Here is a 144,179-nt window from a genome sequence, read left to right on the forward strand (position 1 = left end):
CACTTCCAGTCCCCGTCAGCGCTTTTCCCCCAGCCCGGGGCCTTTCCCGAACTTTCCGGGCAGCCTCACTTCAGTCTCATTCCCCCTTCCTTTTTCTACTAACGCATTTTTTCCAAAAAAGAACTGTTGAAGAAAGTTGCAAGCGTAAGAGAAACCAGCTGACCCAGTCGAGGCGACCCAAATCTTCAACGGGTGTTTAGTTAGACTTTCAACTCTTTGAGATTAGCAAAGGGTGTGTCTGTGTCAGCCAGGTCTTCTGGTCCTGCGTTATCCCAGAGAAACATTCGCTCCTGCGCCACGGTCCCCTGGCTTTCTTATTTCTTCGGGAAGCCTATCAAGTTGTTAGCAGTGACTGGGTGGACTTAGTCCCTTTTTCTGAAAATTACGTGTCACTGCTGTTCCCTGGATAGTCACTGGACCCCACCCCCAATCGCTGGCCCTGTACAGCCCCAGACTCCGGGCGATGCAGCCGCGGAGCCCCCGGACACAGTCCCGCCCTGGGTGGGTTTTCTTTTGCCAGTTTCCCAAGACAATTTCAAAACGATACTGTAGCTTCACTTTGAGTCATTGGCCTATTTTTCCTCCTCAAAAATGCCTTTTCTTATAATGGATAAAATAATCAGAAGGAAGTTTTTTGCTTTTTGTTTTAGTTGGTATAAATTACCTTTTGACTTTCGAGATGAGAGAGCCCCGTACGCCATCAGCATGTTGCGTCTTAACCCCTCCTTACAGTGCTTCTGCCTTCCGCTCTTGCCATGTACCTTTACCTGGCTGTCATCCCCATAAGGTTGAGTTTCTCAGGAACCAAACCCCCGTTCATCTATCTGTAGGAGCCCATTACCTGTTATGGAAGTGTGCAGACTAGACTCTGCAGCTGTTATTAAACATTTTAGTCCCATCATCTTCTTCTTGGGACCTACCCAACCATGCCATCACTTTGACTCCCTAGGAAGCACATAAACTCTTTTGGGTTTGTGGGGCACCTGGGTGGCTCATTCAGTTCAGTGTCCAACTCTTGATACCGGCTCAGGTCCTGATCTCACCATCCTGAGGTCCTGAGTTCGAGCCCTGTGTGGGGCTCCACACTGGGCATGGAGTCTACTTAAGAAAACAATAGTTTTGGGTTTGTGTGATGCAGAGCAAAGGGATTTGTAAGCAAAGTAAGATCAAATTCTGGGACATTTACAATGAGATTATTTCCAACTAGAGAGATTCATGCCTTCCTCCATTTGCTTGTTCACTTCAATTAAGACAATTAAGTCTCTAGTGGGCGTTCAACAACTTGCTTGTGCTGTTAGGCATATCATAGAACTTGAGACTCATTTATCTCATCCAAGGAATGGGGTTGACAGCGTTTGCTTTTTGCCCATAACATGATGTGAGGATCAGGTGGGGTGATGGAGTTCAAAACAGCAAAAGCAGCACAGCACAAGGCATCAGGGGGCCACCCAGACACCACGCAAGGTGTAGCATCCCAATAAAAGCGCGATAAAGAGCTGAAGTGGTGAGGGGGAGGAGGTAGTGAGTGAAGAGAAGTTGGTCTGCTCTTATCTTTCAGATTGACTGTCTCAGGTGCTCTGGCCAGGGCTGAGTGGGAAGAGTTCATTCCTGAGTCTGTGTCACTGTCTGATATTTCAGGGTGTTCCTAACTATGGTTGTAATTTTAGGAAATAGATAGTTTCTGCAGAGTACACCAGGAGAACAAAACTAAAGAAAAGCACCTTTTCTTTGTTGCTATAACCTGGTTTGTTTTTTAAGTATTTCATATTCAGGATTCTTTTTTTTTTTTTTAAGATTTTATTTATTTATTTGAGAGAGAGAGAATGAGAGAGAGAGAACACATGAGAGGGGATAGGGTCAGAGGACAAAGCAGACTCCCTGCTGAGCAGGGAGCCTGATGGGGGACTCGATCCAGGGACTCCAGGATCATGACCTGAGCCGAAGGCAGTCGCTCAACCAACTGAGCCACCCAGGCGCCCTCATATTCAGGATTCTATCTCCCAGAGCCGTGGTCTTCCTGAAACCTGCCCTCCAACAAGGTCTACCAAATTCCATTATGATTTCCACACAGAGGTCTCTCTGCCCCTGTGTCCCAGGAGCCCGCAATGAGGCCAAGTGTTGGAAGGTTGGTAGGCGTGGCCTTGAGAATAGCCAGGACCCACATCTGTGAGGCAGGTCTCATATGGACTCCAGCCCGATACTCATTTGGCATGGAGGGTCCCTGCTAGGGGTCGCTGCTGTGGCCTGTGCGTGCTGTGTGTGGCAGAGTGGGAGGCATTGCTCAGAAAGAGGTGGGAGTTTGCCCCTGAACGCTTACCTTCTGGTAGAGATGAGCCAGGTTTCAAACAGTGGAATGCAAAGCAGAATGTGGTAAAGAAGGTAAAAAAGATACAGATCAAATGCAAGGAATTTAGAGGAGAGTGAAATTACTTCCACCTGGAGGGAGTCAGTCTTTCACTCGTTTGTCCATTTAACAAATATTTATGAGGTGTCTACTAAGGGCCAGGCATAGGAGGAGGAGTGGGCCCGTTCACACTGCGTTCCACCTTCACTGCTCCAGTGAGGAACGGTTCCAGTCCCAGCTCCCTGCTACAAATGAATACTTCCTCCCTCAGCCTCATTGTATCACCCAGCCCAATATTTGTCGATTGTTCCTCACCCTGCAGGGATTACTGTCAGGTCAGAATAATTCTGGCCCTTGAATACTTTGGAATAGTTAAAAACTCTGGTCACACCAAAGCCCCCCGAATACCTTCAGTTAGTTGAGTAATGCTGTTCTCTTTGTGTTCACTTTGACTAGTATTGAGGTATGCTGGTCCTTAGCCATGGGTGTGACTAGAAAGAAGCTTATAAAAGGCTTGATTCTGTAAATCTGTGTGAGGCCCAGAAATCTATTATTTGAGAACAGCCCCCCCCCCCCGTAATACTGATGTGCTACTAGGTGCAGAGTCCCCTAAAGGTGAAAGCATGGGTCAGGAAGTTGGGCAGATCTTGCTTCCCGTCCCATTCCTGTCTTTTGCAAGTTCTTTAACCTCTGTTTCTTGGCCTTTAAAATGAGAGTGACTACCTCTTCCTACAGGGTTGTTGTGAGGGTCCGATGAAGTCATGGATGTGGATTGCTTAGCCCATTTTCCAGGACAGTACTGCTGCTTGGTATTTGTGGGCCATTATGATTACTTTTATCAATGTTAGTATATACCAAACATAGTTGGTATTTGTCTTTTCAAATGGAAATTCAAGAAGAGCCTACACTGAGGAACAGCCTTTTATATACAATAACATATGATAATCCCTTGGTGGTCTGTAGTTGAGTGTTTCACCCCAACTGTATTCTCTTACCAACTGGAGAAGGAGGAATCTCACAGAGAGGAAGCTCAGTTTTGGGGGCGACCAGCCTTACACAATCAGGCCTACTCTGCGGAGGTTATCAGGGCAGATACAGGGTGGAAAAGCAAAGGCAAGACCTGCTATACCTTCCGCCATGGCCCCGTGGCACCAGGAAGTGGCATGTTGTGACGTGATGGGGGCCATTACCAATGTGGGGCTGACCGGTGGATTAGACTGCCTGCCCAGGCCAGGCTGCTTTGCTCACAGGTATAGCACCTAAGCCCGTGGGGTGGGAGTGCCCCTGCTTTTGTGTTTTCCTTTGGCCCAGGATCAGGAAGCATGGTTCCTGGGAAGCATGCTTAGCATTACAGTCTTCGGGTCCATCGTAAACACTTGCTGAGAAGTCAAAAATAGGTTTTGCTAATACTCAGTAAAAGAGGAATGTAGCTAAAATAGACAGAAGACGCAATTACCCACAATTTTCATTAGTTTAGAAGCGTCGGTAAACATAGTTTGTATTGTAAAAACAAGTTGCTGTGGTGTTATAGAACATTTTAGCATTACTTACTATGGATATAGTTTTTTCTCTTCTAGTAAGCCATCTTTCCAGTATAACACAATTTCTGCTTTTTAATTTTCTTTTATCTCTTAGTTATATTAAGGGAATCAAATTCTGCAAAGCTTTCTATGATCTAGCCTAGGCTTTAAAAAAAAATCTTTCCTTCCTTCTGTTCTTCCTTCTTGTCTTCTTTCCACTCTCCCTCCCTCTTTCACTTGCTTTCTTTAATGTTACCACTTACTATGTGTCATTTAATTGAATCATTTAGTAGCTACACAACCCTGTGAGGTACGTTCTGCTTAGATATGTGGAACCGGAGGCTGAGAGAAGTTAAGTAACTTGCCCAAGGTCACACAGCTAGTGACAGAGTGTGTATTCAGACCTGCGCCATTCAGATTCCAAACTCTGCACTTATGACCCTTCATTTCACCTTCATTAATTATATACTACTTTGCGTTTGGTGGGCTCCAGCTTAACTATTCTTTTCCATTCCCAGCTGTATGCTTTTGCGTTGCCATTTCTTCTCCGCACTGCCCCTTCTCTTCACCTGATGTTGAATCCTATAGATGCCTCACCTTGGCCTCGAATACTTGTTAAGAAAAATAATAGACTGCTAATAGTCAATAAAAGGAGACTATCCTAAAATAGTGAAGAGACCCAATCACCTATGAATTTCCCTAGTTTAGTAGCTTCGATAAACATGGTTCACATTGTGAAAACAGGCTTCTTAACAAGAACCGTGAGCTGATTCCTGCCTCTTCTAGTAAATTCCTGTAGCTGTTTGTTTGGGCCTCACCTGTGGCTTGGAAGCCACTCTATCTCGTATTGCAGTCACACGTGTGTCTCTCTTCCCTCAATAGATTGTAAACTCTTTCAGGACAATAACTCTTTAAAAAAATAATTTTCTATTCCCTCAGAAATAGTAGGTTCTTGTATAGTAGGCTTTCAATAATGTTTGTTGAATGGTGGTTTATTTCTGCCACTCTGGTTGTAAGATTTGAGATGAGTAAATTTTTCATAAAGGCAAAGTAGATCTTGATGTTTTACTGAAGATTATGTGGTCTCTGAAGATGCTAAGAAACAGATTTCATCTTAAGAGTACTCCTTCACCATGATTGGTATGTATCCTATGATGTTATTTTTTATTCATATACATAATTACCTTTAAATGCTGTATACTTTTATGTCTTCTAAATTGAATGGTAATAATCCAATAATAAAGGAATGGGATTTTGAATTCTTATGGGGAAGGTGGGAATTACTGTAAAACCTAAGAAGTGATATTTGCTGGTCTAATACCTGTATCTGGGTCACTTTGACATCAGTGAAGGTTGGGATTCTCCCACCCACGGATTTTCTATCTTTGTCTTTGGACTAAGAGGTGCTACGCAACCTGATAAAGAAGTTTAAGCAAAATTGCAGGATACCAACCTCCCTGTAAACTACCACAGATTTCTTTGTATTTGGGAGATAGTTCTCTCAGATAAGGGGTGTCTGCAAGAGAAAGGAGTGAATGGTGAATAAAATGGAAAATTTAGAGGCAGCTAGTTTCCTGGGACAGTGGAGTCCATTACAACTTAAAAGTTTATTTTTATTTATTTTCTATTTTCTTACATAGGCAATACATACTCCATTTAATATATGTATCTGTATAGGTTTACATTATTTAAATATATTTTTTCTTTCATAAGCAATACTTGATTCCTTTAAGTATGTGTAATATGTACACCTTACCTCATTATAACAGCTAAACACAGTTGGTTACATTTCTCCAATTCTCCTTCTTCTACCCCCCACCATCTACTTACATATTTAAGACTGTGTTACATGGATATTGTTTGCATTTTGCTTGTTTTACCCTTTTGGTATTTCTTGGACATACTACTGTATTCTCTCTTTTTTAATATTTTTACATAATCTCTACACCCACTCACAACTCTGAGATCAAGAATCACACACTCTTCAGACTGAGCCAGCCAAGCACCCCACTACTACTATATTCTTAACAGCCGCATAGCATTCTGCTGTAGCAAGATATACATATAACGTGATTAGTGCATTATTGTTGTCCAAGGTTACCCATTAGAGTTTGTACTGCCAGTTCAATGACCATCGGCTCACCTGTTGGCTCTTGCTAATGATGCCAAACAATTAATCCATTGAGTCAAGCCAAACAACCAGTCATTCACTGACAGAATAAATATAGTCATTTAGCTGGCATACACAGACCAAATGGGCAGTTGGTTGAATTTCTTGCTTTTCAACCACTTGTGTCTCCCCAACCCATTTCTGAAACCTTCCATGCATTTTTCTGTAGACATATGCAGGAGATTATGTCTGTTGACTGAAGAATTTAGGCCTGAGAAGGATCAAGAGAGAAATCTGGCCACATCTTAGAGTGTTGCAATGTTGAAATGTTGAACATGTTACCAAGTAATATTTCAGGAAACCCCTCCCCTCCCCCAGCAGAATAGATTTTGAAAGTAGAGAACCTTCAGACCTTAGAGAAGATCTTAAGAAAACATGTACCCTAGCTATTTTTTCTCTGAAAATGTAAACAGTGAGACCAGTGTCTTAACCACAGTAGTCTTGTGTTATGGGGATGGATATTTAGATAATGGAGACAGTCAGATCGGCCTGAGATATAAGAGAGTAAAATGGGCTGTTCCTGAACGGCCCCTGTCATAAGCAGCACAAGTATGTGCTGAGGGAGGGACTTTCAGGAAGGACCCTGGTGATGCATTTGAGAGAGAAAGGGGTGGAGAGGGAGAATGAGAGAAAGCCCTTTGCTTTCCTAGATCCCAGAAGGCAGGCTGAGGGACACTAAAACAAGATTTCAGATGGTACTGAAATTTCTAATTCAGTTTTTGAGGGCCTAGAAAAAGGCAAAGTAGTTGAAGGCCTTTTAAAACCCTTTTAAAAAATAGTATAGCAATTTAAGCAGTTCCTATTCTTATGTATGAGAGCCAGAATTTACCATGCATGGGTTAAGAAATAACCTAAAGCGGGCGCCTGGGTGGCTCAGTTGGTTAAGCGACTGCCTTGGGCTCAGGTCATGATCCTGGAGTCCTGGGATTGAGTCCCACATCGGGCTCCCTGCTCAGCGGGGGGTCTGCTTCCTCCTCTGCCCTCTTCCCTCTCGTGCTCTCTGTCTCTCATTCTCTTTCTCTCAAATAAATAAATAAAATCTTTAAAAAAAAAAAAAAGAAGTAACCTAAAGCGTCAGTTTAAAAATCAGGTTTTGTGAGTAAAACTTCACACTGTTCTTTTCCCTAGCGTTTTAGCACTGTTTAAAAAAAAAAAAAAAGCCACACATTTTATCTGAGATAAATTCAGAAATTAGATTGTGGTTAAAATTAAGGCAAATCTTTTTTTTTTTTATAGTGTAGTGTTTCTTTTTTCTTTTTTTTTTTTTAAGATTTTTATTTATTTATTTGAGAGAGAAAGAGAATGAGAGACAGAGAGCATGAGAGGGAGGAGGGTCAGAGGGAGAAGCAGACCCCCTGCCGAGCAGGGAGCCCGATGCGGGACTCGATCCCGGGACTCCAGGATCATGACCTGAGCCGAAGGCAGTCGCTTAACCAACTGAGCCACCCAGGCGCCCAAAATTAAGGCAAATCTTGAGTGACATTTTATAAGTTGTTGGAGCTAGAACCTCATTAATTAAACATCTCTCCCCCTTAATCTTCTCTTTTTTGATGAGGAACTGGGAGAAGTAAAGGGAAGTAAAGGAAAAAAATCGGTTAAAGGACTGTGTGATGATTTTTATGGTATTATTTTAACCATAAAATTCCTTTCTGTATGGAAGTTCTGTATGTATCATCTCTACTTTGCTGTGATGAAACAATATGTCTCATAGAGCTAAGAAGAACCACCAGACCAAGTGTTCAGTCCTTGTAGTTCAGTCTTTGCTTCTTTGTTTGAAAGAACAAAAATGTGATTCTATCACTTTTTAAAAATTAAATTGTAGTTTTCACTTTGTTCAGATTACGAAAGTATTATGTGGTTGCTATAAAGAAGACAAAAAAGGAAGAAGTGTGTAAAGAAAACGTTAATTTTTCTCTTATCGCTCTCAAATTCCAACTCCTCAAGGTAATCAGTATTCTCAGTTCAGGATGCACCCTTCCTCAACTTTCTCTTTGTTTATATAACTATATACAAATACAAATGCCCATATTTTTTTCTATTAAAAAGAGAAACATACACATTAGGCCACAAGATTTTTTTTGAGATGCAGTTGACATATAACATTGTGTAAGTGTAAGCTGTACAATGTGCTGATTTGATACAGTTGTATGTTGTAATATGATTACCACCATAGCTTAACACCTCCAACACTGTTACATTATTATCATTTCTCTTTTATGGTGAGAACATTTAAGACTTCAAGTATATAATTTCAGATATCATAAGTCCACTATTGTTAACTGTAATCACAATGCTATGCATTAGATTCCTAGAACTTACTCATCTAATTCCAAGTTTGTACCCTTTAGCCAACATTTCCCCATTACCCCCACCCCCAGTTCCTGGTAACCACCACTCTACTCTCTGTTTCTACAAGTTTGGCTTTTTTAGATTCCACACATAAGCAAGATCATAACGGCACTTGTCTTTCTCTGTCTTAATTATTTCACTTAGCATAATACCCTCAAGGTCCGTCCATCTTGTCACAAATGGTAGGATGTCCTTCTTTCTCTTGGCTGAATAATAAATACTCCATTGTGTATATATACCCCATCATTATCCACTCACCTACCAATGGACACTTAGCTTGTTTCCAGAGCTTGGCAATTGTGAATAATGCTGTGGTGAACATGGGGGTGCAGATATCTTTTCAAGATCCACAGATTTTTTCAACATAACAAAACATCATAGACATTCTCTCCAAATTAAAAAACTCATTTAAAAAAATTTAAAAATTTAAAAATGTAAAAAATAATAAACTCATTTATATCATGGCTGCTTAATATTCCATAATTTACACGTTCAATTTGTTTCAAGTTTTGTGCTACAGCAACAGTTTTTCTCTGAACATCCGTGTGCATTAATTTGAACATGCTAACATACAGAAGCTTTTATTTTTGTCTGTCAGAGTCCCCAAAGTGGTATTACTTTCCAAAAGTTGTAATAATTCACAGTTTCACTAACACTATTTGAAAATATCTGTTTCCCCATATCCTTGCCAGCATAATTTATTTTAGAAATATAACTTTCTAATCTCTTTTTCCTGTTTTGTTTCAAATGATTTCATTAGGGAGCACTTGTCACTATCTTTAAAAAAAAAAAAAAGACACATTCATTTGAATTATTCATGTCTTGTCTTTTCCTTCATTTTCCAAAGTGCATATGATTTGTCTTCTAGAGCTGGAGGAGAAAAACTTAAGCCTAAGCTCCCTGAACTTAATCATTCTGTATTGAAATGAAACAAAACACTTGATTTCTCTTTATAGTAAAGTAAATATAGACTTCTCAGTCCCAATTTTCTCCTTCTAAAAGTATATTATTTAAGAAATTGTCTCAGGAAATATAAATGTCTTAATAAAAACAAATTTATAAAATACAAAGATGTGAAATTTTAAAGGACCTTTAAGCTTGCACAGCTAACTGGGTTTCCCTCTGGAGTCCAGAAGTCTGAAGACAAAGGTTCTTTGAGAGCGTTAGTTATAAGTTCTACTGGATTACATCAAGAGGAAAAAGTGAATCACAGCAGATAGGAATTTAAACCTGGAGCGTTGTTGAAAGCCCCTTCCCTGTTGCTCCTGCTTGTTTTTCTGGGAGGTGGGACTAGATTCCACTTCTGTTCTTATAGTTGCTGAGTTCATTATAAAATTATTTGTATATAACTCCAGCAGTACATTGGTTAATCAGAAACATCTGTACAACTGGATTCGTTTATATGAACAGAATAACTAAATCAATCAGCAGAATTTCTTGTATTCGGGTAGGTCGGGCCAACATTGTGTAGTCCAGAATAATAACAGTGCTTTGTAGCTAACCTGACACAGATGGCAAAAAGATTGTGTCTGGGCAGCAGAAGTTGGAAGTGAAACTGAAGAAATCCTGTGAGTCCTTAATAGCTGCCTTAATTAAGTTTTACTCTGTTTTTAATGTTTGTGTTTTAAAAGCTCAGATGCTTCAGAAAGGGATGTCCTGTTTTAAAAAAGAGCACATCAGAGTCATACCTTCAAAGGACGGAGTCTCCCGAATGAGGCTGAATTGTCCAGATCAGAATCTCCTGAAAGATAAGTTTGTATGTTCTTCCAAACTGCCACATAGCTGCAACAAGCCAAGGGCCTCATGCTGGGAAAACGCCGTGGACCAGAGAGGCGAACGGACATGTCTGACTAGAGGGAGCTAAATTGGGCAGAGGACATGAGTTCCCAAGAGACACTGAGGCTGGAGTCCTGATCTGACATAGCCAGAGTAGTTCCTCAGGGTGGTGTGTCCTTGTGCAGAGCTCCGGAGGCCCACAGGAGTTGAGCAGGTTCACAGAACACAGCCCAGTTCATCTGGCTCTCGAGGTCAGTCTTACTGGAGACTCAGGAGGTCTGATAAGAACAGGGAAGTCTCTAGATCCTGAGTCTCCATGTGTGGCCCAGCCCTGAGGGACCCTGAACTCTCCATCACTTAAAAATCCGAGTCATCCTCAAGGCCAGAAGCCCACTGACCCCAAAGAGCCAGAATCCTAAGGTGGGATTGGGTTCCTAGTGCATGGCTGGCCTTCTGTAGGGCTAACCTTGGTAGGCAGCTGCATTAGTTTTTAGCCAGTGAGTGGTGAATACTGAGGGAGAATAGTCCCCCCGGGGAATTGGCAGCTTTTTTTTCTCTTGCTTTATACCATAGCTTCAGCACTGGGATTTGCAAATGTTCCCATCTTCTTGGGGCCATCCTACGCTGATACTGAGAGGCTGGAGTCTTACTGGAGCCTCTCAGTATCAGCATAGGGGCACATGGCCCCTCTCCTCTACCTTCATGCTGCCCCTGCATTTAGATGCCATCAATCCTCAGAGACAGTGTGGACTCTTGAAAATTAAGTCGCTTTCAGGTTAAATCCTGATATCAACCAGCTCATTTATTTAATGCCTTTTGCACTGGATCCTCTGCGAAAAGTAGAGTGGAAAAGTGGAGAGAGCAGAAGGGTAGGAGCGCCACACATGTATTCCAGTTCCGGCTTTGCTGCCAGTAGTCATGTGACCTTGACAACAATAAAACACTGTGTGGAAGGAGAGTGGAGAAATCTGCAGGAATGGGGAGCTTGCGGCTAGGAGGATGTTTGCAATGCCTGGGATGGGGCACATGGTGTCTCCAAATCGGGCACTGACTAAATAGTGCAGTTGTTAACATTTTAACCCATCAGTCAGAGATCTGATGACTCTGAAATGTCACCTTGCCTGTTTTTGACTAAGTATTTGATAAATAAATGAGAGAAGTGTATGTCTGTCACATCTCTCATTTAGCTAAAATAGCATACGTGTGTGTGTGTGTGTAGTATATAAAATCAAATTCTACTTCGGCAAACTCACTGAGTTCTTTGTCCTTGAATCTCATTGGATGCTTGCTGAAGAAAGAGCATTCGCTATTCCCCTGAGGTTTTCTTTGTACCGTTATTTGTGGAGATGGGATTTAGCTGGATGCTGTCCAGGTGTGCCTAGCAGAACTTGTCTTATTTATAGTCACTGAAAATCACATTACCTCCCTAGATGCATACACACACCCATTATATTGACGCTTATTCTCTATTAGTGCACACATGGTCATAACCCTGAAACCACCTGTCCTCGCCATCTACTACACACGAGTGCATGCACGCACACACACACACGTGCACATACATCATTTGCTTACTCTTTTTAAGGAGTACTTCACTGTAACCAGGAGCACCAATTCCAAACTTTACTGGGAAGGTCCATTGCTGGAGTTTTCTATGCATCAGCCTTCACGGATTTTTGGAAGGCAGAGGCTGTTGCCTACTATTGTGCTTTTTGTGCAGTCTTAGACAGAACACCATACGAGGGTGTCTATAAGTGCATGCTTTGGAGGGTGTTCACTGTGATAGTGATGATTCCTGGGAACGGATAAATATACCCATGTGGGGCTTCACCTCCAGAGTTCTGCCATGATCATTGGTCGGTGGCTGTGACCACTGCTGGTTGAGTTTCTTGTTTGTATTTCTTACTCCTGGTCTGAGGAACAACATGTTGCTATTTTGGCTCAGAGGCAGACCCTCTTGGATGTCTTCCAAGAAACTGTGCACTGCTTTTGCTTCTTGAGATTGGTGCTAACATTATAGGACCTCCAGTTATGCCATGGAGAGATCCTGGGCCAACAGGCTGGTAAATGGTATCCCTATGGACTTTCTGCTTTACAGAAAGGTTACATAAACTTGTCTACCTGGGAAACAGAACCTTAGGATTGGTGCCCAAGGGAGCCCAACCACCATTAGATAAGGTTGTGACAAGGAGAAAATGCTTTTGAGTTCCAACCCAGATGCCCAAGATAGGATGAAGCCCTGGTAGAACTTTCCCCTGGGCTCCCCTTCAGCTCTGGCCCCAGCACCATGGAGGGGGAGAGGAAAAGGGAGGAGGTTTCTGGGGGTGGAGAGAGTGCAGAAGTCAGCAGTGACAGAGGAAAAAGAATCTGGTGGTTCAGAGCTGCAGGGAGAAGCCCCAGGAGGGGGATAGGGAGGCAGGCAGTGAAGGGAGTGAGATCCTTAACCTCCCCTGCTCCCAGGAAGCCCCTGTGGTCATGAGGTTGCTGTGCAGGGGGCTGGAAGTGCAGGGAAGCTTGTCGAGCTGGCCTACACTGTGGTCTGCCCTTAGAAAGAACTCATTAGGAGACAGAAATAAGAGGATGCCCGCTCTTCTAACACTTACTCACAGAAGTCAAGAATGAATTATTCCTCCAGATTTCCAGTAGTCATTTTTGGACAAATAATAATCCTAATAGCATCTAACATAGATACTGCTTACTGTGTACCAGGTAATGTTCTAAATGCTCTAAATTAACTCCTTGAATCCATAGAATGATCCTATGAGGCAGGCACTATTATTTTCATTTTGTAGATGAAGAATTTGAGGTTAATAAACTTGTCCAAGTTCACATGGTTAACTTGGCAGAGTTGAGATTCAGCCCAAGCCGTGTGGTTTCAGAGCTCACCCTGAACCATGATGCCCCCCACCTCCCTGCCGGCTCCTCAATGAGGGGCATAAAACTGGAAAGGACCTAAGTGGCCCCAGCTTTTTTCAAGCAGATGACTAGTCACTAGCACAGTGTTCTGTGGAAATAACCCGGGCTTTCTGTTCCTCTGTTTTTCCTGATGCATCTGGGTTAGGGTCACCAACCCACTGGGAAAGGACAGCCTGAGACAGTGAAGACCAGCCTGCTCTTTGGTGGTGTTTTGGTCCAGCATGAGCTTTGCTCTGAATCATCCTTTTTTTTTTTTTCAATGTTAAACAATTCTTTTTTTTTTTTTTAAGATTTTATTTATTTATTTATTTGACAGAGAGAGACACAGCGAGAGAGGGAACACAAGCAGGGGGAGAGGGAGAGGGAGAAGCAGGCCTCCCGCGGAGCAGGGAGCCCGATGCGGGACTCGATCCCAGGACCCTGGGATCATGACCTGAGCCGAAGGCAGACGCTTAACGACTGAGCCACCCAGGCGCCCCGTGAATCATCCACTTTTAACACCCAATACCCACCACAGACTACGTTCTAAGTGACCCTCTAAGGTTTTAGTGTGTCTGATGAGGAAGAAAATCTTCCTAGAGGGTCACAAGTGCTGCCTGAGACTGTTGTCATTGACTAGTGTCACATGATATTCTCAAGAGTAGATGAATAACACAAGTTATATTTAGCAGGTGGGTAAGGAGTATAATACTCAACTATGAAACATAGAACCTCTAGTAGAATCTTAGAATGACGGAGCTGGGAAGCAGAGTGAAGAGGAAGATTATTTTGCCCATCCTCCCGTTTCACAGGTGAAGAAACAGAACCCCAGAGAAGTTAAGTGACTTTCCCAAGGCCAATCTAGCTGGTAGCAGAGTTGACACAAGAACCCAGGCTGGCTGAGTTCCAGTCCAGCTCCCTTCCCTGCCCAAGACTGCATAAAGTAGTCCATAAATGATTTTCTTATTAAACTGCAGGTGAAGCATAGAATGGTCTGTTTCTTTACTGGGCAAGACTGAGGCCAGCATTGCCTTAAAGATGTGAGGAGCTCAGCTGGAAACCTCCCTCGGGTACAGACCGCGGTAAGCCCATGTAAGGAAAAGGCAAGGCAGTGGTCAGATGCAGCTACTCCTGGGGAGTTGGCAGGGCCAAGCCTCTGCCTTCTAGACGGTCCTGGCCAGAGTGCAGTGATTTGTCCCCAGCACCCTCGCTCTAAGTCTGTTGTTTTGAAGGTGAAGAAATAAAGCTGGCTCAATTTATAGCTGAGTTCAGTGAGGGGGAAGTGGTCACTTCTCTACCATAAAGAAAAATGTATCTCAAAACCCTGCTCCTGAGAGTAACTGCCAGGCAGCCAGCCCTCAGTCAACCCTGCAGGCTGCAGGTTTCTTGCTAGATTGCCGGGATGGAGAATTTTAAGCCCTTCCTGGTAGAGGCTCCAGCAGCCTGTGGAGGCCTCCCTGGGGACCTCTGCATCACCAGCAACCTGGCAGGACTGCTGGCATCTGGGGTCAGAATCACCGGGGCCCAACAGACGTTTTTGCTGACAAGGACAGCTGCAGGTCACCTTTGTACCTGCAGAACCATGGCCTAGAAATTTCTGCAGGCAAGAATGGAGAGGAAGTCGGTTCTGCATCAAGAAGAGACAGAAATCTAAGACTGGGAGGGCATCCAGAGCTATGTTCCACGCTTCTGGGCTCTACTGCCTCAAAATGGGCCCAGAGGGGGCTGTAAGATAACTTTGGGGCTGATTTCAGCCCTGGTCTTGTGCGATGCCACCCCAGCAAGAGCACTTGGTGGGGAGGGGGGTGGGATTAAAACTAAGGGCGGAAAAGAAGCTTTGAGGAGCATTCACTATAACCCCTGCAGAGACCTTGACCAGTAGTCCCCCGAAGCACCCTCTTGGTGGACTGCCAAGAGGCGAGGGGCGATTTAGTCCTTCCCTCCCTTCAAGCGTTACAGCTCTGTCAGCCCCTTTGGGGATTTCTCTGGCAATTTATCTGGCCATCTTTTCAAGCCCAGGAAAAGATAAAATAAAGAAAAAGCTGTCCTGGGAACAGAAGGTAAAACAAAACCAAGTTCATTCTTAAGCTAGATCTGATCTGGAAGGTTTTCAGGGAGGTATACCGCTCAACAGCCCCATTGGGCCTTTCCAGCCTCAAATCTGTAGGTCAGTGTTCTTGGTCAGAGGGCATCAGGATCTTTTTGCTTATCTGGTATGACCTGGCTAGAATTGAGCAAGCAACCAGAGGCAGAGATAGGATTCAAAGTTAGACATTTCTGACTTCCATGCCTGGGGTCTCCCTACCTTGCGCTTGATTAGAGTGACAGTTTTGGTGACGTGTCCTGCTTCTGTGCTTTGCCAGAGTTGGCCAGCCTCCTGTGATGCCAGATCCCTTGGGCTACTCCTGCCCTGTTGCTGCTCCTCCCCCTCCGTAAGCCTAGCTGTTGCAGAAAGTAGCTTCCAGGTCTCCCTCTGAGTGGTCAAGGAGTATGGAGAGGGCTGCTGTGGGCAAGCGCCAGGCCCGATGCACAACAGGCCACTTTCTCCTGAGCTTACTATCCCAGCTCCAGTGTAGACCGATACACTGATGCTGAGACCAGTAATGGCCTGCTTGCTTGGAGGAACTAGGGGACAGAGTGTACTGTAACTAGTCCCATTGCATGAGTCAGCCCAGGGAGTTCCTCCTTTTGTCCCCCACAAGGTATATCAGAAGGGCCCAAAGCAGAAGAACTGCACAAATACGCTCGATTCTAATACAGAAACCACAGGCAAGGAAGCTTGGCCTGTATAGATTCTGGGGCCTGGGAAGACCGAGCATGGGAGGTCCCTTCTTCCCAGACTCAGAATATTTTTAAGAGATAAAATTGAAGAAGCAACAAGTGGTGTTGAGTTTAAAAAACAGCAAGAAGCAGCGTGCTCAGAGGATGGCCCTGTTCCTCTCCTTGAATCACAGATGAGAAGGGGACACGGTATCTGGCAGTATTTGAAAAGGAGTCTCCTGTGAACAGTGAGTACACCACATAAAGAAGTGTTGTCTAAACCAGTGTTTGGAACCTTTCTTGACCATGACTCGCAGTAAGAAATATATTTTTTATTGCGATCTAGGATGGATGGATGGTTAGATAGATAAGAGAAACAGAAGTTTTATAAAACAACTCCCACTCTTACCAAATGCAGTACATTATATCTATATATCTTTTAAAAAGCTGGTTCGGGGGCGCCTGGGCAGCTCAGTCGTTAAGCATCCGCCTTTGGCTCGGGTCATGATCCCAGGGTCCAGGGATCGAGCCCCCGCGTTGGGCTCCCTGCTCCTCAGGAGGCCTGCTTCTCCCTCTCCCACTCCCCCTGCTTGTGTTCCCTCTCTTGCTGTGTCTCTCTCTCTGTCAAATAAATAAAATCTTTAAAAAAAAATAAATAAAAAGCTGGTTCGACCCACTAAATTGACTCGACAGTCAGAGAAAAGGCAACAACTTGCTGTTTGAAAAAGACTGATTGGAACAGAAACGTGTCAGACATGTAGTCTCACTGTAGCTCTGGCAGATTCTGCAGAAGGAGATCCCGTACCCAGGCTTTATGGACCCAGAAGAGGTTCTCCCCACTCTTCTAATGACTAGAAGCTGGTGGAGGGGTGATGGCGGTGGAGGATCAAGGAAGGGAGAGGAGGCCGTGGCTGAGGGAGGGAGCGGGAGGCTGAGTTATGTCCTGTTCATACGGAAACACTTGCGTGCCCGTGATGTGTCCTGGCACAGAGAAGACAGACTCTGCTCACCACGAAAGGGTACTCATGGTTGAGTGAGCACAGAAGGATTTCCATCCACAACGGTTTGTAGTGAAATGGACACGGGGAGCTTGAGCCCCCTTCATTCTGCATTCCCTAAATGAGGGAGCCATGGTACAGGACTGGGTTCAGTGTGACACCCCTAAGTTCTGTGTCTCATTTATATTAAGTAGTCAAGAAATGTTTATTGAAAGGCCATGTTATGTAGTTAGTACTTGCAACTAGACTAGTAAGAATCCTAATTATACATGGTGGTATTAAAAAAGCATTATTTGAAAGGCACTTTAGCACGCTTGATTCATAATGTCATGTAAGTGGGACAGGAAAGAGAAGAAAGGCCCAGGAAAGTTTGGGTTATATAGAGGAACTGCTAAAGCCCATCGGAGTTTTAGATCCTCCACACAGCATGCCTTTAAACAGTTGAGGTTTGTTTGGTTTGACTTTGAGGCAGGCCTCAGGGCAAGTTGCTCTGGCCATTTGCTTGGAAGGAGGTCCAGGTGGTGTGAGGCAAGTGGACCCTGGCTTATCAGGGAGCACAAGAGAGAACATTCGGAGTTTCCCCCACTGCCGTGAATCTGCACCTGCACTTGGTTTACCCACTCGGCTCAGGCAGTTCAAGACGATGTGACTTAGGCCTAAGTCACCCAAGTCTCTGTGGAGAGGAGGGGGCTTGGGGACCAGTCTGCGTTCTCAGTTCTGGACCCCCCAGCACTGATGGAGCACTGGGCTGACAAGTGGTCTGGGGCCATGGAAACGCTGCTGGTGCGGGGCCCTGAGCTGGCTTTCCTGTAAGCGTCAGCCCAGTACCTGAGCCTGGCAGTCTGGATCCCTACTAACCACCGAAGTCAGCTACAGGTCCTTCTTTCAAGCAGCTGTGGGAGGAGAGGGGGAGTAGGCAGGGAAGAGGGAATTTGAAGAGAGGAGAGGCAAAGACGTTATGTGATTTGACAAAAGATATTCCAGTAGATTGGCTTCCCTCCTAAAAGTGAACAAATACACTAAATATCATCTCAAGATGAGTGCTGTCAATTTTATTTATTTTTTTAAAGATTTTATTTATTTATTTGAGAGGGAGAGAGAGCACGAGCAGGGGAAGGAGCAGAGGGAGAGGGACAAGCAGATTCCACACTGAGCACGGAGCCCGACACCGGGCTCGATCCCATGACTCTGAGATCATGATCTGAGCTGAAATCAAAAGTCAGACCCTCAACCCACTGAGCCACCCAGACGCCCCCAATTGCTGTCAGTTTTATACATGAGTTCAAGTTTCACATGGCCCAACCCCAGAGAAAACAGCTAGGAATGACTGGGAGCTGAGGATAATTTGCACACTTCAAAAGATCCCCTGGGATTCTGCCATAAAGAGCAGGTAGCTCTTTGCCTCTGGGGCATTGGGACATGGGCATTGGGACCTTGGATGTGTAAGGGGCTTCACAGGATGGTGGGCCCACCTAGCAGACTCTGTGTTTTTAATACATTGCTCTTTACACCTATTTTAAGGTAAAGAACACTCATGGATAAGGCCAAGTCTAGATACAAAAGAGCATTCAGAATAAAAGGGTAGGCAGGGAGCCCCAGGTTCTGGTTTCATTTCCATCTTTGTCTCTATGACCTTGGGTCTTGGTTTCCTCTTCCATAATTTGAGGGAGGTTGGAGATGCTCCCTCTGACCTCCTTCAGCTCAAACACCCTGTGACTCTCTTCAGCCTGAGAAACATTTTCTGGCAGGAAAGAGAGGCTGCCCAGAGCTTCCTTCTCAGGCAGCCAGTGAGTACATTCTTTCCTGTGCCCACATATGGAAGCAATTTCTAGATTATCCAAGGCACTTGCGCTGCTGAGCTCAACCGAAACAGAGGAGCTTGGCGGTGGAAAGTGGAAAAAAGAAAAAAACCTGCCCCTGTTTTCATACCACCATGCGCTTTCCTATCTGCAGCGGTCCGTGCAGTCTGCCTTCCCCTGCAATCTCAGGGCTGTGCCAGGGGGCTTGGGGAATTTCACCGATAAAATCCTGATAGAAACAAAATGAGTGTTGAGCTCATGGCTTCTCCTTGGAGGCCAAAGGCCACTCTGTCTTTCTCCCTGGGAAGCTTTAAGGCTGGGGCCTGGGGAGGAGCACGAATTCCTGAATTTTGTTCCCACATTTATTGTAATCTTTCTCTCTGGTCTGTTAAAATGAGGACTATTAATGGCTGCCTTCAAGCTTCTTTGTAAAGTTGAATTGGGAAACATTAGCCAAGTGCTTTGAAGGGGAGAATGTTTTATTAGTTCCTTCTCTGCCTAAGCGAACCCTTTACTAACTAAAGTTCCTCTTCTGAACTCCTGGGGGTTTTGGTAGCAGTTGAGTAGTAACTCTTGTAAACTGGAGGCCTTGGGGCATTGACTCCTAAATTCAGGTCAGGAAAGTGACTTTTCCTGGAGCATGACCTTACTCACAAAGCCTCATCTGTGGCCCCTGTTTCCTCCCTCCTGCTTTTCACTCCTGACCTTAATTCTTGGGGAAGGAGATTATTGAAAGGATATGTTTATAGAGAAATACTTTTTGTTTCCCTTTCAGTCTGTCCCTAACTTCTCTACCACCTAACCCCCAACTGACATGAACATTTAAAAATTAATTTGTAAAGCAGAGATACTCTTCCTAGGAATGAGGTCTGACTGATTAGGGATCTATGAATGTAAACACCCACCCTTGTTAAAGCTGTTGTGTCAGTGTTCTTATAAAGATCCGAGGTATCCCTTCCACACACTTGCCGGAAAAATCTCTCAGAGTCAAGACAGTAGGCTGAGGAATGCCAAAAGACTCTTAGCAGGGACCCCATTTTCTTTTTGTTTTGTCGCTGGGTCTCAGGTGCAGAGCCTTCTGGTTAAAGCAGCCCTCTCATTCCCTTAGAGAGCGTGTTTACGACTGGTTGGCCTCACGGAGGGTTGCCGGTGTGGAGGGCTAGACATCAAACATGACACGAAGATAGAAACACTTATCGGAACCCCGCATGTCTGCTTGCTCTATTTCAGGACACTCCGATTAGCTCTGCTTGGCTACGAGTATGGTTGCAATTCCATGCATAGACTTCCCCCCATGGGTTCCCTGCCTGATTTAAAGTAACTCAGCTCTGTAGAACCATAACGAGAATGTTGCAGCCCCATCTCTGTAGGACTGTGTGCTAGATTTTCTTCAGTGCTGGTCAAAGAAAGTTCAACAAGACCTGCCTCCTGTTGGCTAGATGCTAATAGTCTGAACCACCAGTCCGGGAGACGAGTCACTGAGGGCGGGCCTGTTCCTGCCACCGGTCTGTACAGTATCACCTCGAGGCCAGGTTGGATGCTGTGCACCAGCCAGGGCGATACAGCTCCCGGTCCTGCCACGAAGATGAAGAAGACCATTCGTGTCTCCCTCACCACCACCCAGACACCAGGCTCCCCCTGACCGGGAGGGCTGAATCCACCCCTCCAGGGCAGTTGGGGTGCCAAAGCTCACTCCCCTGCAACCTGTCCAGATGTGAAAACCTCCACTCTGAGAACATCCACTACCTGCCAAATAACAGTCAGTAATAATAGTAGGAGCAAATGTTTATGCAGCATTTACTAAGTACCTGGCTCTCTTTTTATTATTCTTATTTTACCAATGAAGAAACAAAAGCACAAAAGGTTAGACAACCCTAACATCACAGAGCCAGGATCTGAACTCAGGCAGTCTGACTCTGGACACTGTTTAGAGTATACTTCTTCTTTTTTTAAGATTACTTATTTGTTTATTTGAGAGAGAAAGAGAGCAAAGCAAGCAAGAACACGAGTGTGGGGGGGCGGAGGGTCAGAGGGAGACGGAGAAGCAGACTCCCTGCTGAGCAGGGAGCCCGATGCGGGGCTCGATCCCAGGACCCCGGGATCATGACCCGAGCTGAAGGCAGACGCCTAATGACTGAGCCACCCAGGCGCCCTAGAGTATATGTCTTTATACTGAAGAAGAATTCTGCCCTGTGGCTTCCACGTGGTGGTTCATGTTCTAATCCCTGTAGCCACAGAATGACCTAATTTTATTAACATAGGACAGACCCGTAATATTTGAAGACATTTATCACATCTCTCTTGGTTGTAAAGCACCACACGAAGCTCTCACGGAGCAGTTCTAGCCTGGGTCTCCCTCTTCCTCCCAGAAAAGCACAAAGAGTGCTTTATAATTTTTCCATCAAATCCAGACACTGGTGAGAGGCAAGGAAGCACTATTAATAATGATGCTGGGGGGCGCCTGAGTGGCTCAGTTGGTTAAGCGACTGCCTTCGGCTCAGGTCATGATCCTGGAGTCCCTGGATCGAGTCCCGCATCGGGCTCCCTGCTCAGCGGGGGGTCTGCTTCTCCCTCTGACCCTCCCCCCTCTCATGCTCTCTCTATCTCATTCTCTCTCTCAAATAAATAAATAAAATCTTTAAAAAAAAAAATAATGATGCTGGGACAACAGGCATCAATGGGGACTGTCCTGGGCAGACCAGGATGTGGTTCACCCTACCCCCGGGCCATGGCAGGGATGCCACCACTTGGAATGCCTTCTGAAGGCTGTCCAAGTGGATTTTGGGAAGGTTGAACTAACTGCACACAGACATACTATCAATGAGAGATTAGGTTTCAGGAGTCTGCCATTAGTCAGACTTCCAGCAGTGGAAACGTGCTGGATGTCAGGTTGAGTCCCATAACTGCTAATGTTCCCAGTTTTCACGTCTGTAAATAGAGGTTGATCATCTGGAAGTCCCTTCCAGTTCCGAGCCTCTGATCCTGTCTCAGCCTCCCTGATCCAAGCAATGGTCTCCATCCTCACTTTAAAGCCGTGAATGTGGAAGACGAGGTTTTTCATCCTTTCTCTGTCAGTTTAGCTGCTCTTCTACCAGCATTAGTTGCCAAACCCTACAGGTAGATTTTTAGAGTGCCAGCAGGATCCCCTTATCTAGCCTACTTTTGGAGTATCAGTGAAATCGTGCCACATACTAAGAATCTTCTTTAAATAATGCTTTTCTTGGGCGCCTGGGTGGCTCAGTTGGTTAGGCGACTGCCTTCGGCTCAGGTCATGATCCTGGAGTCCCTGGATCGAGTCCCGCATCGGGCTCTCTGCTTGGCAGGGAGCCTGCTTCTCCCTCTGACCCTCCCCCCTCTCATGTGCTCTCTCTCTCATTCTCTCTGTCTCAAATAAATAAATAAAATCTTTAAAAAAATAAATAAATAATGCTTTTCCTCCTGAGACAGCCCTGGATTCTGTCAGTACAAACACAGGAAACAGAAAATGGCCTCCACTGGGGTGCCTGGGTGGCTCAGTCGTTAAGCGTCTGCCTTCGGCTCAGGTCATGATCCCAGGGTCCTGGGATCGAGTCCTGCATCAGGCTCCCTGCTCGGCGGGAAGCCTGCTTCTCCCTCTCCCACTCCCCCTGCTTGTGTCCCCTCTCTCGCTGTGTCTCTCTCTGTCAAATAAATAAATAAAATCTTTAAAAAGAAAGAAAGAAAGGAAGGAAGAAAGAAAAGAAAGAAAGAAAATGGCCTCTATTAAAAGTACCTGTTGACTTAGGGAGAAATTCCTTTTTTTTTTTTTAAATTTACCTTTTATGTTTCCTAGAACCTGTGTCTGTGAAATAATTGCAAAGTATTTTCACATAATTTATCTCGTTAAATCCTCAAAATGGCCATGTAAGATGGGTATTATCTTCGTCTTCCAGATACTGAAACAGAGGCTCAAGGAGACGAACGGCCTTGTCTGAGGACACACAGCTAGTTAGCCGTGGGACTGCAGCTCCGACTCTTGTCTGCAGGGTCCTATCCAAGCATCTTTGTGCTGCACCAGTAGTTTTCAGTTTGTGTTTTTTAAGCATAGGACTCATTTTTTTTTTCCCAAACAGAAGCAGGGCTTTTCTAGGTGAGGTGGAGCGTGCCAACTCACATGATGCTCTGTGAGGGGCTCTGCGAACCTCCCCCAGAACATGGTTTGAACAAGCGTGTACCTTTCCAAGGTGCCTCACACTGCTTTGCCCATTTCGAGGATACAGGATGCTCGTAGGATTCTGCACAGTTTCGTTCTTCATGAGCTTGTTGCACTTAATAAACTTCATTGTGATTCGGAGTTACTTGGTCAAACAATCCCAGGTCTCGTGTCAGTTGCAGGAACACAGTCCTTGCTAGCTGCATTGTCTCCCTCCTTTTCCCTTCTCTCCCCTAACCTCTGAGACTCAGGACCCTCTCCACCCTGTCTTGCTCTGCTGCATCCCAGTCCCATATGGACCACTAACAGAATCACGTGTACTTTCTGGATGTTCCTTGGCTGCCTTCCTCATTCACCATTCACCCTACTACCCAATAATTACTAAATACCTATTAAAGAAAATCATGGGAACAGGCCCAGCCTAGTGACCAAGGAGCCCCCATCTTTTCTACAAAGCACAGTGCCCCTTCACTTCCTTGTGTCTGAGATGATTGGCTTCACCAAGATAATCTCCCAGGTTCCTTCTGTTGCAAAATCCTATTGTTCGTATGCCAGAGTTTTCTCTTCCCTAGAAGGTAAAAATGGGTTGCTCGGCTCATTTTCACTGCCTGTGTAGCCTGTCCTCTCTCCCACAATTAAAGCACAGTCCAGTGCCTCTCCCAGAAGTTACTCCGTGGATGAGGAAAAGTTAGAGAACAAGATTTTCCGTTCTCCGGGGGCGCTGGGTCCCAGCGAGCTGTGGAACAGCATCTATTTGAAGAGCTCTCTTAGCTAGGGGAGAGGAAAAAAAAAGAATGGGAAATATTTCCCATTTTTTAGTTCTTGATTTTGTTCTCTCTCAGCAGTGTTTGATAGGGGTTCATGGTCAATCTCACCAGCTGACAAGACGTTGACATTTATGCTTCGGGTTCTGTTTCTCTCGCTTAGTGTCTGTGGAGTTCTGCAAACACTGGGAACTGAATGATCCTTCTCTTTCTAAACATACAACATTCAAACTGCCCGATTTTCCAAATCCCCTTCTTTAAACTCCATCACATAAGAGTTATTAATTATAAAAGATGTGATACATTCCCCCAAAAAATACATTGACAGTTTTATACCAGAGATCACTCAGAAAATTCAAAGTAGTAGTGCAGTATAAACTGTTAGGAAATATTCCTGGCATTCTGGTTGTTTTTTTTTTAAATTTTTACAAGAAACATACTCTGCTTAGGCCATAGTTCTTATGTAATAATCCTTTTTCTTTCTGGAAGAGCCGCAATTATTAGAAGTAGCAATCCAAAACTCCACTGAGCCGTTATACATTTATCAGTCTTTTTCTTCATTCTGCAAATGTACGTTTTTTTGGGGTTTTTTAATAATCTAGCCATATCCTGGATTATGTAACAGTGTGCGTCAGCTGTCTCCATGGGGCATCAATATTTTGTGTGTGTGTGTAATTGATTAGATGCCTAGGCTAAAGGCATGAGTGAGTAGCTGTTCATTTCTACTAATTCTATTAGCCTACTAGTCAAAATTGGCCATTCTGTTCTTTGGGTGATTCTTCACACTGAGCATTTGATGCCCAGTCCAACTAAGCCAGGAGCCCCCACAACATTCCAGTTCCCCCCTAAACACAGCAGCCCCCCTGTACTCACACAGCTGTGGATCTGCACTGCTGGTAAGAGGACATGGAACAGCAGGGTGGGTTGGCCATGGGCTAGTTTCCATTCATGTGGTAATGTTCACATTGCATCCTTGGTTGGACTCCTTAACTTTAATGTCAGACCAGGAATCGTTTAAAAAAAAAAAAAAGTAGGAAAGTCTTTTCATTGGAAAATATCTTAAAACCAAAGAAAAGGTCAGAGGAAAATTGTGATGTGCTGTAAATGGATCTGGTGGTATGAGTTCCTCTATGTCCTTAAAATTCTATTGCTGTTTTCTTGGGTCTGCCCGTTAGAAACACTGACTTGTCTTCACATGAAATGTATTTATGAAATAAATCCTTATTCCCTTTTACTTATGTATTTAGTTTATTACAATTACATGCTGTTATGTAATAAATGACCCCCAAACATAGTGGCTTAAAACAGTAACCATTTAATTGCTTACAAGACTGCGATACGGGCTGAGCTCAGCTGGGCAGCTTTTCTGCTGCTCTTGGCTGTGGTCAGATGGGGGCTGCATTCAGATGGCAGGCTAGCTGGGTCAGGGCTTATCTGGAAAGCAGGGATGGCTGGGCTTCTCTTTTTCTCCATGTAGTATTAAGACCTCTCACTCACTCTCCAGGTGGCTTCTTTCTACATGGTCTCTTCAGCAGGGTCGCTGAACTTTTTATAGGGTGGTTAAGATCACAGAAGTAGAAGCTCCCAGGCCTTCTTAAGGCTGAGGCCCAGAACTAGCAGGGTGTCACTTCCATGGCTTTGTTGTTGTTGTTGTTGTTAAAACAAGGCACAGGTACAGCCCAACTCAAGGAGAGGAGACCGTACAAGGTGTGAATACCAGGAAGCATGCTTCATTGGAGGCCACCAGTGGAACAGACTACACCAGTCATTCTTCAGTCAAATGATACTTATCAAGTGCATGTCATGCACCAGGCAGTGAGTATATAGTGGTGAACAAGCAAAGCATGGTGCTTGCCCTTATGGAGTTTATAGTCTGTGGGGAGCAGAGGAAAGCAAGTGTCAGAAAAATACCATGCAGAGTCATGAGTGCTGGGGTAGGAGGAGTGCTGGGCGCCTTGGGAGCATGGCTCGAAGGATAGAGGAGTCATCCTGGAGATGGGTGAAGAGAGTTGTTGGCAAAAGAACAGCATGCTCCCAGGCCAAGAGACAGGAGCAAACATGGTTCTTCTGTGGAACTGAAAGAAGTTCTGTGTGGCTAGAGAGCAGTGTGGACAGTAGAGCTGCGTGGGTGTGTTTGGTAGGGGAGAGGAGGAGTCACACCTATGGTTTACAAAATAAAAGGCCCGGGAATTAAGCAGGAACCTCATCACATATTGAAAGCCTGGTAAGCCATGTTAAGATGGTTAGACTTGATCTCAGTCATGATGGGAAGAGGATTTTAAGCATATCTGTCTTTCAGAGAGATCACAGCCACAGCAGCCTGAGAATAGAGGTACCTGGGCTGGAGACCCCCAGGAAACCGTTTTGGGGCCAGGCAAGCGAGAATGGTGGGTAGGCAAGGGGATAGAGCTTGGGGCATGAATTCCAGAGATGCTAGAAGGAAGAATCTCCACATCTTGGTGATGGATTGGTTATTGAAGTGAGTGAAAGGAAAGAGGCAAGGGTGACCCTCAGGATTCTGGCTTGGGCAGCTGGTGATGGTTTCTTCCACTCCAGTAGGGAACCCTGGAGGAGGGGCAGGGTTGGATCCAATTGGGGTGGGCAGAAAGTACCAACTGGAATGTACCAAGTTTGATTCCTTTGGGTCCTAGTCTACTGCAAACCTTTCTCAGACTAATATATTATGTTATCCTAGGTGCTTCTTAATTTCTACTCAACTTCCACACCTCTCAGACATGCTTTGTTCCTTTTTATTTCTCCTCTGCCTCCCACAGACCTGGTCTGAGGCAGAAGTGTCTAGGGATGGCACCTTCTTGAACCTTTTACTTTGAGGGTGGTAGGTGGGAGAAACTGGTGATGGGAAGTTATAGGATTTGGGGTTGGGGGCTTGCAGAGAGCAATTTGGGTTATAGGGTTGAGAAGTGCAAAGGCAAGGGGATTTGAGAAGAAACTGGGAAAAGTAGAAGAGAGAAAGACCCAGGCCAGTATAAGAATGTTAAGAAGTGACTAACAACATAATAAGGGCAAGGAAAATGAGTCATCTGTGGAGTAAAAAAGGCAAAAAAAAAAAAAAAGAAAGAAAGAAAAGGCAAAGAGAGAGAGATGGCTCCACAGGCTGTGATCTCTATCATGGAAAACTCTAGAATCTTTTTTTTTTTCATGCCTCCTTTTTACATCTGCATTCTACAAGTTAGAAAAGTAAAGCCTTTTTTATGAAAGCCTCAGTGGACCTTCAGATAAGCCTTATTGTTATATAAAAATGGAAATGATCAGTTAACACACTAAGGTAAACTGTAGTCCTTCTGTGGAAGAAAAAGAGCCCTAAGAAAAGGAAGGGACATACAGACTGTTAAAGTGAATTTTTAAAAAAATTGTCTATTTCCAAATGATCTGACAGAGAAATATCTATAGCCTAAGAGAATGGAGAGAGAGCATGTCCCCATGATCAATTTTTAATAAACATAAATGGTATAATAAATTATGCATGGAGGAATGGTATAAAGCATTAAACAATGAAGGATAAATAATTTAAATGATTAAAAACTGCCTCTGTCATATGTTTGATGTATGAGAACTCTATGTGAATTTTCTCTTCAAGGAAATAGAGGAGGATTTTTTAAAGGGAATTTTTCAAAACAAATTTTTTTTTTTTAAGATTTTATTTTTCACTATTCCTTTAGTGGTTCATTTAACCAATTATTTTTTTTTGAAGATTTTATTTATTTATTCATGAGAGACAGAGAGAGAGAGAAGCAGAGGCAGAGGGAGAAGCAGGCTCCCCGCAGAGCAGGGAGCCCGATGCGGGACTCGATCCCAGGACCCTGGGATCATGACCTGAGCCAAAGGCAGACGCTTAGCCGACTGAGCCACCCAGGCATCCCCAACCAATTATTTTTTTAAGATTTATTTATCTTAGAGAGAGAGAGAGAGAGCACACAAGTGAGCACGGGGGATGGGCAGAGGGAGAGGGAGAGAGAACCCCAAGCAGACTCCCCACTGAGTGTGGAGCCTGATGTAGGGTTTGATCCCAGGACCCCGAGATCATGACCCGAGCCGAAACCAAGAGTCAGATGCTTAACCGACTGTGCCAGCCAGGCGCCCATTAAAACAGATTTTGAAGGAGAAAATCACGTGGTGCTCTGCGAGGAGAGGCTGTCGAGCACAGAAATGCTGACTTTTGTGATCCTGTATCTTGTGCTTCTCTGATAAATGTGCACATAAGTGCCTTGCTGGGAGATGATATTCTATCAGACCGTCAATGGTGGAGGTACTGCCCATCTAGAAGGCTGAGACTCGAGATTTCTTTTCAGGTATCCAGAGAAACTTAGGGTGCAGGGGTACAGTGATCTCTGCTTCTACATAGTCTTAAACTTCCCGGATTCCTGGGTAAGAAGTCCTGTCCCTGCACATCCACGGCCTCCAGTAAACTTCTATTTCTGTCCCAAAATTAGAGTAACTGGATGGGTTACAACCGAAGAGGCACCTGCAAAGCCATGCCTCCTTCTTGTGGGACACCCCCCTATAGCTGAGGGGAGCCACATTGATCAGAAGCAGCATATTATAACATGCAATGGCTAAGAGCATAGGTGTTGGGGTCAGACCTACGTAGGTATGAATCCACTTTCTACCACTCACTAGCTTTTTCACCTTGGTGCCTGCAGCTCAGTTTCCTTATTGGTGAAATGTGTTCGGTAATACCCCAAAGAACCGTTAAGCGTTAAATAAGATACAATAACTTAGTTCAGTGTTTGGAACATAGTAAATGATGAGTAAATGTTTATTATTAACCACAGAATTATATATTGAGTGTTTATTTTCCGGGCTCAGAAGAGTACAAAATCAACCAGGAGGATCAGAGCAAAAACCCATAAACCTGGGAAATAGTCACCACCGAATCTAAATCACAGATCATAAGCTGTGGTCTAAGTGCTGATTCTGGAAAGTTAAGTATTTTTTTAAAATTGAATTCAGCTACCTTAAGGCAAGGGCATATGTGCTGTAGTTAACCCGAGTCCCCAATATTTCCATTGGCTTATACCAGCCTGCTTTTTCTTCTCTACCTGCTCTGATAGGAGTTTATCACCTCAAGCTGAATAGTTAGTTCTATAAAGTTCAATTGTTTCCCCCTAAGTTTCCTAGCTCCTTAAATGTTTAATTTAACTGAAGCATCTGATTGCTATGTAGCCTTAGTGGGGATAGGGAGAAAATCTTGTTTTTATACCACCGAATAATTTTCATAAGATTAAGGACCCCACATGCCAACAGATCTTCCAACGGTTGTTTACTTTGTTGTTATTCCAAATTAATATTTACCTAACACCCATGTAGGCATTATATTGCCCTGGGACTATGGCCTCTCCCAATTCCGAAGATGATTATCTACAGATATAATTGCAGCCATTTATGGTTGACAGTCTATAAACACACATGCTTATCAGTAATAGTTCAAGTTCAAAATATTGGTGCACCAGACAATGGGAAACCGAAGACTCACTGTAGGTGTTTGAAAACATGGCTACAAATACATTGACACTTCTCCCCATGAGAGGTGAATCTATGTCCTTTTCCTTTGAATCTGGTGGGAGTAGGGGGTTGTGACTAATCTGACCAAGAGACAATGACAGAAGTGGCCCCATGTAACTTCCGAGGCTAGGTCCTAAAAGGCCATACCTCTGCCTTGTTCACTGGGAACGCTTGCTTTTGGAGGATTGAGCCACCAAGTAAGAAGTCCAACTAGATGCTGGAGAGGCCACATGTAAGTGCTCTGGTTGACTGTCTTGGTTGAGCCTTACCTTTAGCCTTCCCAGCCTTGTATCAGAAATAAATGAAGAAACCATCTTGGAAGTAGATTCTCCAGCCCCAGTGTTCTAGCCTCTAGTTTATCAATGATCCCAGCTAAAACCACAGGTGTTAGAGAACAGAGAAGGGTTGTCTCCATCCTGACATTTCTGAATTCTTGACCTACAGAATCCATGAGGATAATGAAATTAGAGTCATTTGTTACACAGCAATGGATAACTATTGTACTCACCCAACAGGGTCACCTGGCTTTATATCTTGGGTAGTTACCATATAACACATCATGGTGTTTGTAAGATCTTGACTGTAAGAACCACCTGGTTCCCATCAAATGTGCCATATTACTGCTAGGTTTTTTTTTTTTTCATACAAGATAAACATGGGAGAGTTAGCTAATTGTTTAACAGATATTTATTGACTCAAGGTGAAAGGCGACAAACCAAGCTCTTCTGTGATTTTATATTTGCTTGGAAGAGTGTATTCCTGTTGTTTTTCATTTAGCAGTAACTCCGTGTCACCACCTCTAAAGTAGAAATAACAGCTTTCCTCAAAGATGATAAATTAGACAATGCATTAAAAAGCACTTAGGTTTTTTTTTTTTTCAGATTACACTGTTGATACACATAAACACTTAATATAATAATTACTTTAGGTTAATGGGTAACACTAATAGTTTGTGCTATTAAGGATATTTACAAAGCAATCTGAGCAAATACAGGAAGACTGGATTATTAGGGCCTGAGGTAGCTAGTACTTTAGAAGCAACTGAACTGTAACAGTCTTCATACTTCCATCTGGAATCAGTTCAGTGGTCTTTTAATGAACAGTTCAGTCTGAATTTTGAAAATCAAGGTGTGGCAGTTCACAAGGCAGATCCTTCTAATAGGCTGTGTGGAGAAATCTTTATTCTTTCCAATTGCTGCCTTTTAAGCCCAGCCAGCAACAAAGAAAGCCAGCTCCCTGTGGTCAAAAGTCAAGGAGACAAATCCACAGCACCCGTGACACCAACTAATTAGGTTGTCTCTGTATACATAAGTTCACCAAGGTTTTGGGTTCTTCCATGCTCTGTGGCTGTCACACACAGGTTCCCATGGCGGGCACCTGCTTGGGCATTTCTCACTGACCCATCCTTCCCAAGAGAGTCCATGGGCATGTTGAACCAGAACAGAAGTCCCCAGCACAGGTATGCCTGAAAATAGATTGGGTGCTTTCTCTGTGTCAAACTTTCTCTCTTGTTTGGATACCTGTCTCTCTGTTAAAAATATTATCAGGAGGTGTACTGTTTATGTTCAATCCTAAAAAGAAAACAAAAAATGCTAAAGAGAGTCCATCCTTTTTGAGAAGAGCGATCAGATGGCATTATGATTCAGTGGAAGTAGAAGGGCCAGGAAATACCTCCATATACAGGAGATTGAGGAAGGAGGGACAATGGGAGTTTTATATCCAGATTCAGCCTTAAGGTCTATAAATTACTGGACTAGTTAACTTAGAGTCTGAATTAGCATCTTTTTCTTTTGAATCTCTTCTTCTTTGTGTATACACAGAGTGAACCCTTTATAAAGCTGGTGAGCTGGACTGTTAAGACAGAGGGGCTCCTCTGCTCTTTATTGCTGGGAGGCAGTAATCTCTCATTCATTCAGTAAACACAAGGTGCCACGCCCCTTTCCCCCTCCCGGGAGGAGCTAGGCGCGTGAAAGGAGTATGTAGGAGGCGACGGGTACCGTGGCGTGAGGGGGCGTGGCTCTACCTGGGAGGCTGACCCTTGACCCAAGGCCAAGATTGGCATCACGGGAGACAGTGCCCTAAGTGTCAGTCTTCACTGCAGAGATGTCCTGAGAGCGGGAGCATAATTTACTTATTTTGCTACATATTCCCTACTTTTTAAAAGAGATGATAAAGCGGACTGTGGTAGGGAGCCTGTCAGGCGGGGCTCTGGTTGTTGGGGTAGCACAATAATGCTGCCAAACCCTGTGCTAGTAATGCCCCAAACTTCCTGTCTCCTTTAGAGAGAGACACGGAACTCTCACAGGTGCTGGACAACCACAAAAGGGTTTTGTTCCAAAGAAACAGAAAAAAGTCTGTCTCAAATCTTGACTTCATCAACTTGGCAGAAGGAGAACCTGGGGGAGGGGCTGCCCAGAAGGAGTGGTGTCTGTAACCGAGCCTTAGAAGTCACTGCAACAGCAGCGACTCTGCGCGACCGTTGTCAGAACTGGAGAAACCTTGTGGAGATAGACTTTTCTGACACAGTGCGGTCGGGAGAAGTCAGGGTTTACAGTGGCGGCTAAGGGAGAAATGGCGTCTGTCTGGAATTACTCTTTTTTTTTTTTTTTTTTTTAAGATTTTTATTTATTTATTCATGAGAGACAGAGAGAGAGAGGCAGAGGGAGAAGCAGGCTCCCAAGGAGCAGAGAGCCCGATGCGGGACTCGATCCCAGGACCCTGGGATCATGACCTGAGCCGAAGGCAGACGCTTAACCATCTGAGCCACCCAGGTGCCTTGGAATTACTCTTGATTACGGTTTCCTTGCTTGACCTTCCGATGAAGTGGCTGGCTGCCATTTATGGGCCCCGGCATGTGAGAAATATGTGTTTTTCAAGCCTGGAATCACACCCACTGTGACATGCTGGTGACAACCACAGATTCAGGTCTCTCATCCCCGGATCCCCGGGTGGGGGGCGGGGGCGCGCGCTCAAGCGGATAGTGGATGAAAGGGCTGTCGCTGTGTACGTTATTTTCTGAGTGTTTCTCCTTCAAGAGTAAAGAGTTGGCTTTAGGTAAGTAAAATATGCTGCTCCGCAACTGCACAAATGAGAAACGTAATCCCAAGGTGTATCAGTCCGCAGTTTGCACGGTTTGGTTGGGAATTCCTAGAGTTTTTCTCTTTTTTTTTTACAACTTGGACTAGCATCAGGCAATTTATCATTAATGACAGCGCAGGGCAGTGGTGGTGTTGCTTTGCTTCGCTTGTTTGTTTTTGTTTTGGTAACCTTCAGTCCTTGTCTTTAATCAAGCTGGATGAATTTTTTTAAAGCTGAGTGTATATATTTTGTTGTACATTAAGTAGCACACTACTTGTCACAACTTCTCTTTTCCCTGCAGAATCTGTCTTGCTTAGGAAGGCTTCATACCTATAAAGTCTAGTTACTAAGAATTGCAGCATGCTTTGATGAATATTACAGTTATGGTGGTAATTTTTCAATTAAAAGGGAAATACAATTTGTTTTTTAAAAAATCAGCTCATTGTAATACACCATTTACTCCTATTTTGCCTACACTTCCATTAGTGTTATTAATGATCCACAGTGCCCCAAGGTTAAAATGCAGTTTATATCAGATGTTAAGGAAACATGTTTCAATAAACACACTTCTGTTATTAAATACAAAGAGATTTGATCGTTTTTGTACATAAATGTGTCTTGAAGTTAATCGGTGGATATTATGTTTTTAGCACTATGAGTAAGTATATCCTTGGGAGATATGCAATGGTAATTTAGTAAATAGCATCTTATTTTATATTAGGTACTTCCCAGAGTACCAGCTTTACTTCTAGAAGTTGCTCAAAGGCAAAGAAATAATAGATACTGAAATACAAAATGTAGTGTTACCTGTTCAAAATGACTGTGGGCGAAGTAATTAATAAAATCTTGGGAGATGTTTATCTTTTGAAAGTTTACCTCCTTTATAGAATCATGTAATTCAGCCTGTCTGCAGGCACTTCAGAATCCAAATCATAATCCAGAAAATATAGGATAAACACATGTGGTTGAGTTTGATGTTGCTCAGCTGGGTATTACCAACACACTAATTGCACCTGAATAAATCTCAAGACCCTGCTTGGTCCAGATTCTGCTTGGAGTCTCATTCAAAGAAAACATCAGAAAGTCAGAAAGCCTTGAAGAATAACATATCTCTTTAACTGAAGTTTTCCTAAAAGGTACGACTTAAAGGTTTTATTTTTATTTATTTATTTATGTTAAATATTTTATTTATTTATTTGACAGAGAGAGACACAGCAAGAGAGGGAACACAAGCAGGGGGAGTGGGAGAGGGAGAAGCAGGCTCCCCGCCGAGCAGGGAGCCCGATGCGGGGCTCGATCCCAGGACCCTGAGATCATGACCTGAGCCGAAGGCAGATGCTTAACGACTGAGCCACCCAGGCGCCCCACAACTTAAAGGTTTTATACTTCACACCACATAAATAGCTTCTCCAACATTCCACAAAGACATGTGTTCCTTCACCTGCACTCATGGCTGCCGTGAAACCTCTCTTTGTCTCTCTCATCCACATAGTTTTTCACTGGCCATGAAACTTGCCTCATTTTTTTTAAATTATGGAGATAAAATTCACATTCTAATTTCCTTCTTATTTTTTATCAGACACAAATACATCCAACTCTTTCAAATTTAGAAGCATAAATGCTACATAATGAGTCCAGGCTCAAAGTAATCATAGAGATTTTCTGTTCTACTTCCTGTACAGACTGGGCCTCTCTAGGATGACTGGATGACCTGTAGCTCCACTGCCCCTGAATCCTGAATTTTATTTCCTGCCTCATAGCACCCTCAGAAATAAAACTCATTGCTTGACTCCAGCTGCATTCAATATGAGAAATTCTAACATAGAATTTCCTAATAGTACAATTTCCACCTACCAACAGTAATAGTAGCCACCATTTATGCACTGCACTGGCTAAGCTCTTTGAATGTGGCATTGCATTCAACACGCATTGAAATATCCCCATGTTACAGATGAGAAAACTGGAACCCGAAAGCATAATTCACTGCAGCTAATAAGTAATGGATCTGGGATTTGAACCCAGGTAGTTTGATTCCAGAATCCCTCCTTTTAGGAGTGACATGAGCTTGTTTACCAATTCTGCCCTATTCTATGTGCTCTTAACTGTAGAAGGGAGGGATGCCTCTGAATAGGAAGATTGTGCAAATGGGCAATTAATTAGGTGTTCTCTTGGTCCCATGTTATGTGTATACGTGAGGAAAACACAGATCCTGAATCAGAGCCACAAATCTGCATAATACCCATTCATGATCTCTCCCAACACCCTTGGTACGCTTTTGAATTCTTTATACTGCCTTGTATTCTTCTAGTCTCTATTCAGCCTGAAAGAAAGGAGCAACAAATGTGTGAGAGTATCTGGGTTCTGTCTGTTACCTCTGGAGTTCTGTTATCTATGAGGCTTCTTAAAACTCATCCTGGGTGAATGGCAAGGCTTTCTATATGTCCCTAGCCAGTCTTTTTATGAACAAGGGAATTTGCCAGATCCTTTCAGTGTTTTGATCAACAACAAAGATGAGTGAGGGGTTATTTGGAATTCAACTGCATGATGTTGCAAAGGGCCAGTTTTGTTGTTGGCATCAGGCCCTCAAGTGTGCCAAAGAAGAATCACTATGCTAGGTAGGGCTCTGGCTTTGAAGGGCTCTCGCCAGGGGTTTTGATCATTCTGGCTTAGATTACATTACAGTGGCATAAACAAATATACAAAAGTGCAGTGCATCAGCAAGAGAACTTTCTTGACCTTTCATCTTCCTTTAGCTGCTCCAATGGCCCAGAAACATGACACATGGTGTCTTTTTGCATGATTGCGAATGAGGAAAGCCTTTGGCATGACATAATGCTCCCCAAACCCCCCAGGGTCAGTGTAGAAACAATTGCTCTGGGGTCTGGCTGAACTGACCTACATTGTGAAGCTCTGACTGCCAAGGGTGTGCCTCGCCGCAGTTCCTCCCTCAACAACACACATGTGGTGTGCATGGGTTTGGGTTTCTCTCGGAGACAGAACAACAAGGAGACAGTTTTGGTGGATACTGGAAATGACACTGGACTCTCAGTCATAAGCTTTGGGTTCAAATCCCACTTCTATTCCTTATAACTCTTGGAAACCTGGTCTCCCTTTTTGTGTTATGAAAACAATTAAAAATAATATTTAACTCATACAATGTTTATGAAGCTAGATTAATTTTTAAGAATATGTTATGTTAGAACAGAAACATTTTTTAAGGGTGCCTGGGTGGCTCAGTTGGTTAAGCGACTGCCTTCAGCTCAGGTCATGATCCCAGGGTCCTGGGATCGAGTCCCGCATCGGGCTCCCTGCTCTGTGGGGAGCCTGCTTCTCCTTCTCCCACTCCCCCTGCTTGTGTTCCTTCTCTCGCTGTGTCTCTCTCTGTCAAATAAATAAATAAAAATCTTTAAAAAAAAAAAAAAAAGAAACATTTTTTAAGATATTTTATCACTTTTTGTGGTCCAAACCGGGATCTTAGTCCAGTTAATTGAGAGTTACCAGCAGGTTTTCAAACAGTTGCTAACCCTTTTGTCCCTATTCCTTCCTTCACACTGTCCTAGGATTCTCCATGAAAAATCAAATGTGGAATTTTAATGTTAACCTTCATTCAAACACATACACATATACAAATACACACAAACAATACCTGCTTAGATATTCTTTGGCCAGAGTTTCCCCATCAGCCCTGCACTGATATCAAAGCTTTAAAAAAGTGGAAACCACCTAATTTTTAGAGGTAAAAAGTGGATTCTTGTTAATTACTGTGCTTTTTAACTAGACCTTAGGAAACTGAAAATTCTAGCCTCTAAATGCGTCTAGTAACGTTATTTTCTCATTTGAATTCCTCAACTCTTTATTGTTTTTATTTTTTTAAAGATTTTATTTATTTATTTGACAGAGAGAGATAGCGAGAGAGGGAACACAAGCAGGAGGAGTGGGAGAGGGAGAAGCAGGCTCCCCGCCGAGCAGGGAGCCCGATGCGGGGCTTGATCCCAGGACCCTGGGATCATGACCTGAGCCGAAGGCAGACGCCTAACGACTGAGCCACCCAGGCGTCCCATTCCTCAACTCTTTAGAGGATATGTTTGCATTCTCGCGATCTTACCGTTGAGCTCTTACCTAATTCTAGAATAGCTCGAATGATGAAGATAAAATAGATTGAATAGAACGATGAAGTCCAGTGACTGGAAGTGAGGTAGCTGGAAACCTGCCCTGACAGCCGCCCTTCAGCAGATTCTACAGATCTCCAAAGTGCCTGCATGTCTTAGAGGCCTCCACTGCAGAAGCATTCCCTGGGATGGTCCTAGCTGTCTCCCAGACACACTTGGCTGTCCTTCTACCCCACATTTACCCACATGATTTGTGAGCTATAGTCCTTATAAGAAGGGTGGGAGGGAAGTGAATGGAGACCGGGCAGCATACTCTTTTAGAAGGGTTTCTGATATCTGTGTAATATTATTAGCCTCCCCACATAGACACAATTTATTATCATTAACATGATCCTACCATGAAATTTCCCAGAACAGTGGACTGACCTTACCAATAACAGGGTCCTACTATGAAGTTCTCTGATGTTTATCAGGAAAGGTCACCTGTACTTGATTTTTAGAACAAAGTATAAGTAGGATTTCTAAACCGTTACATATGAAAACACACACATGTAGCCAGAGTAGAGGGTACTACAAAAATAAAAAGCATGGTCAAACAGCAAAAGTCAAGAAAAGGGGGAAAAAATGAGAAGAAAACAGTATAACAAGATAAATGATAAGATGGCAATAGTAAGACAAACCTATAATAATAAATGTGCCTAGCTGAAATTCCTTTGTCAGTGACTCACAAGTTGATTAAAAGGATAATCAAGCTATATGCCATCTCCAGGAGTCATATGTATACCAAAATTAAAGAGATAGGCTGGTGAATGCTAACTAACAAAACAAAAGTAGGAATGATAATATTAAAAGTGTAGGATTGCCTGGGTGGCTCAGTCAGTTGGGCTCTGACTCCTGGTTTCGGCTCAGGTTGTGATCTTGGGGTCATGGGACTGGGCCCCGCATGGGGCTCTTGAGCTCAGTGGCTCTATGCTTGTCTGTTTCTCTCCTTTTCCCTCTCCCTGTCCCCCTCCCCCTGCTCACACACACTCTATCTAAAGTAAATAATCTTTTCTTAAAAAATATAGGATTAAATATAAAAACTATTAAGACATAGAAGAATAAGAGATATAAATCAAAAAAGAGTCAATAATAATGACCCTTTACACACTGAACATTTTAGCACTGAGTTGATAAAATCTGTTAAAAAATACAAATAAAATAATACAAATAAAAGTACAAATAGATAAAAATTTCAAAACACAAAGTTTTTCATAATCATAGTGGGAGACTTTAACAAAATGCTTTCAGAATTTAATCATGTAGGCAAAAATACATAGGAACAGAAGACTTTTTTTTTACAGAGAGAGCGAAGTGTGCCTGCCAGGTGGGGTGAGGGAGGGGCAAAGGGAGAGGGAGAGAGAATTTTTTTTTTTTTAAAGATTTTATTTATTTATTTGTCAGAGAGAGAGAAAGCAGGAGGGAGCGGCAGGCAGAGGGAGAAGCAGGCTCCCTGCCGAGCAAGGAGCCTGACACGGGACTCAATCCCAGGACCCTGGGATCATGACCCGAGCCAAAGGCAGATGCTTAACCAACTGAGCCACCCACACGCCCCGGGAGAAAAAATCTTAAGCAGGCTCCACGCCCAGCACAGAGCCAGACATGAGGCTGGATCTCACGACCCTGAGATCATGACCTGAGCCAAAATCAAGAGTTAGACACTTAACTGACTGAGCCACCCAGGCACCCCAAGAACAGAAGGTTTTAATAACATTGTTATCATTATTTACCTAACCCAACAAATAGGAAATACACCCAATTTTTTTTTAATTTCCACATCCAGTGGGGTTATTTCCTACTCCTTTTTTGTTTAAATACACACGAATTTTTTAGAGAACATGAACCATTTACAAAAATTGATGAAATACCACACCACAAAGAAACTTTTTAATTAACCAAGAAGTAGAGATACTAGCCACATATAAAAATAACATAGCATTGAAAATTAACACAAGATGGTTCCTGCCCCCCACCTCCATCCAAGCACTTGGAAACTAAAATATGATCCTTTTAACTAATTTTTGGGTGAAAAAGGATATTACTACTCAAACGATAGACTATTCTAAAATTAGCAGTAAGAATATGATGCATCAGGGGTTCCTGGGTGGCTCAGCTGGTTAAGCGTCCAATTCTTGATCTCAGCTCAGGTTTTGATCTCAGGATCGTGAGTTCAAGCCCCATGTTGGGCTCTATGCTGGGCATGGAGCCTACTAAAAAAAAAAAAAAAAGAAAGAATATGATGCATTTAAATGTGAGATAAGATTAAAAGTATAAAGGGTTTTATTTTAAAGGACTGGAAATCAAGCTTGTATTTTAAGAAGCTAATGAATGAAAAATAAAGTAAAACAAAGTAGCAGGAGGGAAATAGTGAAGGGAAATTATTTACCTTTATTAAGAAGAAGTCTGAATTTTCTGGGGCACCTGGGTGGCTCGGTCGGTTAAGCATCCGACTCTTGATTTCGGCTCAGGTCGTGATCTCATGGGTCATGAGATTGAGCCCCGTGTTGGGCTCCTCGCTCAGGGGAGAGTCTGCTTGAGATTCTCCCTCTCCCTTTGCCCCTCGCCCCACTCGTGCTCTCTCTCGATCTCTCTCTCTCAAATAAATCTTTAAAAAAAAAAGCCTGAATCTCTAATAAGTTAGAAATAAATCAGGTTGGCAGTAGGCAAAAGTACAGGGTTAACGGGAAAGCTGCTGGGGTGAGCCTGGAAAGCTGAGTTAATGGGATAGAAGACACTGTCCCTGCCCTCATTGCCACTTAGGTTTGGTCAAGGTGAAAATCATGTGCAGAAAATAACTAGGGAACAGAATCATGTTCAGCTAAGTGCCCGTTTGTGAGGTACAGATGGTACGCCTGTCTGCATCACGAGTAGCCTTAGTCCCTGGGTCTCTGGCATCAGGCAGAGCTGAATCTGCGTGTTGGCCTCGGACTTACCAGAGGTCTCTGGACAGATTATTTAGCCTCTTCCACGTGGTTAGCTTGTCTGTAGAGTGGGGATCTCTAAAGTGGCAGGTGGGAAGGGCTTCGTCAATGGCTGCCTAAAAAAGTCAGGGTAGCATCTCTTCCAGTCTCTTCTGGAGGCTGCTGAGATCATTAGAACACTGTCAGTATCTTAGCGCATCTTACACAGGAGTGGGCTAGAAAATAGTGTTTAGAATAGCCAAGTTGTGCCTACCCGGATGAAAAGATTGGGCATTTCATCTGTGACTTGGTGAAATATGCTCATGGTGAATGGTTGAACAAGTCTCCATCCATTAAAAGAAAAAAGTCTGTAAAGCACGATGCTGCCGAAGCAGGAGTGTGGTTCATGAGCTGGAGAGAAGATCCTGGCCACAGAGAAAGGAATGCTCAGTTCTGCCATGCTGCAGTCGGTTGGCTTCCCGGAGTAGGAAAGGCAGAATCACAGAGTCCTTCCTCACCTGCCTCTGATAGGTAAGACCATGACTCCTCATCAACACGAGTGAAACCTCATCCTCACCATCCTTCAGCATCAGCATTGGGCTCCTCAGGGATGATGATGGATGCGGGAGATCTTGAAGCAGTGACACGGTAAACATCAAAGGAGTCAGAGTAAACCCAGAACAAAATGGAAAGAATTGAACAATCCACCCCCATACACACCTTTTGTCTATATTTAGGGCTTGATGAGAATTCGTGGTTTGAGGTAAAGTTAGAATGTATCCAGGAGTAGGTAAAAATCTTGGGGTTTTTAAAATGTCTGTAGATGTTACATATCAAACCACTTGAATCAAAATGTTTGTTCAGTGGGGGGAAAATCAGTGAAAGTAGTTAAATGATGCCTGTAGTCCAAACAAGAATTTAATTGATGGCTGTCCTTGCTCCTTCCCAAGACACCATCAGCTGTGAGGTGTATCATCAAATTAATGACAGGGAAGGAGTGGGGGAAAGACATAGTACTAAATGTACACCCCGATTCCAGGAATGTTAAAATATGAAGGAGAAAAACACAACCAACACAAATATGCATTTTGGGATTAAGGAAATGTAATTTCACTCAGTTGGCGTTTTGGTGTTTTCTTGCTGGTAGAGGCTGAGACTAATTTTATGAAAGCAATTAAAAAAAAAAGATTTTTACGAACACATGGGGCAGAACTAATGAAAATTGAAGGCAAAAAGTGTTTTTCAGGTCCATGTGTTTATCTTCTTTCATTCTCTTGTCAAGACAGAAAAAAACAATCATGGACAATTGGAGAGGTCCAATACATGATGAGCCCAGAGCATCTTGTAATGCCAGGAACTAAAGAAGGGCTCAAAGACAAAATTCAAAAAATATTAAGAGGAGTGTGTCAGAGGAACACAGGAACCAACTGAAAGACCAATAGTCAAAGGTGGAACACTTCCAACAACAAAATAAATCAAGTAGTGTTGAATTGTAACCTTGCAAAGTATACACTAAATATCTGTGAGGTCATACTGATACAAATAAATGATTGAATAAATTAATAAATGAGGAGAAGAGACAAATCTTCCATGCAGAAGAACTCCAAATAATTTGTATAGATAACTCCACCCTCAAGATTTTCCTTCTGGAAGATACAGTAAGGAAGGAGGAGAAACCTGACAAATAAGCCATAACTCCAGTCTTATTGTAAGAAAAACATCAGAGAAATCCCAATTCTGGGACATTCTACAAAAAAAACAGTATTCCTCAAAACTGTCAAGGTCATCAAAAATAAAGTCTAAGAAACTGTCTCCACCAAGAGGAGCCTAAGGAGACATGATGAGTAAATGTAGTGTGATGTCTTGGATGAGATCCTGGAACAGAAAAAGGACATTAGAGAAAAAACTAAGGAAACCTAAATAAACTGTGGACTTCACTTAATAACACTGTATCAATATTGGCTTATTAATTGTTACTTACGTATCACTCTATAAGATTTCAATAGTGGGGAGACTGGGTGCGGATGGGTGGGATTTTTCTGTAAATCCACACCTGTTCTAAAAAATAAAGTCTGTTAAAATTTTTTAAATGCCAAAATGGAAAAAAAAAATTTCACAGGCCAGATTAGGGATTTTAAAGGAAAATTATAAAGTGTTTTGTTAAGACCGTTAAAAATTCCACACGGAACGTGGCTTAAGTAGGACATACGTGACCACGTAGTTGAAAACTGGAACTGGTAGTTTAACCCAAATTGTGGCCCTTCTAAATACATTCAAATGGAGTCATTATTATTTAGCATCTGTGTAGTATTTTGTTTTTCCAAGATAACAAAATTTTACCATTATTCCTATTTTAAAGCTAATGTCATGCTTCTAGCCATCTTGACTCAACTGGCTAACTGTACAGTTCAATCAGAAAACCAGCCATCAGCTGTCAGGCTGGTGAAACAGTTATGCATGTTTTCAGAGCCAGAAATGTAATCATGTGCTGAGACTTCAGAGCTCCACTGTGGTCCAGAGTCCTGATCCCAGGACTCCTTTCCTTACTCGGTGTTCTCACATGGAAAACTTCATGGGGGAATTATAGGGTAATATTTTCAAGACTTGGAACAGTGAGGTTGTCTACAATTACCTTTCTAAAAAACAACCAAAAAAAAAATCCCTTTAAAAGCATTTTTAAGAGAAGAATTAGGCTAGGGTAGCCAAACAGAAACAACTTTGGGGTTTCTGCACTGAGTCAGGTTGTACAAATTGCAGACTATTCCTCTCGGTCCAGGACATGGTTTTACTCCCACACACCGCTTCCTACTTCCACAAATTCCCTATGTGTGGACCTCCAGAGAGCTAGCGGAATCGTGAAAGGAGAGAGGAAGGCACTGACCGCAGGAACAAGAAAGCTAGGAACAGCACCCTGTCTCAGCTCTTCTTGTCTCCCCTCTGCGGCAGGCACAGAGGGACACACTGGGGCTCCGGCCAGGCCAGCATCAAGGCCACCCACTGCCAGGGCTCGCATGCCTCCAAGAAACCACCACCATCCCACAGGGAAACCCAAACCTGGCATATTTTGGAGACCATTGCGGCAGGGGGCAGGTGGGGGTAAGAATGTCTGCCAGTTATTTAACCTGGGAGGCAGAGTGTACGTGGCTTTGTTTGCTGAACCAAGAATGAGGGCACGCTGTCTGATACCAGGACTGAAGAGACTGGATGTGAACTTGAGACTGGCCAGGGAAATTTGGGGTGAGTGGCTCTTGTCACTGCAGGATCCAGAAATGTGAGCTGAGTCCTGGGTGTGCTTCTCCGTGGTGGTGCCCTCCAGAGAGGAGCCTGGGGACCTCCTGGGCGCAGCGCCATGGCCCAGGGCTGGTCTCTCCTGGGCAGTCCTGAGAGCGGCAGTGCCGGGGCCTGTCCAGATGACAGCAGAGCACCCGGGGCTGTGCTGGGAGCAATCTGCCGTTTCTCAGCTGCTACCCCAGCCCCATGACGGGGGACCCTGGGGCTCCAGAGTCCCTGTCTCTCCCTTACCCCCCGACCCCTGCGGGGTTCCAGGTGCCAGGAGTCCAGACCTCATTCTTCCCCGCCTTTCTCCCAGGCCAATCGTCTCTTTACCTGTGTCCCAGGGATGCCTAAAACAAGCTGGGGGACCCCTTCGGGGTGACAAAGATTCCTTTGGAAGCAGGGTTACCCCAGTGTGAAGCAAGCAACGAGATGATCTTATCACATGCCTCTGACTGCTGAGGGAGGCTGTCAGAGATGGTGCAGGGAGGAAGTATAATGTCACATGCGACATTTACAGGAAACCCGCTAGAAGATTGCAGGGGAACTTGAGAACTTGTCGTTTTCGGCGGATTAAAACAATACAGGTTAGTGCTTTCTATCCCCCCTGAAAAATCTTTCAGAGCCGCTCTAAAAGACCTAACTGGTTTTCTCTCCTGAAGCTGTCTCTCTTTCTAATGTGAAGAAATTGGCTCTGGCTTTGGATGTGAGAGCCGGGGCATAGCTGGGCACCACACTTTGTTAGAGGAACAAGCACGGAGCCATTATTGTGAAAATGAAATTCTCAGAATCTCTTGCTTCCCTCTTTGCCTTTAAAAAACAAACCTTCAGATGTTTATGAAATAACTTATGTCTTGGAATTCAGCTAAGCCTCCCCTCATGTTTACCTATTAGCACAAATCTGAAACAGGACAAATCAGCTTGTGTTCAAGGGCGTTCGCCGGGCATTCAAAGGGCGGTAGAAAACACTGAAACATTATGTGTGAAAACATGCTGCAGGTCTGGACGCAAAAGTTTGTTGTTCTTATATACTTTTCACGTGGTAAAACGAATCTTTTGGCTTGTATTTCCTGTTAAAATAATTTCTCATATTTTTATAAATTGTTAGTTCACTTTTGTATTTTTTCTGCCCTCTTCCTTTCTTCCTTCCCTTTTTTCCCTTCCCTTCTTCTAACATAAAGCAGGAGTAGAGAAGAAGGGGTGGGGGGCAGCTTGAATGTGAGATGAGGAAGTCCCCTGCCTGCACCTTGGTGTAGGCCAAGCGCGGGGCGGCCCGGGGTTCCAGCGGCACACGGCCTGAAGATGCCATGCAGTGGGACCGTCACTCGAACCTTGGGTCGTCAGCCTGTGCCTCCTGTGTGAAGGAAGATTTGAAGAGTCTAGAGCAGAACCAGAGGGATGGTTAAAGTGTTGGAAATTAGAGCCCAGAAACAGCCAAATGCTCCAAGGTTATTCATCCTCGGGCCAGCGAGGGACAGTCTGATAAAGAACTTCAAGTCAATAAAAGGTTTTTACACAACGGCCTGCTACTTTCAGACCTGCATGAAAAAGGAGAAGGTCTCAAATATGAGTTAGAGGGAGGGGGTTATACATTCTTAGACCGTTATCGAGCACTGGAACAGGTAGCCAGAGAGGTGGCTGAATCTCTTTCTGGATGTTTTTGGAAACACGCTAGATTTCTTCTGTGGCCGTGTTCCGGGGTCCCAGTGTTGATAGAGGTGGTGGGGGGAGTAATGAAGAGAGGTTGGGATTGGGGCCTTCTTGTGCCCTCTCGTCGTGCCCGCCCAGCATCCTTTAAAGTGTCTGCACTGAACAAACGACGAAGGGGTGAGGGGTTAGTGGGCTCACGTGTTGTTTATATCCCAGCAATGCAAAATAACCAGGGCAGTGACGAAAGAGAAGAATCATTGTTGATTAGGTCCTCAGATGGCCGCATTTTTTCCATTTTTTATGACCATGTTGTCCAAGAAAATGGAGGGGAAGCTGACCGAGTAAGGGTGGCTTCCAAGCTGGAGATCTCAGCCCCAGGGGTTTCAGAAGCCCTGCGCTGGCCCGGAGAGAATGCGCAGCGGCATTTCCATGGGGGAGGGGGCACGGTGGAGGAGAGGTTGGACTTCATCGGTGTTTAGAGCCCTTCGGTCCGATCACCGCCCGGAGGACACGCACGCACACAGCGGGGCACTGCAGCAGGAAGGGCTCTTGCATGTGGCACCAGGCGTGCCCCTGACGCCAGAAAGAGGCTCCCAGCTTCGTGGTGGCTGGCCATCCCTAGAAGGAGCTCTTCTTTCGGTTTTGTTTTTTCAGTTGGTCATAGAGCTTCGTTGTTCAGGGAGTTTTGTAATCTGCTGCACATAGTAGAGAATAGCTTTTTTATTTTGTTAGAATACTTTCCAGATGGATCTGATGTCTCTTTTATTAATGCATCCTTCCAAAAACTGTTTCCATTTATTCTGGGGGCATCTGTTCTCTCCCTGGCCGTTTCTCACCCCCTTCTCCAACTTTCCACCTTCACTGTGGTCCTTTGTGTTTGTGATACAAGAGAAGGTTTATAAAGTGTTGTTATTTTGTGGTGCCTCTGGGCCCTAAACCTGGAAGTATATCTGGAAAACAAAGGACATGGGATGGCACAGGGTGGTCAATCATGATGGATGGTGGAGGGCACCTTGAATATTAATCTAGCTTGTAATTTTTAGACAGGAATCACTGCCAAGTTGCACTGAGTTCAGTTGGAAGGTCAAGAGCAGAAAGAGATAAGCGGTCACCTCTTCTCTGGAGAGAACATAGTGAATTTTAGGGGGAAGGAGGACTTTGTGGGCATGTTACTGAATTCTCTAAGTAAGAGGAAGGAGGCTGACTTTGCAAAGTCCTCTTCTCCTGGACCCTGACATAGAGGCGGGCCTCTTGTTCCCAGAATCCCAGGTAGTTGAGCAACACTTCAGAGGCGGCATCCGCAAATCATGGGGTTGTCTGAGCTTCAGAAGGATGCAGTGGGGAGATACACAACATATGCATGCCAGTAGGGAAAAAGAAAATAAAGCATGAAACTTTGATGAGTGCAGCTTTTACAGTTGGATTCATCATTGGTCATTTTGAGTTGACATCACCAAGTCTGGAGGCCCAGCTCTCCGGGCTTCTCAGAGAGATGTTTCTGGATGCGTGGGAAGTCTTAACAGTTGTCATCACCATCCTACTGGGAAATACTGGGAGCTGCAAGTTGTCGTTTTTTTAATTGCATTGAAATAGACATAACATAAAATTCGCCATCTTAACCATTGAATGTTTATGTAGTTCAGTAGATGGGAACTCTGTACCCATTAGGCCCCCTCCTCCCTCTTTGCCTCCCCCACCCCAGCCCCTGGCAACCACCATTCTCTGTTTCTGAGTTTGACTACTCTGAGTACCTCGGGTAAGTGGAGTCATAGAGTATCTGTCTTCTTGTGACTGCTTTATTTCACTTAGTGTCATGCCCTCAAGGTTCCCCTGTGTTGTAGCAGGTGTCAGAATGTCCTTCCTTTCGGAGACTAATATTCTGTTACATGGATAGACCACATTTTCTTTATCCATTCAGCTGTAGATGGCGTTTGGGCTGCTTCCACCTCTGGCTATTGTGAATCATGCTGCTGTGAATTAGATGTGGAAATATGTCTTTGAGACCCTGCTTTGTTTTTTTGTATACATACCCAAAAGGGATATGGAGGGATCATATGGTAATTGTGTTTTAAATTTTTTGATGAACTGCCATCCCGTTTTCCATAGCAGCTACACCATTTTACATTCCCACCAGCAGTGCGCAAGGGTTCCACTTTCTCCACATCCTAGTTGGTACTTGTTATTTTCTGGTTTGTTTGTTTTTTCATAGCAGCCATCCTAGTGGGTGTAAGATGATATCTCATAGTTTTTTGTGTTTTTTTTTAAAGATTTCTTTATTTGTTTGAGAGAGAGAAAGCATGAGAGGGGGAACGGTCAGAGGGAGAAGTAGACTCCCTGCTAAGCAGGGAGCCTGATGCGGAACTCGATCCCAGGACTCCGGGATCATGACCTGAGCCCATGAGCCAAAGGCAGACGCTCACCCGACTAAGCTACCCAGAGGCCCCGTATCTCATAGTTTTGATTCGCATTTCCCTAACAATTAGTGATGTTGAGCATCTTTTTATGCTTGTTGACTATTTGTATATCTTCTTTGGAGAAATGTTTGTTCAAGTCTCTTGTCCATTTTTTTTTTTTTAAAGATTTTATTTATTTGACAGAGAGAGACACAGTGGGAGAGGGAACACAAGCAGGGGGAGTGGGAGAGGGAGAAGCAGGCTTCCCACTGAGCAGGGAGCCTGATGCAGGACTCGATCCCAGGACCCTGAGATCATGACCTGAGCTGAAGGCAGACGCTTAACGACTGAGCCACCCAGGCACCCCCCCTTGTCCATTTTCTTAATGAGGTTATTTGATTTTTGTTGTTGAGTTGCAGGAGTTCTTTATATATTATAGCTATCAGGGAACCATAGATTTTTAAAGTATTGTATGTGCAGGTTCTAATGTCCACATTATCTTCTATGAGCCAGTCGCCTCCTGTGGTGTATACACCCTTGGAAAAGACCATGAGTTTCAATAATATGATTTTTTTTTCAACAATATGATTTTTATCTTGACTCTGAAATGCTTCACAAAATCTCAGTCATTTTCAGCTGATAAGCGGTTCAGTTTTTAAGAGCTGACAAGGATGAAGGAAGGAAACGAAAGGGAAGAGAAGAGATAGCATGGGGTAGTGCTGTTTATTTCTTCCAGGATTTATACTTTTTGGCTACATAATCTTCAGGAAAAAGCCTTCTCAATTCTGATGACTAACACCAGACTTCATGCAGGAATAAACACACTTTCTGAGAATCATCCAGTAATTATGTCTTCTTATACCACCCTCCTTCCAAACCGACAGACTTGAAGATACCTCAGATTACAAGTTGGTTATCATTTTCCTTCATGAATGCTTCAAACAAAATGTTATATTTCTCTTCTGAGTACTAAGAACCCAAAGAGGACTTGAGCTGTTGTGCTGGAAAAGGAACAAGAGCAGTAAGACTGTTCTGGAGGCATGGCCATGCTGTTTGTTTAGATTACAGATTTTTTGTAAGGAAATGCTTGGGAAGATGTGATGGACAGCCTGACACAGTGCTCTGTGGTTCTTCTTTGGCTGGAGCTGCTGTCTTTTAAATAAAATATCATTAGTGCTCGTGCGTACTCTGACATTTCCAAGGAAGGGATTGCCTCGTATGTTTGGTGGATTTTTCACTCTGCCTTTCTTTCTTTCTTTCTTTCTTTTTTTTTTAAGGATTTTATTTATTCATTTATTTATTTGAGAGAGTGCGCACATGCATGCAGGGGGAGGAGCAGAGGGGGGAGAGAGAATCTCAAGCATAATCCACCCTAAGTGCAGAGCCCTGGGGGTAGGGGGGTGGGGAGGTAGGAGTGGGGGGAGGGGCGCGATCTCATGACCCCGAGGTCATGACCTGAACCAAAACCAAGAGTCGGTCACTCAACCGACTGAGCCACCGAGGCGCCCCTCATTCTGCCCTTTCAATTTCCTTCCATTTTCTTCATCAGTTAGAAAGTTCTTGCTATTTCCCCAAAAAAAGCCTCTTAGGGTCTCCCTCCCCACCAAAAAGGCATTTAGACAAGAGAATGACAAGAATGGTTGCATTTGTTTGTTTATGAAAGGACAAAGAAGGCTTTTCCTCAGAAATAGTAAACTGGGAAAGGTTGAGTCCTTGAATGGAACCTTGTATGGTGCACAATTGGAGAGAGGCTCCTATTCCTGGCTTACATGACTATGCCAATTCCACTAGGAAGTATTCCTACATCACTAACACTGTAATTTCTCAATACTAATTAAAAGTTACTGCTTTGACAGTAACTAGCTAGATACTTACCAGAGTCTGGTCTGTTTTGATATTTTCTGGTATGAATTAGGTTTCCTTTCTACTTTTGTTTGTGTCTGGATTTTAATAATATGTCATATTTTAAGCTCATGCATTGTATTCTTTTGTAATCCTAGTGTGGCTTAAAAATAAAGAGGTTTTTTTTTTTTGTAGTAGTATACATGTTTGCACACACATGTGCATGTACACATACAAATATATATATTTTAATAGGGTAAAAATTCTTTAGGGCATACATTTTCTCAACTAAAAATCATTAGATGATATCTTGGAACCTACAATTCTTTGGAATATGCAGCTAACTCTAGGCTAGGAGGTTGTGCATATAGATTCATTTGGACAGTTTGCTAATGGTTTGTAAATCACTGATTTATTAAATGGTGATTTCTTTGATTCCCAGGCCAGCTGTAGGAAGATTTGGTCTTCCTCAAAGGCTTTAAAGACCTGTAGCATGATCCCCCTGAGTCCTGAACACTGGGCGTGGGAGCAGTAGAGGGGAGGCTCAGTCCCTGGCCAGCTTGCTGCGCAGAAGGCTGCATAGGGTGCTGTTCAAGGAGGGGACTCATGTTCCAACTCCGCCTTCTCACTGCGGTGTGGCTCCTTAGCAAAGTCCCAGTTGCAGAAGTCATTTCACTAAATGAACATTCTTGATGAACTGCCACCAGGGCTTTGCCTAAAACCTTTTCAAAGCCAACGTGTACCTTCACTTTTTCTCTCCTTCCCTCTGCATTTCCTCTCCCTTCCGCTCTTCCGTCTCCTGCCAGTCCTTGCACATCGCCCTGTGAAAGGTCAGGCCGCCGCTCACCTGCGTGGGCAGCATGCTGCCCCCTCCAGCCCCGTCTCAGCTTTCCGTGCCTCTTCCCCAGAGCAGTCCATAACCCTCCTGCAAAGCAGGGACAAATCAAGGCTGATGAGCACAGTTCCCAGAATAAAAATGTTGGAGAGGTTTTATACGGGAATAATAACTTGGGGGGAAAAAAAAGGAATGTTGTTACAAGATAAATCCTGACAAATCAGGAAGAGTCGATAGTTTACTTTTTAAAAACTTCTTTTAAGGATTCATAAGGAGGTAGCAGTAGGGGAAAAGGAATTGAAAAGGCCAGAGGTTAATTTGCTCTGAAAGACAAAAATGCTGGGTTATTCAAAAACTATTTTTTTTCCTCTTAATTTGGTGCCAGGAACATCTGGCCTTGGGAAAAGTTTAGGAAAAGAGGCTTTCAGATGCTGTTGTCATTATTTAAAACTTAAAGAGGTAGGTGAGGAATAGAATCTTAGGTTTTTCCAAATAGAAGGGACCTTCAAGAGTCCAGTCTTCTCATTTTTAGATTTGGAAGCTGAGGCTCAGAAAGGTTAGAGGTGACTTGTCTTTGTCAAAATAGCTAATTAGCAAGCATAGTGAGCATAGACCAAGGCTCCTGACTCCAGCATGGGTCACCAGCTGCAATGATGAGAGGCTCAAGGACTGGGAATCTGGGACACCATCTACAGACTCATGCTAAGTGAGAGTAGATCAAGAAACGAAGGGGCTTATGAACTCCCCAAACTCCAGCTAAGTGACCTTTGTGTAATTCCTGGAAAACAGCACAGAATACAGATAGTATATCAATAAGTATAATGTAGGTATTATAGCACGGAGAGTATAGATAAGTAAACACCTAATCCATCCTACCTGGAGAAAGTTTGTGTGCAGTGAACCATGACAATCCCCATAGAGCAAAGTACAGAAAGGAAAACTTCCCAGTGATTGCCCAGGATTGGCCAGGAAGAGGGTCCCTGAACTGTGTGGACATGAATATGGATTGAGAGGGGTTGTCTCTTGTGAAGTTTGGATGAAGACCAGGGCTTACCATGGCCCAAATTAAGGAGCCCTCAAGAGGCTTACCCATCCTTAGCCCTGATTCCAAGATCCCTACACCACTTTCTGCACACTAATTCAGCTTCCTGAGTACTACTACTTCAAACGAGTATATTCTGGAGAGTGGACATGGCCACTGGAAAGAAATGACAGTGTTTGTGAATTCTAGTGTGCCCAGCAGCCTCTTGTGAATTTGTAATGTGGGCCAGTCATTTTGAGTCTGATCTCTGTGGCTCCCAGATAAAAGGGAGGTTTTAGGACTTTTATGACAAAGTCCCTGTGCTCAGAGTGTGGTGATCTCCCTCTCCCCTGTAATGCCACTCTTAAGGGTCATTCCTAGGCAAACAGCAGCCTCTCCTGAGTGTTGGTCCTACTTCTTTGTCACTCCTAAAGCCATAAGCATTATAAAAAGAAGAAAATGATATATAATATGTGGGTCCTATTGGAGATTATAAGGCCCTTTTTGGATACTGGTTGTTTTTTGGGGGGGGTTGCCCTTTGTGTGGGGAGGGCATTTTCCCTTAATTCAGAAATATTATTGAGCATCTTCCCTGTGGATCTTTCGTTCTAGTTGGGGATGTGGGCAATAACAATAAATTTAATAAATAGTATGTAATGTGGCAGACTACAAGGTTAGAAAGTACTGAGTTCTGTAGGAAAAGAAGTACAGCGGGGTGAGGGGGAGCAGGAATGCAGTGGTGCGTGTGGATCTAGGTGTGGTGGTTAGGGTGGCAGTCAAGGAGAAGGTGGTCCTTGAGTGAAGACTTGGCCAAGGTGAGAGAATTGGCCTTGCAGGTAGATCCCCGGGGGGAAGCACAAGGGCCTTGAGGCAGGAGCATACCTGGCATATTCAAGGAAAAACAGGAGCCAGTGTGATGAGGACAGAGTGAGGAGGAGACAAGGGGAAGGTGAGAGTCCCGAGGGCCTGGTAGCCTTTATAGGAGGGAGCTTTGGGAGAACTTCAGCAGAGGAGAGGTGATGATCTGGCTTTACACCCAGGCTGCCGTATTGAGGATAAACTGTGGGAGAGCAAGAGTAGAAGGTAAGGCCAGTAAGGAGACTGTTGCCGTCCCCCCATGAGAGACAATGGCGCCTTGGACCAGGGTGGCAGCATAGGCTGTGGTGAGGAATAATTAGAGTCTGGTTCTTTAGAAGGTAGAGCCACAGGAGAACTATTCGATTGAACAATAATAAGCATTAGAGAGGAGTCAAGGAAGACTCCAAAGAAGCAAAGGAAGAATGGAAATGGCATCCAACTGGAAGGCTGTAAGTAGAGCAGGTGGAGGTAGGGAAGAGGTACAGAGTTTAGTTTGGGATTTGTTGGGTCTGAGCTGTCTGGTAGACAGACATCACATGGAGATGTTTAAGTAGGCAGTTGGATATACATGTCGAAACATAAGAGTTAGAATCCTAGGAGAATTCGTCTTTCTTAATGGTCTTAATGGTTTCACAGTACTCACAGAATCTGTAGCTTCTAAAACTCCTATTGAAAATGCAGAATGGGACTCTGCCTAAGGACTTATTCCTTGATTGATTTCTGGGACTGAAATCAGAGAATGTTCACTTGCGTAAACAAGAGTGGAAGGGTCAGGATTTTTGTTTTAGGCCTTGCCTTTCACTGCTTAAGCCCCAGTGATTCCATAATTATTTTAAAGAAAAAAAGTTAGTAAAGTGGGCAAAAGCGACGTTTATTTTTTTCAAATGCTCAATATCTAGTTTTTCTTTGCATATATGTCAAGGCAATTGGAGAAAATATTATGGTTGTTTTCATCTTTTAATGTTGATGTAAATATTATCTTGATAATTGAAATTGCATTTATTGTAATTGAGACAGATATTAGCTAGTTAGCCTGAGTGGCTCAGTTGGTTAAGTGTTTGACTTCAGTTAGGGTCATGATCTCAGGGTCCTGGGATCAAGCCCTGCATTGGGCTCCCTGCTCAGCGGGAAGCCTGCTTCTCCCTCTCCCTCTTCCCCTTCCCTGGCCTGTGCTCTCGCTGTCTCTCCTCTCTCTCTCAAATAAATAATCTTAAATGTAAATATTAATGAATTAATCTATGCTAGCTATTTTCCTGGGGAAAGGAGGTTTGTTATCTGCATTCAATATGGAGAGTTCTGAGTTCTTATGAGTTGGCTCGAAGTCTGTGCAGAGCTTACATTTTGACCTCTAAATTCACTTTTTGTCTGCTTTTTAGTCAGCTTGAGTGAACAAAAAGGATCTATTGTAGAAATACCTAAGTTGGTAAACTGGAATAACACCAGCAGTTCCTACCCCAAACAGAGACTAAAAGTTTTTCTTCTCGATCTTGTGCTCAGTGTATAAGAAGAGCATCTATCAAACATGTCTTCATCTCGTTCGTCCCTGCCCAGCCTATGAGGCAGGCACTGTATGAGGCACACTTCGCCTCAGAGAGGGAAGTGAATGGTCTGCAGCCCACGGAGCTGGAATTTAGACCCAGGACTGTATCCAAAGCCTCTCCTAATCTATCTTCCAGAAGCATGGAGCTAAGTAAAACCAACCAGAGCATTTTAGTAAAATAATGTAGACCAAGAGACGATGAAGAATGACCTCTTTTGGAGGTATCTAAAACATGGGGCTCCATTCAGGAATTTCAGGTACTTGCTAAACCTATTCTTGAAATGAGAGGATACATGAAAAAAGTCTCTTCTTTTGTCCTATGCCCCATCCAGTGGTGGGGCTTCTTGGGTGGTATGACACCTATAGACAGAGAACATGCCCCTCCATCAAACCCACAGGGAAACACCCACCTGTGTCTTGCATAAAAGTCTGTTGGTGCCCGCTGGCAGCAGCTGCCCCAGGCTGCCCCTGGAAGGTGCCTGAGAGCCAGGAGACTACAGCCAGCCTTGAGGAGACCTGAGTGCGGGATTCCAAGAGCCTCCAGTACCTCGGCTCAAGGCTCAGGAAGGAGGCTGGGCTCTATCCGCACAGTACAGGCCGCATGGAGTGCTGAAGGGTGACAGGGTCAGCTCCCACACCAGGAACCCTCTACGGGGACCTGGGGAGGAGGAGCTCCCACCTCAGCGGTTGATATCCAGTCTGTTTGCACTGGTACAGTCATGCTGGTTACTAAAATATTGAGAAGCTCCAACACCAGTTGGTGAATCATCACCAACCTCAGACACCCGAGTGCACCCCTGGATCCCCCAAGACTTGTCTCATAATTCAACAACTAAGGGTTAGTGTCTAGCACAGCATGGGGTGCCCCAGGATTGGGAGACATCGTTCTGATTGGTTAATGACTGTGTCTTATTGGTTGTTAGATATTTTGAATGTAACCCATGTCCCACCCCCAATAAAATGGAACACTGAAGGCATTTCATTGAGTAGGTGATGCCAAATTTCATTTGGGGTCCAAGAGGGCAAAATTTAAGCCTATGATTGTGTCCCATGGTCATTGCTTCTCTGATATGGGCCTGTTGATAGCATCCAGGCTATTCTTCACTATCTAGAAGGAAAATCCCTAAGTGGTTTATGGATGGAAAGGTAATAATAAGCAAAGGTCAAGAAAGTTGCCCTGGAAACATAATTTTGATTCATGTTTTCAGAGGGCCCAAGTTTAAGAAGATTAAATTTTACAGGAACACAGTATCTCCCTCTACTTGCTTTCTACTCCAGTCCTACCTATCATTAGAAAAGTGGTTATCACTTCAAAACATGGCTTGTTTGTTCCCATAGATCAGTTGGTGACCACCTGCCCAGAGGAGGTGAAAGGTTCATTATAAGCCAAGCTCCACTAGGCCAAACACTTGCCTTTTGCAGCTGTGGGAATGGTTTTTTTTTTTTTAATTCTTATGTTAATCCCCATACATTACATCATTAGTTTTAGATGTAGTGTTCCATGATTCATTGTTTGTGCATAACACCCAGTGCTCCATGCAGAATGTGCCCTCCTCAGTACCCACCACCAGGCTAACCCATCCTCCCACCCCGCTCCCCTCTAGAACCCTGTTTGTTTTTCAGAGTCCATCGTCTCTCATGGTTCGTCTACCCCTCCGATTTCCCCCGCTTCATTCTTCCCCTCCCGCTACCTTCTTCTTCTTCTTTTTTTTTTTTTCTTAACACATATTGCATTATTTGTTTCAGAGGTACAGATCTGAGATTCAACAGTCTTGCACAATTCACAGCGCTTACCAGAGCACATACCCTCCCCAGTGTCTATCACCCAGTCACCCCATCCCTCCCACTCCACCCCCCACTCCAGCAACCCTCAGTTTGTTTCCTGCGATTAAGAATAAGCTGTGGGAATGGTTTTTAAAGTCAATTTATTTCTGAGCTGGACTAACAGTACCTCATGGTTTAAAAACAAACAAACAAAAATGGAATCCTTTGTAAACACAGTAAATGCCCACACATGGGGGATTCCAGGGGTATGTGAGGAATCCTTGTGCCCATCTACAGAGCATCAAACTGGCTTTTAGATGGTGCAAGATATGCTGCATCCTTTATCACAGGAGTTTTTAACCTAAAGTCTGTGAGTTGGGTGGGGAAAATAGCACATTTTTATTTTCACAAAACTCTAACCGAAATTTTGCATTTCCTTCAATTGTGAATGTAGCCCACAAACTGTAATAGTATTGGCAGCACTTGAGGTATCATCACCAATAAAAGTCATAGATACTTTATGTCATTAGGTGGTGGGCCGCTTCTAAGATGGCCCCCGATGATCCCCACCCCCTGGAATTCACACTCATATTTAAATCCCTCCCTTTAAATGTGGGCTAGTTTTAGTGATTCATTTATACTGAACAAGATGCAGCAGAGAGGATAAGATGTCCCTTCTGACTTTTAGTTATAAAAAGACTGGTGTCCATCTTGGGGGCTTTCTGGCACTCTCTCGTTTACTCTGAGGGAAGCCAACTACCATGTGATGAGCTACCTTATAGAGGGACCCACATGGCAAGGACCTGAGGGAGGCCTTTGACCAATAGCCAGGAAGGAACCTAGACTTGCCAACACATAAGTAAGCCTAGAAACAGATTCTCCCCTAGTTGAACCTTCAGATGAGAACACAGCCCCAGTTGCCACCTTAATTGCAGTCTTGTGATAGACCTTGAGCCAGAGATGCTCAGCTAAGCTATGCCCAGATTCCTGACCCACAGAAACTGTGATATAATATATCTGTTGGTTTAAATTACTTAGTTCTGGAGTAACTTGTTGCATAAGAAGAGATAACTTATACTAGGACTTGTAAATAGTCCTAGAGATCTAATACACTGTATGGTGAATGTAGACAACAATAATGTATTATAATTATCAAACTTGCTAAGAGACTGTAACTTAATTATTCCAACTACTAAAAAGAAAGGTTGATTTTGTAATGTGATAGAAGTACTAATTATTGCTATAATAGTAGTCATATTACAATATATAAATTAGCATATTGTACACCTTAAATTTATAGTTATACCTCAAATACCATTCAATTCAAAAAGAAGAAATAACTTCTATACAGTTTAATATCAGATATCTCCAAATATTGTTTACCCTCATTATTTCAAAATTATAGTAGTTATTAGACTGGCCACTAGATCTTACTGTTGAATTAATAAACAAGCACGTATATTAATTTATAATACATCTGTTTTAGCCATATTAATGCCATGCATCCCAATCTACCAGTTCTTAAAGTCATCAGACTTTTCAAATAGTTCATAACTGAAAACTAACCAGGTGACAAGAAATATAACACCTCTTAGGAGGGCCCCATGCTAGGCATTATAGTTGTTTCTGCCTTGTGATGTTGATAGTCAAAAGCTCAAAACCCAAATTTATCAGCTCTATAACCTCTGGAAAATTTAAGTGAAGATAATAGCATCCTTAGAGGCAGGGCCGATATTGAAAATATCTAACAGCTGGTGGGCACAAGTGCTAACCAGTCAGAATAAAAGCCAGCCTAAAAAACATCCAGTGACCATCGGTCTGCTTGTAGGAGCGTGGGGGTTCCATGGGGCGTGCGGCCACCGTGTTTCAGCCCCATCTGGCGCACAGCCTTGCTCTCTCACACGCCTTCCTGCCCCCCCCACCCCCAGAATGAATCCCTCATTTCTCTCCTTGCTTCTCTTCCCCCTGCTCCCCCAGCACCCAGCACAGTGCCCGGCCACGGTATAGTCTCAGTGAATGCCGGCTGGATGGGAGGGTAATCGATCAACGCTGAGTATTTTAATGGTTCCAGGAAGAAAATATCTGTTCTAGATTGGAGCGGGGATCTTAAGAATAGAGCGGTACTCACATGTGAGTTTTTGCCTTTGTCTATAAAACAGTTTATTCTCATTTGTGTCATGAAGATAAAACAGAATTTAGAACACTAATGGTTTCTTTTCCAAATGTATTCTTATGCCACTTTTCCCTGTGTTTTTTCACTCTGATAACAATGGTTTGTTGCTTCCATTAGGCCATCAGCCCATTCTAAAGAAATGATTTATGGATCAAGACAACTAGTTCTAGTTCAGAGTCGAATACATTACCCGGGTCACTTAACCTCTCTGAGATTTGGTTACCTTATTTATTTATTTATTTATTTATTTATTTATTTATATTTATTTAAGATTTTATTTATTTATTTGACAGACCAGTGAGAGAGGGAACACAAGCAGGGGGAGTGGGAGAGGGAGAAGCAGGCTTCCCTCGGAGCAGGGAGCCCAATGCGGGGTTCGATCCCAGGACCCTGGGATCATGACCTGAGCGGAAGGCAGACGCTTAACGACTGAGCCACCCAGGTGCCCTGGTTACCTTATTTATAAACTGAAACAGTTTGCTCAGTGATCTCTAAAGTACTTTCCATTTCTAAATTCTGAGATATTTTAAGGTTTCAAGGGCTTGAAGCTGGGGACTGTTGATGATAGGCTTGTTTTGCTCTTGTTTATAAGTGGCCCATCTGAAATTTTACTGAGGAACACACAGTTTAAAAATAGGCTCTGTTCTGACCCACTGAAGAATTAACATATAGATTTTCCTTTTTTTTAAAGATGTATTTATTTATTTGAGAGAGAGAAAGAGAGAGCATGAACAGGAGGGATAAGAGGGAGAAGGAAAGAAAAACTCAAACAGATTCCACGCTGAGTGCGGAGTCCAACATGGGGCTCAATCTCATGACCCTGAGATCACGAGCTGAGCCGAGACCAAGAGTCAGAAGCTTAACTGAATGCACTACCCAGGTGCCCCGATAAAGATTTTCTAAAACTAGGGGTGCCTGGGTGGCTCAGTTGGTTAAGTGTCTGCCTTCGGCTTAGGTCATGATCCTGGGGTGCTGGGATCGAGCCCCACACTGGGCTCCATGCTGAACAGGGAGGCTACTTCTCCCTGTCCCACTCCTCCTACTTGTGCTCGCTCTCTCTCTCTCTGTCAAATAAATACATAAAATCTTCTTAAGAATAAAATAAAAAAGATTTTCTAAAACTATAATATTCATTGTTGGCAAGAGTATGGTGAAAGGGGCTTTCTTTCCTGATGCCAGAGGGAGTAGAAGCCTTCCCTGTGGACCATTTGCACTGTGTATCAAGAGAGTTTAAATTGTTCAAACTCTGATCTAGTACTTCTTTTTCTATAATTTTTCTATTGCATAATCCTAGTTGAACATACTGATATTAGGACATTTATAAAAGCGAAGTGAGGGATAACTAAATGACCAGCAACAGGAGAACATTCAATAAATTTTGGTGTAGGATATCATGCAGACCATGTTTTCAAAGAGCATTTCGTGGCATGAAAGGATCACCAAAACTGGATTCAAAACTACATACATTATATTCTTAATTTTAAAACATTTTACATGTACAAGACTAGAAGGAAATATTCCAAAAAGTTAACAATATGTATTTCTACCTAGTAGGATTATAGGTAATTTATCTTCTTTAGACTTGAGTTCACCATTTCCCACAATAGACTGTTACTTTTGTAATACTGTCATAAAACAACCATTTAAAACGTATTAAAAGCCTGTCAGACGCAAAGAAGGGTGCTGGTGCTGTAGGTTTGGGAAGATGACAAGATGTGACACCTGGTGTCTGGGAGCACCATCCTGCAAGTGCTATAGACATAAATAATACCTGTGTGGCAGGAATGAGGATCCATGCCATGAACGAGTTGCCAACAGTGAAATATGGTAGAATGGAGGAAGAGGCCATGGTTCATGTTTCTGAGACGCCTTCAAGCTGGGGGGAACCCTGCAGTACCGCCTGTAGGCAGATAATCGGTCAGAGCTGTTTCCAGTCGGTGTGAGCTTGACTTGCTGCCATCCCCTTAGGCTGAGTCAGATGCCGAGTGCTAGGAAGGAAGACCTTCGAAGAAGCCATCTTTACCATGTCTGTCATTGTTTTGGTGATTTTTAAAACGTGCTTTTTAGACATTATTTTAACGATGAGCTTAGGATACAATATATTATTATGCAAAAATAGGACACAATGTGTTCAAAGATGGTAAATAATATGTCTTATGCATGAGGTCATGGAAGTATTTACAGTGTAAATGCTGGCAGCACTTTCTGATATGAGGCTGTGTGCTGACCCAGTCTTTCTCTGTGAAGTATTAAGGTTCCTGAGAGTTAGGATCGGGCTGATTCTTTTGCTTCCAAAGCTCGTAGTAGTTCCTGGCACACAGTAAGCATTACATAGTTCTTGAATTAATAAATATATACCTAAGTTACTAAGATTCATAATGAGTGGAGCCAAGAAAAATGCTAATTGTGAGACAGTAGGAGAGCAAAACATAGACCCCCTGTCAGGCCTCCTTAATATAGGGGGTCTTTATTGTAAGGATGGGCAGTAAAGAGCACAGGAAACCTGGGACTATCCCACATGGAGGCGCACACTGGTTAGAAGCCTGGGCTCTGGAGGCAAGCCGTTTGAGTTCCAGCTGTGTCTCTGCCACTTACGAGCTGTGTAGCCTTGGTCAGTTTACTTCTCTGGGCTTCAGTGTCATCATCATCATCTTCATCATCATCATCATCTGCTTAATAGAGTTATTGTGAAAATTGAATGAGTTAATGCTTGTAAAAGTGCCTAAAACTATCCTAAGCACGTAGTAAGGGCCCAATAAATGTTAGCGGTTCTTGTCGTTATGGTTAGTGTTGCTACTGTAGCGTTATTGAAGTCTACAGTGCAGTTTAGGTACCTGGAAAACCACGATGTGCCCTCAGGCCCAGGAGATGGGTCATCTCCTCTCTCCTGTCCACCAATTAACTGGCCCAGCCGTTCCTGTCTCCTCTCATTTCTCTGGTGTGACTGCATGACTGCCTGTCCCCACGAGTCCCAGTTCCTACTTCTGAGATGAGCAGCATTTGGTGTGCACGGCCAGCTCAGTGCACTCTCCAGCAGGCAGACTGGCCTCTCTTGGGCCAGGGGCCTGCCCTTGTCCAGTCGGCCTTGGCTGGGGTGGGTTCAGCTGCAGCTGATCTCAGAAGGGAAATGTAGGCACAAAGGAAGCTCTTGTGATCATGGAATTTTAAATTATTCTGCGAAGAGGACTCAGAAAACAAAGAAAGGGTAAAAAAGCAAAATAAAAATAATAGCAAAAGCAACATAACACTTTTGGAGAGACAAGATGACTTTTGGCATTTTCCACCTAGCATCCGATTCATTTTCTAAGGGCTGTTCGTTACTGTTCAGAGCCACAAAGGACATCATGTCACTAAGCAATGTGAAAACGAGATGAAACCTCAGAGGCCTTAATGGAACCTCTGTCTTTCTAGGCCACGACTCCTCCACCTCCGTGGCACTTCATGTGGCGCCTTGTCTACCTCGTGGTATCTCATTCGAGCCTTTCCATGCCATGGACCAGCAAACCTAAGTTGGTATATAAACTACACATAGAAATGCCAATGGGCCTTCTAATTATTTTCTATAGCTGAATGATCCCTTCGGGAAAGCTCATATGGAGGACATTGCTGTCACATGGTGCATGTTCTCAGAGACCATATTTCTTTCACCATCACTGCCACGGATCTGCATCTCTTCACCTCTGCCCGTGTCCTCAAGGTGATCGGAACAATGACATTTCACTTCTGGAGCAATAATAATAGCTAAAGTTGATTGTGCTGTTACTATATGCTAAGGATCGTTCTAGGTACTTTTACTTTCACTTTAAGAACCACCCTAGCGCTTAAGTTGCGTCAAGTCTGGCAGAAAAGGCTGTTTGCTCCAACGCCTGTATTGCTCTGGTGAAGCACTCAGCCGGAAACAGGTAGATGAACCCTTGGCGGGGATGGTCAGTGCTCACAGACTGTGTAGGATCCTTGTTCTTACTGGGCCATCTCTCATTTCTAGATGCCTATGACTTGGTATTTCTTTGGGCCAGAAAATAACGCTGGAAACATGGAACAGAAAGCATTCTATCCCTTATTACGCAATGGGTTTTTTCCAGAGCAGCCCAAAAGGTTACGTTGGGTTTTATGAGCTGCAGAGGACTGCTGGCTGGGGCACTACCTAAAAAGACAGTGGCAAAAACGGCAGGTCTTAGAGCTGCCCTTGTGGGCTGGCCTCTGAGCTGAGACAGGATCTCTGCTTCCTGTGCCCAGCTTGAATACGATGGCAACACTTGAAGACGGAAAAGCATCATTTAAAATAGTTTCATTGTCACCACATGTGATCTGGGTACTGAATGTTTTGAACTACAAATCTCAGGACTCAGTTGAAGGTCAACAACACGCAGTTCTGATATTAAAGACCAGCACCCTTTCGTGTCTTCCCCCTCACAAAAAAATGGAAAAAAAATAACATAAGCTGTGAGGCAAATTTCCTCGAGTGATCAAAAACCAAAGGGCTTTTGGGGGCTTCCTGACCCAATTAGCAATAAAGATGTCCAAATAGCAATACAAAACAGGACTGAAAAAACAATTTAAGACTTCTGCTGACACATCTAGTGATCTTCTCAACTAAAGTTATTTGAAAATAAAATAAGGATCTTTTTAAGATTTGAGTAGCAGTCATCACCTATTCTCTTAGAAAAGCAGCTGCCTTTACAGAAAACTCCAAATGGTTTTCAAAACCAAATATAATGTGATCTTTGTTGATGATGTGTCCACTGAATTTGAAGAATATTTTTAAATGCCCAAAAGTTGCAAATTCAGTATTGGTCATTTTGAAGATTATAGATGAATTTCAGCCCAATATAGCCCAAGATGTCCTCCTCTCTTAGTTCTGCAAAGACACCCATGTTGGAGGCCCAGATTTAGCTTCTGATCTACCAGTGGCTTCGGGAAGGGACATCAGACTTGTCATGCCAGCCGAGGTCCAGGGTTCCTCTGTCTCATGGAGAGAGTGGTGCAAAATCCTTTTATAGACGTGTCATTCTGTGTCTGAAGCATTGTGGAGTGGGGTATCCTCTGTAATTCCATCCTGACCCCAGGATGGATAACCCTGCCCTTTCATCCCCTTTGGCACAAAACAAAATCACTAGATAATCGCCAACCTTCAGTTTTCCGGCATGTGTGTGCAGCTATGGCCAAGGTAAACTGGTCCCTTGGGTTTATTTTGAGTTGAAATTAGCTGAGCTGTTTGTTTCCTCTGAGCCTTATACAGATGCTTTTTGAACTATCTTTGTGTTTGAGGGATTTTTTTTTTTCATGGTATCAGCACACAACTTCCTCCAAGTCACTACTTTGAAATAGTTTTGCAGAGGGAGATATTCCTGCTGGCAACGAGCCTAAGCAAGCAAAGCAATGACTGCGGGGAGGCAGTAAACCTTTACTAGCGAATTTCATGTTTGCGCATGACTTCATGAAACGACTTCTCATCTGCTAAGTTTGGCAGAGAGGGCAGGCGGGCATCTGAGCTTACTAGTAGGAAGCTTCACTTTGTTAATATCAGCCAGTGGCTCCCCGGTTTGAATGATTCTCAAAGTTTAGGCTAAAAGAATGTCCTCAGATGACCCTTTGCCTGCTCTCTCTTTCTGAGAATTCCATGGAACTCTTCTAAATGTGGATTTCTACTTAATCTTTGATACTTCCAGATTCTGTAGTCCTGACAAATTTTGGAAAATGCAAGTTTGTGTAAAGCTACTCTTAACTTTCCTTTTATTAGACTTTCAATATTTTTATTAATGAATGACCTTTGAATGTTGATATACAAACATATACAGTGCTTTCACTAACATGTTTTATAAATATTATTCCCTTGGGGCGCCTGGGTGGCTCAGTTGGTTAAGCGACTGCCTTCAGCTCAGGTCGTGATCCTGGAGTCCTGGGATCGAGTCCCGCATCCGGCTCCCTGCTCAGTGGGGAATCTGCTTCTCCCTCTGACCCTCCCCCCTCTAATGCTCTATCTCATTCTCTCTCTCAAATAAATAAATAAAATCTTTAAAAAAAAATAAATAAATAGTATTCCCTTTTCCATAAATTCATAAATTTCTTTGATCATGAGGATAGTAATATTTTATAGTATCTCAAAAGTAAATCCTAAACTGTTAAGTGCTTTTATATTTATGTTAAAGAAAATAAAAGTAGAGAATTAAAATATATAACCTTTTTAATAACCTTACTAAGTTTACAGTGATTTTTATATTCCCAGATTTATGCTTTAAAAAACTGGTTTGACTTTTATTAAATTCTGATTGTATATTTTTTAAAAGTACACTTGCTTTGGGGGGAGTAGGAGGAGGACTTACATTTAAGGAAAATAACCACTGAGTTGACTTAGTCTTTCATGGATTTTTTTTTTAAGATTTATTTATTTGAGAGAGAGCATGCGAGTGCAAGCAGGGAACCGGGGGGGGGGGGGCAGAATTGGGGGCAGGGGTAAAGGGAGAGAGAATCCTCAAGCAGACTTCCCACTGAGCGCAGAGCCCCATGGGCTTGATCTCATGACCCATGAGATATCAAATCAAAAGTTGGACGCTTAACCTACTGAGCCATTCAGGCTCGCCGCTCCCCCCCGTCGCCCTCTTTTTTTCACGGACTTTATTTTGGTAAAAGACCAAATTCTAGCAATGCGGTAATGAGTACCAGTTACTTCCTGGAGTTAATACAGTGTACACTGTCTTTGAGCATTTTAGAATAGAGTCATATTATAATTTAAAACTTTTTTTTAGGGTGCCTGGGTGGCTCAGTCGTTAAGCATCTGCCTTCGGCTCAGGTCGTGATCCCCGGGTCCTGGGATCGAGCCCCGCATCAGGCTCCCTGCTCGGCAGGGAGTCTGCTTCTCCCTCTGGCCCTCCCCCCTCTCATGTGCTCTCTCTCAAATAAATAAATAAAATCTTTAAAAAAAAAAAAGAAAATGAATATTCTCTTTAAAAAAAATAAATAAAAATAAAAAAATAAAACTTTTTTTTAAAGCTGCATTTTAATTTTTATTCAAGATTTTATTACTTAAAATCTCTACATTCGAACCTACAACCCTGAGATCAAGCATTGCATGTTCCACCAATTGAGCCGGCCAGGCGCCCCCGAAAAGCTGCATTTTTTACAAGTGCTGCTACCCATGTCACAGATGGTAATCTTCAGTGAATCCAGAGGAGCACGGGTCGCTCTTGTTCTCCATTGCTTAAACTTTTATATGTAGCTTATGCCTCTAAAGATTTTGAGATACTTGGTCTTTTTTGTATCTCTCAGCCTTTTTAGAGACTCTCATCTATATTTTCAAGATATGAGAGGGGAGAAAGCAAAAGACGAAAACCTTCCCTCCGCATTTGTGCAGTCAGAGGTTGAAGAGAGTTCAGTAGACACCGCTAGTGGAGAATATTAGAGATGCGCCTCCCCAGAGCATTTTGCACCAGGTAGTCTTGGATGGATAGAAAGTTCCGTGTACAGAAGCCTTTGTATTTTGAAAAATGAACTTTCACGTTGGTCATCTTCATACTGGTTTTCCGTGAAGTCCCTGCCGACAAGAGTTGGATGCGCAGAGTGTTTTCCATGTGGTGCTCAGTTTTGCTGAAACCTTGACTCTTGGCATGACTACCTTTCACATCGGAGTGCCATCATCTTGCGGTGACTGAACTTGGGCATAGTGATAGGAATCGTGGTTTTATTTTCTCACTTGCTCAGAGAAATCAGATCTTGCTTCAAGGCCTGTTTTCTCTTGGTTCATTGTGTGCCACCTCTGAAAACATTCCCAGACCATTACTGTTCTGTTTGCTCCTTAACCACTAGAATAAAGCAGCCGTGAAAATAAGCTCTGCCTTCCATTCCCCGGTTGAGTAAGACCACCCCAAAGGGCTTTTGGGCATCTTCTTAGTGCCCTGAAGAAAAGTCCTGCTCTCTGCAGTGAAGGATTTCGAGATAAGTGGCTTCCCACCCTCCTCCCGGGACAGATGGCAGTGAGCCAATGGATTGACAACAAGCCACTCCGGGTGAATGAAAACAAAGCAGTGAGCATAAAATCTATTTACTGATTTCTATTTCTCCTTAACCTTTAGGAGAAATTATTTTTAGGAAGTTTCTGGGGCATTTTTTCTGAATTTGTGTTCATAGAATCTAGTGATATTTGTCATTGCATAAAAATGCAGAGGTACTCGTGAATGAGAATGGGACCAGCACAAATGGAGTGGACCAATGCCAGGTTTTTTGAATTGTCCTAAGTAGATTTGAAAACGAGTTGTACAATGATATAAAACAGAGAGTCTGAAATTACTAGTTCTCAATTTTTCTCAATTGTCAAACAGGGTAAATTCTTCATTCTCACATTGCATTGAATTATCCCTCTGTAAACAAAAAGAGCCACTCTACCTGCTCTGTTTCCTCCTTTACCAAGTAGCACTAACAGAGGACAAGTTTAGCTCATTTAGTAATAGTAACGATAGCTGACATTGTTGAGTGGTTAGTATGCTCCAGGCATGTTACCCCGGAGTGGCTGCCTTTCTCACTTAGATGTATCAACCATCTTCCGAGTCCAGGAGAGGGAACTGTAGGAAGTGAGGAAGAGCCTTTGACTCGGGAAGACCCAATGGGAAGGAGGCCAGAGGAGGTCAGGCCAGCCCGGGTCCTCAGATGAATCATCAAATCGAGAACGGTAGTTACTTTGAATGACCTATGCTCAGAAGTTATTTGTGTCACCAAGTTTTTAATCATTGAAAAAAAATTCTATATTAGATTTTACTTCTTCCAAAATATTTGCTTAATGGCTAGTGAAGACAGTGAAGATAAAGGAAGCTTAGAGACTCATTGGGTCGGCCTACATTATTCCTTAGTTCCTGGGAACTTTAGTCTTGTGAAAGATGGAATGAGGTGACTCAGGGTCATGAGGATTGTTTTCCGTACTCAGACTTTAGAGGTTCACACATGGATGCACGTGTGTAATAACCATCAGGGCATTCCTACTTCTGCCTTTGAGGCAGGAAGAACTCTAGTAAGATGGGCCCAGACGTCATGCACACTCCTTCTGACGTGGGATGGAGACATTTCTTGAAATGGTGAAAATTCTCACAGGCCGCGAAAACTTAGCCACTGTTGCCTTCTCAGAGAATTCTTTTGTATGTGTATATCTGTCGGGAACAGAGGCCGTCCTTGATTTATGAAATTTGCTTTATCAGTGCACAGAAATAATCACTACTTATCCATCCTGTCCCCCAAGGATTAGGAATTTTTATTTTGTCTATGAAAAGTCATGGAGAGTTGAGTAATCTTTAGGTTCAGAAGTGGAAGAAATAAGGAAAAGACTAAAATCTTGTGATCAAAAAAATCCAGATAATAGTCAATCAGTGGAGAAAGGTATAGTAATAATGGAGAAGACAATAAATATATGAAACACTGCCAGGCTCACTAATAATAAAAGAAATGAAAATCAAAACTGTCCATACATACAATTTTCATCTATCAAATTGGCAAAGATTTTGAAAAGTGATAATAATAGCAAATGTCGAAATGAAGTAGGTACTAATGAGAGAAGAAATGCTACCACTTTGAGGAAACAGTTTAACAGTATGAAGATCGCTAGAATAAACTTTATATCTTCCATTCTAGTAATTGTACTCTAATACATGTATCCTGAGGAAATAATCTGAAATGACCACAGATCTTTAGATACAAGTCTATTAACGTGGTAGGATTTGTAATAATGAAATTGGATGCAGTTTAAATGTTTAACAATGAAAAATAGTTACATGGGTAATAGACCACACATAAAATGAAATATTCAACTTCTAAAATTGCATTAGGAGAATATTTAACAATATGAGGAAATGTAAAAAAAAAAAAAAGGAAATAAAACTACATACATACCATATGATCCCATTTTAGATACACAGAGAAGAAGAAAAGACTGGAAGGAAATTCCAAAATGTTAACTGGTTTTCTCTGAGTACTACTGGATCATTTAAAAAACTATTTATATTTTCTAAACATTTCCATGTATGACTTTTTAATAAGGAAAAAGATATATTGAAGTTAAGGAAGGAAACTATAAACCGTAGGAGAAACTTAAGGACGTTATCCCCAGACAATGGGACTCTGCTATAGTCTCTCCCTCCAGCCCAGTGTATTCTTTTATCTCAATACAAAGTCCACTAATTCAACATCATTTGGGTTAACAACTACTCTTTCTTTCAAAACAACCTGATTTCCTCCTTCCGGGTTGGTGAGATCATCTTATCCTGGGCAAGGGAATTATGACCTTGGGATAGGAGCCGCTCAGGGTCCTGAGTGGGGTCAAGGGAAATCGCAGGGCCGCCTAGGGGAAGGGAATAGAAGCTGAGGCTGGAGCCCCTCGCGCCACCCCCCCCCCCCAATCTCTGAGTCCTTTCCTTTGAAGACTTGGACCTGAAGATACAGTTTAGTCACATTATGAATTAAATAGACTTTTGTGGGCTGGCCTGGCAGCATACCCTCAAGTATGTTTGTATGGAAATGGTTCTCAAATCAAAATGCCTACCCGCCCCTCCCCACCCCACAAGGACTTTGGTGAACTGTGCATTTACATTACACTGCACAGTATGGAGGATAAATTTGTTTTCCTTCCATCGTATCATCAGTTCAGATATGAGTGTAAAACTCCGCGAGAGTGGAGAGTTTTGCCTGTGTTTGTTGAATGACTGCTGTGACACATGGCCCTGCTCACTAATTAGCCATGTAGTCAGAGACACACTGATAGGGTAAGCCGATAAAAAGATCACAGAAAATATTTTTGTTTCTAGAAAGCAATTCACTGTTTTGTGTTTTTCTTTTTGGCTGAAGCAGATTGGCTGAGAGGCAGAGTGGGGCCAGGTCGGGCCAGGTCGGGGGTAGGCAAGGCAGCAACTGCAGAGGGTCAAGCTGGAGAAGCTTATCTGGAGGAAGGTAGCCGTGGAGACCGGGAGAGGCGGTGCTCAGGACGCAGGGGCTGTGGGCCCACGTGGAGGTTATGCTAGCAGCTTATTCTTGACCTTAGCCACGGTCCCCAGACAACTACTTATTTGCCTTGTCTAGGACGCAACTGCCTCTCCAGGAGTAACGCCCGGCCTGGGCTCTGTTTAATTGTTTAGTTTTATTTTGTTTTTTTTTATTTTTTTATTTTTTTAATGGTGGTCAGGGGAAAGGTGGGGAGGCCATTGAGCTTTGTTTTTTTTTTTAACTCTGTCCATTTATCTTCCGAGGGTGTCCTACAAACATAAACCACATGTGGTTCTTATACCTCAAATCTTTGTGGCTTGGTATTCCCAAACTAGTCAGTATTTATTTTATTTTATTATTAAAGAATAATTGACGTGCATTATTGTATTAATTTCAGGGGTACGAGTCAATACTTAAATGTAGTCATGGAGTTGCTTTTTTACATAAGCCACTAACTCATCATACTGTCAGAATGGTTCTGAAGCAGAATAAAATGGTCCAAGGCTGAATTAAGCAGCTCCCATGAAGCAGGAGGAGGAGTCATTTAGTCAGCAGTGAGCAAGCAGAACAAAACCAAAAACGAAATACACACACACACACACACACACACCTTGTGATCATGCCCTTTCCTGGGATCCTGTTCGCCCTGCACCCATATCTGGAGTTGAGGGAACTACCTACATGCACTTGGTTCAGGAGGAGTCACCTGCCATTGCCTTTCCTATGTCCTGGTAGGGTAGCCATCCCATCAGAGACAACCTGGAAGTGTTTTTCCAACAGTCTGTCTTCCCAGGCATTTGGAGAATCCAGAGCAGCCAAATGGGAGGCAGAAAGTTCTTGGGAGCAGCAGAATCCCCTGGGAATCTGAGGTCATTGAAGTAGAATAAATTCTGTTTCAGTCAAGCCGCTGAGAGAAGCAGGGTCTGCTAAGAAACAGGAAAAAGAAGCACCGCGAATCTGTGACCTGTTTGGAAAGAAAGTGCAAGATTCCCTCCCAGGATTGTAGGTGAGTGGCTGTGGTCCCCAGGGCTCCGTTCTCCCTTTCCCGGGCTAGATGAGCAGAGACATCTAGCGATGGCTCTCAGCCTTGTCTGGTCTGCACCCACTCTTTTCCGGTGCCCACTTCACAAACTTCAGTGAAACTCCATCAGTGAAATAATCTGACTTTACACATCATTTCCCCCAATTCTATATAATCTTTGTCTGTAATTAAAAGAAGAAATAGGGCACCTGGGTGGCTCAGTTGGTTAAGTGTGTGACTCTTGATTTTGGCTTAGGTCACGATCTCAGGGTCGTGGGATCGAGCCCCACATCAGTTCAGGCTCCCTGCTGGGCATGGAGCCCGCTTAAGATTCTCGCCCTCGCCCTCTGCCCCTCCCCCCTAAGAAAAAGAGAGAGAGAAATAAAAGGAACCTAATTTATTATAAAATAACTTCAATTTAGGGGCACCTGGTTGGCTCAGTCATTAAGCATCTGCCTTCGGCTCAGGTCATGATCCCAGGGTCCTGGGATCGAGCCCCACATCGGGCTCCCTGCTCCGCGGGAAGCCTGCTTCTCCCTCTCCCACTCCCCCTGCTTGTGTTCCTGCTCTCGCTGTCTCTCTCTCTGTCAAATAAATAAAATCTTTAAAAAAAAGAACAAACTTCAATTTGTAAGTGATTAGCTACAGCTCATTAGCAAACAGGACAAAGTAATTGGCTGAGTCTTTGCATCTCCACCTGTAACAACCATGAATGGGCAGGTGCAAGTTCACACCAACTTGGGTAAGAGGGTACTACGTACCCGGAGTGGCAATGTCTTTGGGCACATGATCTTCCAGAAGGGGTGAACAACTCGTAGTAAAAATCTGAGCAAAACATAGTATTTCATTTATAGGACAGTTGCATTATTGGAAAATTCAGGGGCTCATACAACAGTGTAATAATTACTTTGGGTTTATATTTAAAATGGAGCCAAGGTCTAGGATCAGATAACTACCAACGGTTTTTTTCCTACATCAATCTCTAACAGGACCTTTGAACATTACGTGGGACAGTTCTTCACTGAGTGGGCCGGTCTGGTACACTGCAGGCTGTCTAGCATCTCTGGTCCCTGGGTCTGAATCCTAGGAGGGCCCCCACTGTTGTGACACCCACAAATGCCCCCGTTTCCTGTCCACATGCAGAGTGGTTGGGCCTGCCTCTTCAGGCAGCAGCTGCACCAGCCAGGCCTGGCTGCCATGCAGTCAGGGGTCCCAGCGGAAGTCTCGGGTCACTGAGCCCTTCCTGCAGTGTTCAGGTGGGTGACGTCCCGCCCAAAGGTGCAGAGCTGTATAGAGACTCTTCCGTGGAAGGACGCTCCTGTCCTCATGGTTTCTATCCTCCAGTGAGAGACACCAGGTAACCGTATAGAGAAGTCTCAATGAGGAACAATATCGCTATTGTCCCTACCCCAGAAACAACTGTAAAGGCCCCATCCTGGGCTTTGTACCTAATGATTAGCAACGAAAAGGAACACACAGCCATCCTTATGCCAGTACTTTCTCCCTATGTGTGTGCATGAGTGGATACACAGCAGGATGTGAAAATGGGGGTTTCCACCAGTTTTCCCCTTGAGTTGAAAGAAACTTCTCTCTGTATTTCACACGGGTTTTCCCCTGGGGGCAACTTGTATTGGATGTTGGTGACCAACTGGGAAATTTTTGCATTTTAATTAAATTGCCTAAAACCAAACAGTGCTTTCAAAGGAAACATGAAAGGTCTTTCCACACGTAATCAGCATTTGTCCCTCGAAGACACGAAGTTAGTGATGTTCCGATGTCAGCATTTGTTGTTGTTTGTTGTTTGCTGAGTATACAACTCCATACAGACTGTCTGTATGGAGAAACAGGGCTCTCCGTTGGTGTACCGGTCGGCCGGTCCTCGGGGAGAAAATACAGATGGGTTGAATATGAATTTGTGAACCCATTATGGGACTGTTCTTGCCGGGTAGTCATGGGGTCGCTTTCTTCCCACTGTGGATGTGGGTCTCCCTTTCTCTTTCCAAGCGAGTTGCCTCATCATTTCCTGACTTAAGGGGCTGTGTCATATCCCCGACACTGGCTAAGAAGCCTGCTTGAGAAAGAGTTGTTACATGCGTTGGCAGGTCCCCACGTTGTCGTTCTACATGGCTGTCCTGTGTCAACAGCTGTCAGGAGAAGAGCCTTCCTGGGTCCTTTTGGAGGAAGAAATCCAGCACGTACCTCCTCCACCCTGGCGCCCTCCCCCACCCCCCCAGAGCCGAGAGTGTGGCAGCCTACTCCCAACCTCAGGTTAAAGGAAGGATGAAACTCAACCTGGAGTTAGAAGCTTTTAAAGGCCATTGACAGCTATTCCTCAAGCCCCGGGGCTATATCAGACACTGCTCCGAGGCAGCTGGGGGACAGCAGTGAGCCAGGTGAGCTCTGCCCTCGCCGGGCTCGTCCCGCAGACCAGGCACAGACAGCGCAGAATGCGAACGAGTGAGGGGAGCGAGCCACACCAGGAGAAAGCTGTCCTCACAAACACGCCAGGACCAGCGGGTGGGCCGGGGGCCAGGGGTGAGGCGTGAGGAGAAGCCGGGCAGGAAGGAGATCCGAGGGAGACTGTCGGATCCCGCGGGGCCTTGCTAGTCCCTGCAAGGACTTTAGATTTTCCGTGCTGAACACTGGAAAGCCACCGAAGCTTCTGAGTCTGTGAATCCCTTCTGAACCCCTAGGTTGAAGGTATTATATACCATTTACCTTGGCTGAGGATTCAAGTCCGGCGCTAGGATCGTCAGCATCACGACTCTAGGAAGGAGAAGCCAATTTGGGGTCTTTAATTCTGCTGGCCCCAAACCCAAAACTACCTAGCCAATGCCCCATTCTAAGAGATGGCTCCAGGCAGGACACACTCTTCTTAGCCCTGAAGCTGTAGTCCAGCACCTTCCCCAGGACTGCGGTTATGGGTGAAGTGTCATCTGTGTATCCTGCCAGGGGAGAGGATGAGTGAGGCCGGCCCCGTCCCGGCAGGCCGCGCCATCCAGAGTTGTGTTGTCTGGTACGGTAGAGGCTCTTGGGCACTTCAGATGTTGCCAGTAGCAAAATACATACTTATTTTTGAAGACTCAGTGTGAAGAAAAGAATGCAAATTCCTACTGAATACCTTTTTATTGTGAGTACATGGTGTAATGTTATTTTTGAAATAGGCTGTTAAATAAAATATAGTACTATAATTTCACTTTTTAAGCTCTTTATAATGTAGCTAGTAGCAAATCTAGAACTGTACTCAAGGCTCCTGTATAGTTTGACACCCAGCATACAACGGTAGGTGGAGACTGATAGAGGAAATTTGTGATTAAACTCACATTTGGAGAGGGAGAGAATGAGTCTCAGTCACCAGTCTCTAGTATATTTTATAATGCACTGAATGGGTCTTTGGAGAGACAGTGGGGTATCAGGCTTCTCCTGTATTCCAAACGTATTTCCTGATGTGGTTCTTACGTTTTGGCCCTACTTTATCTAATGTTAGCGTAGCATAGAAATTTTCACTTTTCCAAACCACAGGTTTCCAGATTATTTGACTCTCCGCCATCTTGGTGGCAGATCACAGGCAAAAAAGGCTTCTAATAGAAAGCTGTATTTTTTTTTTCTCTCTGTACTTCCAGCCAGTTTCAGTCTAAATTACCTCTTTTCTGTAGTTCTTACTGAAGGCTGCAAGAACTAGCCAACACATGCCAACATTCTAACTGTTTCCTCCAAATCCTTTAATGGTGCACCATCCATAGGCTCACGGACTTAGGAGGCCAAGGATTCAATAGGTGGGAGCATAAGCCTCAGTGTGGCCACCGCATAACAAGGATGCCAGTGTCCTAGCCCAGGAGAGCCTGCACTAGCCTTCACTGGACCTTAAACCAGTCACTTCCACATTTTAGGGTTAGTCACATTCAACACTCACTTCTTTTTTTTTTAAAGATTTTATTTATTTATTTGACAGAGAGAGAGACAGCAAGAGAGGGAACACAAGCAGTGGGAGTGGGAGAGGGAGAAGCAGGCTTCCCGCGGAGCAGGGAGCCTGATGCGGGGCTCGATCCCAGGACCCTGGGATCATGACCTGAGCCGAAGCAGACGCTTAACGACTGAGCCACCCAGGCGCCCTAACACTCACTTCTGGTACCGATTTCTATGTCACAAGGGTGTCTGTATTGCCAATGATAGAAAACCTAATTATGCCAGCTCAAGCAAAATAGAGAATTTGTTTGTTAATGTAAATTAAAAGTCCAGGAGTAGGGCTAGCCTCAGGTACAGATGGATTCAGCCAACAAGGTCAGTAGCTGGTTTTTCTCCATCACTCCCCCTTCAGATTCCCTATTTTGTTGGTTTCAGTTTCAGACCCCCTGTGGTCAAAGGATGAGTGTGGCTATTTCAGCCCCCATATCCTCACAGATCCCAGTCCAGCCCATCTGGCGGAAATGTCCTTGCCTCAGGCCACAAATTCCCTTGGTTCTAATGAGTTCACAGGCCATCGCTCAAAAAGTCTGTGGGGCCAAATGAATGTGAGGTCTGATTCGCCGGCCCTGAATCACATGCTCTTCCTGTATTTGCAGTGGGAACAAAAGCCTCTGGACCCACAGGTCTGAGAGTGATGGAGAGATGGGTCTCCAAACGGAAATTGAAGGACATAGTTATTAGTAGGATGAATTAGCATTGAGCTGCCAAAACAAATGGAAATATAGTGCCAATTTTTCCCCAAGTAGGATTATACCAATTTACACTAACCTGGCATTGAATAGTACAGACTGTTTTCAATTTCTCTGTGTTGCTGAGATTTTTTTTTTTTTTTTTTTTTTTTGAGAGAGAGAAAAAGAGAGAGGGAGCGCACAAGCAGGGGGCAGAGGGAGAGAGAGAATTCCAAGCAGTTCCCACCCAGTGCGTAGCCGGACGCAGGGCTCCATCCCACAACCCCAAGACCACGACCTGAGCCGAAATCAAAAGTCAGCTGCCCAACTGATTGAGCCACCCAGGAGCCCTTTTCTGAGATTATTTTTAAATGACCAAACCTCTGTGTAACTGTACTGATTATACAGGGGGAAGAGGGAAATTACTTTGTTTCTGCTCCTTTAAATCACATAATTCCCATATTTTAACGTTTTGAAAGTAGATTTCCTCATACAATAAATGCATATATTTAATCTGGTATGGTTTCTCTTTCCCCCTAAAAAGCAATAAGGGCGGCATTTTGCTATTGAGGAAGGTGTGTCTGAATTGAGAAAACCCTATTCTAAAACATCTTTCTACTACCAGGGCAAAAACCATCTCTTAGAGTTAGTTACGGAAACACAACTTGGAAAACCAGAATTATAAGTGAACAAATCTTATCGTATGTTATACATGTTGATTCAGTCTGCGTTGATTGGGGGTCACCACAGGAAGGAAGGTCGTAGGCTGTGATCCTTCACCACTTTTCCCAGACTGGTGAGAACTGTGCTCTTGTTTTATAATCTTCTGTCTGCTCTTGGTTTTGTATTTCTGAACATTAATATGGAGGATTCCTCACCTGATTGGTCCAAGAGCTTACTGATTATTGTTTTACTTTACCATTAAGCTCAGATTGGTCTGCCAAGCCCGCTGTGGGCTCATGGGCTTCCCTGCTGATCTGTGCCATCCTTCCTCTGGAAAAGTTCCTTTTAACTGAAACTTTCCTGAGAAGAGGGTTCAAGTCTAGCTTTGGCATTCCTTATTCACTATTTGAGAGGAAACAATTTTTTTTAAATTTTATTTATTTATTTATTTTGGGGAGCACGTAAGCAGGAGGAGGGGCAGAAGGGGAGAGAGAGAGAATCTCAAGCAGACTCCCAGCTGAGCACGAGCCCAACGTGGGGCTCGAGCTCATGACCCTGAGATCAGGACCCGAGCCAATACCAAGAGCCGGAAGCTTAACTAACTGAGCCACCCAGGCACCCCAAGAGGAAACAGTCTTAAGGTCTTTTTTTTTTTTAAGATTTTGTTTATTTATTTGACAGAGAGGCACAGCAAGAAAGGGAACACAAGCAAAGGGGGTGGGAGAGGGAGAAGCTGGGAGCCTGATGTGGGGCTCAGACCCAGGACCCTGGGATCATGACCTGAGCCGAAGGCAGATGCCCAACGACTGAGCCACCCAGACACCCCCAGTCTTAAGGTTTTAGGGAATGTTATATTATGGAAGAATTTTTAGGAGGTATGATTTTCTTTTTCATTCAACATATTTATTGAGCACCTACCGAGAGTGTCAGAGGCGGTTCTAGATGCTGAAACGACAGCAGGAAGGAAGGTCCCCATCCTCATGGAGCTTGAATTCTAGTGGGGACATACAAGTACACAAACCATTAAATTGATGAAAAGAATGTTGAGTGGTGACACGTGCTGTGTGTAAACGAGAACAGGCCCAGAGATGGGGCACGAGGAGGGGCATTTTTGCTGACAGCTGAGGAATGAGAAGGAACCAGGAGATGAGTGTGCTGGGGGGCGTCTTACAAGTCTAAGGCCCCGAGATGCAAATGAGCTGGATGCATTTAAGGAACGGAAAGAGCTGGAAGGTAAATTAGCAAGAAGCGATGTTACTTGAGATGAGGTCAGAGGGCTAGGGCGGGACCAGATATGGGTTCTTGCGGGCTCCTGGCCAAGTTTGGACTTTTTAAGTGGAATGAGAAACCACTGGAGGGTTTTAAGCAAGGGAGGAATGTTATCTGATTTATATCCTATGGTGGCTAGTAGACACCTCATAAATGCGTCCAAAGTTGGCTGTATTTATACGTTTTCATTAAAGATGAAAATAGAACCAAACTCTAGACAACTGCTCCCTTGTGTGTCTTGGGGGCTGCAGCCTTCTAAGTGATTCTACCTCCTAACTGAGCCATCCCTGGTGGAGGGGACTGACGTGAACTGTATGTGTACTACATGGTGAGGGTGTATTTGTGTGCGTGCGTGTATATGCAGTGCCCTACTGAGAGAGCTTCAAAATAATTCTGAAAATGCATCCTATTGCCCATGTTCCCTTTTTAGACCTAACTAGAGTTAGACTTCTCAAAGGTTCACTCAGGCATTCACTTGGTAGTTGATCAAGTTTTCTGTTTTCCTGAGGTTAGTGGAGGGGGAAGGAGATGCTAGCCACAGGCCTCCACCTCTGTCGGGTGCCCCACACCTGCACGTCGGATGGCAGGACTCTCCATTCCTAATCCTTCAGTGCTCTACTTCCAGGAATTTTGCCATGGTCTCACGTCATAAAATTCTACTCATGCAGCTAGATTGATATCTCAAAGAACTTAGAGTCTGGAGGAGCCGTAGACATCAACTATCCTAGTACTCCTCAGTAGGAGTACTGTCGGTATTTTGGGTGAGACTATCCAAAGCATCCTAGGAAAAGCCACATTTCTGGCTCCACCCCTGCATCCTACAGAGCCCCCCATCCAACCTACCACTTCTCACCCCAACTACAAATGAGTCCACCCATTTCCAGCCGCCGCCTGAATTGAGAACTACTGGTCTACCTGGTCCTGTCATTTTACAGGGAAGGGGGAATAGTAGGCAATTTGTGGGCTCTTCACCCCTTTTCCTTCTGAACCCATCACAATGAGGACCAAGAGTTCTAATTTTACAATGAAGTTAGTTTCTGAAACTTGCCTCTGTTTTTCATTCTTTTAACTGATAACTTTTTTGTTCTCAGAGTTTTTCTTCTGATCTACATACTATGCATTGCAAATGTAAGTCTGAACCTTTCAGATGGCTCAAGAGAAAATGATGAGCATTTTCAGAATATTTGTGCATCACTCAAGGTTTTGTACATGTAGTCCATTGCCTCTCCACTTCTTAGGGTCCTTTAATAACGAGAAATCTGCCTTTCCTCCTTCTGCACTCATTATCTCTGTGCTTTTGTCCAGCATCTTCTGGGGGAGTTATTGTTATCCCATTAAATATGGAGGACAGAAGCAAAACATTTGGCACAGAAAGCTCTGGATCTTCACAGGACTTGAGCTGTGTATCATTTATCCTGACTTGGGCACCAAAATCACATTTCAAAACTCATTTGCCTTCATACACTTGACCAGCTCTCTTCACCTGCATCTGTGACTTTCTCTCTACACACTTGAATGCTCTGTAGATGAGGAAGAATCATTACCCTAATTATTGGTGTAGCTGAGAGCTTTTAGTGCCTGGTGACTCTTTTCCTTAATACTAAATGGTATAGTCAATATTGAGAGTGATACTTTCAAGCCACAGTTTCCTGAAGGAATCTCAGGCTCTGTGAATAATTATTTCTGTGCAGATATCTAGAATAATGTTGGCCTGCCAACTGGATGGACATCCTGATCTCCTCTTGTCACTGTACCAGAAATGTTACACCTTGTGGAAAAGAGAAACATTTAATTTTTTTAATTTAGGGTTTTTTTTCTCTTGCTTGCTTCTTAAGTAAAGCCAATCTAGTTTCTTTTTCTGCAGCAAAGGAGGAAGGAACAAACAACAAATTAATCAGACAGGAAGTGAATAACCACAGAAAGACGTCTGCCTCTGACTCAGTATGTCACATTTAACAAGAGGCCAGAGCTTGTCCCAAATGGCTGTCCAAAAACGACCCCACACTTGGGTTGGAAGATGATGCCTTTTTCAGGGACGGTTTTCTCTCTGGGCTCACATCTTGCTTGTCTGTCTACCTGTGTCCCCCATCATGCCTTCCTACGGTGTCCTTTAACGGTAAGAAAAGTTATATTCAAACTAAATGTATTTCCTTTATCAGCTAGAGGGAAGAACAAAAAGGCTTTTAATGGGCCATAGTATGTTGAGATAGTTTGATTTTTCAGTAGAAGACCATGTAATCTATTCCTGTTGAAGAGAATGCTAGTTTCAACACTGTGGTGATTGTGGGCAATTCATAACTTGTGTTTTGTACCAAAAAGTAAGCAAGATTTTCAGTAGAATTTTTCCTGACCACTGGACAAGGTTGGATCCACAGGAATTTTTTTTCCCCATTTAAAATGGGGGTTTCTGTCTGTAAGTATAGCCTTTCAGTGTGTGGTACAGTTGTCCACACACTGCTTTTGAACTGTCGCTTTGGCGAGTAGCAGTAAGTACTTTTAAAGTAAAGGCAGTCATTGGAAACTTCAAAGGAAAGGACCGTGGAACTGAGGTGTTGCCTTTCTGTTGCTACAGATATGTCACTGAAGTTCAAATCCCAAATTAAACCATTTCTAGACAGAGTATTTTAGGAAGAAGACAGTCTGTCTTTAGAATCTTTCTATTCAACCCCCTAACAGTGCAGTGCATAGCTACTTCTGCTAATCAAATTCTGTAGCATTTGTTATAACTATTTACAGCTAATATGATTAACATTTTGTCATAAAATATTATAACTTAAAATTTTCAAGCAATGTACTCAGAGACCTCCAGATTAGGATTAAGGAAATTTTTTGTACCAAAAAAAATTTTTTTGCCTCCGGGGCAGGAAGAAGTGACTTGACATATTCCTTTTTCCCCATGGAGAAATATAAAATACAGCTTTAAAATATTAAGAGGGTACATACAAATTTAATCAATAAGTATAAGTTCTTTTAAATAATTCAATGGTATAAGTATACTGTAGAAAATGGAGAAGTGGTAAAATGGAGGAAAGGCTTTGGGAAGATTCTGATTAAGAAAAGTAGAACAACTTGGTAGAGAGAAAGATGAGTGAAAAGGCAAGAGAAAGAGTAAGACAGGATAGCGAGAGAGGAAGGTGAGAGAGGCTGGGCAAGGCGGTGTGGAAGCCATGTCCTTCCTCGTGATTGGAATTGTGGGTCTTAAGTATTACCCATTAACTTCATAAAGTTATGTTGCTTCTGAACTGGAACTTCATCTAGTCAAAACTCTTCCTCTTATAGTCTAAAGAGGTTTAAATGATTTATTTAGAATCACAGTCAGGTTTTCACTGTTCTTTGAAAAGTTCAGACACGAGTTAATTGTTCACAGCTCCTGAATTGCTCTAATAGTTAAATTTTTAAGGATTATGCGGATGCTAGATAAACTGCAATATGCAGAGAACTCCCTATGATAAAACTGATTCCCTGGGGTCCAGCAGCAATTTCACCCTGCTCATTGACGAAATTAGATTCTAGATGTGGCCTGTGGGCTAGAAGTTGCCCAACCTGTGCTAAAATGTAAGAGGAAGTGAGCTCCCTAATTTCTGGACCTTTCAAGTTTTCTGCCCTTTTGAAGTCTGATTAACATTTCATGAACATGTCATTTACTTTGTAAGTTTCTAGCTGTTTAAATTGTGGAACATTCTGCTTTAAGGTTGGACTCACTTTTGTTTATCCAAATTGCCATACATTTACGTCTTGTTGAAAAGAGCATTTCCCTTGAAATATCATAAATACCTCTGTCTGTATTTTGCAACGCTCGCTCCTGAAAATTAAACTGAAAAAAATATACTAGAATAAGGAATGCCTTAATTAGTATGCTTTAAAATGCACTTTATACACATCTCCCTTCACCATTCATCTGTAATACGGAGGTTTGCATGGGTGCGTACGTGTGGGCCAGGGTTTAAATCAACTTATGGTTTCTTTCTCATGACTAAATAGCGGGGGAAGACAATAACATTTATTGAGGACTTGCTACATGTTAGGCTCTCTTCCTTATTTTATTTTAGAAAATGGCTAATACTTATTAAGCATTTGCCTCATTTAACTCTTGAATAACACTAACTGAGTAGGTACCATTACCCCCATTTTTTGTGGGAACTGGACTTAGGCTATGTAATTTGCCCAAGGCCACTTAACAACTATATATAAGTATAAAGAAGTTTCCTATATTTTCAAGAGCTTCTTTCATAAATGCAGTGGGGAGGGCAACTAGTTGCCCTCTTCCAGTCCTGAGACTCTGGGATTACAAATGCTTTGTTTTAAATGTCAAAGCAACACTATCTTTAAAGCAAATAACCTCAAGGAAGACATTTTCCTTCCTAAATCTTTTGGCCTTTTCAGAAGTAAATTTGCTGACACTTTTGCTTATATTACAAGACTACACTTTCAATGATAAAATGGATTAAATATATTGAGTGTATTGACATATATGCTGGGAGCATGGGCACGGGGTAGATCTTAATCCTCTGGTAAAACGAAATGTGGTGCTGAGGATTTAAGAAAACTCTAGCTTTGGGGGGCACCTGGGTGGCTTAGATGGTTGAGCGTCTGCCTTTGGCTCAGGTCATGATCCCAGGGTCCTGGGATTGAGCCCCGCATCGGGCTCCAGGCTCGACGGGGAGCCTGTTTCTCCCTCTCCCTCTGCCTCTCCCCCTGCTCATGCTCTCTGTCTCTCTCTATCTCTGTGTCTCAAATGAATAAATAAAATCTTAAAAGAAAAAGAAAACTCTAGCTTTAAGATTTGATCCCCTTTGATAGAATACTTAGAAGAGATGGGAAATAGTGGGAGGAAATGTGATACTTTTTAGTTCTGTGGATAAGGTAGAGAAGGGCTCCTTTCCTTTTGCCACCGCTAAACAATGACTTACCTTCATTGTCTCACTTTTCAAAGGGTTTGGATGTGTATCAATTTGCATTAACTTTAAAAAAAAATATTTTATTTATTCATTTGAGAGAGAGAGAGCAGGGGGAGGAGCAGAGGGAGGGAATCTCCAGGAGACTCCCTGCAGAGTCCGGAGCCCAACTCGAGGGGCGGGGCTCGTGGGGCTCAATCTCAGGATCCTGAGATCAGGGCCTGAGGCGAAATCAAGCGTCAGATGCTCAACTGAGCCACCCAGGCGCCCCTATAAGCTGCATTAACTTTTAAATTAAACATGTATGGCAGCGGATTGAAAACATCATTTTACTTCCCAATCTTGATTTCCCAACAGTTACTCTTACAGTAAAATTGTGCATTTGTGGGCTACCAATCCTTTTTTTTTTTTTTTTAAAGATTTTATTTATTTATTTGACAGAGAGAGAGAGAACAAGTAGGCAGAGAGGCAGGCAGAGGGAGAGGGAGAAGCAGACTCCCCGCTGAGCGGGGAGCCCGATGCGGGGCTCGATCCCAGGACCCCGGGATCATGACCTGAGCCGAAGGCAGCGGCTTAACTGACTGAGCCCCCCAGGCGCTCCTGAGTGCTACCAATCCTAATGACGTTGCAGATGTTTCAAAATGTCTTCTCTGAAAAATGCCTTTCCCCCTCCCCTCCCCCAGATTAACCAGCTGTTTACCTAAAAGAACTCTAGAAGAGGTATTTTTGAAATAGCCAAGGGTGCTGTAAATACAGCAAGACACAAAGCCTTACCATTGAGAAGACAACCTAGGAGCAGGATTCAAGGCAGTTATTGTCTTAAGTGATGATCAAGAAAAGAGCAAGTACATTTTGAGAAACGAGGGGTTCCGGGGACAGAAAGCATGTGTTGTAGCTCGGATTGAGAATTAGTGACAACTAACTGGGTGAGGCTGCTGCTTTGCTTACAAAGGAAAGCTTGTTTCTCTTCTCCACCTTGTGCTTCCTCTTGGGTTGAGCAGCCTTTTGTTTTTCCTCTTCTTGCTGATTGCCTCATTGCCTGCAGCCTTCTGAGCCTGGGCCGGAGGAGAGGAAGAGTAACAATAATAGAAGTGAACTTCACGCAAATATATTAAAAATTTCTAAGATGGCCAAATGTGACAGGCTGGGGCGGTGGGGGTGGGGGTGGGCCGGGGCGCAGAGATGTTGGCGCTGTGACTTGTATCATAAAATAGAAACTACAGGCAAGTGCAGCTGTGAAAAGATTGTGCTGAAGAAACAGGATGGCTGTGGTTTGCTGTGAGCATCAATTTTCCTGTTGAGCATTTTTACAGGAAGTTGAAGAACAAAGCCAACTTCATCTTAATTAGTTCTAATGGGTTTCAGATCTTAAACACATCCAACTAAGTTTGCATCATGCAGGAGTCTCTGAAGAGTAGAATCCATCAGAATTATGAGTAGGAATCCCAAAACGGGCTTTTTAAAATTCAAGATTTTAGCAGCAATTTGAGTTTATTATTAAAATGATTTTATTTTTACAGTGTAACCTGGAGTGGATTCCTTGCCTTTATAATGAATGCTTCTGCAGTAATTTTTTTAAGGTTGTAATAACTCAATATGAATTTAAGAGCCTTTTCTTATTAAACCCCATTGAGTTATATATATTATAAATTTCCTTCTGTTAATATTTATTGGTCAAACAAAGGTGCATGTGTGTGTATATATATGGGGGGGTAGGGGTATGTGTGTGTGTGGTTCTAAGCTGGAAGGATATACCTGAAAATGTCAAGGATATCTCTAAATTATTTCTATTATTAACCCCAACCCCTTTTCACCTAAAATTTAATTATTATTGAAAGCTTCTTTCAGTGGTTAAATACAATCACCATGTTTTAGTTTCATCTTTGTGTTGTCAGTCTTTAAAATACAACAGCCAGTTATTTTACCAGCAAATTGGGTTTATCTGGGAATGGCAGAAGAATTGCAATTCAGGACATGCAAGCTGTGGCAAAATCATAGGCAAACCCAGAGATCACAGGAGAGGAAGGTTACTTTACAGAGAAAAAGGAGGAAGTTGGGACAGCTTTGAATGAAAGCCCATTGGAGGAAAGTCAGAATTCAGGTGGTGACAGTTTCTCATTAGCCGAATAGTGATGGTTTCTCATTGGCTGGGCTATTGCTGGGCAAGGAGAAAAATCTTCCTTCCTCCTTCTGGGGTAGTAAAGTAGGCTTCTTCCTATTAAAAAATGCAAGTTACGCTTCTTCCTGTTGGGGTCTGCAATTGAGGACAAGTTAGTAGGGTCTGACAGCTCCCTTTTCTGGCCTCCTGACTTCATTTTAAGTGAGGTTTCCATTATTTAATTCCACATTTCCCCGTTTTGGTCAAGATCTTTCCTTAAAAGTATCAGTGATCAAGAGTTGGCTCATCCAGCAGCACCTAGGTGGCTCAGTCGGTTGGGTGTCTGCCTTTGGCTCAGGTTATGATCCGGGAGTCCTAGGATTGAGCCACTGCTCAGTGGGGAGTCTGCTTCTCCTTCTCCCTTCGCTGCTCCCCCTGCTTGTGCTTTCTCTCTCGATCCCTCTGTCAAATAAATAAATAAAATCTTAAAAAAAAAAAGAGTGGGCTCATACTTAGCCCTCACTGCCAGGAAGGACCTTTACTGGGCATCCTGTCCCGTACCAGAGGATAAGTGCATAGCAGTTGGAAACCATTTAAGGCCACATTTGAGTAACAAGGAAGGTTAAGAGGGAGAACCCACAGGCATTTCCCATCCAAAGTCTGTATCTTGTCAAGGTTGTTCACATTGGAGGTCATCTTGAAGCATTAGGTTAGCATCACCTTATTGGATACCGTTTCTACAAAGTTGACAGGCAACAGATACAAAACTTTAAAATAATTATACAAAACATAATTAAAAGCAACATGACAATTTCAAATTATATGATGGTTCTGCACCGTGATCCTGGGCCTGAAGGTAGCCAACCAAACAAAGGAACATGGAGAATTAGATGAAACTTCTTGTAGCCAGTGTGCCTGTTCCCTAAATTTGTGCCATTGGGTTTCTGCTTCCCCAGAGGAGCTTATCCCTGTGTTTACTATGACACAAATGCCTCCTTGCTCAGCAAGCAGGTAATTGAGGGCTCTGTGATTATCCCTAACTACTTTTTTTTTTTTAAGATTTTTAAAATTTATATGAGAGAGAGCATGAGAAGGGGGGAGGGTCAGAGGGAGAAGCAGGCTCCCCAGTGAACAGGGAGCCCGATGTGGGCCTCGATCTTAGGATGCCAGGATCATGACCTGAGCCGAAGGCAGTCGTTTAACCAACTGAGCCACCCAGGCGCCCCTATCCCAAACTACTTTAGCCAGTGAGTTACATGATCCTTGTGATGCCACTCCTGCTTTGACTATGGAATCAGCCAGCTCTCCTAACGTCAGGGAGAGATGTCTGATCATGCGTTCATTAGACTGAAGGGTGAAGGCTCTCTTTACAGAGGCAAACCCGAGCCATATGCACCTCCTAGAAGTTCTCATTTAATGCAGCCATGAAAGTTTAGTGAGGTGGACCATTGGTAAGCTGCTCTTTTGTTGAGGAGAAAATAGAGCCGTGAGTACAGCAGGAGCACTCCGTCCTTTCATCCTCCAGCTGTCAGGACAATGAGTTGCCCAGGCATAGGGGCCATTTCCAAAGCCTCCACATACAGAAGAGTAGCCAAGAGCTGCCCATGGGGCTGCCTCATAAGTATGAGCATTTATGGGCCCATTTGTCTATGTTAGAGGCATTAGTATCATTCAACCCAGACTCAAATACCATGTTATCACATATGGAAGGTCTTCCTAAACATATAGATATGACAGCCAGCTTACCAGTGGTCTAACTTAATGCTGGCTCTGCACAATGTCTTTTATATATATGTATATTCAAGAGAGCTCATTTCTCCACCAAAGGTTGGGTTAAATTGAGGCAGGGAACAAGGTGTGTGGATATAGTATTCTAGCCTTATGAAAGGGACCTGAGGAACAGTTTAGGCATGCAGTAGCATATGGGATTCCAGCAAAACTACTGATAGGATAAGCTAAGGGATCACTATGGTCCTGAACAGATCAAGGTTTCTGGTAACAATCAGAGGCGTTTCCTCCTGTTGTAATAGATTGGGAAATGTGGGTAAGAACATCATCTGTCCAAGGAAGAAGGGGAGAAAATATAGTAAGAAGTGACAAAGAGAAAAGGATATATAGGCCTGGGGCAGCAATCTTGGGAAAGCTGTCTCCGTTAGTTGTCACCTCTTCCGTGCCCCAAAATCTTTACTTTCAGACCACCAATTGGTGTGCAGGTCCAGTAAGGGTTTGGTGCCTTCTTTAGATGTGATGTGTGAATCTAGGAGTCTATTCCCGGAAGTTTGGTGGCACAAGGGTTGGCTAACAGTACCAAAGGGGGCCCTTCCAATGAGGTGTCTTTTCTTATGGAGGTGTCTTTTCCAACAGATGAAATCTCTGGGTTGCAATTGCGGTGTGATATTTAAGGTCTTCATCTCCTGGGAGCTGTGAAGATATTGTTCTATTAAAGCTGGGCCCTTTTCAACAGAAGCAACTAGGCTTTTACAATATTGAAGTATATCTCCTTTCATCAGCTGTCAAAAGAGGTGGGAGCCAGATGCATCAGGCACCCTGAGACATTCTCAAAGGACGACAGTTTATGAGTTCCAAAGGGTTGGATCGGAGATTTAGAGGGACCAACGGCAATACTTTTGCCCAGGTTATTTGAAAGGTCTCTACAAATTTTACCAGTTGAGTCTTTTTTTTTTTTTAAGATTTACTTATTTTGAGAGAGAGAGAGAGCACGTGCGCATGCCCACATGCAGAGGGGGAGGGGCACTGGAAGAGGGAGGGAGAGAATCTCAAGCAGATGTCCTGCTGAGCTCAGAGCCAGACACAGGGCTCGATCTCATGATCCTGAGCCAAAATCAGGAGTTGGACGCTTAACCGAATGAGCCACCCAGACACCTCACCAGCTGAGTCTTAATAATGTTATTTGTGCATTGGACTAACCCTGGGGATTGAAGGCGGGAAGCACAGTGCAAGTGCTGAGGCACCCACCACTCAGCACAGACCTGTTGAAGCAATTGCTGGGTCAGTGAGCTCCTGGGTCACTGTGGAGCTCAAGAAGGGTTCCCCAGGTAGGAATAATCTTTTCTAATAGGATTTTAGCCACAAAAGTGGGGGTAGCCTGGCTAAAGGGAAAGCTTCCAATCCAGCAAGAAAACATACAAACCATGACTAAAACATATTTTTATCCATGAGATGGGAGGAGCCAAGTAAAACCTATCTGCCAAACCTCTAACGGTCCAACGGGGCATTTAAAAAATGCCTGGGAGCAGTGTGGATGTGACTCCCAAGGTCGTATCTTAGACAGGTAGGACAAGCAAGGTGTGCACTTTTGCATTTTGCAGCCTTATGTTTCCCCACCACTATTGTTTCATAAAGTCTCTCATTTTATCAGTTGACCAAGGATTTCATGCAAGTACAGCGGTTAGTAATGGGAATTTTAGAGTCTTTGGCAGGACTGCATTGTTATTTGGTTCAAGCCAGAGTTCTGTTTTAATGAACCAACAATTATTAGATTTCCAATATTGTTTTTTTCCTCTCTGGGGCCAATTGTTGGACATCTCTTGTCAGTTTTTGGAGATTTTTTTTTTGGAGGAATATCCTTTTGGATCATGACTGAGGTTTGGTGATTGGTTCCTTTAAGAGCAGTGTTTTTAACAGAAACATCAGCAAGGTGGTTTCCTTTGGCCTCCAGGGAGTCAGGTGTAGAATGCCCAGGGACTTTAACACTAGCCAGAGCAGCTGGTAAAAGTATGGCCATCTAACAAATTTTGGACATAAGAGCCATTTGTAATTTTCTTCCGTTAGAGGTAAGACATCCCGCTGCTTCCATAACATCCCCAAAGGCATACCGACTATCAGTGTAGATGTCTGTGGTTTTGCCTTCGGCCAAGGTTCAAGACCGAGTAGGAGCCTATAATTCAGCCTGTTGGGCTAAAGGGAAGGAACTCTTTTAAAAAGAGTTGTAATAGTGTGCCCAGCATATTTACCATTTTCACCCTTTGAATAAGACCCATCAGTAAACCATGAAAGATCTGCACTGATTTGAGAAGTTTTCTGTAAATTATTCCAGGGAGTCAAAAGGTGCTGTGAGCAGTTGTGAGAGGCTTCATCAGTGAAGGGGGAGAGAAGAGTGGCTTGGTTAAGGGTATTGCAGCAAGAAAGAGTGACATGATGAACAGTTAGTGGGGGATTTTCCCAGGCGATGAAGTGACTGGCTGAAAGGTGTTGAGTGTGGTGAGAATTCAGAAGGGCCTCGACTGTGCAAAGGATACAGAGATGGTTAGAGGGGGAGCCGTGATTGTTTCTTTAGTGGCCTCAACAAAAAAGGCAGTGGCAGGAATGGCTCTGAGACAAGGGGGCTAGCCTTGTGCTTCAACTTCCAGTTGTTGGCTATAAGAATGCCCTATGGCTCGATGACAGGTTCCATATTTTTTGGTGAGTGCCCCAAGGGCATTCTCTTCCCCCTCACAAAAAGGAAAGAAAGGAACCTGGTAATTGGGATACCCAAGGGCAGGGAGCTTTATTAACCTTTTCTTTAAGGCCCCCAAGTCTGTGTCATCTTGATCTTCCCAAATAATAGGGTCAGGTTTGTTGTTTTTTCAGTAAAATATATAAGGGTTAGGCCATAAGAGAGAAGTTTGGAATCCAATTTTGACAGTAGCCAGTTAGCCTGAGAAAATCTCATAATTGGTGCTTAGTTTTAGGTTTTGGGAAGTTCAGGATACTACTCAGTCTATCCTAATCTAAATATAGTGCTTTTCCAAACTCAGGGGTCTTAAATACAGACCCTGAGTCTGAACAAACTGCGATTTTTCCTTGGAGACTTTATGTCCCTTTAAGGCTAAAAGTTTTAACAGGTGGCTGCTTTCCTCCAGTGAAGGGGCTGGCAAAAGGAGCAGAGAAGCAAGTCATCTACCTATGGTAACAAGGTAGAGCCTTCAGAAAACTTTATGTCATCTAAGTCAGCTTTTAAGGTTTTCAAGAAGAAGGACTCTCAGTAAAACCCTGGGGTATTAGCATGCAAGTGTATTGTTTTCCTTCCCAACTGAAGGCAAACTGATATCGACAGGCCTTATCTTTAGGGATGCTAAAGGTAGCACTACATAAATTGATGACAGTGAAAATTTTGTGTTCAGTGGAGATGGAGGTCAGTAAAGTATGAGGATTAGGAACAACAGGGTGGCAAGGGATAACAATATTGTTTATGGCTCAGAGGCTCTGGACAAGCCTCCATCTTCAAACATTGGGTTTTCTCGCAGGTAAAATAGGGGTGTTACAGGGACTAGTGCAGGGCATAATGAGGTGCTGAGCCTTGGAATCTTCTGTTAAGAGTTTGATACCTTGAAGGACTTCTTTATTTATGAGGTATTAATTCTGGGGGGAGGTTTTGAGGGATCTATCTGAATCTTAAAATAACCTGAAGAAGCCAAGAGTATGTGAGAAATACATACATAAAAATGACTTAAGAACATTATATATAAAGTAAAACATAAATGAATCTAAATAAAAATAAGATACAGAATAGAAAGTAACAGGAGAAGAGAACATTTGGACCTTTAGATCTGTTCAGTTGTATTATTTCTGTTAACCACCCCCCCCACACAGAGCAAATAAAATACTCTTCTATTGATTCCAATTTTTTGCAAAAAAAAAAAAAAGTTTACTTTTTCCATTCATTTTAGGTAAGATAGTATTTAAGGGTGACCATTGGCAAGATGTATATAGCAAAATGCTTTATATTTTTGAATAATCCAAAATGGTAAATATAACTGGACAAACCTGCCTTTATCCCCCCTTAATAGAACTTGGCCGATTCACTCCCCACTCAGGATTAGAGGCCAGGCTTCTGAGGATTATCAGATGTTTTCACTGGACAGCACTGGAAATCTTTCCCCTCCTCATATCATTCTGCAATGTAGGCCTCACACATTATGCTCTAGAATGACTTTTAAGTTGGCTATAATTATGAGACTAAGAAACCCTTTACTTAAATGACTAGCCAATTCTCTTGATCTTAATTAATCATTTTACATTCAGAGATAATCGTGTGTTCTTGGATGAACACACTGAAGAGAAAAATCGAAGTTTCCTAGGGCAGTCTGGACTGACGTCCGGGCTGTGGTTGAGCCTTTAGCTGGCCATGCCACTGGGGAGAATATGTCCGCTGTATGATGGAAAGTGGAAGGAACAAATCACTCTTTCTCACAAGGTGTCCATCATAACTAATATTACATCTTTAGCAAATGGCTTTCAGCCACAAGATGCCCTGGTTGGTCTAGGGTCATTGTGTGACGCTGTCTAATATAAGTTTTAAACCATGATGTTGACCTAATAACATTATAGTAAAACCAACAAAGTCAACCATTTCTTTCACAGAACTAGGAAATTCCAGAATTTCTAAATATTGATATATATATATATATTGTGTGTGTGTGTCTGTGTGTGTAGGCAACATAGAAGAACCAATTAATGAATTCTTAAAGCTCTTTATGCAAAATATTCTGCTCTGTCCTCTTAATCCACAGTGCCAATTCCCTTATAAAAGGTTTATTGGTAGATCCCTACCCTCACCTCAGTGGTTTTTCCAACTAAAATTTCATGATTTTTGAATGATTCATTCAGTTATTAAATAAAATTTTGGCAGTCAATCACATACCCCAGGGTTCAGGTTGATTTTTAATTTCTTCAGTATATGACAATCTAGAGATATCTTGGGTGAGAAATCAGTTGATGGATATTCTAGTCAAAAGCCATTATCCTGGGGCACCTGGGTGGCTCAGTCAGTTAAGCATCTGACTCTTGATCTCAGCTCATGTTTTGATCTCAGGGTCCTGAGTTCAAAAAAAGTCATTATCTTATCTTATGATGTCTACAATGGATAAAAGATGGACATGTATTGTTAAATCTGTGTATTAGTTTGCTAGGGCTGCTGTAACAACAACAACAATGAAAACACAGATTGGGTGACTCAAACAGCAGAATTTTATCATCTCACCATTCTGGAGGGTAGAAGTCCAAGATCAAAGCCTTGGCAGGTTTGGTTTCCCCCAAGGCCTCTCTTCCAGGCTTGCTGACGGCCACCTTCTCCCTGTGTCCTCACATGGCCTTTTCTCTGTGCTCACACATCCCTTGTGTCTCTTCCTCTTCTTATAAGAACCCTAGTCATATTGGATTAGGGTCCACTCTAATGGACTCATTCCAACTTAATCACCTCTTTAAAGGCCCTATCTCTGAATACAGTCATCTTCTGAGGTACTAGGGTTACGTTAAGACTTCGATGCATGAATTTGGGAGGGACACAGTTCAACCCATAGCACTGTGTGTGAAAACAAAAAAGCCTTTTCCATCCCTGTGGTTTTCCTTGGGCACATAAAATTCAACATGCAATGTGAACATTTTAGACAAGTCTGGCTTTTCTCCCTATGGTCAAAGTTATTTAAACACGGAAATGATTCTTTAAAAGACATTAATTGTCAAAAGTGTATATCCTTAAAAGTTCAATGGCTAAGGTTGGGGGTAGGGTGGGAGGGGAAGAATCAGCAAATGGTGGGTCAGGGATCCTTCAACTTTATGGAGCCTAACTACAGGGGGAGGCAGGACATGTTGTTCTCAAAAAGTTCACAGCTGATTCTGATGCAAGAGATAACCCCTATTTTGGGAACCCCTGCCTTAGTTATTTCCCCTGTTCTAGAGCCCCTCCTGGCCCCAGGACAAGGCTGTCTTTCCTGCCGTGCTCTTCCCAAAGGAAGAACCAAATGCAGCAAGGCCAAGTCTTCAGGCTGCCTCCATCCCGCTCTGCACAGCTCTATCCACAGGGGACTCTGGGCAAAGCCAGGACCTTGGCTCAGGTGCCAGGTCAGTCCCTCCTTTGCCAGGTGCTCGAGCAGCACTCACACCAGCAGGACCCATGCTCACCTTCAAGGAAGACAGATCTAGACCCATCTGTTGGGGGCTCACCGTGAACCATTCCATTCATCCTCCCACGACCCCGTTCCACAGGCAGGAAGGGGGGGCCCAGAGAGGGTAGTCTCTTATCCCAGGTTGTTAGGCATCACAGCAAAGATTCAGAATCATCTGTGCCTGACCCTGGTCTCATGTCCTCATAGGGAGTCTAACCTTTTTCATCCATAGACTACACTAGTGTCTGACAAAGCCCAAAGGACTCCTTCTCTGACTGTTATTAGATGCATAAAACAAAATACACAGGATACAAAAGAAACTAGTTATATCGAAGTATGTACAATAAGATCTAGCAACAGATCGAAACACTGCCATAATTTCAAAAGAGATCTGCGACAATTGTAATATGATGTGGAAATATCACGTGAAAAACTGTCAGTGAAAAAGTTTCAGGTACTGTGGTTTTCAGCCTACATTTATAATTGAAGGATATGCTAAATTTTAGTTAGAGCTTAGGGGAATTAAATAGGTCCTTTTTTTTTTTTCTTCATTCAAGTACATAAACCCTTGAATTCTGTCCACAGACCCTGCAGGTATAAGGATCCGGGTTAGGAATGTCCAGTCCATTAGGATCTATGCTGCTGTGAGGTCCTTCGGGAAGGTCCATTTCTGGTTCGGATGTGGGCAGTTAACTCCATGAGAGGAGGAAAGCCCCGAGTCTCCCAAGGCTTTGGGTGCTGCTTCACTGGTGAAGTCACTCTGCCAGCAAAGCAGGTCCCGGGACTTAAGGCTAGCGAGCCCTTCTGACGTAGGGCTCATTCTTCGCCCAAACCTCGGGGTTGATGCTGGGAGCTGTTCCAGTGGCCAGCACATGGCTTGCTTGTGTGATACCTGGCTCTTTCACTCCACACGTATTTAGTGAGAACCCTACCTTGGACCAGGTATGAAGGAAAGCTGGTGAATTCACAGCCCGGTGGGAAGGCAGCCAGGAATGAGCCTCGCATGGGGGACAGGAGTTGGTCTTCTTTGACCCGGGCGGTTAAGGTGGCAAGATTGGAGTCTGGGGTTTCTCAAAAGCTCCCCTCAAGGCCCCACCCTGGACAAGGCCAGATGAGCAGGAAGGAGCAGAGAGACCCCTGAAGTGAGCACCTTCGAGCACTCGGGTGGGAGTAGTTTGCCTGGAAGAGGAGGAGGAGGAGGGGAGGGGCGGAGGAGGCGAGATGGGGGCTGGGATGTGGCCACAGCAGTGGAGAGGAGAGAACAGTGAGGGCGCTCAGCCGCAGATCCTCCCCCCGTGGTTGAGCTGGGGCCGCTAGGGTGGGGAGTGGGGGTGGGGGGAGGCCGAGCCTCTGTGGCCCACAGGTTTATTTGTAAGTCAGTTAGTGCACAGACAGAACCATAACAGCCACAGCAGAAAGCTGTATAACTAGATTAAAGAGGCCTGACAGGTGGAAGTCCCCTGAAAGGCTCCCTATACCCCAGTCTGGCCCCTGAGATGTATTGGACAGGAGTTCAACCTGATCTTTGCAACTGGGGACTGACTTTCCTGAGAACCAGGCCCTTAAGAGCTTCCTGGTCGTTGAGCAGAAAGAATCCACTCCTTCCTTGCTCGGTGTTAGGAAAATGGGATTGACCGGTTAGCTGGTGAATGAGGGAGTCCTACACGGTGCATTAGAGGGTTGAGGGTGGTTTCATCCACCAAGCACGTGGATGATCTGTTCCATGGGGCGCACCCCTGGGGCCCTCCAGGCGGCCTTGGCCACCCCCTTCCTTGGTAAGCTGCTTTCTCCAGCTCCTTTAATACCACTGCCTTGGCTGCACAGTTCGTTGCACCTGAATCCAGTTTCCGATCCCCATCCTTCCTCCTGGTCCTGGGACACGGGCGACGGTGAGGCCTCGGGTGCCTCCTGCCCCAGGACAGGCTTCCTAGCGCAGGCCCTCAGCGCTGGTCACACGGCCCGCTTGGCCCCACAGGTGATGAACTGGTGTCACGCAGAGAAGGCCACTGGAAGGAACACGTTTTCAAAGAAGCTTTGTCTGAGCCGGTCTCTTACTGAAAACCAGATTGAGCTTTCACACTAGTGAGCTCTTCCCCTGCCCAAAAATGCTGCTCGGGAAAGCCCAGGGGTTGGCAGGACTTGCTGTGAATGAAAGACGGTCTTCCAGTGACTTGCTCGGGTCCTCGGAGTCGCGGTGCGCCCTGGGAGAGGAGCGGGCCCATGCTGGTGGGCAGCGTCGCCGCGGAGTTGGAGACGCGGCAGGCGCCTGGGCGCCCGCGGACCGTCCGTGAGGGGCCGCTGCGGCTGCCGGCGTTTTCGCAGCTTCGCTTCTCAGCGGTTGCCTTGGAACGACTGTCCCAAACGGTCTGAATTCCGCCTCCCGCAGCCTTCACAGGTCCAGCCAGGTCCTTTTAGGTTTTGCCTTCCCTGTCTGTTCACGGGAAGCAAGCCATCTAGCAGCCCTGGAATAGGAAGCAGTGTTTCGGGGCGCCTGGGTGGCTCAGTCGTTAAGCGTCTGCCTTCGGCTCGGGTCATGACCCCAGGGTCCTGGGATCGAGCCCCACATCGGGCTCCCTGCTCGGCAGGAAGCCTGCTTCTCCCTCTCCCGCTCCCCCTGCTTGTGTTCCCTCTCTCGCTATGTCTGTCTGTGTCAAATAAATAAAATCTTAAAAAAAAAAAAAAAGAGGGGCGCCTGGGTGGCTCAGTCGTTAAGCGTCTGCCTTCGGCTCAGGTCATGATCCCAGGGTCCTGGGATCGAGCCCCGCATCGGGCTCCCTGCTCGGCGGGAAGCCTGCTTCTCCCTCTCCCACTCCCCCTGCTTGTGTTCCTGCTCTCGCTATCTCCCTCTCTGTCAAAAAATAAATAAAATCTTTAAAAAAAAGAAAGTAATGTTTCAAGGTGTAAGTTTTCCACATTAACTTTTCGTGGTTGAGCTGAATTTTTTAAATTCTAAATTAAAATAATTTTTTTCCATTAAGAGAGATGGAGAACAAAAGGAAGATAATTCTGCTGTTTGAAATTCAGGACACATGTTCCGTGTGGTTCAGGTGGGGCGTGTCCCAGGCTGCGCACTGGCTTAAGGCTCAGATTCTACAACAGGCTGCTCAAAATTTTAGTGCCCACGGGTCACCTCCGGAGCTTGTTAAAGTGCTGAAACAAATTCGGTGGGTGGAGAGAGGGGCTGAGGTTTGACATTTCTAACAGCTCGGGGTGACGCCCTTGCTGCTGAGTCGGGACCACACTTGAATAGTGAGAACTGAGTGGGAGGAGCCAGGATTACTTGGGGGTGAGAGCGCATAGCCCTGTGCTGGGACCTGGGACTCAGGGACGGGACTCGCACGGGGCGGGGTCATGGTCATGGCTGGGGGAAGTGCTGGGAAGCTTCCTCGCTCACCCTGTAGGTTCTTCAGCCCCTGATGTTTGCCAGGCTGCCCCCTTCGGCCTGGTTTTCCCTGCACTCTCCCAGCTGGCCACAGTCTGGCTTCCCCTTGTTTCCAGAGCCGTCACACTATGCAGAAAGCTTTTCTAATGAAGTGTATTTCCAGTAAACAGCCTCAGACTCAGAGGTTTGGACCTCGTCTCTTTTTTTCCCTCTTTTAAAAAACTTCGATCCTATAAGGAAATGCCAAGTAGCACAAAGATGGGATCCGGGCCCCTTGCCCATCTTACCTGCCTGCCTTACCTTATTCCTTCCTTCTTCCCCTGGAGGACTGTAAGACCTTTGAGGGCAAGACCAGAAAAATATTCACCTTTGCATTCCTACAGTGCGTGCCCAGACCCAGGAGAATGCCAGGCATTTGCAAGAAGAAAACCAATGGGCGCAGAGTGGGTGGGAGTAGAGAGGAAGAAAGGATGTCGTGGTGGAAATGAGAAGCCAGGGGCACATCAGATTTGCCAGGATACATTTCTAGCGGTTTTTTGATCACCTTCCAGCTTACGTGGGCTCCAGGTGCAGGTCCCTCCAGGTGTCATTCCCCGGACCTGCTTTGGTGGGTAAGGGAATTGAGCAGTGTGAGGCACCACTTTTGCTTCCACTATCTTAAGGCATTTGGGCTCAGAAACCTCCCCTGCTAGGATCCTTCCAGAAGAGTAACATCTTAGCAAATGTTGTAAAGGTGATTACACCCCTTATAAAAATTGGCCTGGGGGCACTGGGGTGGCTCAGTCGGTTAAGCGTCGGACTCTTGGTTTTGGCTCAGCGTCATGATTTCAAGGTCCTGAGATCGAGCCCTGCGATGGGCTCTGCACTCAGCAGGGAGTCTGCTTGAGATTCTCTCCCTCTGCCCCCCCACCCCCTCTCTCAAAAAAATAAATCTAAAAAACAAAGTTGGCCTATGTGAATAGCTGTCACTTTGGTGGGAAGGAGGGATGGAAGATTAGAATAGAGTATTACTAAAAAGTCTAATACATGACCAAGTTTTGTTTCTTTTTGCTTTGTTTTTACAGACTGACCAGCAAGACTGTTGAAAGTGTAGCTGTCCAAGATGCCCGTCCCACCCCCTCCAGCGCCCCCACCCCCACCAACATTTGCTCTGGTGAGTGGCCCCTTGCCACCTGCTGCTGGCTCAAGAAGCGGACCAGATGAAGTCAAACCTGGCACATATGCATTTATTTTGCATGTATTTGCATTCTGGCGTAAAAACCATAGGGCAGGTTTTCCCGCTGCAAGTAAGCCAGCCTGAGACCCTGAAGGGCCAGTTGTCAGACACGTGTGGGAGGTGCGTCAGTGGGGTTTCCTCTGTCAGGTCCATCACGGAAACATCCTGTTCCTTCCCACAACTTCTGGACAGGACAGTCCAGAAACCCAGGTCTATGTATGAAATGCAGTCATTCACGCTTCCTGCAGACTCACTCTTTGTTTTTCTCTGACTTTTCCCTTCTTCCCACTCTTTTTTTTTTTTTTTGGCAACTATTGTCCACCACCCCGCATCCCCACTTCCTCCAACACTCACATCCTTCTTTCAGTCTTTCCTTGCAGGGGTGCCTGGTGGCTCACTCGGTTAAGCTTTCAACTCTTGGTTGTGGCTCAGGTCGTGATCTCAGGGTCATGAGATTGAGCCCCGTGTAGGGCTCCATGCTCAATGTGGAGTCTGCTTAAGATTCTCGCTCCCTCTCCCTCTGCCCCTCCTACTCATTCTCTCTCTCTCTCTCAAATAAATAAATAAATCTTTAAATCTATCCTTACATTTAGATGTCAACTTTCCAAAGGCATTTCTTCACTGGTCTCTTGATAGACCTGTCCTCAGAAAATAGTGCACCCTCTTACAGGAAGCCAGCAGCCCTCCACATGGTGATACAGAAAGGCTCCCAGATGCACCCCATTGCCCCTTACCTCCCTTGGCATGTGAAGGCTTCACTTCTGAGAAGCCTCACAGTGATGGGTCCTTTTTACTTGGGGAAACTGAGGCTCAGAGAGGAAAAGTCTCTTGCACAGGCTTCCACAGGACACATTTATATAGCCCATCTGAGCCTGGAACCTAGTTAGAAGGACAAACAATTAATTAGCTTGTTGCTACTCAGTGTGGTCCTCCAGCTGTTAGTTAGCGGCCCCAAGGAGACAGGTACAGAAATTAAGAGTAAGCATTAAGAAACACAGCAATTTGACAATAGTGTTATATTTATTGTTTCTAAGATTGTATTTTGTGTGTCTCTTTTTTAAGTAATTTGTTATTCTTTTTGAAAATATTTATTTATTTTTAGAGAGAGTGCATGCACACACATGTGCAAGCAGGAAGGGGGAGGGACAGAGGGAGGGGTGAGAGAGAGAATCTTAAGTAGACTCCTTGCCCAGTGGCAAGGGCACAGGGCTCGATCTCACGACCCCAAGATCATGACCTGCACCGAAATCAAGAGTCGGACGTGTAACTGACTGAGCCACCCAGGGGCCCCATAATTCATTTTTCTAATAATTAATTGTTATTTTAAAAAAGTATCAGTCCAAGATGAATTGGAAAAAAAAAATTTAAAAACTGATCCTTCACTCAGGTAAGTTTGAAAAGTTCTGATCCAGGGGCGCCTGGGTGGCTCAGTCGGTTAAGAGTCTGCCTTCAGCTCACGTCATGATCTCAGGGTCCTGGGATCAAGCCCCACATTGAGCTCCCTGCTCAGAGGGGCGTCTGTTTCTCCCTCTCCCTCTGCCCATCCCCTACTTGTGCTCTTTCTCAAATAAATAAATAAAATCTTGAAAAAAAAAAAAAAGAAAGAAAGAAAAGTTCTGATCTGGCTAACATAGCGGGATTTATTTATCTATATTTCCCCAAAAGTGTGGTTTTGTATATACCACTAGCTGGGTAGTATGTGGTTTAATTTTTTTTTTTATTTTAATGCTCATGTATTGATTTTAATGTGTGTTCTAAAATTTATAACTAGCACATCAAACTACGGATTTAATAGTGAGTTAATTTAAAAGAAAATATTCAGTGAAAAACAGTATAAATAATACCATGAACTGACTTAATGAAAAATACAAATAAATAATAATACAGGTAGCTGAGAAGACATACGAGATATGCAAGTAGTACCAGAATGACTGAAATTTATCCTATCAACTCATTTCTATCCATTATTATGTGACTAAAAGCAAGATCCTAGAGAAACAGGATAAAGAGATGAGCAAAGGGAAAGGTGGGTTGGTGGCCATCATAGGGCACTATCCGGTGGGACAGCTCAGTTAGGGTTCTGGACTGCCACGTGAGAGGAATTAGCACCCAAGGAGGTCAGGCATCAAAATAAATTTGGAGGCATAACAGGAGGCCAGTGAAAATTGCTGACCCAAGGTTAAGAGAGCCGGGGTGGACATGTTGCTTAACCTCTCTGGGCCTCAGACTTTTTTCATCCTTAAAATGAAAACAGTAGGTAATTTTAAAAGTTCTCTTTCCAAGATGTCCAAGATGTGTCGTCAAGTTGAAAAAACAAGTTTCAGAGCAATAGAAAATGACTCCATTAGCAAACGGGAACCGTACATGTAAAAAGCACTTTTGAAAGTGCTGAGAAGCTGCTAATATTAACAGGCTTGCTTAGGGGAGTGTTGGAGGCGGGTGGGGAAGGGGCATTTTGTTACCTTTTTTAACTGAGATATAATTGACATTTAACGTTGTGGAAGTTTAAGTTATACAACATGTTGGTTTGCTACATTTTTATATTGCAATGTAATTACCACCTTAGCTTTAGCTAACACCTCTTTCACATCACATAACTATCATTCCTTTTTTCTGGTGAGAATATTGAAGATCTAGTCTCTTAGCAACTTTGAAGTTTATAATACAATATTGTTAACTATAATCACCATGCTGTACTCCTCCAAGACTTACTCATCTTCTGGTTGTAAGCTTGTACCCTTTAACAGCAGCTCCCCAACATGGGCAAGGGGCATTTTAGATCCCACATTTACCCTTCTGTCAAGTTACAGGGAAGGCTCTGGAATCACACCGCCAGGGTTCGGATCCTAGCTCCTCCTCTGACTAGCTGGGTGACGGGGGCAAATGATTTTACGTCCCTGTGCCTCTACCTCCTTGTCTCTAGAATGGAAATAATGACTCACAGGGCTGATGAGGACTAATTGAATTAATACACATAAAAGTGCTAAAAACAGTGCCTGGCCCATAGTAAACGCTATATAAATGTTAACTGCTGTTACTACGAGCAAGTAATACTTTATCATTATTCCAGGACCCTTCAGCTTAACACAGAGCTTCTGTGTACCCTGCTTCAGGGTTTTTCTTAGCTTTCCCTCTGCCTCTAACTCTGATAATAAATCGCTGGGTGAGGTATCAAGCTAAACTGCCCCAGCTTTACTTCCTGCGCCCCTCAGCAGCTCCTCTAGAACCAGATCCTTTCAGAAGGGCTGGGGCCAGCCTGGAAGGCCTCTGAGGCCTGCTGGAAGGACCTCTGGGTTTGGGGAAGCCAGCTCTCCCTGGGTCTCCAGGCCAGACCAAGCCAGTTTCCCCATGTGTCCGACCCAGGCACATGCCTACTACTTCCAAGTCCTGTGTGCTGGGCTCTCAGTGTCCCCGCTCCCTAAAATAACCCTGAGGAAGCGAGATCCCAATTTCATAGTACAGATCTTTCCCAGGAATTCTGAAAAATGAAAAAATACCTAAGCATTTTAAAGCAGCACCTTGGTCCACTCTGCAATCTCTGTGAGCTAAGCTTTCAAAGGAATTAAATATGAGAAACACCTTAGGCAAGGGCATGCAGGAACTTTGGGGGGTTATGGATGTGTTCTGGATCTTGATTGTGGTGGTGGTCGCAGGACTGTGTATGTTTTTCAAAACCTGTAGAACTATACACTAAAGTAGCGGTTTGGCTGTATGTAAATTACACCTCAAATCTGCCCTAAATTCAAAAGAAAAATAAAAATCTTCAGCAATATAGACAGAGGGAATTATTTTCTAAAATTTTGATGGATTTAAAACACATACAGCTGACCCTTTTGGCTAGAGACAATTTTCCCCTTGCTCCAGGTTAGCTCTGAAGGTTAGGAGAGAGAAGCTGCTCTTCAGGGCACATTCTGGGGGAGGAAGCCTTGTAGTATCCAGCAGAATCCTCTCAGACTTAAAATTCCCTTCTCGTTTCGAGCCATCCAACCCTGGCTCTGTTGGTTACGGCCAGATAGTGGTCTGAATTTTTAGAGACTTTTATCAGGGACTGACTCTTCCTGCATTAAAAATGAATGTAATTTATTGCTGCATCTGCATCTGTTCCCAAATGTCTGGGTCTTAAAAAGAATGACATCGGATCTAAAACTTGTGGAGAATTTACAACCTATTGCCAAGAACCTCGATCATAAGCTTCCAGGACTCTAGCTGTCCCCACTGAGTGTTGTAGTAGATGATTTTAATTCAAGAAATGAATATAAGTCTGCATGGTTTCCTTTTAGGCCAATACGGAAAAACCTACCTTGAATAGGTCAGAACAGGCTGGGAGAAATGCTCTTCTTTCTGACATCAGCAAAGGGAAGAAACTGAAGAAGACAGTCACCAATGACAGGAGTGCACCAATATTGGACAGTAAGTGAAAAAAGCTGTTTTCCATGGAGATAAGTGATTTACAGCCTAACAATCAACCTTCCAAAAAGATTTTTTTTCTTTCTCTTTTCTTTCTTTCTTTTTCTTTTTTTTTTTGGTTAACAACAGCTGCAAAGCTAGCAAAATAAGGGACTGTATCACTCATTGTAGCCACAGCTCCGGCTTGGGTTCCCTCTAATGCTGCAGGAAGCCAGTATAATAATTCTTTGTCCAAGGCACACACAGCAGCGATTCTCTGAATTATTCACAACACTTTCTGGAAGTTAACCCATTACTCTTTGCACCACAGATCAAAAGGCTGCATGAAATATGGAAAGAGCCCCAGCCTTGGAATCAAAGGATGTAGGTTCGAGTTCTGGCACATCCAACACTTACCATCTCTAAGCCTTATTGTCTTCAGATGTAAAATGGAGATAATGCCCGGTGTGCCGCCCTCACAGTTGCTGTGAGCCACAGACGAGACAATGCAAAAGTGTTCTGTGGGCTGGGATGTGTCATTCAGGTGTAAGACAGGATTTTCAGGAGCTGGGAGAGAGAGGAAATGAGGTCACAACTTTGCTTATCTGCCCATCGCAAGTCTGAGATACTTTCTAGAACAAGGCAGGGTATGTAGAAACAAACAGGTACCCACAACACAGAACTCCTATTAACATTTACAACAGAATGAAAATGTATCATGAGTAGAATCTACTGGTAGTTAATAACCAGCCCTTGAAATTGTCCCCTCACATTCCTAGACCTTTCCACTGCCAGCTAGATGTCCCCAGAATACATCCTACACCCAGATCCCATCTGGACTCCATAGGAAACAGACTGACTTTCCAAAATCACCAGAGGGAGCTTTGTAGACGGTGAACAGTGATGCAGGATTTTAGCCAAGTCGAGGATTAGAAGTGTTCAGGAAGAATTTCTAGGAAAAGTGCCTAATGGGTGGAGAAGAAAGAAGGCTCAGAGTTAGGTGAGAACATTGGTGTGGGAGGAAAATGGAAAAGAGGAAGACCAAGACAAAAGCTTTTACATGTTGCTCTGCTCTGTCACGCTATGTGTTGCAGGGGAAGGTACACCAACCTCCAGGAGGAACTATGGGGTCTTTTACCCTTGACTTGACACAGTTCCCTCTTAGTCAAAATGCCCCCAACACTGATCTGCTTATTTTATAATCCCTTAGTCCTCCTGATTGGTGTCACGAAATTCTCCCTGAGGGGAGCCCAGCACCACTTACCTCTGGGGAGCCTTGGTCCAAAGCTGTCTGAGTCCTGGTGCCAGGTATGGGGCCAGAGGCGCTCCCCAGACTGCTGGCCTCTGGGGCAGAGCTCAGTCATTCTTTCCCCCAGGAGAAGGAACCCAGAGCTCGAGAGAAGTAGACGTGAATTCCCCACGATACTGAAGGACACGGGGCAGTCTGTGGCGTATTACTGAATCCACTATTAGACACTCATTGTATTCTTCAGGGTCCACTTCTCCTGCCATTAAATGGAAAGAAATGTTGGTTCTTCTCCCTTCCAGCTGTTCAGTGATGTTTAGGAACGTACTTTGCTTCATGGACACAAGATGCAACCCAGCACATGCCCTGTTGTCCGTGCGCTTAACGGACGGCGTTCTGTTCTGTTGTCACAGGCTCTTTGCAAGCGGCAAAGGTCCACCCGTCGTTTTGTACTTGTTTGCAGCTGAAGCCTCCCTGGGTTCTATGTCAGAATGTTGACCATGGTTATATATGATAAAGCTCTTAATCCAGGCTTATCCTACAGTGTGATTCCTAAGGAAATGACCGTGAGCCAGTTAGCTGTCATCAACTACTTTACCTTCTGTCTCTGAAAGATGCACAAATGGTCCAGGTTAAGAAAACTGGTGAATGATGTCTGATAGTGCATCAGTCTCTTTGAACGTTCGGTGTCATGTAAAGGTATCTTGTTTAAGTGCATTATTCCAAAATGTATCATTAATTAGTGAGTAATATTTGAATGTCAAGGGCATTATTAATATTGGTAATAATTTAGTAAAAAAAACTGTAATTTTATAGGGAAGCCATTTTGCATATACTTCTGGAAATTGTTACTGTAATTTGATTTGTTAGGTGAAGTAATCCTTGTCAAGTTCACTATCAGATTATCTCTTCTATCGGCAGAGCTCCCATAGGTATCCCAGAAGGCCCCACACCTAGAAAAAATGCAGAGCTAACACAAGCTTAGGATCAAATTAGTTGAGAAAAAAAGAAAACACAAATGAATAGAAGTAGGACTCAGAATGTAGATTAGTAAGAGATTCAAAATGGATTTTTCAAAATTAGGGATACTGTGATGAATTTATATGCTAAAACATGTTAAAATCTTAAAGAAATTAATTTTTAACAAAAAGCATAAACTTACCAAAATTCACTCATGAAGCTCCAATGAGCAAAACTAAAGTTGAACACTTTATCAAGTGACTTTCTCTCTAAAAAGCTTTAGAGCCAGACGATTTTATCAGTAAGTTCTTCCAGATTTTAAGAAACAGCTCATGCAAATGCTATACAAATCATTCCCAAACATAGGAAGAAATGGAAAGCTATCTGATAGATGTGATGAGACTCGCATGGTCCTAACCTCAAACTTGACCAAGGTGGCACAAACACAAAAAGAAAGCTATCTATCAGTGTCCCAAGGGACACGTGGCAATTCTGGAGGCATTTTTAGCTGTCACAACTTGGCCAAGGAGGGGTTCCTACTGACATCTAGTGGGTAGAGGCCAGGCATGCTGTAAACATTCTACAGAGAACAAGACAGCCACCCACAAACAAAGAATTACCTGCCTTAAAGTGTCAGTAATTCCAGGGTAAAGGCGTGTTCATTAAAAATGAACTATGGTTGCCTGTAGCAATATTAGTAATTTATATCGTATGCAAGTTCAGCCATCAAAGTAATTACTTATATAAACTAGAACTAAGATAAGATATGCAACTATTAGACAAGAGGAAGCAAAACCTTTATTATTTGCAGACCATATGTCTAGTAGAAAATCCAAGATAATAAATTTTTTATAAATATTAATTTAGAAAATATTAGCAGAATGGTCTACTAGATGTCAAAGGAAATTTTCTGATGCCAATGATAACCAATTACAAAAGCGGAAAAACATCCCTTTCACAATTTCAACAAACAAAAATGTATCGAAGTAACCTTAACAAGAAGAGTAGGTGACCCATATCAGGAAAATTATAAAACTTGACTGAATAAACCAGAAGAAATGGGAGAATATACCATGTTTCCATATAATCTAAATATCATAAAAGTGTCAGTCCTCCCCTCTTGATTTGTAGATTTCATGTACTGCTTGTCAAAGACTCTAGAAGGTTTTCCAGGGGTAGAACTTTAAACAATGTTTATCCTCATAAATACAACCATACATACATCATAAATTGTATGAGACACTTTTTCAAAGAGGGTTATAATCATGGCTCTCATACAGCTATAAAACGAACATATGGCAAATATTTTATTTAAGTCATTAATGACTGAGGGAAACAGCATAATGTTACCACTGCAAAGGAGAGTTCAAAGTACCAAACACATCAGAGCTGAAATGAATTTACAGATAGGTAAACCCGTCTGTAATCAATTGCATGCTATTGAACACAACAATTTTACATGTCTATAGACAATTATTATCAGTTTTTCTACAACTTACAGAGTTGTAAAATAGCTCATAGACAAGGGAAATAACCCAAAAGGCTAGACAGGATACTTAGTAATCTTTTTCTTTTCTTTTCTTTTCTTTTTTTTTGGTCATTCTTGTCTGTTTGCCCATTTCAGACTCTTCCACAGTTTTGAGGAACTAAATGCAAAATAAAACAAAATCTTTGTATCATCTTCAATTACAGGGAGTTTTTAAAAATGTTTAAGCCTACTGTTGGGCTTTAGGATATTAGAAAATTGAAATCAAGAGTGCCTGGGTGGCTCAGTCATTAAGCGTCTGCCTTCGACTCAGGTCATGATCCCAGGGTCCTGGGATCGAGTCCCACATCGGGCTCCCTCCTTGAGGGGAAGCCTGCTTCTCCCTCTCCCACTCCTGCTGCTTGTGTTCCTGCTCTCGCTATCTCTGTCTCTGTCAAATAAATAAATAAAATCTTAAAAAAAAAAAAAATTGAAATCAAACCCTAAGGCCATCAAATAAGTAGATGGTCAAAAGAACTACAGTATATTCATGCTCTAAAACACAATGCAGCCCCTTAAACTCATGTTTTCAAAGAATATTTGATGACATGGGAAATGCTAACAATAAAGTGTTAAGTGAAAAGAGCAGGCTAAAAGCTGTTTAGTGAATTTGGTCTTAATTTTGAGAAAAAAATATGTAAAATGAAAAAGTACGAACAGGAAAAAAATACACCAAAATAGTGTATATTTCCAAGGAGTAAAATTACAGGGTCTTTTATTTTCTTCCCTTTGTTTTTACGATTCCCTTTCTTCTACCTTTTATTTCCATCTCCCCCTCCCTTGGGACTTGCTTTCCTGGAAGATTCTTTTATTAGCCAAATCTTAGGATACAGATAGTAACTCCTACGGCAGCTAGCCAAGCAGGGAGCATGGGGCAAGGCGGCATCTATTACCGATTCTCCTGCCGTGGGGCCTGTGACTGGCCTGGAGTGAAAAACAAAACCTGTCCTTTTCTGGCTAGGGGGAGGGTGAATCGTTTATGGAGCACTGGGTGTTGTACACAAACAATGGATCATGGATCACTACATCAGAAACTAATGATGTATTGTATGGTGACTGACATAACATAATAAAATAAAATTAAATTTTTAAAAAATCCTGCGTTTTCATGAAGTGCCAGAAGTCCGCCATAGGCCCAGTTCGAGCCCGCTCCCTGGTTGACAGGCATTGTCTGTTGTGTCCCTGGGCTCGGGCTGTCCTCTGGTGGTGGTTTCATCCGCGGTGAAGAGAATGTGTTTGCTTCCCTCTGCAGAACCTAAAGGAGCCAGTGGTGGTGGCGGTGGCGGTGGCAGTGGAGGTGGTGGTGGCAGCGGAAGTTTTGGAGGGGGTGGCCCTCCTGGCTTGGGAGGACTATTCCAGGCTGGGATGCCGAAGCTGAGATCCACAGCCAACAGGGATGGTGGTAAGGAGAGTTTCTTTCTCTCTTAGTAACAAGATGAGGCAGAGTTCTGTGGTTTGGAGGCTTGGCATCCCTTCTAAAGCCCTGTGCCCTTTAAAACATTTTAGATCGCTTGAGATGGGAACACCGTTTTAGAAGAGAGACTCTAGCATCTTTTTTTTTTTCTTAAATCAAAATCAGCCAGCTCCATGGAGCTGTTAAATATTTGCCCAGTGTCCTCGGGGTAACTTGTATTTTTTGTACTTTTCTAAAGGGGGAGCTAGAGTGGGAAGAAAAAGAAGGAACAAATGGAACTGGCCACCCCTGGAAAAGTCTGCCTGGTGACCTGGCAAATTCACCTTTCTTTGTGAGGTAGCCCGACCCAGCTGTCTAGTATAGTAAATACTTGTGAGCCACTTTCCAAAACACTATGGAGCGTGTTATACAGAATATAGTTACAAATCTCACTGAATCTAAAAAGGTGTTTTGCATGACAGACATCTGGCATTTGAGGGCCAGTGATTCTAAATATTCTCTGCAGGGACACATGGAAATGAGTCCTATGGGATTGTCTTTGAACCTAATGGCAGAGAGGAAAATTGAACCTGGTCATGCCCAAATAAAAAACCTTACAAAGTGCATGAGGCTCAGTAAGTTTTACCATAAATCTTTTGGTATTAATGTTTGTTGTGTTAGAAGACTTTTATTTCTAATTCTATGATCGTTTAATGTCTGCTGGGAAAGTATGAAATTCTCACAATCATGAAGATAAAGCCACTGAATCCTCAGGGTTAGCTGACTATTTAGCGTTGGATGGTCAAAATCTAGAAAGATACTCAATAATATGAGAGATTCTGTCTCGCCAGACCTGCATCTACATTTAAATTTACTTATTTAAAACCCACCAAAAGGATTGAGGCAGCTGACAAATGCAGACATTCAGTACTTAACAATAGGTGAAAAAATTAAGGCAAAAGACAACTGGAAAGAAATTCATAAAATGAGGATAGAATTAAATCAGTGCACAAAATGGTGTACCAGATGTGTATGTCAGCCTAGTATACCATCCACATAGTGAACACTGTCCGTGTGATGTACACATGGCTAATAACTGCAGCTTCAATCCAAACTTGGAAGATACAATTTATCACAAGTTGGTGACCTAGAAATATACCACACAGTCGGGGAAATAGTGTTTTTCTAGTACTGCAGTTGAAATAAGAAATTCTCTCTAGAGTTCATATTGCTCCACTGTATAAATCCATCCAAATGTCTCTCATTGTGCCTTGGATAAAATCTGAAGTCCTCCGGGAGTGCCCAGGTGGCTCAGTCAGCTGAGCGTCTGCCTTTGGCTCAGGTCAGGATCCCAGGGTCCCAGGATCGAGCCCCACAGAGTCCAGGATCGAGCCCCACATCTGGCTCCCTTCTCAGTGGGGAGTCTGCTTTTCCCTCTCTCTCTGCTCTTCCCCCTGCTCAGGTTCTCTCTCTCGCTCACTCTCTCTCTCAAATAAATAAATAAATCTTTAAAAAAAAAATCTGAAGTCCTCTGGTTTACAAGGCTCCTTATGACCTGGCCCTCGCTGGCCACTCAGAGTCCACTTGCTAAGTTCTCCGTGCTCACTGTACCCCAGGCACACAGGCCTCGGTTTTTCAGCTTGAAGTTCATTCCCTCCCCAGGGCCTTTGCACCTGCTGACCCTATGCCTAAAGCACCTTCTTCCCCGTCTTTCTATGGCTGGCCTTAGCTCAAATGTCACATCTTCAGAAAAGCCGCCCCCAGCCAGCCACCCCATCTATCTGGTCTCTCCATCTCATCGACCTATTTTAGTTTCTTTTTAGTACTTATAACTATCTGAAAATATTTATGTTTGCTTGTGTATTATTTATCTCCCCCACAAGAATGTAAAGCACAGGAGAGCAGGATCTTTTCTGTTTTGTTTACTCTTCTGTCTTTAGCATCTAGAATAATGGCTGCTATGTAGCAGGTACTCAATAAATATTTGGTACATTAATTAGCTCATGGTTGAAGTGGTAGAAGTTTTCAGGCTTACCATTTTTGGAGAATTACCTTAGGTTCCAGGAGATTCTGGGGTGGTGGTTTGAATTTTTCCATAACTTTGGTTCCTTTTGTTGAACCAAAGCAGTTTAATATTAATTATGTAATAGGGTTGTTCTGTCCTGCCAATGTTGAAGTGGAAGTTGATTCAGTAAGGAAAAAAACTTGTGTAGTTGCCTGCTTCTTTGCAGATTAAGACCAACCACTGGTGTCGAGTCTTTCAATCAAACTCTGACTGTTTCTTTTTCCTTTCTTCTTTCTTATTTCAATTACAATTCTTCCATTACATTTTTCCCCCTTCTCTTGGGAATTTCATTCAAAGAGACTAGGTAAGCCCTCCCGAATGGAGATTTAGGTTGGGATAACTAATTTTTCATCTAACTTGGCTAAATTATTTTTTCAAACCTGAGAGGTACAGCCACAGGAGGACAGGGATGGTAACAGGGAGAAAGAAAATCATTAGCAGAAATCCCATGTACCAACACCATCCTGTTCTTCTCCTCTCATGATGAATGGGGATCTCTCCCGAACCGTTTCCAACTTAATCCTGGTTCTTGCCCACACGTAATGTCAAGAGGACTCTCCAAAATCCTTTTGAAAGCCAACAGGTTGTAGGATCTGGAGGTAGCAGGTACACAGGAATGTGTGATCTATTCTTCTGCCTCCAGGAAGGACCACCCAGAACCCAATTTATATAAATAATAGTTACCTCTACTTTATAGCATCTAGGAGAGGACTTCCACTAGCTGAGAATACACTCTAGTTCTCTGATTTCCTTTGAGAGGGAGTCCTCATTTTCTAACTGGATTTTTTTTTCCCTGTTCTTCAGATTCCGGAGGAAGCCGACCCCCGATTTTGCCACCAGGAGGAAGAGCCACATCTGCCAAGCCTTTCTCTCCCCCAAGTGGCCCAGGGAGGTTTCCTGTGCCTTCTCCAGGCCACAGAAGTGGTCCCCCAGAGCCTCAGAGGAACCGAATGCCTCCCCTGAGGCCCGACGTGGGCTCAAAGCCTGATAGCATTCCCCCTCCAGTGCCTACTACGCCGAGACCCATTCAATCAAATCTGCACAACCGGGGGTCCCCACCAGTGCCTGGGGCCCCCAGGCAGCCCAGCCCTGGGCCAACCCCTCCCCCCTTCCCTGGAAACCGAGGTGCTGCTTTTGGAGGAGGCTCCGTCCGCCAGACACCCTCCAGCTCCTCCTTGCCCTTCTCCAACAGGCCTCCCCTGCCCCCAACCCCCAGCAGGGCCTTGGATGACAAACCCCCCCCTCCGCCTCCTCCAGTGGGCAACAGGCCCTCCATCCACAGGGAAGCGGTCCCACCGCCTCCCCCTCAGAACAGCAAGCCCCCGGTGCCTTCTACCCCGAGGCCTTCCTCCTCCTCACAGGCCCCACCTCCACCACCGCCACCAAGCAGGCCCGGCCCTCCCCCCCTGCCTCCAGGTTCCAGTGGCACTGATGAAACCCCAAGACTCCCACAGAGGAATTTGTCCCTTACTTCGTCTACAACCCCCTTACCTTCACCAGGACGAACGGGCCCTCTTCCTCCCCCGCCCAGTGAGCGACCCCCTCCTCCGGTGAGGGACCCACCAGGCAGATCAGGTATGTCACCACCCAGTATGATTTGTCTTCCGACAGCCCAGCCTGCCCGAGTGTCACTAGTCATCATGTAAGTGAAGGGAGTCCAACACAAGCTTAAGTGAACTCTCAGACTGCTCTAATCTTTTAAGTGACACTCACCGTGTTTCACTTCATCCTGACCTCATGTGAGCCTCTGAGGAAAGTGGGATTGCTATTTCTGTCTGCGTTTTAGAGATGAGGAGACTGAGTAACTTTTTTTCTTTTTTTTAAGATTTTATTTATTTATTGGAGAGAGAGGGAGAGAGAGTATGAGCGAGCCAGGTGGGGAGGAGCAGAGGGAGAGGGAGAAGCAGGCTCCCCAGTGAGCAGGGAGCCCAATGTGGGACTTGATCCCAGGACCCCGGAATCATGACCTGAGCTGAAGGAAGATGTTTGACCCACTGAGCTACTCAGGTGCCCCGAGACTGAGTAACTTATAAAGTCAGATGATCACCAGCTAGTTAATAAGAAGAGGCTAGAACTTTCACCTCCCATTCTGAAATGTGCTCACCACTCTACGCCCTGCCTTCCCTAACGTGAATTTCACCTGCCTTAATTGGGGAACTAAATTCCCATCTCCCGCAAGAGCGACCCATTATTCCAACAAGAAGGGTAGCTATTTAAGAGCTAATGAACTTTTCCTGTCCTGCTCTTCATCTGTCAAGCTTTGAGGCCCCTTCCCTGCTCATTACAGACAAGTGTTAGAGTCCATTTTGCTGTTAACATCTTTGGCACAAAGATCCCTTGGAGAATCAGGTAAAGGTAGAGGCCTTTTGTTCATAAAAATGCTCATAAGCGTAAACTCAAAATCTGCGTGCTATTTCAGGGATTGAAGGCCCTTCTGAAGCTCATCTGTGCCCCACACCCCAGGTTGAGAAAGATGGATCTAAGGGAAGAACTTTGAGACTTTATGAAATGAAGTGAGGATTCCCTAGAGCTTGTACTGTCTCCTAATTATAATAGGTGCTTTTTATTTCACAGTGGCTATTGATGGGTTCAGTAGAACCATCTACGTTCTTAATTTAACCTTATTATTATATAGAAGATGCCTGGAAATGGGGCATTTTTTTCTTTAGGAGAAGCTAACCTTTTGCCCTGTGACCTCAAGAACCTAATTAAACACCACTTTTTTTTTTTAAGATTTTATTTATTTGCCAGAGAGAGAGAACACAAGCAAGGGGAGTGGCAGAGGGAGAAGCAGACTCCCCGCCGAGCAGGGACCCTGATGCGGGGCTCGATCCCAGGACCCCGGGATCATGACCTGAGGTGAAGGCAGATGCTTAACCGACGGAGCCACCCAGGCGCCCCTAAACACCACTCTTTAAACCAATAGTCCTCAAAGGTGACCATGGCCTAGAATCACCTGGAGAGCTTTAAAAACCGTGGTGCCTGGGTCCCTTCCCCAGGGTGTCTGTTTTCATTGCTCTGGGTTACAGACTGGGCATCAAGATATCTGGAGGCTCCCCAGTGACTGTAATGTGCTACAAAGTTTGAGAACCACTACTTCAAACCACTCTGCCTCAGACAGTAGGCTACAAATATAAAAAGCTAGTACTAATCCCTTCAATCCAATCGCTATACATCATAGCATCTCATTAAGTATTCTTCAAAGAACAAATGAGAACAGATAGATGAATGAAATGCAGTGTTTTCTTCTTATCCAACAGCTATGGGTTTTCCCCCAAAGTGACTGAGGAGCTGTTTGCATGGCTCTACCAAATGGACAAATCAACAGATTAAATCTTCCCCAAAATAGGATAGACTGTGACATATAGTTGTAACATTAATTATTTCTTTCGATTACTTAAGTCATGCCTGTTTATTATGGGAAATACAGAAAAGTATGAAGAAAACAAAAATGATCTATAATCCTACCACTACCCAAAAATAATCATTAATAACATTTTTTATTATCCTTTCAGTCTTTTTAAAATGTGTGTTTTGAGAGGGTGCCTGGCTGGCTCAGTCAGTACAGCATGCCACTCCTGATCCTGGGGTCATGAGGTCAAGCCCCACGCTGGGCATAGAGCTCACTTTAAAAAAAAAAGAAAAGAAAAATAATAAGTAAAACTTGTGTGTGTATTTATATATACACATATATATGTAAACATATATATGTATATATATATGTTTACAAAATCAGTATCATAGTATACATACTGTTTGGTTATTTGCTTTTTATTTACCAATCTCAGTAACATCTTCTGATAGGATTTTAAACTATTCTTGTATAGCTTGACTTCTAATGGCTGCATAACATTAGATGCTACAAATTTACCTTTATTTAATCATTTGAACCATCTCTAGATTATTGCTGTTATAGATAATGCAGGGAATATATTCTCATAGCTACACATTTTTGCACATTTCTATGTATTTCCTTTGGATTAATTCCCCAAAATGGAATATTTTGGTGAGCAGGTAGGTATGCATAGTAATTTATAAATTTCATAGGTACTTCCAAATTGACCTCTAGAAAATTCCTACCAACTTACATTCCCTTCCCACAAGGATCCTGTGAGAGATCATCAAGGGCCATCTGTATTTTGAGAGGTGGCTTGGCTTCATTGTTAGGGGTGTGGGCTTTAGAATTTGACATATTTGGAGTCTTGACAAAACCTGACTTGAGGTTTTTAACCTTCCAATACCAGAGGCCTCTCCTGTGTCCCTGCACCTCTCAGGGTTGCTGTAAGAATTAAGCGAGATAAGTATGTGTAGTGGTTATCTTAATTCCTAGCATGTAACAGCATTCAATAAATGATGGTTTATTAGTATTATAATAAGAAATTGAAATTTGAGGGTGCCTGGGTAGCTCAGTCAGTTCAGTATCTGACTCTTGCTTTCAGCTTAGGTCATGACCTCAGGCTTGTGAGATTGAGCCCCGAGTTGGGCTCCGTGCTCAGCAGGGGAATCTGCTTCTCCCTCTGACCCTCCTCCCTCTCATGCTCTCTGTCTCTCATTCTCTCTCTCGCAAATAAATCTTAAAAAAAAAAAAAAAAAAAAAGATACAGTTGTCAGTATAAACAGATTATCACCTGTTCTCAACCTAACTGAATCATCTCTAATCTCAGTACTGACTCAAAGCCAAAACAGCCATTTAGCTATCAATATCAACATGTGTACATATGTGCAGTTCTGTGTTTATATGTACTTACTCCTTGCTTGGCTAAATCTCCTAGAAAGTTTCCACTATTTCTCCGTAAGTTCTAATTATAGGGCATGCATCCAGCAGGTACTCAATAACTGCACATTGACAGTGACATGATAATAGTAATGCAAGATGTAAGATACTGCACTAAATGTTGTCCTTTTTTTTGTCCCAGGCCCTCTCCCACCACCCCCTCCAATAAGCAGAAATGGCAGCACATCTCGGGCCCTGCCTGCCACCCCCCAGTTGCCGTCCAGGAGTGGAGTAGATAATCCCAGGAGTGGACCCAGGCCTCCTCTTCCTCCCGACAGGCCTAGTGCTGGAGCACCTCCCCCTCCTCCACCATCAACATCAATTAGAAATGGCTTCCAAGACTCTTCAGGTGAAGGTGAGATGGGGGTCCCTCCTCTGGGGGAGGGATCTTGGAAACATTTACAGGCTACAGGGCAACCACTGAGTGGTAAATTTGTGTGCGTTGTGTGTTTGCATTAATATTTCTTGTTTCTATGAACCTCATTGTTATCACACTGCTCTACTCTGATCTAAGTATCTAACCATTAGAGACCACCATGATTTCAAATTAAAAGTAATAATCCTCCCTCCTCCCCTTCTCAAAAAGGCTGATCGTTTTCCTCTCTCTCTGTTGGAGTCTCATTTTGGTTAACTTTCTAGAAGATCCCAAAACTCTAAAAAAATGCCATTTTTGTCATTTATCCTCTTATTACCTACCTTACCTGCCTTTCTTAACAGTTTGCTCGGGCAAGAGGCCCGATGGTCTGCAGGTATTAAGCGGCTTTCCTCTGCCTTTGTTATGAGAGGGTCGCGGTTATTCGTGGGCCCACAGGTGGGAAGAAAGGGATCTCAGACTTTAGCCCCCAGCTCCTGGGAGGGACTGGCTGCGTCCTAATCACGCTAGTTAAAGTCACTTGGATCTGTCTTTGCTTTGATTTGCAGACCAGCGTATTTCACTGATCAGTGACATTTGTTGCATTTCTGGGTTTTCTCTAAAATTCTAGGCATAAAACTAGAAGTGATCTCTGCAGCTCTCTCTGTCCTTTCACTATGTAAGTCTTCGTAGCAGATTGTTACCGAAGATGCTGTTTGTTTCTCTCCCTCAGATGAGTGGGAAAGCAGGTTCTACTTCCATCCGATTTCTGATTTGCCACCTCCAGACCCATACGTACCAACGCCCAAAAGTTATCCCAGTAAACTGGCGAGAAGTGAAACCCGGAGTGAGTACTTCTGCAAGGGCTTTGGGTGGCTTCATACTTGAACGGCCTGGGTTATATACAGCTGAGGGCTGCCTGGAGCGGGGCAGAGAACCCCATATGGAGCCATCTAAATTCTGGTAAACTCCCCTTCCACAGGTGATGGGGAAAACGGACATATCCAGAACGCATATGGGAAACGATTATTTTAATGTGTCATTATGAGCTCAACAGAACTTTGGTTTGCTAACTGGTTAAATTGTATTGCTTTGCTTGTTTGGACAGCCTTCCGCATTTTGGTCTTCCTAAGATAGAACAAATATCTTCTATTCCTACTAGTTTTGAGACTAATCAAATTGTCTTAATAATTATAACAAAAACTCACTGTAACTGCCTTGATATTTTAGATATATTATGATTAGGGGCACCTGGCTGGGTCAGTCTGTGGAGCATGCGACTCTAGATCTTGGGGTTGTGAGTTTGAGCCCCATGTAGAGTGTAGACATTACTTAAAAAAATAAAATACTAAAATAATAATAATTAAGTAATAAAATAAATATGATTATAGCTTTTAGAGCATTATGTGAAAATTTTAAATATACCCATAATCTGTCTATAAAATCTCCACATAGCATACATATATTTTCATTTTACCAGGTCTGCTCATTTTTAATCCATAAAATTCTGATTGATTTATCATTATAAGTATAGAGTGCAGTTTCTTGGTGGTGGGGTTTACATAACTTTGCTTAGTAAAATACTTTCCCATTTTATCACATGGTTTTTATTTTATAGCATCCCATCAAGTCGACATACAACAATTTAGTTTACCATTATTGGACATTTAGATTGTTTCTGGGTTTTGCTAAAATATATATGCAATCATAAAGAGGTGAATATTCTATTGAAACAAAAATGTGAACAAGAAGAAAAAATAGAGAAACTGTAATTTCGCGACAATAAGTGGTTAGAACAAAGAATCAGTATGAAACATACACAGATCAGTGATGAGGCTCAGACTTGTAACCGCTTTAGATGTAGAACCAAACTCCCAAACAGAAATGTGTGGAGAAAAAGCATTTGAGCATTTCAGATAACTGCCACAGCATCCCTAGCCTTGTCCTCACTCCTTAGGCAGAGCTCCTTACACATACGCAGAGCCTGCTGACTCTTCAGCACACAGTTCTTTTTTTTTTTTTTTTAAGATTTTATTTATTTATCTGAGAGAATGGGAGACAGAGAGCATGAGAGGGGAAGGGTCAGAGGGAGAAGCAGACCCCCAGCTGAGCAGGGAGCCCAATGCGGGGCTCGATCCCAGGACTCTGGGATCACGACCTGAGCCGAAGGCAGTCGCTTAACCGACTGAGCCACCCAGGCGCCCTAGCACACAGTTCTTAAATCATTTTTGGTTGGATGTTTCCCAGCCATAGAACAGATTCACAGCTGCTTAAGTTAAGGTTGTTAGAAGCAAAATCAGTGGCTTCAGGGAGATGTGATAGGTGGCAGTCTCAGACAGGGACAGGATTGTGCTTTGTCTCACAGCACAGGACAACACAGGAGTTTCTGTTGGGTTGTGAAGAACAGGTCAAATTGTGCTCTGTGCCACTGCTGAAGAATTCCAAGCATTAGAAGATGCTTTAAGAAAATGTCCATGGACGGGCACCTGGGTGGCTCAGTTCGTTAAGCGACTGCCTTCAGCTCAGGTCATGGTCCCAGGGTCCTGGGATCGAGCCCCGCATCGGGCTCCCTGCTCAGCGGGAAGCCTGCTTCTCCCTCTCCCTCTCCCCCTGCTTGTGTTCCCTCTCTCGCTGTGTTTCTCTCTGTCAAATAAATAAATAAATAAATCTTAAACAAAAAAAAAGAAAGAAAATGTCCATGGACAAATGCCAGAAGTAAACAGAATACTGCTGCTTGAAAGGAAAAGTTTAATTACTAGAAAAACTCATTTATGGAGAATACTCCATTCCTAGATGATGCCTAATTTAAAAAAGGTATAACTATAATAAAACTATACAAAAGTAAAAAATAAGTCTTCACATGGGACAGATCTCTTTGAGAGGGGGGTGTGTGTGTGTGTGTGTGTGTGTGTGTGTGATGAAGAGAGGCTTCTATCTCATAAGAGCCTGTTTCTCTTGGGGCACTAACAAATGAATTCACTTTAAGGAGTTGTTTGTATAGACTCTAAATATTTTTCCTGGTTTCTTGTAAGCATTCTTAAGCTCACTGAAGTGCTCTTTGTATATTTAAGTCGGTAACAGAACCATCCCCCCTCCTCTAAATTCTTAATTTCATAGCTGAACACTTTCCCTTCCCCATCCTGCTGTCTCTAAGACTAAAGGTGACTCGAGGACTGGAACTGTCCTGCTCACTACTGCATCTTCCTCACGTGGCCCCGAACTGAAATGTAGTAGGCATTTAAAAATATTTCTTAAACTGATGAATTAATGTCCACTGTGCCCAAAAATGTTTTTGTGGATTTGCTTTAAATACGTCTAGCGTTCTGTGTGCTTAATGGATCATGTCTGGATCATCTCTGTAACAAAACTGAAGTACTGTCGTGTGGTTTTGCTCTGCTCCTGTAGCTGCCTTGGCCTCTAAGTGGGGCACCAGCCTGGCAGGGCCTCCAGGCAGCCCTGAGCCGTGCCACCTGACTGCAGCTCTGCAGGCCAGCCCACGTGGCGCCAGCTGCTGACGGTACATCAGCAGATGGTCAAGGCTCCACGGCAGATGACTGCTTTCCAGCCAGATGGGTCTTTCCTCAGGTGTGGGCCCAAGAAAAGACATGGTTGGGGTGGCAAAAGGAAGAGGCAAGGGAACGGGCCGCCAGTGTCTTCCTCTACCTCCTCCCCTGCTAGATCTGCTCACGGCGTCTGAGCACCCGGCTTCATGCCTAAAACCTGTTGGGTCCTCAAAAAAATGTACATGGGACAAATGAATTTAAAAAACTGTGAATGGATTTTAAACCCAGTACTCATACCCATGAATATGCGTAGTTTTTAAAAGAACACTATCAACAGAGTGAAGAGGCAACCCACGAAATGGAATAAAATATTTGCAAATTATATATCTGGCCAAAAAGTAAAATCCAGAATATATAAAGAATGCCTACGATTCAGCCACAAAAACCCAATTTTTAAAATGGGTTGAATACTTGCATAGACATTTCTCTGAGGAAAATACCCCTATTGCCAAAAAAGCACATGAAAAGGTGCTCGATATCACTAAGCATTAAGGGAATACACATAGCACTACAGTGAAATACAACTTCACAGCCATTAGGATAGTTACTATCAAAAAAAGCATTGTTTAGACATTAGAAGATACCTAAATGTCCAACAAAAGGGAATTGATTAGATAAATATAGCATACCTATATAACAGAATGTAATGTGTCCTTTATAATTATATGTATAAATAATAACGGCTCTGAAAAATGTTCAGACCGGCTATATATGATCCTATTTGGGGAAGAAAAAAGGGAGCTGTTTATATATAGAAAATAAAAGGAAAATGTTTACATCATGTTATTGGTTACCTCTGGGTGGGTTTTTGTTTTGTTTTAGCTCATCCGTATTTTCTAAATCTATAATAAACATGTACTATGTTTGTGGTAAGAAGAAAAGTAATTTTTTTTTAAATTTTCTTAACTTTGTACAAGTACTCAGGAGCCAATGGTGGGTCATCCCTCTCTAGAAATGTTCAGTCAGATCCTTACTTGCTTCCCTTCACTTCTTACTTATCCTGTTCTTTATAGCCTTGGTCATAAAGGGTGACGTGGTGGGTACTTTTGCAACCATCCTTTAGTTTGTACAGCGAGATCATAAGCTTTCTAACCAAAATTTATATTTTGTCTATTTTTTCATCAAGGTGGATCCAACCGAAGAGAAAGGGGTGCTCCACCACTTCCTCCCATCCCAAGGTGATCTTTGCCTGCTCTTCTCCACCCGAGCCCAAGAGCTCCTTCTGTTGTTGCTCTCCAAGGGTTGCAAACCCTCCTCCCCTTGTCTCCCCTTGTCCCCTTCATACTGGCAGTAGGGAAGAAGGGAGGGTGAGGTGGGAATATGTGTGTGTTGGGGGTGGGGGTGGGAATGCAGTAAAGAAATGCACCTAGCTTTTTATATTGTGTATATTCTCAAAGCTCTTGCTTGCTTCAGCTACAGCCCGCCAGTGTTGGCTGCTTAGGGGTCAGGAGGCTTTTGTGGCAAGGAGGCAGAAATGCATTGTGTCTTAGCTTTCAACCAGCCAAGTTCAAACAATCACAGCTAATTTGCTACAGACTGTAATATTAAAGTTCCTGAGAGCTATTTGCTTCCATGCCTTTTTTGCATGCTTGGCTTTCTGTCTGATTCCAGGAACCACCTAAGCAAGTTGCTGCATTCAGGGCTCACATAAAATTTTTCAATTACAGGATGTCCAATCTTTGGCAGTCTGAGATAAGTTCTAGATAGAGCTGTCCAACAGAAATACAATGTGAGCCACATATAGTTTTTGAATTTCTAGTAGCTATGTTAAAAGAGGAAAATAGGTGAAATTAATTTTAATATATTTTATTTAACCCTAATACCCAAATTACTATCATTTCAACCTGTAATCAGTATAACAATTATTAATGAGCTATGTCACATTCTGTTTTGGTACTAAGTCTTCAAAATCCAGTGTGTATCCTACATTGAGAGCACATCCCCATTCAGGCTAGTCACATCTTAAGTGCTCGACAGCCCCGTGTGGCCGGTGGCTACTGTTTTGGACAGCACAGGTCTAGAAGCTGCAGGCTAGTGCAGAAACCTCTTGTTTCAAAAACAAAAAAGGCAAGTTGAGCTTGAGCAATTCAAAAAGTAACTAAAAATAAAGTTAGGACCTAACACCTTGTTCGGCAGACAGCTTGACCTTAGATTTTGCTCCCTTATTTTCCGTCTTTCCTTAATGTATGTATCCAAGTGTTGCTTCACAATACCAAGGTCAGAAATGGATCTAACAGGGTTTACGGTCAAGGGGAATAAAGCCATTAGAAAGAAACTGAAAGCCAGCTGGGGCTTGGGGACTCAGAGCCAGCTGCCTTGAGTTTACCTGTCCATTGGACCCCTGCCTTACACTCATTCCTCTGCCGCCCAGCATGCATCTCCGCACCAGGGAGGCTCGTAGGCCCTGTAGCTATGGGGGAAAGTCAGGAAAAGGTAGCCAATTGGAAACGTGGAGGAAGGAAGCAGGTTTTGATGGGCAAACTGTAAAAGTGTAAATCTTGATGTGTATGGGGTTGAGAGAGATTGCTACTACAAATTGAAGAGAATTTGTCTTGACTGTATCTGGGAGAATCACTTGCCTTGGATCTATGCAAATAAAGCTCCGTGAAAGGACCATAGGGATGAGCCAGGCTTGCCCTTTTTTTTGTATTATTTTGTTTACAAAACTTTACTGGGACTTTTAAATCTAGCTATAGATTTGGAAAAAAAAAATATTTCCATTTAGATGTTTTATATGGTTGATTATGTTTAAAATTACCATTACTTATTTTTTAAAAGCACACAACCACATATGTATATGTATACCTAAACTTTGTATCATGGTCTCAGTGTATTGTTCATGTATTACTGGGAGATGCTAACAAGGAATCAACCCAAAGAAAAATTTGAAAGAAGCATTCCTATTTATAGAATAAATAATTGTTTCATTTATATAAAAGCAAAAGAACTTAGAGTTCTAATAAATGGGATATCTAATAAATCATGAAGTGGCCCATTTGAATATATTGTATTTTTATAACTTTCCTTGCCAAAGTCCTGGGCTTAGTATGTTAGAGAACTTGGGTTTTCCCCCCATCTCCTCTACCATTCATCTGTCTTTCATATAGTCATTTGGGGCTCTTCGCCCAAAGGGACTCAAGAAATATAAAGGTGTAACAAACTTGGCTAAGTATTTCCAAAAAGAATTTTTCAGGTAGTATAGCAGCATCATTTTATTTGGGATTCTTTGATCAGGTATGAACAGTTGATACAAATCCCTATGATAAAGCCTAATGAGCCACTTCAGAAAAAGTGGGAATCTGGCCTTACTAGCAAATATGGCAGAGAAGTCCGATCCAAAGAATTTTGGGTCTGAATTTTATGAGGGCTAGTAATCATGGCCAGTTTCCTTGTATATCCCAACTTTGTAGGTACCATCCTAAGGTCTGAAACACAGTCATAGCTCAAAGTTGCTGTTCATCCAGGAGAGAGAAGTTTTAGAATGTATTTAAGTCAATGTTTCATTAATACACCTATACCCTTTCTTTGAAAGTTGGCAACCTAATTGCATCCAAAACTGAATAATTTCTATGCTAAAATCTTCAACTATGGCAAATCACAAAATGAATATTTTCTTCCTAAAATCAGGGCTTACATTTGGGGTTTTTTTCCATAATATTTCCAGATAAATGTATTCAAGATGCAATACAGTATTTTAACATTCATATATCATTTTATATTGAAATATATTACAGTATTAAAATTCAGTGTTCAGTATTTATTTCACTATGCATTTTATTTAGTAGAAGCCGAGAGAAATGTTTAACCCAATGGTGCCTTACTTTGTGATTTGAAAGAAATCGACTTTTTATGTCTAAGTAGCAGATTATTTGCATATTTGTAAAAACAGGCCTTTATATTTTAACTTGTAATACCAATTTTGTTATTTTAGTAGCAGAAATGGGATGATAATGTTAAAGCACCCAACATTTTTTGGCATGAAATTAATTTTTCCCTGTTTGTAGTCAGGGACAGTAAAGGAAAACAAATGTTTTTCATACCACTGCACAATGTAAACATGCACATTTTGGAATCTATGTCATCAGGACAGTTTAAATGGTGGGGTAGAGACTACCCTAGACATCTGTGTCTTTGTGAGTTAGCCAGACAATGAATAAAAGCAGAATGATAAGAGTGTCAACTGGTGGTTTTTATTCAAGTATTGTCTATATAAATGCAAATGAAAAGGCAAATGTCTGTTTTCTGTGTTCTACTCTGGTAAAGAAAGACAAGTCCAGAGCAAAGAAAAACAGGAGGGGAAGGTAGCATCAGTCCCTAGTGCAGGTTCCACACACCCACTTTCTAATCCCTTGTTTGTTTTTCCTGAGAACTTGCATCCTAAGTCAGAGTCTGCTGTCTGTTTACCTGAGGCAGATGCTTCTACTCTAAGGTAAAGACGGATGGTGGGAACAACGGGCAAGAAAACTACCAGGACTAGCACTGACACTGATAAACACAGGAAAGGCCAATGGGAATTTAGGAGGCCTGATAATTTTTTAAATTATCTGCTGTGCACTCGCACATGTGTACATATCTTAATACAAGCATAATGGTTAAGAGATTAGGAAGACCTGCCTCCATCTCTTACCTGCAAGTTGCAAACTTCTCTGAGCCTCAGGTTCCTTATCCACAAGGTAAGTTAACGGTCTCATAACATTAACAAGTACATTAAATGGGATAATGCAACATATGGCCAACAGACACATGAAAAAATGCTCAACTTCACTCGGCATCAGGGAAATGCACATCAAAACCACAATGAGATACCACCTCACACCAGTCAGAATGGCTAAAATTAACAACACAGGAAACGACAGATGTTGGCAAGGATGCGGAGAAAGGGGAACCCTCCTACACTTTTGGTGGGAATGCAAACTGGTGCAGTCACTCTGAAAAACAGTATGGATGTTCCTCAAGAAGTTGAACATAGAGCTACCCTACGGCCCAGCAATTGCACTACTGGGTATTTACCCCAAAGATATAAATGTAGTGATCCGAAGGGACACCTGCACCCCAATGTTTCTAGCAGCAATGTCCACAATAGCCAAACTATGGAAAAAGCCCAGATGTCCATTGACAGATGAATGGATAAAGAAGATATGGTAGGGCGCCTGGGTGGCTCAGTTGGTTAAGCGACTGCCTTCGGCTCAGGTCATGATCCCGGAGTCCTGGGATCGAGTTCCGCATCAGGCTCCCTGCTCAGCGAGGAGCCTGCTTCTCCCTCTGACCCTCCCCCCTCTCATGTACTCTCTCTCTCTCTCATTCTCGCTCTCTCAAATAAATAAATCTTAAAAAAAAAAAAGAAGATATGGTATATATATATATATATATACACAATGGAATATTACTCAGCCAAAAAAAAAAAGAACTCTTGCCATTTGCAACAATGTGGGTAGAACTAGAGGGTATTATGCTAAGCGAAATAAGTCAAAGACAATTATCACATGCTCTCACTCATATGATCATAGGGGAAGGGAGGGAAAAATAAGACCAAATCGAGAGGGAGACAAACCATAAGAGACTCTTAATCATAGGAAACAAACTGAGGGTTGCTGGAGGGGAGGGGGTGGAGGGATGGGGTAACTGGGTGATGGACATTAAGTAGGGCACGTGATATAAGGAGCACTGGGCGTTATATAAGATTGATGCATCACTGACCTCTACCTCTGAAGTTAATAATACACTATATGTTAATTAACTGAATTTAAATTTTTAAAAAATGAGATCATGCACTCAGTATGTTGACTCACTCTAGTACTCAGTAAGTGGTAGCCAATCTGAGTCAAAATAGGACACAAGTACTTATCTAATGATCCCAGATTAACCGGAGCCAAACTGACTGGAAGGAAATTTCCTAGTGTACTTTTAGAAGAAAGAAGCAACAGCAGGCTGACTATCCCTAACAGAAATGCAAAGCTGGAGTGGAGCGGGGTGGGGATGGGGTGGCTGGGTGATGGACACTGGGGAGGGTATGTGCTATGGAGAGCACTGTGAATTGTGTAAGACTGATGAATCACAGACCTGGACCCCTGAAACAAATAATATACATTAATAAAAAAAATAATAAATACAAAGCAACCTCCACACAAAGGTCAACTCACATGATGTCAGTCCCTTATACCTGGCAGGCCTGGAAAATGAAAATTCATGCTGCTTTAGTCATCAGGGAAATTATTAGATTCCATTTGAAATCACAGAAAGTAAGACCTGGAAAGAACCTTCCATATAGGGCAGCTAATAATTGTTGCTTTGGCACAATGGCACAAATCAAAGCAAACTGGGCTGTGTGGTCACCCCACTTGCAGGTCATCTAGCCCCACTTCCTGGTCTGACAGACGAGTAATGTAAGACCCCAAATCACACAGCACCGACAAACAAGCAGCCTGGCTGGTCACCTCACCACGTTCCCTTCCTGACAATCCTTTCCACCTCTAGCACAAATCTCAGCTTCATGTGTTTTTCCCATCTGCTGGAAAGAAAAGGCCAAATGACATGTCCCAGAGTCAGAGGACAAGCCCAGGACACCTGGATCTGAATCCTAGCTCTGCCACCACACGGTGTTTAAGCTCTCTGGGCTCTAGCTGCCTCAACTGCAAAATGGTTACAAAGCTTAAATAAATATACAAAACACCGGGCAAAATAACGGGCATAGGTCAGGTGCTCGGTGAAAGTTCGTTCGAAAGTTCGTTCCATTCTATTTCCTAATCCCTTCACCATCAAACCCAGGCCATATTCAGGAAGGAATTTTCAGTGCATTCAGAAGAGTCTGATCAAACTGAATTACAACAGTCTTAGGAATAAAAATTGCTTTCAAAACTGGCCTCATTTGTTTAAACTGGAATCAGTCGTTTGTCTCATTCACCCATTCAATAAGTTTTTATTGAAGAGTTACAGTGTGCCGGCCTCACCATAATCAAACCAGTGTCCCACCACAACTGTCTCTGGCCAATGGTCTCTGAGTGGCAGGTACGGAGGCAGCCCCCTGCTCCCACCAGGCACAGGCGCCCAAGAGACAGCTTTCTATGAAGAAGGGAAAGGGAATACTTTATAATCCAACCCCCCCTTAAGGAATTATTTGGTTTCTTTTCTTCTTTCATCTCAATGGGCGAATTAAATTGCTTTTTTAAAAAAATTTTTAAACCTAGGGGCACCTGGGTGGCTCAGTCAGTTAAGCGTCTGCCTTCGGCTCAGGTCATGATCCCAGCGTCCCGGGATCGAGCCCCGCATCGGGCTCCCTGCTCAGCGGGGAGTCTGCTTCTCTCTCTCCCTCTGCCCTCCCCTAGCTTGTGCACGCGCTCTCTCTCTCTCTCTCATAAATAAAACATCTTAAAAAAAAATTTTAAACCTACAGGAAAATTGGGGAGGGGTGAATATTTAGAAAAAGTTTTGATGGCCAATAAATAATATCTTTTTGTTTTTTAATTTGTAAAAAAAACCTCAAGGATTCCCCTGTTTCTGACATCCCAATTATAACTGAAGGCTTCTTGGGACACATAATTTAGAGTCTTCCCCACAGCCTTCTGTCTTCGTTCTGTCTTCCCCACAGCCTCGTTTCCCTGCACTCTGAGCACTGGGTCCTCCGTGTCTATCTCTGGAGTTACAGTCAGCTGCAGGTTTCCCCCATTACCCGAAAGTAGAGCACTCCTATGAAGACTTTCCTAAACTGAAATGGCCTAAAGCAAAGGAGCAATTACCAGTAACTTACATGGAAAAATATTTAAGCATTCTCAGACCCCCCAAAATAACCTCTCTTAGGCTTTTCCGGTACCTTAGAACACACCCGCTAATGGATGCACAAAATAAATGGAGATACAACACAGACGCTCTCAGACAGTTCAAAGCTACATTGGCTTGCCGCTGAGATGCTGAGTGCGGTTCCAGAAGGAGCTTGGTGGGGCTACTCTTACTGTTTTGGGATGTGCTGCTTCTACGATGGATTGCTGCAAAAGAAACACAACACTATTGTCACATTTTGCCTTTTTTTCCTAAAAGCAAAAATCTTCCTCAGATTTTTTCGGTTAGCAAAAACAGGTACTAATGTAGTTCTTTCGTAAAAGTGAAGTGGCCTAGTGCAAATTTTTGAAAATCAGGGGATGCCTTTACATGTTTCTCTTACTGGTAAGTGTTTGAAAATGCCCCAATCCATCAACATTCTATCACAAATTCCTTAGTCTTAAGATTCTGCTCCTACAATTCCAGAGGCACATTTACAGGAAGCTAATGAAGCTCAAGCTTTGGGACCTCCACTTACAAGGATCCCTTCTAATAAGTACTCATTTTTACATCAAAGTTTACATTATTTATGATTTTGTATTAACTTCCTTAATATAGCACCTAAATTGTCTAAAGCTTCAGGCCCCCTTACAGGGCACCTGGGTGGCTCAGTTGGTTAAGCATCTGCCTTTGGTTCAGGTCATGATCCCAGGGTCCTGGAATCTGGTCCCAAGAGTCCCACAAGTCCCATGAGTCCCACGTCAGGCTCCCTGCTCAGCGGGGAGTCTGCTTCTCCCTCTGCCCCTCCCCCCGCCCCCACTCATGTGCGCGTGCTCTCTCTCATGCAAAAATAAATAAAATCTTTTTTAAAAAAATAATATAAAACCAGTCCTTGTATTACTGGGCTTACATGTATCTTCTGATACAGAAACCAACCAAAGTAGGTATCTTAAAAACTTTCCTAAGTCACCAGCTTTCCATAAGAGTGACAGGAGAATCCTAAACCAATATAAGACAGCAAAAGTGTTTGCTCCTTTGTACTCCCAGAGTGGCCTACAGATAGTTCTAAAATAGTTCAGCTCAGTCACTCTTGCCCACATTGTGTTAGAGTCAGTTAAAGGCCCCACAGTGTGACCCACCCAGATAACATGTTTGACCCCTGAGGGGCCTAGGAAACAAGTCTGGACGTTATTAGACATCTAGTTCAAATTTAGCTTAAATCTTGACCAGGAAGATGCCTGCCAGAACACCTGGTATATCCATCAACCTAAATGTGTTTTAGTCATGAGAAACTCCCAGCCTTTTCCTGTTTTCTATCTCCAAGCAATCGAGTAAGTTAAAGGTCACCTGTCGAAATACAATCTATTTAAAATAGGTACCCAAAACAAATAGCAGCAAAAGACTAGGAAACCCTAATGCTTTATGGAGCTATTGTATTCCCAAAGGTGCATTTTTACATTTATTCATTCAAATAATCAAAAAACATTGATTGCATAACTACGATTTATTAGGCATTGGAAATACGAAGATACATATTCTACAATAGGAAGTACTAGTCCTAGAACCAAGGGTCTGGATTCTAGATCCAACAAGAACTTCAGCCAGGAGGCACAACCCCACTCTGCCACTGGTTCTAGAATGCTCCTCACCACCAACACAAGCTGGTTGGCTGTGTGTATGAAAGGAAAATTCTCCCTTGGTGCTTCCTGCTTAGATTCCTCTTAGGGCAAAGGCATGGATAGGTTCCCAAATGGGACCACCAAAGAAAAATGGAAAAACATATCTAATATAGTAGGGTAAACATAAGACCTGTTACCTAAATTACTTACCTAGATGACAACATAATTATTGTTTCCATTTTTCATGTAACTACCACCAATTCTTAATCATCTACTATGTACTACAATTGTGCTAAGGTCTTTGCAAATATTATTGCATATGTTATTGTTAATCTTTCTGACTTTACAGGTGGAGAAATCAAGGCCTGAATGGATTAGAAATTTGCCTCAAGCCACTTGCCTTGAATGGATCCAGAATTCAAACTCGAGATTGAGTAAATAAATTTGAATGGGAAGTCATAATATTGTCAACTTTCCATTTGCCAGTTTAAAAAAAATACTAACATTTCATAAAAACAAGGACATTTTAATAAGCCAAAACAAGGGGAGACCTAATCTTAGAGTAAAAGATAGTAGGCTCAGTTAAATAAACATAGCTTCATGGAAAACTTAGTACACTGCCTTTATTTTCCTCATTGAGCTGTGGACTTGCTCTAATCCCAGGCCCAGTATTTACCACCTGGGGCACACTGCCACTTATAAGTGATCTAATTTCCTTCAGTTCTTTGGTTCTTTTCAGCTGGAGGGGTGGTCACGTTTTTAAAAGGATGTACGTGTACTTTTCAGCTCATCTTATCAGACACTTGCTACCTTTTCAGGTGATTTCAGTGGAGTCACTAAAATTCAGACATCATTTCACTAAACACAGACTTCTGGAAGTCCTAAACTGCAATGTGAATAGTTAATTTGCTTCCCAGTATATCTCCCTTCCTTTCTACTGTTCATTATTTGTGGGGTATTTCTTCCATTCATATTATAAATTTTTAGTATTGAATTTATTTTTTTACTCTTGAAGTTGGTAGAGTTGTGTGATTCTTTTAAATTACAAATCATAAAATTTGCTTTCCCACAAGGGCCAGAAGTAAACATTGTGTTCTTTGCCTCAGTCATACAACCTAGCCCTCATTCATAGGGGAAATAAAGTTAGAGCACAACGGCAGTCATGTTCAAAAAAAGTGAAATAAGTGGCTCTGGAATTTCAAAGCATTTTCCCAGACAGCCCCTCAAGTATACCCCACGGCAGCCCCATGAAGGAGAGAGAGACTGATCTCCCATGTTGCAAATGGGGGGCTGAGACACCGAGGGAGGAAGGAACCCCAAGGTCTGACCACGGGTGGGTGAAGGGGCCAAGACTACCCCTCCAGACTATTTCAGTCACGCTCTTCAAACTGCATTTTTACCTTTCTTGTCTTCATTCATCTGACAATATTATTGAGCACTTTCCCAGGAATGAGAAGGCATGGGGAGAGTCCAGCTGAAGATGCGAAGGTCAGTACCACCTAATTCCCATGTTTCAGGGCGCTCACAGTCCTTTGGGGGTGGAGGCAAATATATAAATGACATTAGAACTAGGCGGAATACATGTCCTGCTCAAAAGCCTGAAGTCATGCATCACAAGGACCCAAAGAAGGTAGCACTCCTGTGGTTGAGCCTTACTGCCTCACACTCACATGTGTTTTCCCATCCTCTGAGTTAGATGTGCAGTGTTCCTCAAAATGAAAGTTCCGGACCACTGAAGCACTTAAGGAGTGCTTGTTAAATACGGATTCCTGGGCTCCACCTCAGACCTTCCCAAATAAAAATCTCTTGGAACCCAGGAATTTTTTTTCAATATGGAACACTTGACAAATGTGCATGTCATCCTTGCACAGGGACCGCGCCAATCTTCTCTGCGTCACTTCAGGACATGTACATTTCAGGACATGTACTGCTGAACCGAGCTTGAGAATTTGTATTTTTAACAAGCTTCAAGGTCATTCTGATGCACATTCCAGATTCAGAATCTCTGTTCTAAGGTTTCCATATATATATATAGAGAGAGAGAGATATGAAATCATAAGATGGCATCCACTTTTTGTCATACTAAATAACTCCACTTACACTACCCCATGAACACTGATTCATCAGAATGCTATTTGTCTCTAAAATACTTTAATAAAATAAAATAAAGTAAATATTTTTCTTAGAAAATTAGCTAGCTAGCTAGCTAATCTATTAGAAAACTCAGTGATACACTTCCTTCCTAAGAGCAGCTTTATTGCCTCAGCCACAGAAAAACTGTGTTAACCACAGCACTGCAAAGTCCTGGCCAGTGAGCACCAGCACTCCTTACTAAATGTATGTTCTACTGTGTTTTCTTGAATTAAATATGCTTGCAATGTGTGGCCTCTCTCCATGCAACTTTCTGGTGAGTTCTGGTTCATAATTTTGATCCAGAGTGCTATCAAAAGATGACAGTCCAGGTAGTGCCATCAAGATATACAAAAGAGCACTATGTTGGATGCTAAATCTTTTTAAGTAGCTCAAGGTGACTTTAGGGAAATGGTTGTAGCACAGAAGAAAGGTCAGCAAGGATTCAGGGTGATGGAAATCTTTTGACATTATAAAAGGGATCATAAACATCTCTTCTATCAGGGAGGATGAACTAACAATTATGACTGCTAATGGGAAGACACTATAGCTTGTGACCTCAGGAGATTGAAAGAGAGGATAAAAGCCACTTAAGAGGGACCCCTGGACTCAGGGACTTGACCAAAACAGCCTGTTCACTTAAACTCGCCTGGAGCACATAGTCCTGAAGTGAAGGGGAGGGAGGCCTACACTGAGGCTGGGCTTGCAGCCTCCAACACGCCAGTGTTTCACTGTAGCCAGTGGGAATAGTTACAACATGCTAGAACAGCAGTTTCAAACCTCAGAGAATCCAGGTGATACTGAGACAGGGTCCTGCGCCCCACGGCTAGGTATTCTGTTTCAACAAGACAACGGGATGGCCTGAGAGTCTGCATTTCTAACAGGCTTCTTGTGATGCTTTACAGTATTGGTTCTTGCACCACACATTTTATTTTATTTTTTATTTTTTTGCCAATTTTATATACAGTTTTAACTGGCCCTGATCACTATCTGTAATAATGGAACAGATTTCTCTGCATTAAACTAATATGTATATATAGCATCAAACCTAAATACCGTGTCCATTACTTGCATCACGGTTTAGGAAACTTAGCAGAAAACCAGTTGGCATGGCACTGTGGTACCTGAAACATAATTATGTCTTGTGATTTCCCAATACTCTTTCTTTGACCATTAATCATATCCACTAATCTTTTGTTGTTTTTGCCATTGTTGCCTTGCCCACAATAACATGGGGGGCGGTGAGTGGGGGTGGAATCCAAATGTTAATAAGTGTTAATTATGGCATTTTAAAAATCAAATCAAAATAGCAAAAATCACGAAAAAATAATTCATGAAAGCTGACAAGCCTTCACCCTTAATCATCATCTCAAGGTTAAATAATGATCAGAATTCTTTCAGTTGAAGTACTTATGTTGCATCTTGATGTTTGACTATCATATAAATATGACTGTGCTATTAGGCTCTATTTTTCATTGCAGATGAAATTGATGCATCTTTGTGTGGTGGAGTCTGACATAGTAAAATTGTTACTCTCTAGGTAGGATATTCATAAAAATATAATTATCGTAATCAGAACGGTCTTTAAGCTCATGAGAGGGGATTGCCAGATTTGTGATTGGCAGTTTTCAATCACTTCACGTATAATAAATAAAGAAACTTCTTAAAGCAGCCTTGGGAGTCACTAATGTCTTACAGAGGGAAACTATTCTGATCAAATAACAAAAGGGTGTCGGGAGATGGTGATGGAAACGCAAGTTGGCCTCCTCTGCCTGACTTTGGGCAGGACTGGATGGAACTTTTAACAGATTTCATTTGGTTTACTCACCAACAGATGTAATTAACAGTGCCATTTGCTGGGGGAGGGCGTTGAGAAGAGAGCTCACAGGAAGACAACCGTTACTGAGTAGAATGCATTTATCCTAACTTGCAGCAGGAGCCCAGGAGTTGCTGTGCACGCACCATGCCACCAGGGGGGGACGTAGCAATGCTATCAGGGGCATTTGGCCTTTGCTCAGTTGGGAGTTTCCAGTGTTCTTAATGTGTTCAATACTGGTTTAGTCAGCATGCTTAATAAATGTAAAGATACTACAAACGAACCCATGTTGGTGGGCTAGAGAAACAAAAACCAACAAAGTCAAGTCAACAGGCTGTTCAATTTGAAGACGAACCTACTCAAATTGGACCACAACTTTGTTTTGATTCCCGCTGGTCTCTTTTAGAATTACTCAGTGGGGGCGAGTTGGTCCCCTGCCCCTGCGTGAAAAACTCCATAATCCTAGGACTTGTTTTTAATCATTCTTTGGTAATAAAAAAAATCCTACAGCCACTTTAAGTCTCCAACACAATCCCAATTAAGAAGTTAGAATATCCAGGGGCACCTGGGTGGCTCAGTCGTTAAGCGTCTGCCTTCGGCTCAGGTCATGATCCCAGGATCCTGGGATCGAGCCCCGCATCGGGCTCCCTGCTCCATGGGAAGCCTGCTTCTCCCTCTCCCGCTCCCCCTGCTTGTGTTCCTCTCTCGCTGTGTCTCTGTCAAATAAATAAAATCTTTAAAAAAAAAAAAAAAGTTAGAATATCCAGTCTTGTAGAATAATCAACTCCTAGAATCAGATTGAAAGGTGACACTTTTCAGGACACCTGGGTGACTCAGTCAAGCATCTGCCTTCGGCTCAGGTCATGATCCTGGGGTCCTGGGACTGAGCCCTGCGTTGGGCTCCCTGCTCAGCGGGGAGTCTACTTTTCCCTCTGCCCCTCCCCTGCTCATTTTCTCTCTCTCTCAAATAAAATTTTAAAAATAAATAAATAAATAAAGGTGACACTTTTCCCTTCACCCCTCTGGGGCCTTCTGCAGCCAAGAAGCTGGAGGAGGGGGCAGGGTCCATCTGTTCCTTACCTCCACCTAGTGTTTCCAGCTGTCTGCCGCCATTTCACTAGCCATGGTTTGTTCCTGGGTCAAGGCAGGCAGAGGGAAGAGAAGTAAGCAGGGGAAGAGGGAGAAAAGTTCTTCCTTGACTGATCATCTCTTAGGGTAGCTTCTCTCTTTCTGAGCTAGGCTGTGAAACTGAAAGCTGCCTCTCCTTGGTCTGGGGTGCTCTCTCAGTGCTTCAGAGACCCACCATCCCCCATGCTGGGGACCTCTCACCTGAAGTTCCTTCATCAGCTGAAACTCCAGCTCCACATCACAACTCCTGCCACTCCCTGCTGAAGCCTAAGAGCCTCTAGGTGGCCCTATTGGACAGGAGCTAAGTTTCTTTCCCCTTTCCTCGCCTCTTCTTTCCCTCTCCCTCCTCCCTACCCTTCCCTCCTCCTCCCCTGTCTTCCCAGCACCTCCTCCTCCCCCTCTCCCTACCCTCTTTCCCCCCTTCCCCCTCCCTTCCCCATCCCCCAGTGCTGGCCCACTCAGTCTCAAGTCTACTCCAAGCTGCAGGAGATGTGTGTAAAGCTCTCTGAATGAAGACTTTTCAGTGAGAAAGCAACTTTGGGGTGAGAGGGGCTTTTAGACTGCCTTCCAGAAAAACCCTCTCCACACCTCTTCCTCCCAATCCTCAACCCCCTGATATTTTGTCATGGGGAACAGCTGTTCCGCATGCGTGTGAAGAGTCGGGCAACAGCGGTAACACCCTGGCACCACTTACTGATGCCATTCACTCCCCGGGAAAGCTTAGCTTGGCCCCCTTCCTCTGGCGCTGGTCCTCCCCTCAGCCATGTATCTGTTCTGCCCAGAAGGTCGGCCTGGGGTTCGGTGAGCAGCTGCACTTGGTGCCACACTAAGCCCTGGCCTCCAGCTCGGTGTCTTGTAGGAACAACGGAGAGATTTTGGCCTTGCTCTGCTACCTTTCATTTTGTTTCCCAATTTGTCCAGAACCTGGTGGGGAAGAAGGTGCTGTGTATTGACCCTCTCTTTCTACCTTGAATGTAGGCAAAGGACCTGAGTCATGTTACCACTTTCTGGATACTCCTTCTGAAGGTCTCTATCCTTTTATGGCTGCTTTCTTTTGCTTGTCATATATTTTATCTTGATGCCTCAGTGAGAACTTCTTATTTAACATCTTGAAATGTGTCATATGGGAAATAACTAGCTAAAAGCTTTTAGCGTTTTCTTGAGGAATAACTGATGATAACAACTATTTGAGGACATATATATATAGCCCAGAAATGAGTATCTTTTAGATAAAACTTTAAAATACTTCAGAAAGGTAGAGCCTAGGAGTCTCAGTCGGTTAAGCGTCTGACATCCAACGTCAGGCTCTTGATTTTGGCTCAGGTCATGATCTCAGGGTCGTGAGATCGAGCCCCATGCCCGGCTCCATTCTGTGTGGAGCCTGCTTAAGATTCTCTCCCTTTCCCTCTGCCCCTTCCCACTGCTTGCTCGTACACGTACATGCTCTCCCATTTAAAAAAAATAATAATTTTTAAAAAATAAAAATAAAATAAAATACTTCAGAAAGAAAAAGGGCTTTCAGGGAGACTCAAATTTTTTCTTGACTTTGCTAAAGACTAGCTATATGACCTTGGGAAAGTTGCTCCATCTCTCCAAACCTATTTTTTTCATTTATGAAATAAAGAGTCTGGCCTAAAAGTCTCTCAGGTCCTTTTCCAACTCTTACCATGAATCTGTGAGACCTTGAAGGGAATTGGGAGAACTTTTCTGTTGCTAAGTAGGCAACGCTGCTGATATGGCATGGGGGTTAACACACAGGCTCCCGAGGTATTCATGAATGTGGCCCTTCCTCTACTCACTCAGACACAAACACTTACTGAGTGCATACATCTTTACACCAAGAGATAGTTGGGTGCACAAAATTCAATCCTTGACCCAAGAAACTTATGAATATGAAGGAGAAGCTAGATTGTTCACAAATATTGTTAAACACTACACAATGCTTTATTTACCTGAGAAACATTTACTGAGCACCTACCATCGTACGTAAAAAGCACTGTGGGATGGTGCTTGGAGTGCATGCGTGCAGTTTCCTCCCAGAGCACCGCCTTGACACGCAGGACATACCTACACACAACCCATAATCAAGGTGGGTTGAAAGCAGGGCTATGGCCATACGACAGTCCACAGCCCCAAATCCAACCTCACACCCTTGGTCCTGTGCTTCCAAAGACAAAAGATATTTCTATTAGGAAAATTGTGGTGGCGCTTCTCTTCTCCTCCATCTCTGTCTTTTTTAAGACATGATGTCAGGATTCACTCTGTTTACAGTTTGACTACTTCATGGAAAAATGTGTCTATAAAACACCTGGTATTGTAAAAAGGCTTGGGTAAGGCCCAGGGAGTCAGATAAATAAATGTTATTTATTCAGCTGTCCCAAGCCATCACCAATCTCCTTACACCCAAAGATTGTCTGTCCTCTCCTAAATTTTATTTCTAATCTCGCTACAAAGTCAGGTGAAAAAAAAAAAATCAGGAAAATCAAAGCTCTACCTCCCTGAAAAACTATCAAGTACAAACATTCTTCGTGGCATTTCAGGCACGCTTTGATACCCTGAACTAGAAAAGATGGTTGCAAATGCTTTTATCCGGTATGGCAAACATAGTAGATCCAAGTAAACGTTATACTTGTCGATGCAGTTCAGCAAGTATCTCCTAAGCACCTGTGGTGTACCTGGGTCATAGAAGACGCCAGAGATTCTAGCATGTTCTCCAAGCCACATTGTCAAAGTAAACAGTGAGTCCATCGCCTGGTCCCCACCTGCAGACAGCACCCCGGTGGGCTCTGAAGTTGCTCTTTGATGTTATCTAATCTCTAAGACTGAACCCTAACCCTGACTTCCTCCTTTCAGTGACTCTTCCCAGATAAATTATGTTCACCTGCTGAAATGCATTACCTTTTAAAGGCTTTGATCTTTATTCTGGTAATAAACATTTAACTCACTCAGAATTAGTGATCAGGCAGCTTTCCACAGAGAGGTAGGCTCCTGCCTTACTAATTTTAGTCTAATTTTAATATGGACTGAGTTGAAATCCCTTCTAGGCAGGGTCCCTAAAAAGAGGATATTTCCATTGAAGACACATGTGGGAATTTTGCTTATTGGGCAAAGGAGAAGGGACACCACCTAAAGAGGTATCCAAAACAATAAGACATGTGGGGAAAAGCTCCAAGCGGGCAGAGAAGTTAGAAGGGGTTGTGCCATACTGAAAGTGATGACATTTTTTTAATCAAACACCAGGGCGGATAGCCTGACACATGGTCTGAAAACAGAACAGATTACTTAAAATCTGGGATGTATGATCACCATCTTCACAGTAAATGAAGTCAGCCGCTGTTCAGAGTGAAAGTCATTAACAATGAGTCTCTGTACATTGAAGGATCCAGAGGAGTGGATGGGAAGCCGACTGATGTCATCCATTTACAAGCCAGAGCTTCCTCACACAAAACAAAGAGCGTTTGTTCCAGGAGGGTTTCCTGGAACCACTTGCTGTCAGCACCTTGTCTGCAAGGACAAAGGTGTAATCTACTTACCAAAAAACAATGAAGCTTTGCTTCCAAACAACACAGTCTGGGAATGCAAAGTACAAGAACTAGGGGCAAGCACAGGACAGACTCTGAGCTGTCCTTTACATGCTCAGTTCTATGACTGCTGCTTCAGTGGAATTCAAATATTGTACTATTGTTTTTAATTAAATCCTCATCACTCTGCCTTCTCATCTTGTGCATTCAATTTGAAACTTGGGAATTGTTTTGTTGCAAAGGAGGAGATTCAGAAATTCCAATTCTCCTACTTAATAAGAATGTTATGTTCAGGATAATGTAATAAGAGAAAAGCTTCCCTTTGTTGCCAACTCTCAAAGTCAACTCTTAGTCATGTACTTGGAGAATAATCCTTGGAAAATATTTTAACTCCAATTCCTATCACCAATATAGAAGTTTCTATGCTTCCATCTCTACTTTTAAGTTGTTGTGTGCTTTTTCAACTTATATCCTAGCAAAAGCTGCTTTTCCTTAAAATATGACATCATAAGTTTATTTTAACCATTCAATGTTTTGAGCTATCTGTATCATCATTTTAGTTCTAGGTGTATCACTTTTTTTTCTTTCTACATTAGGACTTTAAATAGAAAACAGAAACATAGAAGATTCATTTGAATATAGCTGGTGTATCAGTTGTTTATAGCTGCAAATGATCAACTAAAAACGGGTTAGGGGCGCCTGGGTGGCTCAGTTGGTTAATCGACTGCCTTCAGCTCAGGTCATGATCCTGGAGTCCCGGGATCGAGTCCCGCATCGGGCTCCCTGCTCGGCAGGGAGTCTGCTTCTCCCTCTGGCCCTCCTCCCTCTCATGCTCTCTGTCTCTCATTCTCTCTCTCTCAAATAAATAAATAAAATCTTAAAAAAAAATAAAAAATCAAAAAATAAAATAAAATAAAATAAAATAAAATAAAATAAAATAAAATAAAAACGGGTTAAATTTACAGCCTCACATGATAAGAAGTCCAGAGGTGTGGCATTTGCTATTGGTTGGCCAGTTCAGTGGCTCAATGACTTGCTGAGGACCTGGACTCTTTCCACATTTCCACCTCATCATCCTAGGTGCACTGGTGTCAGTCCTCAAATTTGGCTAACACTTAGCTTATGGGGAGTATACGAAACAGAGGAACTTATTAAATACCACCACCGGGGAGTAGGAGTAGTCAGCAAAATCCAAAAGTGATCAAGGAAATTTAAACCTGACTGGATATTTGCTTAGGGAATTTCTGTCAATATTTTTAGGAGTGATAAAGGTATTATAGTTATATTTTTTGAGAGTCCATATCTTTTAGAGACACATGCTGACATACTTACAGCAGAAATGATAATGATATCTGAGATTTACCTCGATGCCTCAAAATAATCTGGTGGGAGTGGGGAGTGAGAATGGGGGAAAGACAGGCTATGAGTAATAATAACTGGGAAGCTGGGTGATGTGTACATAGGGACACATTATACAATTTCTCTTTTTTCTGTTTTTTTAAATAACAATTTTTATATATTTCATTTAAAAAAAAAAAAGAAATGAGAGAAGAGTAAAAGGAAGAAAAAAGGAGCGGTCAGGTAAACAATTCTCCTAACTTAGTCAACCATTTGGACCACTGAACCTCTACTGGGCTTTCACAGTCCAGAGTGGGAACTGACTGACGGCAACATGCAACTAGGTCCCCTGGGAATAGACCATCTGCCTCTTCAGAGTGGTCTTGCCAAGGATGTCTCAGGGCTTGCTCACAATGGCAGTCTGGGGGTAAGTACTCCCACTATCTGCATTATTATTATTATGAGAAAATGGAGAAAAGCCTTCCTGACTATTCTAAACTAAGTACTCTCCGCAAAAGCAATGTAATCCCATTGAAATAGTGTTATCAGGTCACAGTGTTAATTCTAGCCCATGTGGTCCTAAACAAAATATTTCTGGACATAAATAAAATTCTAGTGATGTGTCATTGACACTAAAGTTGGTGTCTAAAGCCTTACAGTTGTATACTCATGTTCAGTAAAGCCTCTGTTCATTTTGAGAAGGTATAAATCTAATGCACTAAGAACAAAGAAAGATATTTTTAAACTTCGTTTGCTTGCTGTAAATGACAGCAAAACCAAAAATCAAACCTCTTAACAGCTATAAGCCTGTTTTGCTCCAACAGGACTTCATTATCTCTACCCTCCAAAAACAAACAAACAAAGGCAAGACACACCCCCCAAACATGCACATACACACTAAACAGCATAGGCCAGTATTCAAACTTTCAAAAAAAATGAGTGACGAAGACACGTCCAAACTCCAGACTGCTTGTAAAAGATCCCTAAGCATGGCTCCCAATAATGCATCTAAACAATACAGGACAAAACTGTAGTCGGATACATTTAGCTATTTTCCTGGCTATATCTAAGCAGCTCCTAGACTTCTCCTTGAGTCATATTGAAACCAGCTCAAAACAAAACAAAACAAAAACAAAAACAAAAAACCAAAAACAAACAGTTTGGTTCTCACTTCGACAGGGATGAAATATTGACCAGAGGTGGAGAAAAGTTGGGATGTGAATTGCCCAGCAAGACCCATGAGGGGCTGAAGGAAATACGGTTTCTTTTTGGTATCTTTCTACCTCCATGATCTTCTTACTTTCTGGCTCTGACACTCTTTATCCCCTACCTGGGTTTGTACTATGCTCATGTCCCTCTGGCTTCCCTGAGCCTTTCTCCATTCTGCCCTCTAAATTTTCAGTGCTCCCAAATTCAATTACAAATTCCCAAATCAAGCTTTCAATTACAGCAATAGGTAATTACTAGAATGGTAGATTGTTCCATCCTCCACAAGCCATCTTCCATCAAAATTCTAATTCCAATACTCTCCCTGGGCTGATCTAATCTAGCAGCTAGGAAAGACATCCTCAGTTACCAGCTCACAGTCCTAAGGGTCTATCATCCTCATATTTTCTCTCATCAGAATGCTCAGAGGGTACATCTTAGAGAGGTAGGTATTAAAATGTCTTCAATAGCAGAAACTAAGGAGGTGATACAGAGAAGAGAAAAGGTTTCAGGCATGCCTGATCATCCTAATTTACTTGAATGTAATAAAAACTCCCAATTAAAGGTGTAGCCTATAAAGGTGTTTCGGAATGAGGATGATACCAATTACTCAAACAAGGTACTGGTAGGTTTTGTTCTTCCTCCTTGATGAAAATTTTGCCATGAAAAAAATTCAAGCTCTACAATGCACATGACAAGGTTCACTTAATCTAGACAGTTCCACAAAAGTTTTTTTTTTTCCTTCTGGATAGCCAAGGTGACTCATAAATTTCCCTGTCCTCTTTTTATGCCCCCACTGAGATAATATAGAAGTATTTTAAATTATTGGACTTTCAGACAGAAATATATCTTAGAACGACAGCCTCCAAACTTTACGGATCATCAGGGGACTTTCCTTTAATAAACATTTTCATCTCCCTTTGCCCCACTGAATCAGACAGATCCTCAGCCAGGGTGGGAGAAAGTAAGGGACTGGGGTAGGAATGTTTTCATCCTGTGCATATAATTCTAATGATCAGTCAGGTTCAGACACTGCTGTTGAGAGTACCGTGGTACCACCCAGTACCTACCTCCTAAGTCATACCACTTATCTGCTCAGACCCATAGAGGAGGGGAAGAAAGCCTCTGTGAGCCCTACCCTGCTTCCCACCTACCTGGCAAAGTGCATCACTTCCCTAATCTCAGAGCCCTATAATCTGGGTCACCCAATTTAAGATATTCATACTTCCATATAAGCAATTCCTCCTACAGACAAAAAGAAACACACTTATCCATGCCCTAAGTATCAAGATCTCAAATAGCTAATTCCATTTACCAACGACAATGTCCTTGTGAGGTTGGCATCCACACCATCTTGTAGTTGAAGAAATGGGCTGTGACTATGCGTAATTTTGCCAGGTTCTCCATGGTTCGTCACAGAGGGTAGATGAGGAACCCCGTGCTGTTGGGACAGGATGGATTATGGACATAGTCACTTGTGCCCTGTTCTTATTTCTGTTGGAGGTTTATTTGATAGAAAGAAAATCTGATATCAAGAAAAGGTGATATTCCCCTTCTTTCCCTCTTGGGAAGGAAACCTAGCTTTTTTGTTCTGAGACTCAGAATGGTCTTATGCTCAGGTGTAAGAGCTTTAAGAACGTCTTTGTGTTTCAAAAGCTATCCTAGAAAAAGCCCCAACCAGGACTTTGAGAGTTCTGGGGTCTTCAAGAAAAGAAGCTGAATTTATCCTTAAAAGGGAGAAGATGGAAGGCGGTGTTTCCCAGGGAAGACAGACAGGGCCCTACCCTGAGAACATGGCTTCCCCAGAGGCTGGAGGGAGGTGTGGGATATAGGGCATGCAAGGATATAGAGCAATTCAAAGTTTGCCATGCCACCACCGCTGCAAAAGGGCAAAGACTGTGCCATCCTCAACCAAACTAAGGCAGTTGTCCCATCTTAAAATTTGGCTCATGGGGAGCCCCAGAAAGAGAAAAGGAACTAGCATTCACTTTACACCTGTAGCGTACCAGGAAGGTTTACCCCAGGGGTCCAGGGAGTCCTGAGAGTCTTCACGAGGCATTGAGCCCATGGCAGCTCTACCATGGCAGGTGTTTCCTCTTCCTCCTCACACCTCACAGCTGGTACGGAGACGCACAGAACGCTGTACTAGTGTACAGCGCCCCCTGGGGGTCACATTTGGAGATCTTAGCTCTCTGCCCACAGAGTGTGGTCATGGGCTCACAGATTCATGGCCTACAATGCACCTGGCTCTTTATCATAATAAAAACCAAACAGAATGAGTAAAAGAAACCAGACATGAGAGAGCACAAACTGTACGTTCCATTTACATGAAGTTCAAAAACAGACTAAACTCACCCATAATGATAGTGGGTAGTACAACAGATACCTTTGGCCAGGTATCAACTGGGAGTGGGCACAAGGGAGCCTTTTAGAGAGCTAGAAACTTTCTATATCCTGATCTGGATGGTGTATACATATGTGAAAATTCATTGAGCTGTACACTTAAGACGTGCACTTTACTGTTATGTAAATATTATCTCTGCAAAATAAATAAATAATACAAGCAAATAAGCCACCAGACACAGATACTAAACAATAACTTACAAAGATCTGCTAGCTCCAGCTTGCCTATTGCTGGGGACACTCAGTCTCCTCTTACTGACTTAATATCTTCCCAATTCCTAAAATTAATCTGGCTCCCTACCCTATAAATGCACAGGGAATTTAAAGAGCCAGAGAAGAGCGTTCAGCCCAACAGTCCTCACCCAGGGGGTAAGCTGCAGCATTGTGATTAGGTGCAGAGATGACAGAGCCAGACTGCCCAGGTTCAAAACCCTGCTCTGCCACTTAATGGGTAGAGCCTTAAGCAACTTACTTAAATTCGCTACTCCTCAGTTTCCTGATCTGTATAATAGGCTTTATAATGAGGATTAACCAAGATTAATCCATATAAAAGCACTCATTAAATACCCAATATTATTATTTTTGTTTAATCCTTGCAGCAACCCTATCTGATAGATGGTATTGTCCCCCATTTTACAAGGGCAGAAACTGAAGCTCACAGAGGCTAAACTTGCCTAGGTTACACAGTGGGCAATGAGCAAATCAGGGTTTGAACCTGGGTCTGTCTTTTCTTTTTCTATTAAGAAGCTTCCCTAATGCCCCCCTGGATCATCCCAATCCCTGTGCTCCATCTGCTCCCTCTTGGATTTCCTTAGGGCTAACCCATCATGAATCTGCATCTCTATCACTACATGCTGCTGAGACTGGACTATATAGCCCACTCTTCAGGGAACTTTCTAGTCTTTTGGATTCTGTCTGAGCCCCAAGTACAGAATAACCAACCTACATAACAGGCAATGATTGGATCAAGATGGTGAACTGAGCTCGTAAGACCATGTTCCCTTCCTCCTCAATTTTCTTTTACAATGACAGGGGGAAAATGTTGTTTTGAAAGAAGAAATCCACACAACTCTAGTAAACAAGAAAGGATACTATTATCAGAAAAATTTGAAATATCTGGAAGATAGAAGTTTAATGAAATCAACATTGACAAGCATGAAGCAAAATCACATCCCAAAACTGGTTGCAGAATATGAACCAAATAAATGATTAAAATGGGAATGGGAAGGTAAGAGCAAATCCAGAGAGATTCCAAAATCAGAGGGACATTTACAATAGTAAAGAAAAGGCTCTGTATCAACCATGAGGACAATTTACTAAAGAACTGTATCCAGAACAAGGGGCCCGTTGCCTTCCTATGCAGAAAATGTGGCAGAAAGAAAACATCAGTAGTGTTTGGCCTCAGGAGGAGACAGAAAGGCAGGAGGAAGTGTTGGGAGGTGACAAGGTAACTCTGCAAGGAAGAAAATGTGCACAGCCTGCCACCAGGGTAAAGCCTTCCTTACTGTAGCATCATGGCAGGGAAATACCACAGCTGTGTGGTGTACTGGTTTTCTGTTGCTGTCGCAGCAAATTTCCACAAGCTTAGTGGCTTAAAACAACACAAATTCATTATTTTACAGTTCTGTGGGTCAGAAGTCCCAGGCTAAAATCAAGGTGTCAGCATTCCTTTTAGGGGATGAGGGGAGAATTTTTTTTTGCATTTTTCCACCACATTCCTTAACTCATGCCTCCTTCTCTATCCTCAAAGACAGCAGTGTGGCATCTCTCTGACTCTTCTTCCATAGTCACAGCTCCCTCTGATCACATCTACACAAGCTTCCCTACTTTTAAGGGATAATCAAGATAATCACCCTTTCTCAAATTATTTAACTTAATCACAGCTGCAAAATTGCTTTTGCCATGTAAGGGAGCATGTTCACAGGTTTCAGGGATTAGGCCATGGGCATCTTTGGGGCCGTTTTTCTGCCTACCACATGTGGTTACTGGACACCTGGCAGACAACCCTGCTTTCTGGCTTGGCAATTGGAGTACTGGTTGTCCCACCAGAACCTGAATCTGGAGGGATACCCACAAAGGCTGGCAGCGATGACCCAACCAGACTGTTCCAGCTGAGTGTCCTTGCCTGTGGTTCCTTTGATTCCTGCCGGTTTTCCAAGCCTGATGTTCAACCTTCCAGTCAATTCTGCAAGCTACTCAATAGCCAGCCAATACATTATTTTGCTGCATAAATTATCCAGAGCTAGTTTCTGTTACTTATAATCAAGAATTCTGACTGATACAGACTCTTAAATACAGAAAACAAACTGGTGGTTGCCAGGGGGGAGGTGGGTGGGGGGTGGGTGAAATAGATGAAGGTGATTAAGAGGTACAAACTTCCTTAGTTATGAAATAAATAAGTTACTAAGATGAAAAGTACAGCACAGGGAATATAGTCAATAATACTGTAATAACATTGTATGATGACTACACTTACTGTGTGTGGTAAGCATTGAGTAATGTACAGGATAGCTGAATCACTATGTTGTATACCTGAAAATTAATATAACATTGTATGTTAATTATACTTCAATTAAAGAAAAGATAAGCTAAGGCAACATGTTCTTTTCCGAAGCTAGAATTTGATTTATGATAATACATTTCTAGAGATCTACGTGAAATTTGGAAGAAACAAATTCGAAGCAGTTATTAAAAAACTTACTTTCTGGGGCTGCCTGGGTGGCTCAGTCGATTAAGCATCTGACTCTTGGCTTCAGCTCAGGTCATGATCTCTGGCTCATGAGATGGAGCTCTGCGTCAGGCACCAAGCTGAGCGTGGAGCCTGCTTAAGATTCTCTCTCTCTCCCTCTCCCTCTGCCCCTCCACACCCCGCTCACTCTCTCAAAAAAATAAAAACAACAAAAACCCACCAACTTTCTGAATGTTTCCTATAAATATAATACAAATATCATTTATTCATAACACTATACAATGACTTCTAGATTTATAAATGTATTTTTTAAGGATTTTATTTATTTAGTCGAGAGAGAGAGAAAGGGAGAGAGAGCACAAGTGGGGGGAGGGGTAGAAGGAGAGGGAGAGGGACAAGCAGACTCTCCCCTGAGTGCAGAGCCTGACACAGGCTCAATCCCAGGACCCTGAGATCATGACCTGAGCCGAAGTTAGAAACTGAACTGAGTGAGCCACCTAGGCACCCCTAGATTTGTAAATTTAAAATGATGTGATTCAATAAAGGTATTCATGTTAAAATCATTAAACAGAGAATAAACTGGTGGTGGCCAGGGGGAAGGTGGGTGGGGGAATGGGTGAAATAGATAAAGGTAATTAAGAGGTACAAAATTCCAGTTATGATACAAATAAATCATGGAAATGAAAAGTACAGCACAGGGAATATAGTCAATAATACTGTAATAATGTTGTATGGTGATAGATGGTGACTACACTTACATGATGAGCACTGAGTAATGCACAAAAGTGTCAAATCACTATGTTGTATACCTGAAACTAATATAATACTGTATATCAATTATACTTTAATAATAAAAATAAAGTAAAATAAAAATTTGTAATCTAAAGAAAAAAGAATTCCAACTGATAAAAAATATCCTATGTGCCTGCTCCACACCCATTTATCTTTAATCAAATACTTCCTGGGGACAGTCCCTACATACCTATGTAGAATTTATATCAGATCTTGCATTCAGAGGAGAGGCCTGTCAGCACACTCACACAAAAGCAGATAAAATCTAAGCCACTTACTTATAAGAATTGACCTAGTTCTTCATTTGTAAAAGAAAAGTATAACACAGGATCACCAGACATGAAGGAAAACCAACATCATGTGAGTCAAATAGACAGACCTGACCTGAAAGAAAACAAGATCAGAATAAAATTTTCATCTTAAGAGAAAGAGGGTGGTGTGCTTGCTTTGGCAGCACATATACTAAAATTGGAACGATACAGAGAAGATTAGCATGGCCCCTGTGCAAGGATGACACGCAAATTCGTGAAGCATTCCATATTTTTTCCAAAGAAGACATCCAAATGGCCAACAGACACATGAAAAAGTGCTCAACATCGCTCGGCATCAGGGAAATCCAAATCAAAACCTCAATGATATATCACCTCACACCAGTCAGAATGGCTAAAATTAACAAGTCAGGAAACGACAGATGTTGGCAGGGATGCAGAGAAAGGGGAACCCTCCTACACTGTTGGTGGGAAGGCAAGATGGTGCAGCCACTCTGGAAAACAGTATGGAGGTTCCTCAAAAAGTTGAAAATAGAGCTACCATACGATCCAGCAATTGCACTACTGGGTATTTACCCCAAAGATACAAATGTAGGGATCCGAAGGGGTACATGCACCCTGATGTTTATAGCAGTAATGTCCACAATAGCCAAACTGTGGAAAGAGCCAAGATGTCCATCGACAGATGAATGGATAAAGAAGATGTGGTATATATATACAATGGAATATTATGCAGCCATCAAAAGGAATGAAATCTTGCCATTTGCAACAACGTGGATGGAACTGGAGGGTATCATGCTGAGCGAAATAAGTCAATCAGAGAAAGACATGTATCATATGTCCTCACTGATATGAGGAATTCTTAATCTCAGGAAACAAACTGAGGGTTGCTGGAGTGGTGGGAGGTGGGAGGGATGAGGTGGCTGGGTGATAGAAATTGGGGAGGGTATGTGCTATGGTGAGCACTGTGAATTGTGCAAGACTGTTGAATCACAGACCTGTACCTCTGAAACAAATAATACATTATATGTTAAAAAAAAGAAGAAGGAGGAGGAGGAGGAGGGGGAGGAGAAGATAGCAGGAGGGGAAGAATGAAGGGGGGGAAATCGGAGGGGGAGATGAACCATGAGAGATGATGGACTCTGAAAAACAAACTGAGGGTTCTAGAGGGGAGGGGCGTGGGAGGATGGGTTAGCCTAGTGATGGGTATTAAAGAGGGCATGTTCTGTGTGGAGCACTGGGTGTTACACGCAAAAAATGAATCATGGAATACTACATCAAAAACTAATGATGTAATGTATGGTGATTAACGTAACATAATAAAAAAAAAGAGAAAGGGGTGGTGGTTCATTTGGTATATTCAGGAATATTTGGGAATATTTTGCCTACATACTGCAAGAGCATTCAGAAGTTAAGAGTTACTGAAAAATAAAATTCCAGCATCAAACTTCATTCACCACCAAATCTCAGCACTTAAAATAATGCCTGGATGGTAGGAACTCAACTCCCTAAAATCTTTGTAGAATGAATGATCAATGGAACCTACACACAACATTTACCATATTAACCATTTGCAAGTGACCAATTCCACAGCATTTAGTACATTCCCAATGTTGAGCAACCACCTCAACTGTCTAGCTCCAGAACTTTTTTGTCACCCCAAATGCAAACCTCCATTAAGCAGTCACTCCCTGTATCCCTTCCCCCTCTCTGGTAAACGCTAACCTACTTCCTGACCCTACAGATGTGATTATTCTGGCTATTTCACATAAATGGAATCCTATAAGATGTGACCTTTTGTGTCTTTCACTTAGCATGTTTTCAAGGTTCAGCCGTGTTGTGGCATGTATCAGTATGTCATTCCTTTTCATAGCTGAATACGATTTCATTGAATGGGGATACTACATTTTGTTTATCTGTTTGTCTGTTGGTGGACGCTGGGTTGCTGCACTTACACACACCATTTTCTTCCACTGTCCCCATTGTCTCCCTACCCAGCCATCTCTATCTCAGCTGGTGCCACCACCACTTACCCGGTTGTTTAGGCACCAAAACTAGGAATCATCCTTGACCCTCTCCTCCCCTTAGCCACACCCCACTGTGACATCCAAACCAACAGCAAGTCCTGTTCTATCATCCAGATGCACCCCAATTTTGGTCACATTCGCCACTTCTCCACCTACCACCTAACCCAAGCTACTGTCCCTCTGATCACAACTAAGTGTCTTTTTGCTTCCTTTCTCCCACCCACCCCATTTACTTCCCCACAATAATTATCTTTTATAAGTATGAATCAGACCATGCCACATCAGTGCTGAAGACCCTTCTGCGGCTTCCCATTACAATGTAAAAAATCTAGATGTCCTGCTCTAAGCAATAAGGCCAGCATGATCTAATTCCTGCCTACCTCTCTAAGCATCAATCCTACACTCTCCAGACATGCTGGCCCATCTCTGAGTCTCTCCCACACCAACCAATTTCCGGGCCCAAGGCCCTCACACTCCCTGAGCTTCTACCTAGGACATATCTTCCCCTCCAATTTTGCTTGGCTTCCTCCTTCTCATTATGCAAGTTACCTCTACAAAGAGGCTTCCCCTGACTCTCCATGTGAACTAGAGCCCTCATCCTTAGTCTCTCTCTGACCCCTTATCTTCCTGGGTTTTTCCTTCATGCAATTTAGAACCCTAT

The 144,179-nt window shown here is 43.2% G+C and overlaps 1 protein-coding gene and 2 non-coding genes across 8 annotated transcripts; 2 read left to right on the forward strand and 1 right to left on the reverse strand.

The window, feature by feature from the left end:
- Nucleotides 1–13,523: 13,523 nt before the first annotated feature.
- On the forward strand, nt 13,524–119,004 carry WIPF1 (WAS/WASL interacting protein family member 1). Of its 6 annotated transcripts, none has more exons than XM_035007725.1 (9): nt 13,524–16,062; nt 68,400–68,506; nt 94,413–94,501; nt 98,845–98,974; nt 103,934–104,083; nt 106,944–107,714; nt 111,056–111,268; nt 111,999–112,112; nt 115,955–119,004. In XM_035007725.1, exons 3-9 carry the CDS (start codon nt 94,451–94,453, stop codon nt 116,008–116,010), a joined length of 1,485 nt encoding a protein of 494 aa, XP_034863616.1. In that variant the 5' UTR covers nt 13,524–16,062; nt 68,400–68,506; nt 94,413–94,450; the 3' UTR covers nt 116,011–119,004. The 6 variants fall into 6 exon arrangements, with proteins under 6 accessions (XP_034863616.1, XP_034863619.1, XP_034863615.1 ...); XM_035007724.1 differs by lacking the exon at nt 13,524–16,062 and adding an exon at nt 38,868–43,055; XM_035007728.1 differs by lacking the exons at nt 13,524–16,062; nt 68,400–68,506 and adding an exon at nt 38,867–43,055.
- A 7,021-nt stretch (nt 119,005–126,025) lies between these two features.
- LOC118012747 lies at nt 126,026–126,134 on the reverse strand. The gene has a single exon (XR_004679809.1). It is a non-coding gene; the product is annotated as a U6 spliceosomal RNA (small nuclear RNA).
- A 15,526-nt stretch (nt 126,135–141,660) lies between these two features.
- LOC118012693 lies at nt 141,661–141,767 on the forward strand. The gene has a single exon (XR_004679766.1). It is a non-coding gene; the product is annotated as a U6 spliceosomal RNA (small nuclear RNA).
- The last annotated feature ends 2,412 nt before the right edge of the window (nt 141,768–144,179 follow it).

Source organism: Mirounga leonina, unplaced genomic scaffold, assembly GCF_011800145.1.
Source record: "Mirounga leonina isolate KUSES-001 unplaced genomic scaffold, KU_Mleo_1.0 Mir_151, whole genome shotgun sequence".
Classification (NCBI taxonomy): Eukaryota; Metazoa; Chordata; class Mammalia; order Carnivora; family Phocidae; genus Mirounga; species Mirounga leonina.

What these genes read in the sequence shown, in the direction of transcription:
- WIPF1 (XM_035007725.1), top strand. Translation starts at nt 94,451, where the DNA reads ATGCCCGTCCCACCCCCTCCAGCGCCCCCACCCCCACCAACATTTGCT. An exon ending in CACAGCCAACAGGGATGGTG is followed by an intron (nt 104,084 to 106,943) that starts GTAAGGAGAGTT and finishes CCTGTTCTTCAG; the next exon opens with ATTCCGGAGGAAGCCGACCC. An exon ending in GGACCCACCAGGCAGATCAG is followed by an intron (nt 107,715 to 111,055) that starts GTATGTCACCAC and finishes TTTTTGTCCCAG; the next exon opens with GCCCTCTCCCACCACCCCCT.